This window comes from Muscardinus avellanarius, assembly GCF_963383645.1.
Source record: "Muscardinus avellanarius genome assembly, chromosome: 3".
NCBI classification, from domain to species: Eukaryota; Metazoa; Chordata; class Mammalia; order Rodentia; family Gliridae; genus Muscardinus; species Muscardinus avellanarius.
Window position 1 is genome coordinate 109377181 of NC_137788.1, and position 138978 is coordinate 109516158.

Sequence of the window (138978 nt, forward strand, 5' to 3'; positions counted from 1 at the left end):
TGAACAGGTCCAACCTTGGACACTAGGCAGGGTTGGGCCTGGTTACTACTTGGATGGGAATACTGGGTCGCCTGCCTGGTAATACTGGGTGCTGTAGGCAAGCCAGCAAGGGCCATTAAGCAGCTGTAAACCTTGGTACAACCTCCTTAGTTCTCAGTATTGTTTACCCTGCCTTCCCCTAAACTTAACTCATAGCCACCTTACCATTCATTCTCTTGTTAGAAATGCTGTTTACACCCTCAATAAAAGAAAGACGCTGGTTTCAGGAGAGGCAGAAGATGTTCTGTCTTCTCCCCAGCTGCCGTGGGTCTCATAGGTTGACCCTGAGTCCTCCATGCGCAGAGATTTCTATTGGCAGCCTCCAGGGCAGGGGGTTGTGGACAGAGAAGAACACACAGCAGCCGCTGTCTGTCGGGCCTCGCCACGTCCCAGGCTTATCAAGTTTATTTACATTATTTAATTCTTGCAACAACACATTCCTAAGGGAGGTGTTATTATTGGCACATGAGAAGTGTGACGCTTAGTGAAGTAGTCAGAGTGCAGCCAACATGTCTGACTCCAAAGGGGACATAAAGAGAAACTTTTTATTTGGGGAGGGAGGGATACTGGAAATTGAACCCGGGGTGCTCCATCTCCAAGATGCATCCCCGGCCTTTTTTATTCAGTGTGTGTGTGTGTGTGTGTGTGTGTGTGTGTGTGTGTGTGTGTATGTGTGTGTGTGTGAGACTGAGGATTTAACCCAGGAGCATTCTTCCTCCGAGCTACACCCCCAGCCCTATTTTTTATTCTTGATTTTGAAAATGTATTTTATTCTTTATATTGAGGGTATAAACAAAATTGTGGAGGGCCTCACTAAATAGCTGGGGCTGGCTATGAATCTGCTATCCTCCTGTCTCAGGCTCCCAAATACTGGGAGTACAAGTGTGCACTACCACACTCACTTCCTTTTTATTTCTAAACAGGTCTTCCCTAAGTTGCTGAGGGCCTTGACCCTCCCTACCTCCCAAGTACTGGGATTATAGGCATGTACCTTTGTGCCCAGCTCCTTAAATAGCAGAATTCAATTTATACTTTAAAAGACATGATAATCAGCAGGGTGTGGTGGCGCAAGCTTGTAATCCCTGAGCTTGGGAGGCTGAGACAGGAGGATCACACAGGTTCAAAACCAGCCTCTGCTATGTAGTGAGGCTCTCAGCAACTTAGTGAGACCCTGTTTCCAAATAAAGTATAAAATAGGTCTGGGAGTATAGCCCAGAGGTAGAAAAGGCCCTGGGTTCCACCCCCGGTAACACACACACACACACACACACACACACACACACACACAATAATCAGCTCTGGACACGGTGGAGTACAGTCGTAATTCCAGTATTTTGAAGGCTGAGACAGGAGGATTGCAGGTGTTTGGCCAGACTCAGCAATTTAGTGAAAGCATGTTTCAAAATAAAAAATATAATAGGGCTAGGGGTGTAAAATGCCCCTGGGTTTAGTCCCCAGTACAAATAAAAAAAAAAAAGATAATCCCTCACCCCTTGAAGGCCCATCCTACCTTTGAGGGAGAAGAAAGAGGGGTGCATTATACCTCACGCATACACATGCACACATTTAACAGACACACCCACACAGGTACACAGACATACACAGATACACACTGGCACCCTGGATTTCCTAGCCAGGGTGAGGACTCTGATGGGTGGGGTTCAGTTCACCCAGACACTAGTCCTCCTCCCTTCCCTGGAGCTAAATAAAAGTGAATAAATACCAAATAAATACAATTGGGGCCTGAGTCTCATCCGGCCTCCCCCTCCCCCCATGACCCGCAGGGCGGAGGAAGCAGTTTATCCTTGCCCCCTGCATCCACCAACCATCACTGCATCCCAGGGCAGAACACTAGGCAGGGCAGCCTGCGCCCTAGGGCTACTGCAGAAGCCCCCTGGCTATTCCAGCTGAGTCCTTTGCCTCAGTGCCAAGGGCAGCCGGGAGGGTGAGGTGATGTCCTGGTGCCCAGCAAGGGCTGCCAGGATGGTAAGGTGATGTCCTGGTGCCCAGCAAGGGCTGCCAGGATGGTAAGGTGATGTCCTGGTGCCCAGCAAGGGCTGCCCGGATGGTGAGGTTATTTCCTGCCTGCCCAGGAGCGCCGCCGGAGGATTTCCAGAATCTGAGCCCGGCGATGCAGCCAGTCCTGGGGAGCCGGGCGTGGCGTGGATGGTGCTGGCCGTGGCAAGAAGAAGCTGTATCGGAGGCGGGCGTTCTTTGTGTCTCCTGCCACCAGGACCTGCAGCATCAGGGGCTGGGCCAGTGGCCCGTGGCCGGACAACGTCTGTGAGGCCGCAGTGGCCCCACTGTAGCGCAAGCTGACTGCCCCAGGCAGTAGCACGTCTGTAGGAGAGGGCATTAGTGTGTATTCCCCATTAAGTGCATAGGAGCCATCAGGGAGCTTCAGAGCCAGATAGATGCTCCGGAGGCCAGGGGCCTCCTGCTGCCGGACAAGGACATGGGTGGCCCCTGCAGGGATAGTGACGACGTCATTGTATCCATACCTGCACAGAAAGAGCAGACCGGGCTCAGCATCTCCTGCATCCCTCTCAATTTTCTGAGCTGTTTGATTGATTATTGATTGAGTATTGGTTGTGTGCATGCATGTAGGGTTATATCCTCAAACCTACCCTGAGCTGCCCAGCCTATATCAGAGCTACATGCAAGTGAGGCCTCCTCTCTCTCATCTCACCCATACTGAAATCCTCTTTTTTTTTTTTTTTTTTTTTTGGTGGTACTAGAACCCAGGGCTTTCTACCTCTGAGCTACACTCCCAGACCTATTTTATACTTTATTTGGAAACAGGGTCTCACTAAGTTGCTGAGAGCCTCACTCAGTAGCTGAGGCTGGCTTCAAACCTGTGTGATACTCCTGTCTCAGCCTCCCAAGCGCGGGGATTACAAGCATGCACCACCATGCCCGGCCTGAAATCCTCTTTTTGATACTAGGATTGTACCACTGAGCTACATCCCAGGCTCTTTTTATTTATTTTTACTTTTTTATTTTATTTTATTGGCAACTAGGGGTTGAACCTGGGGCATTCTCTCTCTGAGCTGCACTCCCAGCCCTTTCTTCGTGTTTTTATTTGGAAACAGGGTCTTCCTAAGTTGCTGAGGCTGGCCTCCAACCTACAATCCTCCTCTCTCAGCTTCCCAAATCCTGGAATCACTAGTGTGGATTACCACATCCTATCCTTTTCATTTTTATCTGTCTCACTAATTTGCCCAGTTTGACCTCAAACTTGCAATCCTCCCGCCTCAGCCTCCTGAGTTGCACACCGTGCCCTGCCACACCTCTCTCACTGAGCTCCCTTCCAGCCCCCACATCTTAATGCCTGTGCAGTCCTTGCTTTCCCATGGAGATTCAGCTCAGAAGTCTCTGCTGGGGACGTCCTCCCTCCTGTTTCGAGGGCTCGCACTTGCTCTGTGCCCCCCTCTGTAGACGGCAGAACCACGTGCTGTTCACCTCTGCGTCCCCAGGACCCAGGAAAGCAGGGCACAGCATAAACGGAGACACAACCTGAATTTTCTGAAGGAACCGGACTGCTTGCTGCAGCTGGAACCGTCCCCAGCGCACACCATACACTTGTCAAACTTCTTCTTGGACCCGATGATGCGGTCGCAGCCAGCATGGATACAGCGGCCCTGGACACAGACCGAGGAGCTGTCTGGGGAGCAGGGGGTCCCGTCGACCACCTGAGAAGAGGACGGATGATGTAAAGAATTTCTCCAAAGTCAGGAGGGGCCCGAGTTCAGTGAGACGCAGGTCCCCACAGGGAGGGGCCTCGGGAAAGCTGAGGGCGGCTGGGGATGTGTGCAGGTGGGCCGCAGCCTCAGAGGGGAGGAGCAATGTCAGCGCAGCTACTAAAGAAGCCGCACTTCTCGGAGCGCTTTGCATCAGGCGTGTGCTAGATCTGTGCGAACATTAAAACTCAAACTGCTCTTTGAGGTTTCTACATAAGATCACCGTAGTTTAGAAAGATTAAGAAACTTGCCTAAAGGTTCCACGAGTGGGGGGCGGAGGAGCCAAGATGGGAATTTTAGATCTGTCAGCCTTAGCACCAAGTCCGGAACCTGACGGCACTGGCTCCGGGTGGACACTAGAGGGCAGCCAACCCGTGGGAATTCTCCACAGGAGGAAGCCTAAAGCTCCTAGGGTGTTTTCTCTTCTGCGCTTTGGACCCGCACCCCTATCACCGAGAGGGAGTGTGAGGACATAGGTCAAGTCCAGGAAGTCTGTCCACCAAGGGGCAGGCTATCCACAACTGTATTTTTATTTTTTTTAGTGTTTTTTTTTAGGCGTTAAACCCAGGAGCATTTAACCTTCAAGCCACACCCCCAGCCCTTCTTATTTTTGTATTTGGAAACAGGGTCTCACTAAGTTGCTGAACATCTCACAGATTTGCCGATGCTGGCCTCAAACCTGCAATCCTCCTGTCTCAACCTCCCAAGTACTCAGGTTACAGGTGTGTACCACCGTGCCTGGCTCACCCACTATAATTTGACAGAGGCACCCATAGAAAAGAGGGTCAAAGTCTTGCCCAAAGGGCCCTCACTTTCAGTCTCACCAAATGCAGCACAAGAAAGTGGAAAGCAAGAGGGAAGGAAGGAAGCCGGCACAGAGTGGCCGCCCTGGCCCCGGCCCATCATCTGTGCTCTTTTGTGGGTAGGTCTGCGTGGGCTGTGGCCGGCCTGCCATGGCTGTTCAGATGCCGGCTCTTTGGCAGGATCTTTGCCACGGGGGTACAGAAGGACCAGTGGTGAGCTCACGAGTACAGCCAGGGGCTTCCAGTTTCTCACCCGGGGCTCCAGCACGTAGTAGTAGCCCAGTGCCCGGGCCTGGCAGGTGAGCTTGCACTGATCCTGGGGGGCCACCCCTGTGTAGCGAGGGACCCAGTCCATGGGCCCCGGGAAGCTCTTGAAGAGGTCGGTGTGGTGGTTGTAGGCTGCACACTGCTCCTCGCGGAAGGTCAGCGCTGTGGGGGTGAAAGGGGCCATCAGAGCCCCTCTCTGCTCACGCTGTCCCCCAAACCCTCCACCCGGACCCTGGCAGCCTTACCCGCATGGCCCTCGTCCCTCACAGGGACAGTTCTCGGAAGGTAAAGCCACACCTGCAGCTGCAGGGCACCAGCGCCTCCTGCCCTGTGTGGGTCCCGCCCTCTGAGGACAGTCCCTCCCGGGTGCCATGTCTCCTGCCCCTCACCTGAGCCAGTTGGACAGGGCTCCGTGTTGCAGGAGCGGAAGCGTGTGCGGCGACCCTCACAGTACTTGCCACCATTCCGGGGGACGGGCCTCGTGCAGTCCCGGAAGGAGAACTGGACGCCACCCCCACAGCTCCGAGAGCAGTCACCCCACGGTCCCCAGGAGCCCCAGCCCCCGGCCTGAGGGACCTGCAGAGGTACAGAATGGACGGAAGGTGGGTGACCGTGTTCTCATGTGGACTCAGGGCCAGTCCCCGCTCCCCCAGCCCCGGGCCAGACCCTGCCCCACACTCTCACGTTGAAGTCCTGGAGTTGGTCCAGGGGTAGGCAGCGGCCACCCATGCAGGCCTGCGCAGGGCCACAGGGGGTGCCATCGGCCCAAGGAGAGTGCTTGGTCTGGCACATGGCATGACCATTGAGGTGGCCCGAACACCAGAGGGCAGCACAGGGAGGTGGCAGCTGTGGACAGTGGTGTGAGTCCGGCCCAAAGGTAAGCTGGCACTGGCGGTCAGCGCCATAATCTTTGCCTGGGAAAGTCACAGGCAGATGCAGGGGAGCAGCTGGTTTGTCTAAGAGACAGTGGCCTGGGAAGAGGATGGAGACAGAGTCAGTACAGCACTGCAGGGGCATCCAGGACTGCCAGCCCAAAGCTCAGGCTCCCTAGGACCTGCAGGGTCCTGGAAAGAATCCTAGGGCTGTAGCTGGGCGTGGTGGTGCACACCTGCAATCCCAGTGTTTGGGAGACTGAAACAGGAGGATTGCAGGTTCAAGGACAGTCTCAGAAAGTAGTGAGACTTATCAACCTAGCAAGACCCTGTTTGGTGGCGCACACTTGTAATCCCCACGCTTGGGAGGTGGAGACAGGAGGATTGCGCAGGTTCGAAGCCAGCCTCGCTAAGAGACCCTGTTTCCAAATAAAATATAAAATAGGTCTGGGACTGTAGCCTGGAGGTAGAAGGGTTCCATCCCCAGTATCACCAAAAAAAAAATAATAATAATAAAAATAAAAAAATAAGCGGGGCGTGGTGGCGCACGCTTGAAATCCCCGCACTTGGGAGGCGGAGATAAGAGGATTGCGCAGGTTCGAAGCCAGTCGTGCTGGCTTAGGAGACCCTGTTTCCAAATAGAAATATAAAAAATAGGTGTCTGGGAGTGTAGCCCGGAGGTAGAAGGGTTTCCAGGAACCCCAGTGCCACCAAAATAATAAATAAATAATTTTTAAATTTTTAAAATAAAAAAAATAAAATGGGGTTGTGTGTAAAATAGGGCTGTGTGTAGCTTGGAGGTACACTGCCCCTGGGTTCCATCTCCAGTAAAACACACACACACACCACTCCACCCTAGGGCTGTCAGAGGCTTTTCATGCGTGCGGTACTGGGGAGGTTGAACTCAGGAGTGTTCTAAGCCACACCGCCAGCTGTTTTTGACTTTGAAATAACCTCAAACGGGTGGATCCTCCTGCCTTAGCCTCCCAAGTACTGGAATTACAAGCGTTCGCCACCATGCCTGACTTTTCCACCTATTCTTAACCAGAATTCTTGAGTCTTCTGATCAACAGCCCTGTCCAGGCACAATGCTCTTCTCGCATGCTTCATTGAGTAATAGACAAGGCAGCCCTCCCTCCCAGCTAGCCCGTTCCAGTGATGGACGGGTCTAGCCCTTAAAAGGTCACTTCTAATTTTTTTTTTTTTTTTTTTTTGCAGGTCTGGGGGTGGAACAGGGGCATTCGACCTCCGAGCTACATCCCCTGCCCTATTTTTTTTTTAATTCTTTATTATGAAACAGGGTCTCACTGAGTTGCTGAGGGCCTCACTAAGTAGCTGAGGCTGTCCGAGAACCACTATCCTCTGGTTTCAGCTTCCTGAATGCTGGGATTACAATCGTGTGCCACCACGCTCAGACTAATTATTTTTTTTTTTTTATGGTACTGGGGATTTAATCCAGGGGCCTTCTACCTCTGAGCTATACCTCCAGACCTATTTTATATTTTATAAGGAAACAGGATCTCACTGAGTTGCTGAGAGCCTCACTAAGCTGCTGAGGCTGGCTTCAAACCTGCGATCCTCCTGCCTCAGCCTCCCAAGCGCCCAGCTGGTCACTTCTAATTCTAAGGAGCCAGTCTTTGCCTCCCCTAGCAGAGCCATTTGCTCTGGTGGAAAGTAAGGACCACACAAGGCAGCAGCATTTCTCCTCCACACTGCAGGGCAGTACACTGGAAGGGTCCGGTGGAGACTGTGGGGACCCTGGCAGAAGTAAAAGTACAGGGGCAGGAACTGAGCTCCACCCAGGGGAAGGGAGTCTGTGGCTCACCGTAGCCATTATCCAGGAAGTCTGTGATGAAGCGGGCGCTGCAGGGGGACCAAGGCTCTTCAGGGTCCACGTGAGCCATCACGGGGGCCATGACATGGCGGGAGGCGCTCCCGTGTCCATTCAGGCTGGCGCAGGGCTTGGAGTTGTCATGGAGCATGTTGAAGACGTGTCCTGGGAGGGCAGAGGGCCCGCTAGCATCCCTGGGTCCCATCCCTGGGTCCTCAGGGGCTCTGCTGGTAGTCTGGTTGCAGCTGCGGGTGATCAGATCCACTTTCCACCTCCTGCACCCCCTCTGGGGTGAGAGTCTCGCTAAGTTGCCACTGCTGGCCTTGAGCCTACAATCCTCCTAGTTCAGCCTCCCAAGTGCTGGGTTACAAGAGTGGGCCACCATGCCCAGCTCCTACTCATTTTCCACTGTAGCCAACATTCCCAATTCTGAACCCCTGTCCCTCACTGATCACACACACACACACACACACACACACACACACACACACACACACAATCTTATTTAAGAGCAAAATCTGTTTGCCTACCCCAGAGCATAGAAGGACAATGGTCCTGGACCTAGCCCGAGGAGAAGGAGGCAACACCTTGGGACCCCTTTTGAGTCCCAGTGAGCTCTTCCTTGGTGCTGCCCTCAGCTGTCCCGTGCCCGTGGCCACACCCCCACCTTACCTAGTTCATGAGCCGCAGTGAAGGCTGACTGGAGCCCATCATCCTCCACGACTGCACAGCTCCGAGCCGGGTCACACACAGTACCCACGTCAGCCATTCCCAGAGTGTCACAAGTGGAGACCCCGCACAGGTCCTGTGGAGAGAGACCGCAGGGGTCCATGGGGAGCCAAGGTAACTGGGGCCACTGGACCAAGACCCAGGTTAGTGGGGGCCTGGGTGCTGAGTCCTGGCGGTGTGACTGGGGCTGGGACCGGTGCTGCACAGATAAAGGGCCACCATTTATCTCAGCCTATGCAGTGACACCTGTGTGTGTTGGGGGGGATTTGATCAGGGTCTCACCTGGTGGGTAAAGAGAATGGCTGCCGCCCATGCAATGATACCTGTGGGGGGGGGCGGTGATCAGGGTCTCAGCCTATGCAGTGACACGTGTGTGTGTGTGTGTGTGTGTGTGTGTGTGTGTGTGTGTAGTGTGTGTGATCAGGGTCTCAGCCTATGCAGTGACACCTGTGTGTGTGTGTGTGGAGGGGGTGATCAGGGTCTCAGCCTATGCAGTGACACCTGTGTGTGTGTGTGGAGGGGTGATCAGGGTCTCAGCCTATACAGTGACACCTGTGTGTGCGTGTGTGTGTGTAGGGGGTGATCAGGGTCTCAGCCTATGCAGTGACACCCGTGTGTGGATGTGTGGACTGTGTGATCAGGGTCTCAGCCTATGCAGTGACACCTGTGTGTGTGTGTGTGGAGTGTGTGATCAGGGTCTCAGCCTATGCAGTGACACCTGTGTGTGTGTGTGGAGTGTGTGATCAGGGTCTCAGCCTATGCAGTGACACCTGTGTGTGTGTGTGTGTGGAGTGTGTGATCAGGGTCTCAGCCTATGCAGTGACACCTGTGTGTGTGTGTGTGTGTGTGTGAAGTGTGTGATCAGGGTCTCAGCCTATGCAGTGACACCTGTGTGTGTGTGTGTGGACTGTGTGATCAGGGTCTCAGCCTATGCAGTGACACCTGTGTGTGTGTGTGTGTGGAGTGTGTGATCAGGGTCTCAGCCTATGCAGTGACACCTGTGTGTGTGTGTGTGTGTGTGTATGTGTGTAGTGTGTGATCAGGGTCTCAGTCTATGCAGTGACACCTGTGTGTGTGTGTGTGTGTGTGTGTGTGTGTGTGGAGTGTGTGATCAGGGTCTCAGCCTATGCAGTGACACCTGTGTGTGTGTGGAGTGTGTGATCAGGGTCTCATCCTATGCAGTGACACCTGTCTGTGTGTGTGGAGTATGTGATCAGGGTCTCAGCCTATGCAGTGACACCTGTCTGTGTGTGTGTGTTTGTGTGTGTAGTGTGTGATCAGGGTCTCAGCCTATGCAGTGACACCCGTGTGTGGATGTGTGGACTGTGTGATCAGGGTCTCAGCCTATGCAGTGACACGTGTGTGTGTGTGTGTGTGTGTGTGTGTGTGTGTGTGGACTGTGTGATCAGGGTCTCAGCCTATGCAGTGACACCTGTGTGTGTGTGTGTGTGTGTCGATGTGTGGACTGTGTGATCAGGGTCTCAGCCTATGCAGTGACACCTGTGTGTGTGTGTGTGTGGAGTGTGTGATCAGGGTCTCAGCCTATGCAGTGACACCTGTGTGTGTGTGTGTGGACTGTGTGATCAGGGTCTCAGCCTATGCAGTGACACCTGTGTGTGTGTGTGTAGTGTGTGATCAGGGTCTCAGCCTATGCAGTGACACCTGTGTGTGTGTGTGTGTGTGTGTGTGTGAAGTGTGTGATCAGGGTCTCAGCCTATGCAGTGACACCTGTGTGTGTGTGTGTGGACTGTGTGATCAGGGTCTCAGCCTATGCAGTGACACCTGTGTGTGTGTGTGTGGACTGTGTGATCAGGGTCTCAGCCTATGCAGTGACACCTGTGTGTGTGTGTGGAGTGTGTGATCAGGGTCTCAGCCTATGCAGTGACACCTGTGTGTGTGTGTGTGTGTGTGTGTGTGTGTGTGTGTGTATGTGTGAAGTGTGTGATCAGGGTCTCAGCCTATGCAGTGACACCTGTGTGTGTGTGTGTGGAGTGTGTGATCAGGGTCTCAGCCTATGCAGTGACACCTGTGTGTGTGTGTGTGTGTGTAGTGTGTGATCAGGGTCTCAGCCTATGCAGTGACACCTGTGTGTGTGTGGGGGGGGTGATCAGGGTCTCACCTGGCGGGTAAAGAGAATGGCTGTGTCAAAGTGGTCCGGATCCAAGTCCTCAGGCGTGTTGAGGTTTCTCTGCCAGGCACAGAAGTTGCGCAGAGTCTGGGCGGCGCTGGGCTCCACTTGGGGCCCCTCCTCACCTGACCCCAGAATAACCAGCCGCGTCACCACCAAGCTGACAGGGTTGCGGATGCTGGGGTGCTTGAAGGCCTTGGCTGCGGCTGCCATAACTGTCAACAGGTAGTGCTTCAGCCCTGTGCCGTGGAAGGCCACCATCTTGTCATCTGCCACCACCAGGGTCTCCACGAATCTACTCAAGGAGGCAAATCGCTGGGGAGGAAGAGGAGAGGAGGAGCCTGGAATGGCCTCCCAGGCCCCTGATCACTCCTCTCTCCCTAGCTTCCTGGGTCTGGAGCTCAGCAGAGCCAGCTGGAACCCACATACCCAGCAGGATTCCTAAAGAGTCTGGGCTGGACCCTCCCCCAGCCCCAAGTTGCTGGGCTGGTTCCTCAGCAGTAACAACGCTGAGGAATCAGCTGTTGGTTCTGAGAAGGGGAGGAGATGCCGATGCCACGTCCTGGCCTCCGAAGGGCTCCAGAGATGAAGAGCGACTGGATTGCCTCCAGGAGACGGCTTTGGGGTCCCCCGGGCCTGAGTGTGCCTAACCCTGTGGTGACTAGAGCTGAGCTGCAACGTGTCTGCCCGGTGTGGTTGGAGGAACAATTCAGTCAGCAGCTAGGGCCAGGGCCAGATCTCAGCGTGGCGGGCTGAGCGTCTGGTCTGGATTAAAGCTGAAGAGGGAGGCGGGAGGAAGGAAGGGAATAAGGGGGAGACCCAGAGTGGGAGGGAGGAAAGGATGGAGCCTCGGGCAGCCTCAGAGTGGGTGCAGTGTGGGAAGAGGGCTGGCCAGGAGCTGTAGGGTGCCTTTCCTCCCCCGGCTCATTCCTGTCCTACTTTGCAGCTCATCAGAACAATTTCAAGGCAGTAGCAGAAGCCAGAGGCCAGTCCCTAGGGTCTCAGATCTTTGCTTCTTAGCTGGCTGTGGGGGTGCAAATCAGTGGGGCAGAGAGAAGAGCCACAGCCAAGGGGCTGTTAGGAGAGCTTTGTGCCAGGGACTGGATCCATAGGGACCACAGGCAGGCAGGCTGGGGAGGGGGACAATCCTTCCCAGCCCAGAGTATCTGACGCACTCTGGGAACCCTCAGAGGGGATCCGTGGTTTGGCTAGGAGAAGGGCTGGGGCAGAGAGAGGCCAGAGCTTTCCCAAGAAAAGAGGCTGGTGAGCCAGGGATGGTGGTACATGTTAGTAATCCCAGTATTAGGGAGGCTGAGGCAGGAGTAACACAGGTTCCTGACTAGCCTTAGCACCTTAGTAAGTCCCTCTGCAACTTAGTGAGACCCTGTTTCAAAATAAATAATAAGCTGGATGTGATGGTACATGCCTGTAATCCCAGTACTTGGGAGGCTGAGATAAGAGGATTGACAGCCTCATTAGTAGTGAGGCTCAAATCGGCCTGGCAAGACCCTGTTTCAAAATAAGAAATAAAATCAGACTGGAGGTATGTCCCCAGTAGCACACACACAAAAAAAAAGAATAAGGCTGGGGATGTCTCTCAGAGGTAGAATCCTCCCGGGTTCAATCCCCAGTACCACGAAAAAAAAAGAGAGAGAAAAAGAGAGGAGGCTGGTGAGAAGAAGAAAGGCAGAGGAGGGAGGCAGAGCAGCCAGCAGTGAAACTGGGTGAAGAAAGGTCAAGAGGGTCAGTGGGGCAGCCACGATGAAGGCCACGGCAGGACACAGGTCCCAGGTTGCCTACCTTGGCTCTTCGCGGGCTGGGGCCGGGGCTCCCGGGAGGAGCTTTGACGGTGCACATGGGACCCTGGCCGCTGGCAGGACTCTTTCGGCGTAGGACGTGAGCCCCCGGACCCCCAGCAGAATTAAGGGTGCCCCCTTCTAGGGGCTGCAGGTGGAGTTCGGCGCCTTGGTACTGCAACACTCCCAGCAGGGCTCCCCGGTCCCAGTGCAGAGACGCCACGGACTCCGGGTCTCTGTTGATGGTGCCGGTCAGATAGGTGCCGGGCTCCGCCCCGCCCAGCACCTCAGGCGCCCGGCCCAGGTACTGCACCGTCAGCCCCTCGACCTGCACACCAGGGTCCTGCTCCAGCTCCAGCAACAGCGTCTCCCCGAAGGCCGGCAGGCGGTACAAGAGCCGGGCAGGGGAGCCCACGCCTAGCAATTCACTGCCATTGAGCCTCTCTGGAAACACGATCTCCTCCTCCCGGGGGAAGGGGCTGGCCGGCTGGGCAGAGGGCAGGAGGCCGGACAGCAGCAACGGAAGCAGCCACTGCAGCCCCGAGAGGGGCAGAGCAGGGAGCCACAGGCGCGGCTGAGCCCCCCACAGCCAGCGCCCCGCAGAGCCCCTCCGGGGACGCAGGCAGGTCACAGGCATGGCAGGGACCCCAAGTCCTCCTGGCTGTGGAAAGCTCCTCTCAAAACCTGGGCCTGGTCTCCAAGGTCACAGGCAGTTTTCAGAGGGGCTGAGGACCATCAGAAGAGGCAGAGAAAACTTCACCCTTAAACTTAAAGGCGGTACCCATTCCTCCAAAGCCCTCTTGGCCCTGCTTGCCTAGGTCTTTGTCTCTCCCTGCCTGTTCTGCAGCTTCCCAACCTCTGCCTCTGTACAGCTCTGTCTGGTCTCGCCTCCCTGCCTGCCCTGCCTCTCTCTGCCTCTCTCCCCTGTCTATGTCTGTGGGTCTCCCCGTGGACTCTCCCCGCCAGCTCTTTTAAGCATCCACGGTTTCTGTGATTGGCTGATCTGAAAGCCACTCAGCCTCCACTCTGTCGATGAGACTTCCTAGACTCATCGACAGATTGTGCTTCCTAGACTCCTAATTTTTGTTTTCCTTAAAAGAAAAGAGAGAGAGAGAGAGAGAGAGAGAGAGAGAGAGAGAGAGAGAGAGAGACTAGCCCAGGGGAGGGGAATCTCTAGCAGCCGGATGGATTCGAGGCACCCAGCCAGCTGATGACATAGCCTTTTCCCAAACTCCACATCAGCCCTGAGCTGTCTCTTTCCCTTTTTGGTGGGACAGAGCCCCAGGGGAGGTGGGGAGTCAGGGAAAGGTCTTGGCCAGTGCGCACAGTTAGACGTCTGTCCTGGGAGAATCCATCCTGGGAGAATTCCTGGGAGAATTGAGGCACTGCCCCAATTTCTTCGAGGCTCTGTCCATGCTGTCCTCTGCCTGGGTTCGTGGGGGTGGGGAACAGTCCAGGAAGCGCCCAGAGGGGAGAACAAGGCAAGGAGGCGGCTTGGCAAGAGTTTCTGCAGAGTAGAGGAGGTGGAGAGCTGGGGGCCAGGGGGCAGTGGTCGTCGGAGAAGCTACTGCTCAGGAGTAGACTGGATCTGCTCAAGTGGGCAAGGAAGAGGCAGGAAGGGTTGACTCACTTTTCCTTTAATAGGAGGATTCAGAACCTACCTTATCCCTTCCCTCCCTGGGCGCTCCCTTTCTGAATTGCTACTACCTCCCTCCTGCCACACCCCTCCAAAGCAGCAACCAGAACTGCAGTTAGCCTCTGCTCTCCCCAGGGGTCCTTCCTCTTTGCTCCTCCCTGGCCTAGCTCCAGGGAGCTTCACCCAGGTTCTTGGCCCGGCTCCTACCCACTTCCGGCTACCCTGAACTCCCCCAGCCCCGAGTCAGCTAGCCCTTACCACAAGTAAGACAATCTGAGGAAATTCCCAGCTGGCTCCTTCCTCTGTCCCCACCTTGCCCTAAGAACCCCATCGTTCCTGGAATATCATGTAATCTTTGCCTTCTTGTGCTCCTGGGGTGGGAGAGAGGTGGCTGAGGAGAAGGGGTGACGTCAGGGAAAGGAAGTGAATGAACAGGGCCTTAGGGTAGACTCTCAAGGCAATAAAGTAAAGGGTCCAGGAATAGGGCTTCACCCCACCCTGTGGTCAATTATTTCCCCAGGAAATCCCTAGGAAGGAGAGTACACTCAGCAGTCCCTTCCCTTCCCAGAGCAGGACACCTCCCCCTGTCCCCATTCCTTCTGGTCCCCCCACATCATATCCGCCAAGATACTCCCTCTCCTCCTCCCTTCCTGCCCAGGTCACTAACCTGCCTGGTGCCCATCACTTGTGATGTCACTCAGCCAGTTCTTTTGACCCTCCCTGATCCTAAGGAGAGGGGCCTGGGGCCAGAGGGATCAGACAAGGGATGGGAGACCAGCCAGGGCAGGGGCAAGAGGAGCCGTCACCAGAGGACTCCTACCAGCCCTTTCCCTCTCCCCATCTGGGGTGAAGACAAAGGGGGTGACTAATCCAGAGGAGACAAAGGCCCTCAGATCCGCAGCAGCAGTGTGGGAGGGGATGTTGGCAGCAGGAGGCAGAAGGGACAGAAGCTGCAGTGTCCTAGGGGCCCCCAGGAGCCCTCCCGGTCCCAGCTCAAGCCCGGGGCCAAACAGCCCAGAGGACCTGACTTCTCCTAGGCTGGATTGAGGCAAATGAGTATACACTCCCCCTCCCACCCACTCCTGTCACCACATTTGCTGCTTCAGCTACAGAGGGAGAGACAGCCAAAAAGAAGAGTGGGGAACGTGGAGGGGAAGGAGCCCAGCCCCGCCATGCCCTGGCTCTGCGGGGCAGCTCATCCCAGGGCCTGACCAGCTCCCACAGCCAGGGGCTGGCCCCACCCTTTGGTACAGATCCCATTAGGTCAATTCTCAGGCTGGAAGTCTGGCTTTCCCCCTTTTTTGCAACAAAATTCTCTGCCTCTGCCACTCCCTAGTCTGTCTGTTCCACCCTGCTGCCACTGTTGGTGGGCTGTGTCCCAGGGACCCCGCCTAGGGGAGAGCAGGGGAAGTCCTCTGTCCAGGCTCAGCGTGGGAAGTTGTACAAACTCAGCGGGTGGGTGGCCCAGCTGGAGCTGGGCTTGGAGGGGGATCAAGAGACAGAAATTCACTCCAAGGCGGGAAAACTCTGTCTACAAGAACTGGGATCTAGTTGGGCAGAGTGGCACACACTTGTCACCCCAGTACTTGGGAGGCTGAGAAAGGAGGATGTCAGGTTTGCGGCCTACTTAGTGAGACCCTGTTTCAAAATAAAGAATAAAAATAGGGCTGGGGGTATCGCTTGAAGGCAGAATACCCCTGAGTTCAATCCCACTGCCAGAAAAAAAAAAAAAAAATTGGGATCATGCTGGGATTGGTGGCAAGTGCCAGTTATCCCAGTACCTGGGAGGCTGAAACAAGAAGGGTAGCAAGTTCAAGACCAGCCTCAGCAGTTCAGTGAGACTCACAGCAACCCAGCCGGGACAAGGTGGCTCCTGCACACCCCTGCCCCAAAGCGGTGGGCTTGGCACTGGACTGTTTGTGTTTGGCGGTAGCTCTTAGACTCGCCCAGACACTTGGGTCCCCTTCCCCAATCCTGACCCAGGACATCTGGAAATTAATCGGCTTTCCTGGTTCCAAATTGTTTCGATTCCAGGATAGGGAGGTTATTGGCAAAAAGCCTGGGGCTACCCCCAGAAGGGCAGGGCCCAGACAGCTGGACTGCCAGACTGCAGCAAGAAACCCTGTTTTGAAACAAAAACAAAAACAAAAATAAGCCAGGCAAAGTGGAACACATCTGCCCCATCAACTGGTGAGACTCATCAACTTAGCAAGACCCTGTTTCAAAATAAAAAAATAAATAAAATAGGGCTGGAGTCCATCCTCAGCACACATACAAAAAAAAATTTTTTTTAAAGGGCTGGGGGTGTAATTTGAAGGTAGAATACCCTTGATTCCATCCCTGGTATCAAATACACAAAAAAAGAACTTGGGATCATAGACTAGTGTGCTGGCCCAAGCCCATAATCCCAGTTCATGGGAGGCTGAGATAGGAAGATGACAAATTGGAGGCTGGTTCCAGCAACTTAGCCAGACCCTCAACAATACAGCAAGAACCTGTTTCAAAATGAAAATATAAAAAGCCAAGTATGGTGGCGCACGCTTGTAATCCCAGCATTTGGGAGGCTGAGATAGAAGGATCTGAATTCCTGGACAGCCTCAGCTACTTAGTGAGGCCCTTTGCAACTCAGTGAGACCCTGTTTCAAAATAAAGAATAAAAATTAGGGCTTGGGGTGTCCCTCAGAGGTAGAATGCCACTGGGTTCCATCCCCAATACCGCAAAAATAAATAAGTAAAAATATAAAAATAAAAAAGGCTGGAGGTGCGATTTGGAGGTAGAACGCCCCTGGATTCGATTCCCAGTACCAAAAAGAATTGGGATCAGAGTCATGATTACAATTCTAGGCTGTTGGTCGCTACTGAGGAGAGCTATGGCAGGGTCAGAAAGACGGAAGTAGGGGATGAGGCATCTCTAGGGGCATTTCCTGGCTCTGTGATTCCGTAGGTACGGGAAGCCCGGAAGACATCGGGGTCACCCACGGAGGACCCCACACCCAGCTGGGACAAGGTGGCTCCTGCACACCCCTGCCCCAAAGCGGTGGGCTTGGCACTGGACTGTTTGTGTTTGGCGGTAGCTCTTAGACTCGCCCAGACACTTGGGTCCCCTTCCCCAATCCTGACCCGGGACATCTGGAAATTAATCGGCTTTCCTGGTTCCAAATTGTTTCGATTCCAGGATAGGGAGGTTATTGGCAAAAAGCCTGGGGCTACCCCCAGAAGGGCAAGGCCCAGACAGCTGGACCGCTGAGAGCTGCCAAAGCGGAAGGGAGCAAGGAAGGAAGCCGGTGCTTAGGCCGCCAGGAACCGGCGGGAGGCGGACTCCGCGGGGCTGGAGAAGGAGGCTCCCTCCTTTACACCTAGAAAAGCCGACTAGGAGCCGTGGGAGAAACCGCCCTTAGTAAAGATGGCCTCCGCCACCGTTATTATAAGCGCAAGTGAAGCCGTGGCACAGAACCCGGATGTCGCCACGCCGGTCGCTGAAGGCCATGCCAGCTTCCAAGATGGCGGATCCATTGCGCTAATAGACCAGAAGTCCACAAGGAGGCGCGCAGGGGTCACTTCCGCCCGGTTCTCCTTCCCGCAGTCTGCAGCTGAGTAACATGGCGGCGCTGAGGGCTTTCTGCAGCCTCCGGGGCCTGGGAGCCCAAGTGCTGCGGCCCGGGGCTGGGGTCCGACTGCCGATTCAGCCCAGCAGGTGAGACCGAGGGCAGCCCTCGATGCGTTTTGCTCAAGGTTAGGGATTCGGGAGGCTGAGGCTCCCCATGGGCCCAGTGACCCCCCCAAGGAAGGAATGACCCAGGCCTGTGATTCCCCGCCCCCGTCCTAATTTCTCTCAGGATCCAAGATTCGGTGGCGCCCGCTGTGGCCGAGGAAGGGAAGAGGGTTTCGAGCTGGTGAGGCCAGTGGTGAAATCAGTGGAATAGGAGCCCCCAGCCCTCAACAGGAATGCACCTCCCCTGCCGCACCTGAGCGGAGCCCAGCCAGGAGCCCAGCTGCCTTCATCCTCCCCACCCGCCTCGCCACCCGTCTCTCTTAATTGTGGTCTTAGGCAGACCTTGAGTGATCTTCCTCACGTTCACATCCACTGGGATGGGAATGTGAATATTTTATCCTTTTACAGGTGCACCATGGTCTCTCACCATAATGCAGATCATGTTATAGCAGCAAACATGCACGTGGTGCCCCTCCCCTCCCCTCCTAGGACAGGACTGACAGTGTCATTCTCGCATACACACACTGGTGGAAGTAGTTCCCTCACTGATCCTCCTCGCCCGCCCCTTCCCCAGGCCACCCCCAGGCTCCACAGAGGTCGCCTCCGTTATCTGAGCCCCTCTGGGGCTCAGAAGCCACTCCCTGGCTTCTGCGGATGGGAGGGAGCTTAGGACCCTTCACCTCTGTGCTGGCCAGTCTCGCTTCACATGTGTCCTCCAGGTCCTTCCATTTTCCTGCAAATGACATTGTTTTGTTCTTGATAGCTGAGTGAAGTTTCATTGTGTGTATATCCCATAGTTCTGTGATGCAGTCATCTGCTGATGAGCACTAGGCTGGCTTCACAATTTGGTTTTTGTGAATTGTGCTGCTATAAACATCGGTATGCATACATTCACTATAATATTCTGATTTCAGTCCCTTTGGAAAGATACCCAGGCCATGTGTGGTGGCACACACTTGTAATCCCATTATGTGAGAGGTTGAGACAGGAGGATGAAAAGTTTGCCACCAGCCTCCGCTACTTAGTGAGGCCCTGTGAAACTTAGCTAGACCCTATTTCAAAATAAAGAGTAAAAAGAAGCTGGGCATGGTGGCGCACGCTTGTAATCCCCACGCTTGGGAGGCAGAGACGGGAGGATCGCACAGGTTCGAAGCCAGCCTCTCTGGCTTAAGAGACCCTGTTTCCAAATAAAAATATAAAAATAGGTCTTGGAGTGTAGCCCTGAGGTAGAAGGGCTTCCAGGAACCCCAGTACCACCAAAAAAAAAAAAAAAAGAGTAAAAAGAAGGCTGGGGGTTTGGCTCAGAAGTAGAATGCCCCAGGATTCAATTCCTAGTACTGGAAAAAAAAAAGATAGATAGATAGATAGATAGATAGATAGATAGATAGATAGATAGATACCCAGGAGTGGTATAGCTGGATCATATGGTTGGATCTATTCCCAATTTTCTGAGGAATCTCCACACTGATCTCCATAGCGGTTGCATTAATTTGCAATCCCACCAACAGGGTAGAAGAGTTCCTATTTCCCTAAATCCTTGCCAGCATTTGCCAGTTGTTTGACTTCTTGATTATTGCCATTATGATTGGAGTTAGATGGAATCTCGGTGTAGTTTTGATTTGCATCACCCTGATTGCTAATAATGTATTTATTGGCCATATTTATATCTCCTTTTGTGACGTGCCTATTTAGTTCAGTTGTGCATTTCTTGATTGGGTTAGGGGATATGAATATGGTGAAAGACGGTGGGAACTTGGATACCCAGCCTTTCATGCACCTCTGTGATGGGTGGCGTGAACCCAGGGTTAAGTACTTGGTAGAAATGAAGTCTCCAGATTTCTGCCTTATGTCAAAGCAAATTGGAACTGAAGAATCTGGGGCATCCTTTCTCTGGCCCACTTGAGAGTAAATGTGAACAGAGGAGCTGAACGCTGTGCAGACCCTTTGTTTAGGATGTTTTTAACTCCCCAGAGGTGCCCGGCAGTGGCAGCCAGATGTGGAATGGGCAGAGCAGTTTGGGGGAGCTGTCATGTACCCCACCAAGGAAACTGCCCACTGGAAGCCTCCACCTTGGAATGGTGAGTGCCCAGGATTGCTGTCTCTAACCACACCCATAACGTCTTACAATTCTTGCAGGTTTAGCCTCTACCCTGTATGCTTCTTTTACCCCTCAACTTAACAAACATAATAACAGTGATAATTACTGACGTTTGCTAGATAGAGAAGGAAAAGAAGGATATTTTAGAAGAAAAGTAAGAGTAGGTCCCAGTCAATACCCAAAGGCTCCTACAAAATTTAATATTTAGGGTCAACATCTTCTAGGTTTCAATCCATTTCCATCTCCCTCTCTTGACAAGGTAGTTTTTCCACTGGCACACAAATGAATCCCACTTGAATACAAACTCCATTTTTTTTCCCCCATCAAAACTAGCTGTTTTTAAGATGGGGCGTGGTACCACACGTTTATAATCACAGAACTTGGGAGGCTACGACAGGAGGATCACACAGGTTCAAAGCCAGCTTCAACTACTTAGTGAGGCTCTCAGCAGTTCACTGAGATCTTGATTCCAAATAAAAATGTAAAATAGGTCTGGGAGTATACCCCAGAGGTAGAAGGCCCCTAGGTTCCATCCCCAGTAGCACAAAAAAAAGAAAAAATAAACGAGCTCTTTAATACTAACATTCGGGAGACTGAGACAGCAGGATCACAGTTCACAGACAGCCTCAGCTACTTAGCAAAGCCCTTTGCAACTCAGCGAGATCCTGTTTCAAAAATAGAGACTAAAACTTAGGCTGGGAGTGTAGCTTGGAGGTAGAATGCCCCCTGGGTTCCATCCCCAGTACCAAAAAAAAACTAGCTTTTTTTTTTTTTTTTTTTTTTTTTTTTTTTTTCCCTTGATGGTCTGGGGATGGAACCCAGGGACATTCAACTCCGAGCTGAGCTACACCCCCTGCCCTATTTTTCATTCTTTATTTTGGTGGTACTGGGGTTCCTGGAAGCCCTTCTACCTCCGGGCTACATTCCCAGACCTATTTTTACGTTTTTTTTTTTGTTGTTGTTGTTGTTTTTTGGAAACAGGGTCTTCTAAGCCAGCGCGCTTGGCTAGCTTCGAACCTGTGCGATCCTCCTGTCTCCGCCTCCCAAGCATGGGGATTACAAGCGTGCGCCACCACGCCCGGCTTTATTCTTTATTTTGAAACAGGGTCTCACTAAGTTGTGGAGGGCCTCACTAAGTAGCTGAGGCTGTCCTCCGGAATGCTGGGATTACAAGTGTGCACCTCCACGCCCAGCAAAAACTAGCTCTTTAAACCAGGTGTGGTGGCTCGTTCTTGTAATCCCAGTTCTTGGGAGGCTGAGGCAAGAAGATCAAAGGTTTGCGGCCAGCCTAGCTACTTAGTGAGGCCTTCTGCAACTTGCTGAGACCCTGTTTCTTTTGTTTTGTTTTATTTTGTTTTGTTTTTTGGTGGTACTGGGGGTGGAACCCAGAGGCTTTCTACCTCCGGGCTACACTCCCAGACCTATTTTATATTTTATTTGGAAACAGGGTCTCACTACATTGCTGAGAGCCTCACTAAGTAGCTGAAGCTGGCTTCGAACCCGTGCCATCCACCTGTCTCAGCCTCCCAGGGGATTACAAGCGTGTGCCACCACGCCCGGCGTTGAGACCCTGTTTCAAAATAAAGAAAAAAAAATAGGGCTGGGGGTTGTAGCTCGGAGGAAGAATGCCCCTGGGTTCCATTCCCAGTACTGAAAAAACAAACAAAAAACTAGCTCTTCCTTTTGACTTTTTTATTTTGGTCATTCTCCTAGAAATTAAACTTTTTAGTCATCTTTGGCTTTTCTCTGTCTTGCATGCTTTATCTTTGTCTAATAAGCCACATCGATGTTTTTATAACTTTTCATCTCTCCCTGAGTTGTTTGTTTGTGGTGCAGTAGATTGAACCCAAGGGCATTCCACTTCTGAGCTACACCCCTAGCCCCATATTATACTTTATTTGGAAACATGTTCTCTAAGTACCTGAGGCTGGCCACGAACCTGAGATCCTCCTGTCTCAGCCTCCCCAGTACTGAGATTACAAGTGTGTGCCACCATGCCGGGCTATTTTTTATTTTGAAACAAGATCTCACTAGGTTGCTGACAGTCTAACCAAGTTGCTGAGGCTGCTTTTATTTTTATTTTTATTTATTTATTTATTTTTTATTTATTTGCGGGTCTGGGGATGGAGCCCAGGGGCATTTGACCTCTGGGCTACACCCCCTGCCTTATTTTTTATTCTTCATTTTGAAACCGGGTCTCACTGAGTTGCAGAGGGCCTCACTAAGTAGCTGAGGTTGTCCGCGAACTGCAATCCTCCAGGTCTCAGCCTCCCGAATGCTGGGATTAAAAGCGTGCGCCACATGCCTGGCTCTGAGGCTGCTTTTAAACCTTGATCTTCCTGTGTCCGCTCCTAAGTACTGCGATTACAAGTGTGTGCCAACCCCCAACCCTTTCTTTTTTTTTATTTTGAAACAGGGTCTCTCTCAAGTTACTCACGGTCTGCTAAATTGCTGAGGTTGAGCCAGGCATGGTGGTGCACACTTGTAATCTCAGTTCTTGGGAGGCTGAGACAGGAGGGTCGCAGGTTTGTGGCCAGCCTCAGCTACTTAGTGAGGTCCTTCCAACTCAGTGAGACCCTGTTTCCAAATAAAGAATAAAAAATCAGGCTGGGGATATAGCTCAGAGGTAGAATGCACCTGGGTTCCATCCCCACTACCACACAAAAATAAAAATTGCTGAGGCTGGCCTCGAACCTGCGATCCTTCCGTTCCAACCTCTCAAGTCCTGGGATAGCAGACATACACCATCAAGCCTGGCAGAAGGAAGGAGCTGTATGCTTTTTACAGAAAGTTTAGGTCTCTTCCCCCCCCTCATTCCCATCTAATGCACCCCTTACCAGTTATGTTGGTGATGGTGAAATTAACGAGGTCCAAAATGGCGAGACGGGAGCTCTTTCGGGAGAGGCTAACTCCATTGGCTCTTGGAGCTCCCAAGGAAACGACATTTGACTGGGCCTATTTCCCGCTTCTCAGATGTGGACCCTCCAAAGGACAAAATGGTGTCCAACCTGACCCTGAACTTCGGGCCCCAGCACCCAGCAGCTCACGGAGTCCTCCGGCTAGTGATGGAGCTGAGCGGAGAGATGGTGCGGAAGTGCGACCCCCACATCGGGCTCCTGCACCGCGGCACCGAGAAGCTCATTGAGTACAAGACCTACCTGCAGGTGTGCGCGGCCTGGACAGCGCTGCGGGTCCGGGGCGCCCTGGCGGGGAGGCTGCAGGGCGTTGGGTGCGTGAGTGTTTTGCATCTGGCTTATCCGGCAGTAGTGCTTTGCAGCTGGGTCTGCACACTAGCTCATCCCCGGCTGACTCTCAGCTGGCCCCTTTACCAGTACCGCCGTGCCTCAGTTTCCCTGCTTTTACACTTGGGCATCAAAGCGGATATCCCTAAGGACAGAGAGAGAGGAGAGAGACGTTAGCCCTAAGGATCAGCAGCTGATTCTTGTATCTTCCAGCTGTGTACATTTGTTTTCGAAACACGTGATGAGTCAGAGGAACCGGGAGGGGGAGGGCATTTTTTGGAACAGTTAGCCATTTTTTGGAAAACTGTGACCCAAATAATGAAGGGCCGATTTGAAGGAGCTGGATCTGGGACAGGCGCCTGAACCTTTTTTTTTTTTTTCTTCTTCTTCTTACTGTCAGAAAGAAAGGTCCTGAAAGCAGAGGATGGTGGGGTTAGGGTTCAGACCCGGGCAGGGCCGGGGGTCGGCAGTACTGGAATACGGGTCCCCCAGAGCGTCAGGCAGTGGTGGGTCTGGCCCCAGCTCCACTGGCTAGCCCCGTGACTCACCGCCAACCCCGTCACAGTGACATCAGGACAGGAGCAGGTTGTCCCAACCCGAGACACCAAGAGAAGCTTCTGAGCCCCGCCTCCTTCCTGGAAACCAGAGCCGGTCAGCAGAAAGCCAGGACTTACGTGTTCTGGGTCGTTGCTGCTCCGTGCTCTTTCTTTTGCTTTTGCTTTTCTTCTTTTTTTCTTCTTTTTATTTTTTGATGGTCCTGGGAATAGAATGCCAAGGGCCCTGAACAACAGCCCCAGCCCAATTTGTGTGTGAAGAAGGGGTACTATGGATTGAAGCCAGGGGCATTCTACCTCCAGGCTACACCCCCAGCCCAATACTATTTCTTGTTTTGAAACAGGGCCTTGCTAGGTTGCCAAGAGTCTTAAGTTGCTAAGACTGGCCTTGAAGCCATCCTCCTGTCCCAGCCACCCAAGTACTGGGATTGCAGGCATGGGCCACGACACCTAGCTCCCTACTTCTATTTTATTTTTATTTTATTTTGAAACAGGATTTTGATAAGTTGATGAGGCTTATCAAACCTGCAATCTTCTTGTCTCGGCCTCCCAAGTACTTAGGATTACAGGCATGTGCCAACCACACCTGGCTTTTGGGGTTTGTTTTTTTAAGCTTATGACTTAATATGTTATATTAAAAATAAAAGACAAAAGTAAATACTGAAAACTCTTCCTGTACTAAACATTAAATGGTGTTCTACAAGTGGATACAGGTCCCCCTCCCTTTTTTTGTTGTTTTTTGTTTTGCAGTACTGGAGATTGAACCCCAGGGGCATTCAACCTCTGAGCTACACCCCCTGATTTTTATTATTTGTTTTGAAACAGGGTCTCACTAAGTTACAGAGGGCCTCACTAAGTAGCAGAGGCTGTTCTTGAACCACGATCCTCCAGTCTCAACCTCCTGAATGCTGAAATTACAAGCATGCACCACCACACCCGGCTTTATTCTTTATTGAAAACAGGGTCTCACTAAGTTGCAGAGGGCCTCACTAAGTAGCTGAGGCTGGCCACAAATTCACCATCCTCCTGCCTCAATCTCCCAAGTACTGGGATCACAAGCATGTGCCATTATGCCCAGGCAGTTTTTAATGTTTTTTGTGTATTTTGTTTAAAAATACATTAAAAGCCTTTTTTTTTTTCCTGTGTATGGTACTTGGGGTTGAACCCAGAGTCATTCTACCTTCAAGCTACACTCTCAGCCCAATTTTATTTTTATTTAGAAACAGTCTTTTTTTTTTTTTTTTTTTTTTTTTTATTTTTATTTTTTTAATTTTATTTTATTGGTGCACTGTATTCATACATCATAGTGGGATACAAACTTTTGTAGACATACATGCACACATCGCCCAGTCAGCCCCCACCCGATCCCCACCCCATTCTCTCCCCATCCCTCCCTCCCATGCTTGGCTTAGTGGTTGACATCTAGTATTATAGCAATTTATCCAAAATTAAAAATGATAATCTCACATAACAGTTTCATTTGTCTGATACCAAGCTTTTGATGACTTAAAGATAACATTTCAATATTTCTTTTTGCTTTCTTTCTTACCAGAGAATATTTTTTTCTTTTTTTTAGGTGAAACTATCATATATTTATTTTTCAGAAAAAAATCTATCCTGATATGGAATATGGACTCTAGATACCCAAAACAATCTCGAAGCAAAAACAAAGCTAGAAGTTGTATATTTTCTGATTTCAAACCATATAAAGCTACAATAATTGAAACAGTGTAGTACTATTCTAAAGACAGATATATAGACCATTGGAGTTAAATACAAGCCTAGAGCTAACTTCTTCCCTATATTGTCAAGTTATTTTTGACAAGGTTTCCACGAAGATTTGGTGGTGGAAATAATAATCTTTTAACTAAATATTGTTGAAAAATAATAATTACATGGAAAAGAATAAAATTGGACCCTTACCTAATCCCACATACAAGTATTAACTCAAACTAGATAAAAGACCTAAATATAAATCTTAAGACTATAAACTTTTAGGAGAAAATCTGGGTCATAAAACCTCACAACATTGAAATTGGCAGTGATTTCTTGGATATGATTTCAATGGCACAGGCAACAGAAGAATATACAAACTCCCTAAAAAATAAAAGAAAATATTGTATATCCAAAGACAATGTAAACAGAGTTAAAAGTTACTAATAGAATTGGATAAAATATTTCCAAATGCTATATCTGAAGGTATATTAATATTCCAACTAGAAATCCTAAAAATTAACAACAATAAAGGCAAACAATACAATTTAGAGATAGGTAAAAGACTAACATAAATAATGAATCTCCACAGATAACCAATCTTAGTTGTCTGTTGGATGGAAACTCTTGTTTCTCTGGTTCTGGTGAGTGTTACCTATTTCTTCTTTGTAGTTAATCTCTTTGAGTATTTTCTCTAGCGCTGGTTTTGAAGACATAAATTCCTTCAGTTTCTGTTTGTCATGGAAGCTTCTTATTTCTCCATCTAATTTGATAGAAAGTTTTGCTGGATAGGAAATTTTTGGCTGGAAGTTGTTTTCTTTCAGAGTTTGGAATATGTTACTCCAAGCCCTTCTGGCTCTCATGACTTGGTTTGGGAAGTCTGGAGTGATTCTAATTGGTTTGCCTCTGAATGTCACTTGGCCCTTTGCTTTTGTTGCCTTTAAGATTCTCTGCTTGGCTTCCACATTGGTCATTTTGACAATTATATGGCGTGGGGATCCTCTTCTCGGATCCTGTCTAAAGGGAGTTCTATAAGTTTCCTGGATCTGTGTATCAACCTCTTGCTCTATATTTGGAAAATTTTCTGCTATTACTTCCTTGAAGAGATTGTTGATCCCTTTGGTATCACTTTCTTTTCCCTCCTCTATTCCAATTATTCTTAGGTTAGCTCTCTTAAGATGGGCCCATATTTCTTCAATGTCAGATTCCTGCTGTTGGATATCTTTTTCTAGATTAGAAACTATGCATTCATTTTTGGATTGCTCATCTTCTAAGAGCGAGATTCTGTTCCCCATGTGGTCTAATCGGTTGTTTGTGCTTTGAATTGAGGCCTTTACTTCATTAATTGCATCCTTTATCTCTTTTTGGCTCTCTCTGAGTTCTTTTCGAAGCACCTCTATTATTTCTACAGTTATTTTCCTGATTTGATCTTCTAGAAATCTCTGATTTTCTGTTTTATCAGGTTCTGATGTTGTGGGGTTGTGCACATTCATTACTTCAGTGTTATTCCTCTTTCCCATGATTTCGGAGGTTTGTGCCTTCTCTGGGTTCTTCCCTTGGGTCACTATGGCTTCACTTAAGGTGCTCTGGATCTCGAGTCTGTATTATCTCAGACCCTACTACTCCTTTACTGGGTTGTATCACAGAGTCTCCGACCCAGGGAGTCGATAGAGGCTGCTTTAAACTATGGGGGGTGCCAGGTTGCACGCTCTCCTATGGTGTGATATCTCTGCCACCACCACTCCCTCACTGGGTCAAGTCCCAGGAGGCACAATACTGGGATTTCTCCTCTGTGGCCCGCAATTTGACTCACTGTTCTTGAGTACGTAGATGTAGCTGTACTGGACTCGGTGAATTCACTGCTGCTGCCGCCGCCGGTGGCAATATGGCGCCTCTGCCACGCCCTCGGCCATGAGGCTGGCGTATTTTTTCTTCTCTGGTTTTGATTTCCACTCTGAATCCCTGCAGCGTGTGCTGAGCTCAGCCACTGGGAGCTTTAAATGCTGTCTGCGCCGAAAGATCCCGCCTGGCTGTTCCGCATCGGCTCACCTCGGCTTGCTGTAGCCGTCCGCTGAGTTCGCCGCTGCCGCCGGCAGTATGGCGCTGCTGCCGCGGCCTCGGGCGCGTGTGTCTCCTCTGTGGCCCTGAGCTCTGTTCTCAGTCCGCTTTCTCTCTGGAGCCTGGTGGTTTTTTTTGTTTTTCTGGTGATGGTGTTTTCTGGCTATGAAAGGCGCTCTTTTTGTGGTAATGGAGATTGGTTGTTAGCGGGACTCTTAAGCCCCGCTTTTCTCGGTCGCCATCTTCCCCAGAAACAGTCTTGCTAGGTGATGTCTCACTACTTGCTAAAGCTGTCCTTGAACCTGCGATTCTACTGTCCTAGCCTTCCAAGTATTACAGACATATGCCTCTATGTCCAACATAAAAAGCTTTAAAAAAAAAAAAGAAAGAAAAAGAAATGGCCAGGGGTGATGGTGCATGCATGTAATCTCAGGACTTGGGAGGCTGACACAAGAGGATCGCAGATTTGAGGTCAGCCTCAACAACTTAGGCCCTCAGCAACTTAGTGAGACTGTTTCAAAAGAAAGAATAAAAAATAGGGCTGGGGATATAGCTTAAAGATAGAATGCCCCTGGGCTCAATCTCCATTACTGAAAAAGAAAAGAAGTGGAGCCACCAAGTACTGTGTGCATGTATGTCATCGTCAACATGATTTATGTTATGATATAAGACTGTAATGTACCAACAAAAGCATAAAGAAAAGAAACGCTGCTAGGCATGGTGGCTGTAATTTCACTACTTGGGAGGCTGAGATAGGAGGATCGCAAGTTTGAGGCCAACCTCAGCAGCTTAAGTGAGGACCTGTTTCAAAATAAAAGGTGCTGGGGTGAAGCTGAGAGGTAGAATACTCCCAGTATATATATATATATCACACACACACTGCTTTAAAAAGAAATGCCCAAGCCGGGCGTGGTGGCGCACGCTTGTAATCCCACCATTCAGGAGGCTGAGAAAGGAGGATCGCGGTTCGCCGACAGCCTCAGCTACTTAGTGAGGCCCTTTGCAACTCATTGAGACCCGGTTTCAAAATAAAGAATAAAAAATAGGGCAGGGGGTGTAGTCGGAGGTAGAATGCCCCTGGGTTCCATCCCCAGACCCACAAAAAAAAAAAAAAAGAAAGAAAGAAAGAAATGCCCAGTCTCCATACTCCCCTGTTCTTGCACCGCCTGGGCTGGGCCTTGGAGGTCTTTGCTTCTGTGGTGTCCGTACCGTGGAATACTGTGCACCGGAGCGCTGCTCTTCCCAGTGCCACGTGGGTCGTGTGGTGGTAATAGCTTGAGAGTGGGAGTATTTCACCATGGAAATTGGCAGACCTCGAGGGTCCTCCCTGGGCAGAGCCAGCGCTGAAGCGCTCACGGGCTCTCCATGGTTGTCGGGACGTCTCCTCCTGCCTCACCCGGGCTCCCTCGACTAGGGAGGCCTCTGCAGCCCCAGCGTCCCATGGGGCTTTGGCAGCTGGACCCTGGGCTCCTGGGATGGCAGATACGACCTAGGCTCCTCCCCTTCCCAGGCCCTCCCATACTTTGACCGGCTAGACTACGTGTCTATGATGTGCAACGAGCAGGCCTACTCTCTGGCTGTGGAGAAGCTGCTGAACATCCAGGCCCCGCCCCGGGCGCAGTGGATCCGAGGTAGGACCATCCCGTCCCGTTCTCCCCCAACACACATACCCCGCGCCTCCTGCCCCTTCCCTGTCCAGGAGCATGGGCCCAGCTTGGGGTTCAGACTGGCTGTGCCCAGTCTGCACTGGAGTCGGGCCCTCGACTCCGGGGTCCTTCCTTTCTCATCTGCACCCCTCCACAGTGCTGTTTGGAGAAATCACACGGATTTTGAACCACATCATGGCTGTGACCACACATGCCCTGGACATCGGGGCCATGACCCCTTTCTTCTGGATGTTTGAAGAAAGGGAGAAGGTATAAGAGGGAGTTGAGGGAGTAGAGGGTCCTGGGGAGACTAAAGAGAAGGAGAGAGGACATTCGAGGCAACAGTTTACAGCTAACATTCCTAGGAATTGTGTATCCTGAGTGTTGGTTAGGCGCAAGGAGGCAGAGGAGGGAGGTGGACTGCTGGTGGCTGGACCTGGGGGTCCAGGATTTGCCACTAATTCCCACTGTGCCCTCTCAAGATGTTTGAGTTCTACGAGCGGGTGTCTGGAGCCCGCATGCATGCTGCCTACATCCGCCCTGGAGGAGTACACCAGGTGAGCGCCTCCTGCCCCAGCCTTTCTCCCTCTGTGGCCACTGGGGGGCAGTGCTGCCCCGTGGGAACCTGGGAGCTGACCCTGTGCCCAGGGGCCGTCCCCAGAGGAGGCTGCTCTATGCTCAGCACCCTTCCAACTTCTTCCAGGACCTCCCCCTTGGACTTATGGATGACATCTACGAGTTTTCTAAGAACTTTTCTCTTCGGATTGATGAGGTGGAAGAGGTAGGCTAGAGTTCAACGAGAAAGGTCTCTCTTTCCCCCAGAAGGGGCTCATGGGGGAAGTACAGGGTTATCTAGAGACTGCCGCGAAGCGTCTCCACACACCAGTGTCCTTGGCTAATAGATGCTGACCAACAATCGGATCTGGCGGGATCGGACTGTGGACATTGGGGTCGTGACAGCAGAAGATGCGCTGAACTATGGCTTCAGGTGGAGAAGGCAGCTCCTCTCCTTGGGTGGGGCGCCCACGAGGACCTGTGACGTCTCCTGGTCTTGCCCTGCTCCGTGTCCTTACCCAGCATGTGAGGGGAGGCTCAGGAAGCACGGGCCCCCTTTCTGGGCGTTTGGGGAACAGCCTTGCTCCTTTTACACCTGCAGTGGGGTGATGCTCCGGGGCTCAGGTATCCAGTGGGACCTGCGCAAGACCCAGCCCTACGACGTCTACGACCAGGTCGAGTTTGATGTCCCCATTGGCTCTCGAGGGGACTGCTACGACAGGTGAGGCCCCGTCCCCTCAGCGCCATGTCCAGCTGGCCGGCCTGGCCTGACTGTGCGCTCTGCCACTTTACTTTACATCCCTGTGCTTTGGGAGCTGTGTGTGCATCGAACAGGTTGCTTAGGTTGGGGGTGCTCAGTAGCAGAGCATGTGCTTAGCAGCCGCCAAAAAAGAAAAAAATCAAAACCAGGAAAAAAACCCAAACTCGGTTGCACGTACATGGCACCGTGTTCTTCCTCCCGTTACCCCAGTCTCGGGTAGAGCTAGCCTGAGCTACATCTTGTAGCTGAGGCTTCTGTTAGGGCTAGCCCCGGTGGAGGTGGGACCTCCTGCCCTGGTGCTGTCGCCACGAGACTCTAAGCTTGAAATCCTTTCCGTTTGCTGGCCCTGAGCAGGGCTTGCTGTTTCATTTGCTTGTTTTCTCATTTGACTCCCCCGTTCTATAGTCCAAAAAGTGTGTAAAAGGGTAGAGAGGGAACATTATGAGCCATGGGCTGAGGAAATTAAGAGAAGGCTTGCGGAAGGAGTCGGCAGTAGAATCCGAGTGCTCTTGGGAGCTGTGTGTATGGGTGGCCAAGCCAAGAAGAGTGAGGATGCTGACTGCCAAGGGAGTCTTGCAGCCCGGCAGCTGCCCCTCTGCCCGCCATCCTCTCTTGAACTCTGGTCTTGTCCACACTAGGTACCTGTGTCGGGTGGAGGAGATGCGCCAGTCACTTCGAATCATCTTACAGTGCCTGAACAAAATGCCTCCTGGCGAGATCAAAGTCGACGACGCCAAAGTATCTCCACCTAAGCGTGCCGAGATGAAGGTGTCTGCAGGGAGAGGGACAGGGACCGGTGGCCAGTCACGAGTGTCCTTGGATTAAAGCCTGCCTTTTGAGCGCAGGGGTGGGGATGGGCGCTCCTGGAATCCCAGTACCTGGGAGGCTGAGACAACAGAACCACAGGTTCAAGGAGGGCAGCCTCAGCAACTTAGTGAGATCCTGTTTCAAAATAAAAAAATAAGCCAGGCGTGGTGGCATACACTTAAAATCTCAGTTCTTAGGAGGCAGGAACAGGAGGATTGCAGGTTCAAGGACAGCCTCAGCAAGTAGCAAGATTCTCATCAATCTAATGAGACCCTTTTTCGAAATTAAAAATAGGGCTGGGGGTAGGTCTCAGAGGCAGAATGCCCTTGGGTTCAATCCCCAGGACCACAAAAACAATAAATTAATTTAAAAGGGCTGGGAGTATAGCCTTGGAGGTAGAATGCTCCATGGTTTAATCTCCAGTACCAAAAAAAAAAAAAAGCCTACCTTTTGGTTTTGCTTTGTGGGAGAATTTGCTGTCCAGAGCTCCCCTTTTCTGCTTACTGACTTCGTGGAGGGGCTTAGTTCCCCTGAGACAGAGTTGGCTCTGACTGGGGAAGGCCTAGGAGGTGGAACGTGGGCCTGGTTTACTGACGCTCCGTTTTCCTCCCTGCAGACGTCCATGGAATCACTGATCCATCACTTTAAGTTGTACACAGAGGGCTACCAAGTCCCTCCAGGAGCCACGTACACTGCGATCGAGGCTCCCAAGGTAAGGCCAGGAGGGGGAGACAGAGGCCGCATGCATGTGGAGTGGGTGGCTGGGAGGTTGCCAGGCGATGCCCTCTGGTCAGTGAGAGGACGTGAGGTGAAGAGGTCTTGTTGATGGAGTGTTCTTGGTACTGACGAGACACCTGGCCTTCCTTGGACAGGGAGAGTTTGGGGTGTACCTGGTGTCTGATGGCAGCAGCCGCCCGTATCGGTGCAAGATCAAGGCTCCTGGTTTTGCCCACCTGGTAAGAACTGGTCCCAGTGAACCTGCCTCTAAGAAAAGAGTCCAACAATTTGTCGGCCTTGGTTGAGATTCTCTGCCCACGTTGCGCATCTGGGCTCACGTTGCTCTGTCTCTCCAGGCTGGTCTGGACAAGATGTCCAAGGGGCACATGCTGGCAGACGTGGTTGCCATCATAGGTACGTGGCCGGCGAGCAGGGGAGGTGTCCTGGACGAGGGTGACAGCTCTGTGGGCACAGACACTGAGTGCGCTGGGGCACGGGCTTGGGTCTCTGTCTCCTGGACGCAGCGACAGGCTCTGGATCTGTGGTGACAGCTGTTCTCCTCTGCGTCCTCTGACCTTCTAGGTACCCAAGATATTGTGTTTGGAGAAGTGGACCGGTGAGCAGGGCCGGGCCGGGATCTCCCCTGGCCGCCAGCTTCCTCTGCAGAGCCCCTCCCTCACTGGAAAGGGGACCGTGTGTGTGAATGGACTTTCTGTGCATGTTCGAGGAAATGAGAACTTACAATAAATGAGCTGCCTTGTGGCCTCTGCCCAAACCTCAGTGTGTCTTTCTTCCTACCGTGTTGTTACTGGGCCTTGAACCCCGGGGGATTCTTACCACTGAGCTACACCCCCAGCCTTTTTTTCTTTTTCAGTTTTGAAGCCGGGTTTCCCACTTAGAGGCTGAGGCTGGTCTTGACCCTATGGTCCTGCCGTCTCAGACCCAAGTGCTGGGCCACGAGCGCACCCTTGTGCTGGGCCTTTCTTGGTGTCTCAGTGCCCCGCGCTGTGTTCCTGCTCACCCCCGGTGGTGGTTTTCCATGCTCATCTCTACCCGCCCCTGACTCTGGTCCCTTCCACTTCTCCATTTCCTGTTCCCCTTTGGTCTTTGTCCTCCCTGCCCAGACCCTAACGTCCACAGCACCAGTAAGCGCCTCAGATCCAGACTGGGGCCCCTTCAAAGTGGGGAGGAAGCGGCCGAGGTGGGTGTGAGGGCTCCCAAGAGGCAGGTTCTCACGTGTGTCTGAGCAGGGCCGAGCGAGAGGTGGCTGTGTCCCTCGCCCGTGGGCTGAGAGATTGGTCATCGAAGGGCTGAGGCTTAGCACCCAGGTCTTCCGGCTCCTCGTTGGCCCTTCCGGGAGCCGCCCGGTCTCTAGTGCAGGAAGGGGAAGGGGCCAAAGCATGGGGAAAGGCGGGGCAGGAAGGGGGGAACTCTGTGGTCAGGGAACTGCTCGCCAAGCACGGCTACGCCAGCTGTCTGCGTGGATCCCAGCCCCGGCCCAAGATGCTGCCGGCCGCGGTCCTGCTCTTGCTGCTGTTGGTTGAACAAGCAGGTGAGGTGTTGCGCTGAGGGTCACTGAGCGCACTCCAGGGTGGGAGGGAGGGCTGAGTCAGGGCCAGGAGGAAGGAGGCCGGGGTGGGCTTGTGGACTCAGCTGGTAACGACGGTCCTGAGGCCGTCCTGTCTATACCCCACCCAGGGAACGAGGCATGGTTCTTTGCTTTTCCTGCCTCATTCCAGAGTGACTAAGGGCTAGTAAAAATGTCAGTTTGGGCCAGGCATGGTGGCACACACTTGTAATCCCAGCATTTGGGAGGCTGAGGCAGGAGGATCACAGTTTGCGGACAGACTCAGCTACTTGGTGAGGCCCTTTGCAACTCAGTGAGACCCTGTTTCAAAATAAAGAGTAAAAAAAATATAGCTGGGGTGTAGCTCAGAGGTAAAATACCCCTGGGTTCCATCCCCAGTACCACAAAAGAAAAAAAAAAAAAAGTCAGTTTGGCAGGGAAAGGGGCCTTCATTTGACTTGAGCAGATTTGAGAAAAATCTCCATTTGTCCTGATGTGTGTTAGCTATGGGGCGCCTGTAGTCTTGTGCTGAGAGTTGATCTTTCGTTAAATATACAGAGTTCCCTTCAGAGCTGGGCGTGGTGGTGAATTCTTGTAATCCTAGCCCTTGGGAGGCTGAGACTGGAGGATTGCGGTTTCAAGAACAGCCTCGGCAATTTAGTGATGTTCTCAGCAACCTAGTGAGACCCTGTTTCCAAATAAGAAAAAAAATTAGACTGTGATGTAGTTCAGAGGTAGAATGCCTCTGGGTTCAATTTCCAGTACCACACACACAAAAAAAAATAAATAAATAAAAATTACCTTTCAAGCCAAGCGTGGTGGCGCACGCTTGTAATCCCCGCGCTTGGGAGGCTGAGACAGGAGGATCGCGCAGGTTCGAAGCCAGCCTCAGCTAGTTAGTGAGGCACTCAGCAACTTAATGAGACCCTGTTTCAAAAATAAAATATAAAAAGGTCTGGGAGTATAGCCCGGAGGTAGAAAGCCTCTGGGTTCTACTCCAGTACCACCAAAAATTTAAAAAAAATTACCTCTCAGAGGGCAGAGGGCTGCCCTGAGCATAGGGGTGAGACAAGGCCATCGAGATGAACAGACTCTGTTGGTCTCTGGGGTCCACTGTTGGCAGCTGACGGGCGGGGGGTGAAATGAGTTCTAGCTACCTGTGCATCCACTGAGAGGAAGAACTGGACGGTCCTGGCAGCTCTAAAGCTCTAGTTGAGAGTTCTCATTCCCTGCTTGCTTTTGGTTGTCTGTGCTGGGGTGTCCCGTGTTCTGAAGAGGGTCAGTGGCAGCTGCATATTGGGGAAGAAGGGACTGATAACCTAAGGGAAATGGAGGGGCTCCACCCTCCCTGCCGAGGAGGAGGAAAGGAATTAGGAGCCCCTGGCCAGCTCCATGGGGTGAGGAGGGGGGCTGGGACACTGGGCATCACTGAAGGGCTCCGGAGGCTGGGAACGTGGATCTGAGTTCCAGGTTAGCCATGGGCCCGAGTGAGTTACTTTACTTTTCTGAGCACCTGGGTTTCATCATCCATAAAATGGCGATGCTGTTGCTCTCCCCCCACCCCCGCCAGGGTAGTTTAGAGATTTGCAATATCATGTATGTGGGAGCACAGAATAAACAGTACTTTAGCCATGTCAATATTTCACCCCCATTGGTCACATGCAGCCTAACACAGGCTGGGAGCTATATCGGCAACCCAGATACTATGTGATTTTTTAAAAATTCATATTAGGGATTAAACCCAATGGCATTCTACTGCCAAGCTATATCCCCAGCCTTTTTTTTTTTTTTAAACAGGGTCTTGCTCTGTTGCTCAGGGCCTTGCTGAGTTGCTGAGGCTAGCCTGGAGCCTACAATCCTCCTGTCTCGGCCTCTGAAGTACTGGGATTACAGGGATGCAGTGCCACGCCTGGCTTCTATGTGATTTTTTAAAGTTACACAAAACTTCCCCTCTCAGAGGCCCAGGGTGAGTAGCTGCAGAGTTGGTGGGGGAGGAACCCGCATTCTGGATTTGGTCCGTGGTCATCTCCTCGAGCCTGTGGCCGTTTCCCAGCTCTGTGTGTGGAGCCAGCGGCATCCACATTGCCTATGAAAGCGATGTGTTATTTGCATAGCTGAGTGTCTGTGGGGCCAAAAGCAGCGAGGCTGAGGCTAGCTAATGACCATAATAGTAAGTGTTCTCTCCCTTCCCCAGCACACATCCTTCCCGTCCAGCCCTTAGCCACAGGTCACAGGACTTCGCAGAGACACTCCTGTGGTTTTGCTGATATTTGCCACCGCCTCCCCCTCCCCAGGCTGAGGTTTTGGTCTCAGCCCAGCGCGCTCAGATGGTCCTCGAGGTGGAACATTGGTGCCCAAGGCACCATAGTGATGAAAAGAAGGTTGGGGCTCAGGGAGCAGTCTTGAGCTCTCAGCCAGGCCCACCATAATGCTAGGACTTGGGAGGCTGAGGCAGGATGGTCACAGGGTCCAGGCCAGCCTCCGCAACTTAGCGAGGTCCTCAGCAATGTTTGTTGTTTGTTTGTTTGTTTGTTTGTTTGTTTGTGGTGGTGCTGGGGGTGGAACTATACCTTCAGGCTACATCCCCAGCCCTTTTTTTATTCTTTATTTGGGAACAGGGTCTCACTGAGTTGCAAAGGGCCTCACTAAGTAGCTGAAGGTGGCTGCAAACCCAGATCTTCCTGTCTCAGCCTCCTGGATGCTGGGATTACAACAGTGTGCCACCACGCCCAGCTACCATCAGCAGCTTTGAGAGACACACTTTCGAAATTTAAAAAAAAGAAAATTGTTTTAAAGCTTTGAGAGTGTCTCTCAGAAGTAGGATGCCTTGCATTCAAGCCCCAATACAAAACAAAGTCTTCAGCTCTGTCCCTTAAAGTCCCATTGCCATGAAACCTGGCACACTCTCTAGCCTATGCCTCTCTTAGGGCGGGGAGAAAAGGAAGAAAAGGAGTCCAGAGAGGGAAATAGCTTCTTTTCTTTCTCCCCCCCCCCCGGCACTGGGGATAGAACCCAGGGACATTCTACCTCTGAGCTACACCCCAGCCCTATTTTTTCTTCTTTATTTTGAAACAGGGTCTCATTAAGTTATGGAGGGCCTCACTAAGTAGCTGAGGCTGGCCTTGAACCTGTGATCCTCCTGTCTCAGCTTCCCAAGTACTGGGATCACAAGCGTGTACCACCATGCCCGGCTGACAGCTCTCCTCTGGGTCTGGCCTACCACCTGGGCCCTTCCCCTCTCCTCTGAGCACTAGCACCCTCGGTGCCCCTGACCCACGGGCATCCTCTCTCCCCTCAGCGGCCCTGGCGGAGCCTCAGCTCTGCTACATCCTGGATGCCATCCTGTTTCTGTACGGTATTGTCCTCACTCTGCTCTACTGCAGATTGAAGGTGAGGCAGGGAGGGTCCCAGGCTGCAAGGAGGAGTGGGAGGGAAGGGTGGGAGTGGGCAAGGTTCTGCCAAGGTGTTGGGAAGAGGTGGGCCTCTGACTTCCCCTCTACTGACTACCTCTCCCTTACTCCAGATCCAGGTGCGAAAGGCCGCCATAGCCTACGAGGTATGCCCCACCCACACTTGGGCGCCCACAATTTCTCATACTCAGCCTCGTGGGGCTCGGGCCTCAGGCAGGTCCGAGGCCTCTGGGAGGGCTCATGTCTCCAGCGCTGACCTGCACACAGCTCAGAGACCCTCTTCCAGTTAACCCAGCTGGCCAAGACACAAATCAAATATCTGGCTGGTGACAGGGAAACCAGGGGACAGTGACTGGTATGCGACTATGTTGTGTGTTGGCGTTTGTTTGGAGCCAAGGGGGCAAGTGTGTGTTTGTGCCCTGGAGCAATCATTAGGATGGCCTCCTGCCTAGGGCAGCCAGCCCCTGACCTAACCAGCTATCACCCTGGGTGGGGAAGAGGGCTTTCCAGAGATGTGTGGGTCTTCAATGCTGTACTCCTTTCTTTCCTCTGTAGAAATCAGATGGTATTTACACGGTGAGTTCACCTGACTCCCCACCCTGGGCTCGGCAAAAGAGGATGGTGTTTAGAGGGCCTTCTGGAAGGGCCGGGTGATGGGCGGGAGCCTCAGGAGGAGCTCAAGCACCTGATTATCCTTTGACCCTCACTTCAGGGCCTGAGCACCCGGAACCAGGAGACTTATGAAACTCTGAAGCATGATAAGCCGCCCCAGTAACAGAACAGGTGTCCTTGGTTACCTGCATCTTTGGCTTCCCACGCTCCTCACAGCCATCAGTAGCGGCCGGCCCCACCCTATTGCAATGCTAGACCCAGAAGGAGCACACCGTGGCTTCTCCTCCCTGTCCAAGGCCCACACTCAACCCAGCCTCTGTTCAGGATGGCTCCTTCCTAGTCCCACTCCCGTCCCCATCCCCTGCTCCTCCTGAACTGTGGAACATACCCTCAATAAAGCACTGGACTGCGTGCCTTCTTTCACGTCTCCTATATTTGCTCTACTTCTACTAAGACCTAGACTGGATGTGAAGATATAATTTGTTAGAAATTAATTAATTAAAGCCAGGCATGGTAGTGGATGCCTGTAATCCCAGTATTTGGGAGGCTGAGACAGGAAGATCGCAGATCCAAGGATGGTCTCAGCAACCCAGCGGGACCCTGTTTCAAAATAAAAATAAAAACCTGGGTGTGGTGGCACAGGCTTGTGTTCCCAGTACTTGGGAGGCGGAGACAGGAGGATCATGGGTTCGTGGGCAGCCTTGGCTACTTAGTGAGGTCCTCTAATACTTAGTGAGACCCTGTTTTAAAAAAATAAAGAGTGAAAAAATAAGGCTGGGGGTATAGCTCAGAGGTAGAATGTTCCTGGGTTTAACCCCAGTTCTACTAAAAAATAAAAATGAGAGTGAGGCGTGGTGGCTCATACTTGTAATCTTAGAAGTTCGGACACTGAGACAGGAGGATCGCTGTTTCGAGGACAGCCTCAACCAATAGTGAGACTCATCAACCTAGCAAGACCATGTTACAAAACAAAACAAAACAAAAAATAAACAAATAGGGTTGGGGATGTAGCTCAGAAGTAGAATACCCCTGGGTTCAATCCCCAGCACCAAAACAAAAAATAAAAAATAAACTAATTCATTTTGAGGTACTGGGGATTGACCCCAGGGACATTCTATCTCCAAGATACACACCCAGCCCTTTTTCCTCTCTGTTTGGAAACAGAGTCTCACTAGGTTACTGAGAGTCTTGCTATGATTCTGAGACTGTTCTTGGACCTGCAATCCTCCTGTCTCAGACTCCCAAGCACTGGGATTACAAGCGTGTGTTTCCATGGCTGCTGGAAATTAAATTTTATTGTTTTTTGGTGGGTTTTTTTTGTGTGTGTGTGGTACTGGGGTTCCTGGAAGCCCTTCTACCTCCGGGCTACACTCCCAGACCTATTTTATACTTTTTTATTTTTGGAAACAGGGTCTCTTAAGCCAGCGAGGCTGGCTTCGAACTAGTGCGATCTCCTGTCTCCATCTCCCAAGCGCGGGGATTACAAGCGTGTGCCACCACGCCCAGCGAGAAATCAAATTTTAAAGGAGGGAGTTGGAGCTGTAGCTCAGTGGTAGAATACTTGCCTAGTAAGCACAAAGTCCTAGGTTCCATCCCCAATACTGCAAATAAATACAGTGGAAATCAACTTTTTATTATAAAATGCCTAATTTTTCCTTGCCATCCATTTTTGGGATTGTTTATCTCCCCACATCAAACCAGTCTGATTTCCATTCCATTTATTTAATCCAAGTATCACAGCTCTCAAAGCTTCTCTAGTCTCACATGTCCACCAAGTTAGGAAGCCTTAAAGTGCTTAAAGTAACCACCATAGATGCCCACTAGTCTCAGGCTCTAACATGGCTACTGAGACAGTTCTATGAATTGTGCCAGTGCCAGCATAATGATAGAAGATAGGCTTGGGCCAGGCGTGGTGGGCACGCTTGTCATCCCAGCATTCGGGAGGCTGAGACAAGAGGACTGCGGTTCCTGGCCAGCCTCAGCTACTTAGTGAGGCCCTGTGCAACTCAGTGAGACCCTGTTCCAAAATAAAGAATAAAATAGGGCTGGGGGTGTAGGTCAGAGTACCACAAAAAGGGGGGAGGGGCTTGGAATGGGTCTTCCCCCCTTCTTCCTTTCCTCCTCTTCTTCTTCCTCTCTTCTTTTCTTCTTCTTCTTCTTTATTATTATTATTATTATTATTATTATTATTATTCATGCCGGGGATTAATTCTAGGGCCTTACCAATACTAGACAAGTGCTCCACTACTGAGCCATATTCCCAGTCCTCTAGCCAGAAATTTATTTACTTATTTGGTACTGAGGGTTGAACCCAGGGGCATTCTACCTCTAAGCTATAACCCCAGCCCTTTTTACTTTTTATTTTGAAACAGGCTCTTGCTAAGTTGCGAAGGCTGACCTCGATCCTGTGATCCTCCTGTCTCAGCCTCCCAAGTACTGCGATTGCAGGTGTGAAGAACTGTGCCTGTCATTCAGAAGTTTTGGATGGAGGAACTGGAACACTTTTGGGGGGAGGAGTTTTATTGCCTCTTATTGTGAGATGGGGTATTCAGAGTTTCCCTCCGGCTCAGAAGGAAAGAGAGGATCTTGGGTCACACCATGGACTCATTTTTTGGAATCTTTTTTTTGTAATGACTCAGAGTTCTGAGGTGTGCCCTCCTTTTCTGTGAGTTCTAAATTCTAGTTTATAAACCTTTCATCCCAGCTGGGCGCGGTGATGCACGCTCGCCATCCCAGCACTCGGGAGGCTGAGACAGGAGGATCGCGGTTTGAGGACAGCCTCAGCTACTTAGTGAGGCCCTCTGCAACTCAGTGAGACCCTGTTTCAAAAGAAAGAATAAAAAATAGGGCAGGGGGTGTCGCTCGGAGGTAGAATGCCCCTGGGATCCATCCCCAGTACCAGAAAATAAATAAATAAGAGAGAGAGAGAGAGAGAGAGAGAGAGAGAGAGAGAGAGAGAGAGAAAGAGAAAGAAAGCAAGCCTTCATTCCGTTCATAGTTCCATGTCCTGCACAGAAGCTCTTTGGGCACATGGCTGACCTAGTCCTCGGCCGGTGGGAGACTTCCAGGCTTCAGGAGAGTCACAGGTACTCCCCTACGCCTGCAACTCCACCATGGTCTCGTCGGCCCTCTCCCCATCCCTCCACACCAAAACCCTTCTGCTTTTAGAAACAGATTTATCTTTTTCTTCCTCTTGCCCTTCCCCCACCCGACTACTTCTCCCAGGCACTCAGACACATGAGGCTCACAGTCGGACTCCTTCCGCATTTATTGTAGAAACCGGGGAGTAGGTAGGGCGCGGGGCACTGGGCTGAAGCAGGTTGGGAGAGGGTGCTAGGGCCGCGGGATGGAAGACGATGGTCAAGACTCCTCAACGGGCGCGGGAGGGCTCTTTTTCTGGAAGTCCACAAAATTGCTCAAGAAGTTCATCAGGTCAGTCCCAGCTTTCTTGACCAGGGGTGTCAGCCGCTCTTGGGTCTTTTCAAAGTAAGCCCTGAGCAGGGGAGGGGTGAGTAGTCAGTGTGAAGGAACGTAGCCCCCAACAGGGCTAACCCAGGTCCCCAGATGGTAGACCCTGGTCCACCCTGACATGGCAAAATCCCAGGAGGAGCAGCAAGCCCTCCCCTGGGAGCAGACAGAAGAAGAGGTCAAGCCCCACTTCCTGTTGCCCTTATCTGTTCGAGAGGTGTGCCAGACAGACGCTTGGGTGTGGGAGGGTTTTCCTCTCTATTTTACCCTACTCTTCCCTACCCCCTCCCTGAGCTCAGTCTCAGGAGGGAGAAGATGAGACCTCCCACCTTCCCTTCTTTCTACCACCTGTCCGTGGTGCTTACCTAGCCTGGGCCTGCAGCTCTGGGCCCTTGGCCTTCTCCACCAGGTCCTTGCCGTAGTCGGTCATGGTCTGAAAGTACTGAGAGACCAGGCTCTGCAGACTCTGCTCTTCCGCCTGTCTCCGAACCAAAGCCCCTGTACACACACAAACACACGGATGCTCTTCGCAGGTGGCCCCAGGCAATGAATCCCAGCCTTCTGCCACACCTCTGCCAGTACCGACCCCAGCTCTCAACCCTCTTCCCAACCGGGCATCCATCCAGGTCTCTGGATGGGCTTTCCGGGCTTCAGAATGAGAACGCTCTTTCTCTCGAGGTCTCTGGTCACCAGATCTCAGCACAGAGATACGGGGAGCTGGGACTTCGGCCTTACCCGCCTAGGTGCAAGCATACCCACCTTCGAGGCTGCAGACGGTCAGGAGCAGCACCGTGATCGCAAGCAGCTTCATGGCCGTGTCCGTGGAAAGGCAGCCTAGGAGAGTGCAGGTGGTGGGTGGGGTACTGAAGCCAAGTGGGCTCCGTCCTGCCCAGGGCTCCCCAACCGCCCAGCCCCGGGCCAGTCCTCTCCCTCTGCAGTTAAAGCCCTGTCCTCTTTGCGTGCTCCCACCCCCAGCTCCCTTACTGTACCTCCTCAGCAGCTCTGCCTTAGGCGACTACTACTGGCCAGGCTGAAAAAGCAGAGATATATACCTGTCCGCCTCCCCACCCCCTGTCAGGTGATAGACCCGTGGGGAGGGCCAGTGGTCAGGGACCAGGTTGGAGTAAACAAGTCCGAGCAATGGGGGAGGGGAGGAAAAGCTTGGGGGCTCATAATGATGGAGTGAGACCCAAGAGGATGCGGGACTCGGTGGGGGCCAAGATGTATGTCTGATCGCTTCAAGATTTATTCTTTTGGGATCTAGGGCTGGTAGTCCTTGGATTTCTCTGAGCTAGAAAAGAAGATTCCTGGTATTTTTCAGAAAGGCTCTGACAACATGCCCTTAGTTCTAGAAAGTTTTATCTCATTATGGGGTAAATTTCTTCCTTTTCTTTCCTTCCCTTTTTCCTTTTCTTTTTTTTTCTTTCTATTTTTTTTCTCTCTCTCTGTGTTAGAACTTGAACCCAGGGATGCTCTAGTACTGAGCTACACCCCAAGCCCTTTTTATTTATTTATTTATTTTTACTTGAGACAGGGTCTTGCTAAGTTGCCCAGGCTGGCCTCAAATTTGTGATTCTCCTCTCTCAGCCTCCCAAGTACTATGATTACAGGCATGCACCACTGCACCCCAGTTATGGGTAGATTTCATATCCCCAACCCTACTTCCCTTTGTTGCAAAAGGAGATGAACTCAAGGGTGGCGGCGAAGGGACTGGGGTCCGGGGGTGAGGGTCAGGGTCAGAGGACAGATGTGACTGACTCTGTCCCTTTAGAGTTAATGTGTAAGAGAAGGGGAAACAGGAGAGCCCAGGTGACGCTCCTGGTGTCTGACCAATGATCACACCGACCCCCAGTAAAACAAATCCAGAAAATGGCCTTTGCCCTTCCCCTCTCAGCCGTAAAGCTCTGGCAGGAAGGAGGTAAGAGGATTCTGCCAGAATAAAGGTCGAAGGTGCCTGTTCATTTGGAAGCCTTATCGGCTCTAGGCAGTGGTCAGCCAATATTGAATCAGTAGGGCAATTGCGTTCCTGTGCCCAAGGCCCTGGCCCTTGTCCCTTGTCCCAGCCCTAATCGTGGGTGGGTGGGTGGGGGAAGGGGACAGAGGCCCAGGCCCCAGGCCCCAAGCATTTGGGTGGAATCAGCTAAAAAAGATATCAGAAGCATTTATACCTGTCACCCTTTGGCCTTCAAAGGCTACTCGGTCTGTAGGTGGGATGTTCCTGAGGGATGAGGGTGGAGGTGGGGTGTTAGTGAGGGAGGAAGACACCAAAGACCAGGACCATCTTCCATTCTTCCCCAGCAGATCGCACAGAGGTGGAGTGGCTTCGTGAGCTGGAATGGTGTTCCTCGATATTATTTGTCCACTCTGCCTGGACACTCACAGAAATGAAATGAGGGTTAACTACAGCTGTTCCAGGGAGCAGTTCTGCCCAGAATTTGCTCCTTTACCCTCCTGGGACAGGTTGGAAGGCTGAGCTTGTGAAGTCCTTTAGAGGCGCACTGAAGCCAGATGTGGTGGCGCACGCTTGTGATCACAGCATTTGGGAGGCTGAGACAGGAGGATCACGGTCCCAGGACAGCCTCAGCTAACTTAGTGAGGCCCTTTGCAATTCAGTGAGACCCTGTTTCATAAAAAAAAATAAATAATAGGGTTGGGGGTGTAGCTCGGAGGTAGAATGCCCCTGGGTTCAATCTCCAGCACCACAAAAAAAAAAAAAAAGAAAAAAAGAAAAATAAATAGAGGTGCACTGAAGTGGGGGACAACGTGAACTAGGGTTCCAAAGAAGTGTTCCTGCCTGGCGATAAACTTTTGGAAGAAGCTTGTTATGGCCCAAAAGACAACATGCTCCCTCTAGTGTCCGGTATGCTCAGAGGTTTACCTGACCTCCGACAGGCCGGGACACAGAAGCCACCAATCAAATCTCTCTCATCTCTGCTTTGCCCGAGTGCCGCTCATTGGTCACTGGGCCTGCCACTCCTTTGCTTCTTCCTCTACCATTGGTCACTGGGAGAGGCGGTGCTTTCATTTTCATCGCTTGGGCGGCACCCAATCTGGGGAGGTTGAGTCTTTGAGTTTCCCTTGCCCAATTCCAAGATGGCGCTCATGGCCACGCTGGAAATACGGCGTGAAGCCATGGATCTGCCATCACTCAAGATGGCTGCCCCCATCAAGATGACCGGGGTGTGCCGGGGGGCAAGGTGCTACAGGATGGTCTGAAATGGTAAGGTCTGCTGCTCCTTTGCAGGCCTGGCCTTGGGGCGTGGGAGTGAAGACTAAAGAGGACAGGGAGTCAAGCGAGGGCTGTGATGAGGGCTAGGATTAGAGAATGGACAGGGGTGACAGATGGGGGTAAGGGATTAGAGCTGGGGCGAGAGGGTGCTGGGGGTTCAGCCTTCCCACCTGTGCGATCCCACATTCTTGCTCTTCCAGGTTTAGCATTGAACCATGTGGAAGTTTCTGAGGCCGGGGAGCCTGGTGATGGGTGGTGGGGCCCGTGGCGGGTAGAGGGAGCAACGGAGCCTTTCGCCAGGCTAACCCCGGCCCCTCCCAGTTCTCTGGACTAAAATGGGTAACACTTTGGGCCTGGCACCGATGGGGACCTTGCCTCGCCGGGGCCCCCGCAGAGAGGAACCTCTGCCCAACCCTGGGAGCTTCGATGAGCTACACCGTCTGTGCAAAGGTGAGGACCGCACACGGGTGTCTGAGTTGAAGGGGGCAGAGAAGGCGTGTGGGGTCAGGTGGGGTGGGGTCTTGAATACTGGCATCGGGCGATGGGAGCAGAAGCCGGGAGATCACAGCCTGGCGTCCAGTGCCAGGCAGGGGCAGGTGCCCAAGTGAAGTGGAGCTTTTCCTGGGATTTGAAAGGAGGTCAATTCCTCCTCGGCACTTGAGGGTCTGGCCCTGTGGGTAGGGATTCTTTGTCTGTTCATTCCTTCCCTTCCCAGATGTATTCCCATCGCAGATGGAAGGCGTGAAGCTCATTGTCAACAAGGTTCTGAGCAGCCATTTCCAGGTGCCCCGCCCCCCCCCCAACCCTTCTCATTCACTGTCCCTGCCTGCTCTGGACCCTCCTCCTTTCCTGGGCCCTCCAGCCCTGGCCAGGCCATGTGGGACAAGGGAGGGAGGGTGTGGGGGCCCTCTGTGCCTCCCCAGCGGGCATATGCTGGCATACTGGGCCTTCTCATGAGAGCCTCCTGGGTGAGCTGAGGGAGTTTGCAGCGTGAGTGATATCCCTCCCTTGGCTTCTCTTTGCTCCAGGTCGCACACACTGTGCACATGAGCTCCCTGGGCTTGCCCGGCTACCACCTCCATGCGGCCTATGCCGGGGACCGGCAACTTAGTCTCACCGAGGTGAGGGCAGCACCCACCTGCGCCAGCTCCTTAGAGGCAACACTGGGACCCAGGCCTGGAAAAGGAGGCAGCCCTGGGAAGAACGGGCAGTAACCAGATTCTCTTGATACCAGAGCTTGTCTCTGGGTGCCCAGCAGGGGGCGCTGGGTCATGTTAACGGGATCCCACAGTGTGCGCTTGGGTTGAGTGACTCTCCCCAGCTGGGTCTGACTGACCACACTCCTCCACAGGTGTTCCCCACTGTGGTTGGGGACATAGACAGCAGTGGCAGTCTCAACGCGCAGGTCCTCCTCCTGATGGCAGAGCGGCTCCGAGCTAAGGCTGTCTTCCAGGTGACCCCCCAGTTCCTGCCTCCACCCACCGAGGCGCTTATCTTTCTCCTCCATGGGTATCCTGCCCTGGGGAACCCAGGGGAGGGTCAGAGGCAACAGTGATCCTAAAGAGGGAGGAGGGTCCCACTTCTTGCTTTCCCTCCCTAGACGCAGCAGGCCAAGTTCCTGACATGGCAGTTTGATGGTGAATATCGGGGAGAGGACTACACGGCCACGCTGACCCTAGGAAATCCTGACCTGATTGGGGAATCGGGTGAGGAATCGGGACAGGATTCTTTTATTTATTTGTTTGTTTGTTTGTTTATTTATTTGGAGCTGGAGATCGAACCCAGGAGCATTCTACTTTCAAGCTATACGCTATACCCCGGACCAATCTTATTTATTATTTATTGTGGTGCTGGGGATTGAACCCAAGGGCATTCTGCCTCTGAATTGTATCCCCAGCCCTTTTTATTTTATTTATTTTTTCTGAAAAGGGTCTCGCTTACTTGCTCAGACTAGCCTCAAACCTGCAATCCTCCTGTCTCAGCCTTCTAAGTACTGGGATGACAGGTGTGTGCCACTGCTCCCAGCTGCAGAAGAAACATCGTGGGCAGGTGAGGGTGAAGCGGGCTCTGGCCTGACTGACTCCTGTCTCCCCACAGTGATCATGGTTGCTCACTTCCTGCAGAGCCTCACCCATCGGCTGGTGCTCGGAGGCGAGCTTGTCTACCACCGGCGGCCAGGCGAGGAGGGCGCCATCCTGACTCTGGCTGGGAAGTACTCGGGTGAGGGTTGGAGTGGAGGCACCGTGGGGAGGGGCACTTCTGGGCTCTGCCGGGGGCCCCTGGCTGTGTCTTGCTACAGTAACGCCATTTTCTAGTTTGTTTCTGGGGATTGAACCCAGAGGTGTTCTACCTTTGAGCCACGCCCACAGCACAACTGGGTCTTACCAGGTTGATTCAAGTCTCACTACTTGCTAAGGCTGCCCTTGAACTTGCAATGCTCCTGTCTCAGCCTCCCAAGTACAGGGATTCCAGGTGTGTGCCATCACACTCAGCCAGTAATGCCACTTTGATTCTTACAGCCGTGCACTGGGTTGCTACAGTGAATGTGGGCTCCGGCGGGGCCCATGCGAGTTACTACCACAGAGCGAATGAGCAGGTGAGACCACCAGTCCCCTCCCTTCCCCTCGCAAGTCGGTCTTAAGCTGTTGCCCCTCCAGACCTCTCCGGGTTCTACTGGCCCAGTGCTCTTCCCCCCACACTAAGTGTATGGCTTCATGTGCACCTTTGTTCTTCTGAAACCAACTTACTTTTTTGGCACTAGGGATTGAACCCAGGGGTGTCCTACCTTCTACCCCCAAGCCACACCCCTTCCACTTTTTAAAAAATTTTTTATTTTGAAACAGGGTCTTGCTAAGTTGCTGAGAGCCTCACTAATTGCCGAGGGCCTCACTAAGTTCCTAAGGCAGGCCTCAAGCCTGTGAGCCTCCTGTCTCAGCCTCCCGAGAATCAGGATTACAGGTGTGCCAGTGCGCCCGGCTTGCTGAAACCCTTCTTAACCTTGTCTGTGTTTCTCAGGTGCAGGTTGGAGTGGAGTTCGAGGCAAACACGAGGCTGCAAGATACAACCTTCTCCTTTGGTTACCACCTGACTCTGCCACAGGCCAACATGGTATTTAGAGGTAAGGGTCCGTTCATCAGCACTGGGAAGTGCTGAACGGGGTACAGAGGGAGGAGTGCCGACCCCTTTCTCCGAGCCCCTTTCAACAGCCTCCCTGGCTCTCTTCCGCGATAGGCTTGGTGGATAGTAACTGGTGTGTAGGCGCTGTCCTGGAGAAGAGGATGCCACCCCTGCCTGTTACCCTGGCCCTCGGAGCCTTCCTCAATCACTGGCGCAACAGATTCCACTGTGGCTTCAGCATCACAGTGGGCTGAGGTTGCTGAGAGCAGGCCCCACGGCAGCTGGAACCTTGAAGTCAGGCGCCCCAGGGCCGAGCCCACCTTGCTGGGTGACCTGCAGGTCCCAGGAGCAAGAGTGGGACAGGACCATGCTCCCCCGCCGAGCTGGCGCTGCCCAGGGTCTGCTGACAGGGCAGTGGTCTGGGGTGCCCACTTCGGCCACCAGCCCCACGATCATCTTTCCCGTGCTCCTCTACCGGTGGACTGGGGGAGAAGGATCAAGGAATATGTCTGGATGAGTCTCCTCCCTCACTTCCTCTTTGTTTTCCTTTGGATGGAAGCTCCTAAGTCCTTCCTCTTCAGAGCAGAAAGATCTGTCTGGGATTAGCTCCCGTCCTGTTTTCTCACCCCAGGGCCTCTGGAGGCTGGAAAAGTAGGGCTGAAGGGCTATATTTTCACCTCAGAAAGTGGAGGGCTACCCATTCCCAGAGGGAGCTTTGCTCTCGCACCCTTGAGCCTGCCTTCCTCCTCTTCTGTGCTTCCAGAGGACGACTTGTCCCCACGGTCTCCCTTGACTAGCCCATGACTGCATGAAGAGGCAGTTATTGCTTTAGTCTTTCATTGAGAACACTGGGCTCCACTCCTGGTCCCGACTTTTCCCTCTCCAGTCCAACGCGTCCCAGCGGGCTGGGGAAGACCAGTCCCGGCCTCAGCTACAGATTTCCTGGAGAAGCGGCATCATGGCGGAGAGTCCTTGGATGCGCTGGATCTGGTACCAGAATGCACTGTTAATGCTCCGGAGCTCAGCCAACAGGCTCAGCAGCTTTGCATACAGAAACCTTTTGAGGAAGTAATGAGATCACAAGGGAGAGAGGAGAGAAGTAAGGCAGGTGCGAGGTTCAGCCGGAGGCCCTGGTCCCCTCCGTTGCCTACAGCGAAGCTCGGTGTGGACGTTATAGAAAATCATGTTCTGGTGTGACAGACTGATCAAGAGTTTCAAAAGGCACCGTCTTCTCTCATCCTGCCTGGTATTTCTGAGTGCCCGAGACTTGTCCACAACTGTAACTGTAGAATCCGAGGGTCTGGCCTTCGAGATCCAGTTCTAGCAGGTGGGCCTGTTGGTCTGTGGCCTAAAGCATTACCTTTCTAGTCTACTGACTCAGTGAGGAACAAGCAAGAAGAGAAGTGGTCCACACTTCTGAGCCCAAACAGATCATGGACTGTTGAGCCAGAGACTGGCTTTGGCCAGGAAACTGTGAATGACCATAACTTCAGGGGAAATAAAAACTCCAAGGGACTGGCCCCGTGGAGAAGAGGAAAAGGGCCAAGGAAGAAGGGTGAATGAGACTCTCCGTGGTCTACTTTAGTTTGAAGAAGTTGGAGTGCAGAGGTGATGGATGTCATCAATCTCAGGAATGCTACTACACAGGGCCTATGAGCTACTACTTTGCGTCTCGACTGAATAACAACAATAATGATAATAATAAATTATCCAGAAAAAGTGGGATGAAACAGCAATAAGAACAGTTTGGTTTTGGTTTTGGTTTTGGTCTTGGGGATTGAACCCAGGGGCATTCTACCTCCAAGTTACACTCCCAGCCCTTTTTATTATTTTTTTTGTTTTGAAACGGTCTCACTAGGTTCCTGAGAGTCTTGCTATGTTTCTGAGGCTGGTCTCAGACTTGTGATCCTCCTCTTAGCCTCTCAAGCAGTGGGATTATAGATGTGCATTATCACACCTGGCTACGATAGCAATTTGGATACTGGATCTCTGCAGTGGGGATGCTCAGAGGGAAGGACCAGATCCACCAAGAGATCTGGTTTCCCAAAGGAAAAGACAGTAGGAAACATTTTTGCTGAGCTCAGTGTTTCTCTAACCCCGTCCTCCCCGGTCACCCTTTGGGCCCCCAGTCTTCCTACCGATTCCGGGACCCTGGCTGCTGTTCTTTGATATAGCTGTCCAGAGTCAGAGCCATCTCCTCTTGCAGCTGATCAATCTCGTCTCTCTGTGTAACTCCAGGCCTGTCTGCAAGATGGAGAGCTGGGAAGGATGGGGGAGAGGAACAGGAGCCTGGTGCCCCAGGGGCCACCCGCAGATGGTAGAGACTCTGGCTGGGGGTGGGGGGACTGGAGGAGCCGAGTTTGGACAGAGGTGGCAAGGTCTCTGGGCTTTGGGGGATGCTCACCAGGAGAAAAGAGAGCCATGGCCGCCATGAGCACGTACTCAGGCTCCTGAAGCTGCAGGCTCTTCAGTGTACCGTGGAAGCGAAAAGTCAGCTGCAGAAACTCTTCCTGGAACCCCACTGTGGGAGAAATGCGGCTTAGGTGCCTGCAGGCCACCGCCATGCCCCGTACCACGAGGACGCGTGTCTCCCTCTCACCATGGGCCGCATCTTCCTTCGTGTAGCAAAGAGGCCCACAGAGGAAGTTTTGTGTTTGGAGACAGAAAGTGGTGTTGAGGGCGATGTGGCAGATTTCCACAGCGGCTCCCTTGAGGAGGGAGATCTGGTCCTCCATGGGCAGGGACCTGAGGGAGCAGAAAGCAAGGGCACTCCTACTTACTTATTTTATGGTGCTAGGGATGGGGCACAGGGGCATTCCACCTCTGAGGGCATCCTGCCCTGTTTAATTTTTTATTTTGAAAAAGGGTCTCTCTAGGATGCTGGGAACCTCTCTAAGTTATCGGGGCTGGCTTAGAGCCTGTGATCCTTCCTGTCTCTGCCTCCCAAGTGCTGGGATTACGGGCATGCACCTTCATACCAAGCAGCGCTTTTTAAAGTTTTTTTTTTTTTGCAGTACTAGGGATGGAATCCAGGGGCATTCTACCTCTGAGCTACACCCCCAGCCCTATTTTTTATTCTTTATTTTGAAACAGGGTCTCACTGAGTTGCGAAGAGCCTTACTAGCAGAGGCTGTCTGCGAACCCGGATCTTCCTGTCTCGGCCTCCCAAATGCTGGGATCACAAGTGTGCACCACCACGCTTGGCTGCACCTTTTGTTTTTTTATATTTTAAATTTATATATTTTTAATATATAAATTTATATTTTATATATTATATAAATATATAAATAAATACAAATATATATAAATATATTTATATATTATATATAAATATATATTTTATATTTTAAATTTTTATATTTTAAATTTTTTTACGCTGTATAGGAGCACTGTAATCATACGATGTGGCACAAACATACCCACACAGCATTTGGTGTGTTCCCTTCTCACCCTGCTCCACTCCCCGCCTCCCTCCCCATGTAAGATGGTTGGTGATGGCTCCCTGCAGGGACAAGGGTTACTTGAGCACTCCCGCCTCCTCTGTTTTCCCTCCCACATCCCTTCCTCTACTCTCTGGCCCCTCCCTCAGTAATCCGAGCCAGGTCCCTTTGCTTTCAGAGTTTCTCTCTGGCTTTCACATATGAGAGAAAACACAGACTGTTGAGTTTTCTGAGACTGGCTGATCTCACTTAGCCTAAAATTCTCTAGTTTCATCCATTTTTCTGCAAATGACAATATTTTGTTTTTTATGGCTGAGCAAAAGTCCACTGTGTGCACATACTACATTTTTTTTTTTTTTTTTGGTGGTACTGGGATTCCTGGAAGCCCTTCTTCCTCCGGGCTACACTCCCAGACCTATTTTATATTTTTGAAACAGGGTCTCTTACGCCAGCGCGGCTGGCTTCGAACCTGCGCGATCCTCCTGTCTCCGCCTCCCAAGCGCAGGGATTACAAGCGTGCGCCACCACGCCCGGCATACTACATTTTCTTTACCTATTTGTCCTAGTAATGGGTGCCTAGGTTGGTAACAAGAACACTTTATTTTTTATATTTATTTATTTATTTATTATGGTGCTGGGGATGAAACTCAGGGGCTTTCTAACTCCAGGCTACATATATATGTGTGTATATATATATATATATATATATATATATATATACATACATACATACATATTATTTGGAAACAGGGTCTCACTAAGTTGCTGAGAGCCTTACTAAGTAGCTGAGGCTGGCTGCAAACCTGCGATCCTCCTGTCTCATCCACCCAAATACTGGGATTACAAGAGTGCACCACCACACTCAGCTTGCTTATTTATTTGTTTATTTATTTATTTATTTATTTATTTATTTATTTATTTATTTGCAGTGCCCCATGGGGGTTGAACCCAGGGGCATTCTACCTTCTCGCTAAATGTCCAGCCCTATTTTTTTCTTTATTTTGACTTTTTTTTTTTTTTTTTTTTTTTGGTGGGACTGGGGGTGGAACCCAGAGGCTTTCTACCTCCGGGCTATACTCCCAGACATTTTTTATATTTTATTTGGAAACAGGGTCTCACTAAGTTGCTGAGAGCCTCACTAAGTAGCTGAGGCTGGCTTCGAACCCATGCGATCCTCCTGTCTCAGCCTCCCAAGCGCAGGGATTACAAGCGTGTGCCACCACGCCCGGCTTTTTTCTTTATTTTGAAACAGGGTCTCACTAAGTTGCAGAGAGCCTCACTAAGTAGCTGAGCTGGCTGCCAACCTGTGATCCTCCTGTCTCAGCCTCCCAAGTGCTAGGATTACAAGCATATGTCACCACAGCTGGCTACAAGGACACTTTATATTCAAGCCTGAACTTCAGAGAGAGAGGAGTCCTTATTGACCCATTTGAAAACAAAGTTGGGAATTTTTGTGTGTGGGGGTGTGTATGGTGCTGGGGATTGAACCCAGGGACATTCTATCCCGTTATACCCCAGACCTTTTGGGTTGGGTTTGCTTCTTTGCTTTTTTTGATAATGGGAGTTGGACTCAGGGGTATTCTACCTCCAAGCTACACCCCAATCCTGTTTTATTTTTATTTTGAAACAGGATCTTGCTAGGTTTATGAGAGGCTCACTGCTTGTGAGGCCGTCCTCAAACCTACACTCTTCCTGTCTCAGCCTCCCAGATATTGAGATTATAGACATGTGCCACCATACTTGATTTAATTTTGTTTTGTTTTGAAACGGGGTCTTACTAGGTTGCTGAGGGCCTCGGTTTGTTGCTAAGACTATCCTTAAACCTGTGATCCTCCTTTTCAGCTTCCTAAGTACTAGGATTACAGGTGTATGCCACCACATCCAGAGACGGCTGAGGGGTCTGTTAATTTGAGCAGGGCCATTTTGGAGGGGTGGTGGTGCCAACGGTGTGTGGTTTGGGGCCTGGAGGACGTGGACGGCCACTCACCGGAAGCGGGGCAGCTCCTTGGTGAACTTGATAATCTGCTGCATCATGAAGGTGTTGATGTCTGCGATGTGTGTGAGCAAGGGCAGCACTGGGGTCAGGGTGGGCAAGGGCTGGTGGTGGATGAACAGGTAGGCCGGCGGCTGTGGAGGTCGGGATGTGAGCAGGCCCCGGCGGGCTCTACTCTGCCTGGGAAGGGCTCTGTGCTCAGGCACCTGGGTTCAGGGGCGTGTGGCACACAGCCTGTCCCTTGGCCACTTCCCTTGGGGTTCCTTTCCAGCCCCGATTCTGTAAGTGCTCACCTTGAACTGCACAAAGTGGTCAAACATGGGGCCCACATGCCGCATGTGGGCCCCCAGGAGGGTCTGGACCAGTCTTTTCTGCTCTGCGCTCAGCTGTACAGGCACCTGCTGGGCCCGTCGCTGGGCCCGCTTTGCTCTCCGCAACGCCAGGGCTTCTGCTGACAATATCACTGCACAGGCGGGGGTGGGGTGGCAGCTGTTGAGACCAGCAGGACACTTTCCTGCCAGCCCCGGAGCTGGGCCTCTGCCACCCCGCACAGGGCAGCTACTCCAGGTGGCAGGGAATGCCTGCATACTTTCTTTTTGTGTGTGTGTCGGGGGAGTACTGGGGTTTGAATTCGGGGGCATTCTACCTCTGAGCTTCATCCATCCTCAGCCCTTTTTTTTGAACCCAGGGGCATTCTACCTCCAAGCTCCAACCCCTCGTCATATTTTTTATTCTCTATTTTTGAAACAGGGGTCTCAAAAAGTTGTGGAGCACCTCGCTAAGTAGCTGAGGTCGGCCAAAAACCTGCGATCCTCCTGTCTCAGCCTCCCAAGTACTGGGATTGTAAGTGTGCAGCACCACACCTAGCTCCCAGCCCAGTTTTCTTTTTCTTTTTCTTTTTTTTTTTTAAGATATTACTGCCCTTTTACTTTATTATGCTTTTGTGTTTTTCTCTTTAGCAAGAAATTTGATTTCCAATTAGGAATACTCACCTAGTAAATGTTACCCCTACATAATTTAAGAGGGTAAAGTATATTAAAATATCAAGTATTATTTGTATGGGCAATCAAGTATGTTGTTCTATCATGCATCTATTTTTTTCTTATTTCTTGAAACCCGGTCTTGCGAGGTTGATGAGAGTCTTGCTAAGTTGTTGAGGCCATCCTCAAACCCCCAGTCCTCCTGTCGCAGCCTCCCACAGTACAGGTACATGCCACCACGCCCGGCTCCCTGAACATTTTCACCAACCTCAGCATTAACCTGTGAGATGCTGTAGCAGAAAACAGTGCTTGTCGGGGAAGAAGGAGAGGGTGGGAATCAAGCAGGCAAGGTATAAGGAGCCGTCTGGCTTCAGGAGGGGCATACTGGATATCTTAATGTCCAAGACATGGCCTAACGTTGGCATGATGTTGTCTTTGCTTTTCACCTGTGACGGAAATGACTCCTAAGAGCCACTGAGAGGAGGGAAGGCTGACTGTGGGCGTGAGTTACGGAGGTCGGTCCATGGTGGGCCTGAGGCAGAGTATCGGGTGAAAGGGCGCGTCAGAGGAGAGCTGCTCCCTCCATTTCCTGTCACCCATCACCCAGAGAGAAAGAGGAAGGGGCCAGAGTGAGGACAGACCCGCCCGGGGCACTCTCACAGAGACTTACCTCCTCCGCTAGGCCCCACTTCCCACAGATTCCATCACTCCCAACCGTCCATTCAAATTATTAATCCAAGCTGGGTGAGGTGGTGCATGCTTGTAAATCCCCGTTCTTGGGAGGCTGAGCAAGGAGGATCGCAGGTCCAAGGACAGCCTCAGTGAGTAGTGAGACTCTCAACAACCTAGCAAGACCCTGTTTTCGAAGAGGAAATAAAATTGGGCTGGGGGGTATAGCTTAAAGGTAGAATGCCCCTGGGTTTAATCTCCACTAACACACACACACACACACACACACACACACACACACACACACACCAATTAAAAAAAAAATAGGCCTGGGGGTTATAGTTCCGAGGTAGGATACCCCTGGGTTCAATTCCCAGTGCTAAAAAAAGAAGAAAAAAAAAAGTGTGATTTCATGGAAAAAGAGTCTGGGAGTCACAGACCTGAGTCTGAATACAGCTTTTTGCCCAACTGAACCTGGGCAGGTTGGCTTCCCAGAGCCCCAGTTACACCATCTGGTGGGAGCAGCGCATAATTACCTACCTATCACAGAGAAAGCATTAGCTAATCTAATCTAAAACTGATCGCACATCTGTGAGGCTGAGACAGGAGCATCGCAGGGTTGAGACCAGCCTCAGAATGCAGCAAGACTGCCTTTCAAGATTAAAAATAAAAAAAAAAAATAGGGGTGTGGGTGTTGCCTAGAGGTAGAATGCCCCTGGGTTTGGTCCCTAGTACCCAAAATAAGAAATAAGAAGAGAGAGACAGGGAGCCTTGGAGGTTTTAAGCAGAGGAGTGACACCGTGTGCATGGTCAAATCAGTTACCAGTCGGCTTATGGGGAACGCAGCCGAAGCAGAGGCCACCGCGCTGGCCTGGTGGGCAGCACGGCCAACTCACTGTCTTGCCGCATGCCCACGTCCAGACACTTCCGCAGCCTGCAGGCGGGGCAGTGGCGCCTCAGGGCCTTACTGACTTCACAGCTTCCAGCAAAAGGGCAGGTGAGCCCCGTGCTCTTACCCACTGTTCGCCTGTGAGAAACGGAGACATTTTCAGAACCTGGGACGGCAGTGAACGGGAAGATAAGCGTGGGAAGGGCTAAGATATGGCTTAGAAGCTTCAGGGATCTGGCAACACGGGCTAATCAGAGGCACGTCCAAAGGTCTTAGGGGTGCATGGGCATGGCATATCTCAAGCATTTTCACGGGGACGCAGAAGCACCCAGGCAAGTCTTGTTGATGTAAGGCCGGCTTGGGGCTTTGCGGAAGTAGGTGCGGAACAAGTACCCTTTACTGAAGGGCTGTGTGAATGGCACCAGTGTTTAGCCCATTCTCTACTATTATGTCACCGTTTCTTCTGGGTTGTGATACAGGGTGTTATCCCCAGGGAAATTAAACTCTGAGAGCCAGGCGTGGTGGCGCACTCTTGTAATCCCAGCACTTGGGAGGCTGAGACAGGAGGATCTGGGTTTGCGGCCAGCCTCAGCTACTTAGTGAGGCCCTTTGCAACTCAGTGAGACCTTGTTTCAAAATAAAGAAGAAAAAATAGGGCTGGGTGTGTGGCCCAGAGGCAGAATGCCCCTGGGTTCCATCCTCAATATAAAAAAAAAAAAATTAGACTCTGATACAGAAACATCTGGACACACTTGGACATGTGCCAGGGTCTAAAGGCTGGCTGATAGGAGTTTGGGGGTTGCTTCTCTTGGGAAGGGGCATCTCACCTGAAGAAACCCTTGCAGCCCTCACAAGTCAGAGCATGGAAATGATAGCCCGTGGCTCGATCCCCACACACTGCACAGCTCCTTGGCTCATCATCCCCGTTGGATGCAGGTTCAGGTATTGGGGTGGCCATCGCCGGTCCCTGGAAGCAGGATGTGGGCTGGCAGTCAGTGCTGGACCATGCTTGGCCCTCCTGTCTCCCTCCTGCACAGACTCTTCTCAAGCCTGCCCTAGACCTGAGCCCCACCACCATCTATACCGAAAGGGAAATTTGCCTGTGGTCCTAGGCCGGCAACAGAGTTCCTACCTGTTACTCTCAGGTGGCACAGCTCCTGCAGCTACACACTCTGCTGTGGGAGGCCTCTTCCCAAACGTCCACACTGCCTCTGATGTTGGGAGCTGCCAGGAGTCTGCGAGGGCCCTGCTGCCTGGGAAACAAGGACGTCTGTTGTCTGTGGACTCCGTGCTCACAGTGCCCCAGGCGGTTAGGGCACAGACACTCTGGACTCAGGGCAAAGGGCTGGGTGGAAGGCTTCCCAGGATGCCAAAGGTGCTGGTTGGTGGCACATGGGGAGGGACACGTGGGCGGGGCCTCCTGACACTACAGGCTACAGGGGTCCTGGACAAGGTGGGAGGAGCGAGAAAGGACCCTCTTCATGGGAAGCTAAGGTAGGCACATCGCAAGTTCAAGGCCAGTCTGGGAAACTTAGTGAGATCCTTTCTCAAAATAAAATATTTGGAAGGTCTGGGGATAGCCAGGCATGGTGGCGCACTCTTGTCATCCCATCATTCGGGAGGCTGAGACAGGAGAATCATGGTTGGAAGACAGCCTCAGCTACTCAGTGAGGCCCTCTGCAACTCAGTGAGACCCTGTTTCAAAATAAAGACTAAAATATAGGGCTGGGGTGTAGCTCGGAGGTAGAATGCCCCTGTGTTCTATCCCTAGTAACCCCCCCGCAAAAAAAAAAAAAAGCCTATGCAGAGAGCTAGCAGGGGTCCTGCTTCCTAACTAGGGATGGCTGGAAATTAAACCGGATTGATTGACTGAGGATGTACTGAGTAATCCTGAGGATGTCAGTACTGAGGATGGAACCAAAGGCTGCTCTACCACTGAGCTACACCCCAGCCCCTGTATTTGTTGATTTATTTATTTTATTTAGTGCTGGGGATTGAACCCAGGGGAGTTCTACCTCTGAGCCACATCCCAGCCCTATTTTATTTTTAGTTTGAAACAGGGTCTCACTAGGTTGCTGGGAGTTTCACTGCATTGTTGAGGCTGTCCTTAAAACTGCGATCCTCCTGTCTCAGCCTCCCAAGTACTGGAATTACAAGTGTGTACCACTACATCTGGTGACCCCCCAGCCCTTTTTATTTTTATTTATTTTTGAGTGTGTATGTGATACTGGGAGTGGAATCCAGGAGCCTCCTACCTCCGGGCTACACCCCCAGACCTATTTTATTTATTTATTTATTTATTTATTTATTTATTTATTTATTGGTTGGTGGTACTGGAGATGGAACCCTTCTACCTCCGGGCTACACTCCCAGACCTATTTTATATTTTATTTGAAAACAGGGTCTCTTAAGCCAGCGCGGCTGGCTTCGAACCTGCGCCATCCTCCTGTCTCCGCCTCCCAAGCCCGGGGATTACAAGTGTGCGCCACCATGCCCGGCTATTTTAGTTTTTATTTGGGAACAGGATCTTGCTAACTTTCCGAGAGTCTCAATAAGTTGCTGAGGCTGACTTTGAACCTGCAATTCTCCTGTCTCAGCCTCCCAAGTACTGGGATTTCAGGCGTGTGCCACCACTCCAGGTTCCCTTTTTATTTTTACTTACTCTTTGTATGTGTGGTACTGGGGAATGAACCAGGGGTACTCTACCTCCAAGCTTCATCCCTAGCCCTTTTTCTTACTTTTTGTTTTGAAGCAGGGGCTCGCCAGGCTGCTGAGGCTGAGGTTAGAATCATCAATCACCCTGTCTCACCTTCCCAAATCCTGGGATTGCAGGTGTGTGCCTCCCTGCCCAGACCTTTTTATATGTTAAGACAAGAGTCTCTAGGTTGCCCAGGCTGGTCTCAGACTTGTGATCATCCTGCCTCAGCCTCCCAAGTACTGAAACTACAGGTGTGCACTGCCACACCTGACTTGCAGTAGACTACTGCACGATTCTCCCTACTTCCAGACTCATCTCCTCCTAACCCATCTTCCCTGCTGTTGCTATTTCTTTCTTTGTATGTATGTGTGTGGTAGTGAGAATTGAACCCAGGGGCATTCTACCTCTGAGCTACAGCCCCAGCCTGATTTTTTATTCTTTATTTTGAAACAGGGTCTCACTGAGTTGCAAAGGACCTCGCTAAGTCGCTGAGGCTGGCTGTGAACCTGTGATCTTCCTGTCTCAGCCTCCCAAATGCTGGGATTACAGGCATGTGCCGCCACGCCCAGCTCTACTGTTGCCATTTCTAAAATGCAAATTCAATCATGTCTCTCCCCTGCTTAAAATTCATTTGCTTTCCATCACCTTCAGAGGAAAAAAAAAAAAAATCCAATCGCTTTGGTCCGTCACACGAAGTCCTCCGTGATCCAGCCCGTCTATCCTTCGGGCCTTTTCTCTTCCTCCCGGTTCTCCCCGCTGACTTGGCACGTCACACCTTGGCTCTGGATGTGCTTAAACATTCAGCGCTCCCTGAACACGCTGTGCTCAACAGCCTCTGTTATTTTGTCTGGTTGGAACCACCTCAAACACTATCACCTCTCGGCTCTCCAACCCTGGTCGTCCTGTCCCTCTGGGTCACTGCCGGGGCCTGTGGTTTGGAGCCACCTGCTTCTGCACACAGCTTTGTATTACGCTGCAGAACTTATTATCACACTGCAGAACTGTGTTCTGTATCTTTCTGACTCAATCAGTAGTGAGTGGCCCACGTCAGGGGGTCGCACCTTTCACTTCTGGATGCTTAGGACCTACACACTCCAGAAACGTGTGCTGAATGTTTCTGGCCTGACTAACCGGGCCAGGAGAGGAATGGAGGCCCAGTTCCAAACTCAGGCTCTTCCCGTGTGGTGTTGCATGCTGTTATTTGTGGCACTCATGCATTCAGTAAATATTTAATGGACGTCTCTTCCATGCCAGACAGGTTGCTAGCTTTGTACGTTCCCAGGTGTCATCTGGTCGACTCCTGTTTAGCTGCTGTCCTTTGTAACTGATCTTCCTTTGCAGTCCTGTCACTCTGGCAAGATTCCTTTTTTTTTTTTTTTGGTACTGGGGATAGAACACAGGGGAATTAGGGGAATTCTACCTCCAAGCTATACCCCCAGCCCCATTTTTTTATTCTTGATTTTGAAGCAGGGTCTCAATGAGTTGTAGAGGGCCTCACTAAGTAGCTGAGACTGGCCGTGAACCCGGATCCTCCTCTCTCAATCTCCCAAATACTGGGATCACAAGTGTGCACCACTACGCCTGGCAGGGATTCACAGTAATTAATATTTCCTTTTTCTTTTTGTGAACTGGAGACTGAATCCAGGGACATTCTACCTCTGAGCTACACCCCCGGCCCTTGTAGTGATTGTTTGTTTGTTTGTTTGTTTGTTTTGCAGTACTGGGTATGGAACCCAGGGGCATTCGACCTCTGAGCCACACCCCCAGCCCTATTTTTGATTCTTTATTTTGAAACCGGGTCTCACTTAGTTGCAAAGGGCCTCACTAAGTAGCTGAGGCTGGCCGCGAACCATGATCCTCCTGTCTCAGCCTCCCGAACGCTGGGATGACAAGCGTGTGCCACCATGCCCAGTGGCCTGATTTTCTTTTCACTTTGAAACAGGTTCTTGCTAGGTTGATGAGAGTCTCTGTAGTGGACACTCCTTGTTCCGCGTCCTTGCCATGGAAAGCTACTGCTGAAGCTGCAGCTAATTAGAAGTCTTTCCCATGAACTGACTCGTAGTCAAAATGATTATTTTTAGAAGAAATTGTTATTATAATCTTTGAGATGTGAGGAGTTGGGGAGAAGGCCAAAAGGCTTCTGCTTTTCCTTCCATAAGCATCTTTTTTTATTGAGGGTTTAAACAAAGCATTTCTAAAAATGAGTAAATGTCAGGGCAGTCGTGAGTTTAGGGCTACAGACCAGGTTTAGGGAAAGAAGAGGCTGTCAAGCCAGGTTTAGGGAGAGGCAGGCTCGGGCCAGGTCAGGGAGGGCAAGCTCCATGTTTCTGGGAGAACAGGTCATCAAAGTCCACCTAGTGGTCCCATCAGGTCCAGGGAAGCGAATCTGCTTGCAGACAATTTCCACTCGGCATGTACAGTTCGCAGCCAGCCTCAGCTACTTAATGAGGCCCTTTGCAACTTAGCCAGTCAAAAATGGTGACCTCTTGTGTGGGCTAAGATGACTGCAAACAGTCTCACTACTTGCTGAGGCTGTCCTCAAACCTGGGATCCTCCTGTCTCTGCCTCCTAAACACTGGGATTACAGCAAGCACCACTATGCCTGAATAGTGTGTGTGTGTGTGTGTGTGTGTGTGTGTGTGTGTCTGTCTGTCTGTCTGTCTGTCTCTTTCACTGGGGATTGACCCCATAGACTTTCTACCTCTGAGCTACACCCCCAACACTATCTTATTTTTATTTAGAAGCAGGGTCTCTCTAGGTTTATGAGACTCTTTGCTGAGGCTGTCCTGGAACCTGCAATCCTCCTCTTAGCCTCCCAAGTGCTGGGATTACAAGCACAAGCATACACTACCACTCCTGGCATGCTTTTTTTTTTTTTTTTTTAATGTAGCTTCCTAGCCATGACACTGTGGAGGGCACATTGTTAGACTGAGCTGGAATGGATACGCAGCTGCAAATTAACTGTTGGGGGAGCAAGACCAGCATCTTACTGGAGAGGTTTTGATTTGCCGTGTGTGAGAGGCAGGACTGAGTAATTCTTTGCCACAAGGCACTGTCCATGTACTCAGATTACAGGTGTCTGCCACCCTGCCTGGCCTCTATTTGCCTACTGTTAAATCTTAATTGGCTACAATTTGGCTTTACCCCTTTCATTCAGTGGTTTTGTTTTGTTTTGTTTTTTGAGGGGGTACTGGGGGTTGAATCCAGGGGCATTCTACCTCTGAGCTATACCCCAAGTCCTAGTTTATTTTTTAGTTTGCAACACGGTCTCACTCAGTTGATGAGGGCCTCGCTGATCACTGAAGCTGGTCTCAAGCCTGCAATCCTAAACCGGGCGTGGCGGCGCACGCTTGTAATCCCAGCATTTGGGAGGCTGAGACAGGAGGATCTCGGTTAGCAGCCAGCCTCAGCTACTTAATGAGGCCCTTTGCAACCCAGTGAGACCCTGTTTCAAAATAAAGAATCAAAAATAGGGCTGGGGGTGTAGCTCGGAGGTCGAATGCCCCTGGGTTCCATCCCCAATAACGCACGCGCGCGCGCACACACACACACACACACACACACACACACACACACACACACACACCGCAATCCTCCTGTATCCACCTACCAAATACTGGGACTACAGGTGGGTCCTATCACACCTGGCTTCTCCTACGCTCTGGTTTCCTCCTCCTAGTTCTTTCTTCTTTTTTCCAAACTCACACACTCTCTCCTTCCGTCCGTCGTATACTACTTCATTTTCTCTCTTCTCTTCTCCCTACGGTCTCCCCCTCCTTCCCGCTCTCTGTCCTACCCTAGTTTGGAAATGCAGCAGACCTCTGCGCCCGCCGCCATTGGGCCGCAGCGGCTGTCACTCTGCAGCGAGGGCGCTCCTATTGGTCGGGCTGGAAGGAGGCGGGGACCCGAGCGCACTATAAAAACCGGTGCTGGCGGTGGCGCGCGGAGTGGATTTGACAGGACGGGTCTGGGAGGGACCCCGGCCCGCGGAGCACCGTCGTCTCCGCACCTCCTCCTCGGAGCCCCGCGACCCTCGGCCGCCGTCCCCGCGCCCCCGAAGGTCCCTCGCGCGCCGCGCCCCGTCCAGCCGCCGCGATGAGCGAGGTGAGCGGGGTCCGGGGGGCCAGGGCGCCCACCGCGGGCGATCGGAGGGGTGCTAGGGCTCGCCACTGTGCGTGTCGGCTTTGGGGTGACTGGAGTGGCTGTGGGGGAACTGAGCCCTCCGGTGATGCGTCCTCTGCCGGGTGCTGCGCCCTGCATCTGCCCTGCTGGTGCGAGGTTCTCTGGTTCCCCCTGCCTGGCGCACTTCACCCTCCAGGGTTGTGCTGCTCTTTAGGGACCGACTGGCCAGAACTCCATCCCAGGCCCCCGGGACCGCCACTTTCCCCCTTTTTGGAAGGTGGCGCCTCACTCAGAATCGTTGGTAAGACCCTGTTTCGAAATAAAGAATAAAAAATAGGGCAGGGGGTGTAGCTCGGAGGTCAAGTGCCCCTGGGTTCCGTCCCCAGACCCGCAAAAAAAAAAAAAAAAAAAAAAAGAATCGTTGGTGCCTTTCCTTCACTCCTTCACTTCCTCTCTTCCTTCCTCTCTCTTTCGCTCCCTCCCTTCCTTTTTCGTTCTTTTTGCAGTACCGGGATTGAACCCAGGGCATTCTACTCCAAGCTACACCTCCAGCTCTTTTATTTGTTTGTTTATTGTTTTGAAACAGGATCTCAGGAGTGGCTGAGATTGGCCCTGAACTTGAGATCCTCCTGTCTCAGCCTCCCAAGTACTGGGATTAGAGGCATGCCCAGTTTAGGAGGCGCCATTTCTGATATCCACACACGCTGTACCAGAGGATGTCCAGCTTCTGGGGAGATGCAGTAGCCGACCTCCCTCTGCAGTGCTGTTACATCTAAGTCTTGGGACAGGCCGTGTGGTGCTCAGGCACCCCCAAGGCCTTGAACTGCTGTAATCTTTTCAAAGAACACTGTTCATGGGGGTCCTCTCCCATTGTCTGACTGTATTTGTAATCCCCCGCTTGGGCACAGCCTCATATCCTGAGAAAAGGTGTTACTTCCCAAGTGAAGTTGTTTTGGACAGTGGCATACACGCTGACTCTGCGACCCCTTTCCTAACACACAGACCCTCCTTGGGTTCCATCCAGCTTCTCAGCTATGTGCCAGGCCCCGGCTCTACTACCTACTAGCTATGTGGCCTTGGGCAGATTACAAAACTTTCCTATGCTTCAGCTTTTTAGCTGTAAAGTGGGAAAAATACTGGTTTTTCTGATGACTGAATGAGATACATGCAAAGCATTTGGAACGATACCTGGCACAGACTCAATATATGTTAGTGTGTGTGTGTGTGTGTGTGTGTGTGTGTGTGTGTGTGTGTGTGTTCCAGTTAGAGCAGTTCAGTAACTAGCACAAGAATTCCCAAGGACAACTGGTTAGTGAAGGCCCGGAGCTTAGATACTAAAGAGGAAGATTTTCCACAGGAACCTTGTTGGCTCCTACCAGATGTTGTCACCTAGGGATCCAGTTAGGGCCAATTACTACAATTACTATGTTGTCTTGGTGGCATGTGTGTTTACTTTATCCTGGAAAATTCAGCTAGTTTGGGGGATGCAGGAGAAAAAAGTTGTTTCCAGTCCCTTAGCTGATTGTAACTGTGACCATGGCAGCCTTTAAGAAAGAAAGAAAGGAAGAAAGAGAGAGAAAAAGAAAGAAAGAAAGAAAGAAAGAAAGAAAGAAAGAAAGAAAGGTAGACCAACTGTCTCATCTCTTGCTTTTATCAGCCTTCTTCCCACTGAGGCCTAGGGTTCAAACCACTCCTCCCCAGCCCAGTGTTTCTAAATCTGAGAGTTTTCATCCAAGCTGTCCCCTGGGAGTGTATCCCGAGGCTGTGCCATATAAAGATTTGTGCTTAGACCATGTGTTGGGGAGAAGTGCAGGGCACACTCCGTGTAGAGTGGTGTGTGGTGGTGTGACAAAGCTGTTTCGTTGCAAGGAAAACAATTTGGCCCTGGTCAGGGCAAGTGAAGTCTTGGGTCCCCCCCTGACAGTAGCTGAACTTGGCTAGCCTCAGTCAGGGGCTGAGCCCAGTGATGAAGGTGGGATCTTGGGAGGGAACTAATTCAGTGTGTAAGACTGCCCATCCTCCTAGGCTGTCAGAGTGAACTGGCTCTAACTGGTAATTTAGCCATGAAAGCTACCTCCTGATATGGAGCTCAGGCAGGCTTCAGGGACAAGTATTTATAATATCTAGAAGCAGCCAACTGGGTATACACAGAGAACAGTCGTCGGCGCTGAACCAGGTCCCCAGGGGGTTTCTGCTCCCCCTGAGGCCAAGACCCAGCCTGTTTTCTTCCTTTTATAAAAACTATGATGAAAAGCGGAAGTGTTGCGCAGAGTTCTGGAGATCCAGGGGGACTCCAAACTGCTTGTTACTCCCAGCCCAGCTCCATGGGTCTCTTCTTCCAGGCTGAAGTGCCTAGGCCAGGAATGCCCTGCGCACCCTGAATCTTATATAAGTCTCACACACACCCCCCATACCTGCTTATTTTCTTGCTTCAGAGAAACTGTATGGAACGAGGCGGAATTTGGGATATCTTCAAGAGTTTTCCCATTTCAGTGGAAGAAAAGAAATCGGGGTGAACCTGCAGTAGCGGGCAGTGCAGGTTCCGGTTGAGTTGCCAGGAGACTCGGTGGCTCTCAGGCGTCACTCAGTACCGCAGCAGAGCACTTCCCTGTGAGCGTGTGCTCGTGCACAGGGGAGCTGCAGGGACTCCTCTCCAGCTTAACCGCATCTGCAGCTGCAGGCAGCACTTGATTGCTGTGAATCAGTCTGCCTTCTACAGTTTGAGAACTTCCTCCCAGCTTCAGTGAAGGCTGAGAATGGGAGATGCATTCAAGCCCCGAGGGCTCTTGCCTGTCACCTCTCTTGGTGTGTTGTAGCTGGCTGCTTAAAAGTGAAATTGCAGGTTGTTCTGTGACCCTGTTGCTTTTCTCATCCATGAAGAACCTAGCTGGAGGAATCCCTGGGTCCTGTACTCATTCCCTGAAACAGAGTCATGAATTACCGATGGCAATCCTCTGTCCTGTGTTTTGGCTGGCAGGGCCTGGAGCAAGGGACAGATCCGCTAGGACATGAGGGGAGAGCTAAGAACCTTGCTCCCTCCTTCTTTCTTACCTGGTGGGAATAGGACCTCACACTCTGGGAGCACGTCATCTCTCCTTTGCACGTCCATCTGCAGTTACAGCCCCCCACACAACAGACGTTCGAGTGGCGTGACACAATTCTGTCATCTTTTCCACAAGCCATTTGTCAGGAAACCAGGTAGAGACTTGGAGGGAGTCCAAGTTTCTTTCTTTCATTGATATTATTATTATTATTATTATTATTATTATTATTATTATTATGGCTATATTGGACATACAACCCAGAGGTGCTAGCTACTTGTTATCGGAATGCTTTCTATCTCCGGAAACATCTGTCTCGCCACGGGGGAGAACCGGAACTTGGTTCTCAAGCTCGCCTACCCCTCCCCTGGCCACTCATTTAGGTTGTGGTCTTTAGCTGCTTGAGTGGGAGCTTTCTGGCTGATAGAAAGTGGGTGACCTTGTCATCCTGTGACCTGGGAATATCAATTCTTTCTCCTAAGTGGCAGCTGTGGTCAGTCACCGGGTAGGATGTCAGGTTTCTATGGGGCAGGCAGCCATGAGTAATGTTGCTGGAATCCAGACCCCCAAGCCTGATGCACCTATGATGTCTGCCTGTGGAGGGTCTTAGCTGATAAAAGGGATGGAGATGGGGTTGCTGGTGGGAGAGAAGACAGACAGTAATTGTCTGCAAGGTGGCAGTTCTGTGAACGCTTCTTTCTGACTGTACTTTTCTTACTTTCTGAAAGTACTTCTCTGTATTTCCAAATGGTCTATCATAAGCCTATTTTACCAGAGGGGGAGAAAAAGAAACTTAGTTTTGCAAAAACTCTTCAAGATAGAAAGTTTATGTCTTCTACCAAGATAACCTTAAAAATATAAAAACATTTTAGTTGATATAATTTTAAACTTGTGTAAGACCTCTAAAAATCATAATTCTTCTTATTATGTAGGTGAGGAAGCTGAGACCCATAACTTATCTTAGTTTTCATACTACTAGAACCAAGGCTAAGGCACGGTACTGCTTGCTTCCACCCTCAAACTTTCCTTAGGGTCCCTTTAACTTGTTACACCAGTGAACACAGAATAATTTGATTTACATGCAACTTTTATTTATTTATTTTTGTGGCACTGGGGATTAAACCCAGGAGGTTCTACCTCTGAGCTAAACCCCCAGACCTTTTTTGTTTTGAAACAGGGTCTCCCTAAGTTACTGCATGCTGGCCTCAAACCTGCCATGTTCCTGTCTCAGCCTCCCATGTATAGGGATGACGGGTATGCGGCACCATGCCTAGATACATGCAATCTTTTTTTTTTTTTTTTTTTTGGCGCTGGGGATTGAACCTGGAGGTGGTCTACCTCCAAGCTATACTCCCAGCCCTTTTAAAATGTTTTACTTTCAACAAGGCCTTGCTAAATTGCAGAGGCTGGCCTTGAAACTGCAGTCTTCCTGCCTCAGCCTTGCTGGGATTTCAGGCCTGTGCCACAACATCTTTCTCCCCCTGCACCTCTTTGGTACTGACTGAGCTGGGGGCTTTCTACACCCCTAGCCCTATTTTATTTTTATTTTGAAAAAGGGTCTCACTAAGTTTCTGAGGCTGGCACTGAACCTGCGATCCTTCTGTCTCAGCTTCTCAAGTACTGGGATTACAGGCTGATATCCATCATGGATTTCCATATTTGTAGAGCATCAAAAAATCCAAAGGAAATATTTCTTTTTCAAATCTAGCATACTACTATAAGAGCAAGCTCCTCTCTCTCTTTCTCTCTCTCTTGTAACAGGGATCAAACCCAGGCCTCATTCAAGCTAGGCAAGTGTTCTCCCACTGAGCTATACCCTCGGCTCTAAGTCTTTTTGTCCTGGAGGATCTAGTGCTTTCCTGCGGGTGTCTAGGTAAAAACCAGTACACCTGGTGACTAAACAGGCTCTAGATATTTCATTTTCCTTAATTTGGCCAAGTGACTTCCAAGCAAGGAGTACAAAGGCTTTGTGAGTGGAAAGGTAAGAAGAGGAGGGAAGCCGGGCATGGTGGCACACACTTGTAATCCCAGTACTTGGGAGGCTGAGACAGGAGGATTGCAGGTTCGAAGCCAGCCTCAGCAATTTAGTGAGACCTTCAGCAACTTAGACCCTGTTTCCAAATAACAAAAAGGGCTATGGATGTAGCTCAGAGGTAGAATGTTCCTGGGTTCAATCCCCAGCACCACATGTGCATGCACGCGCATGTCTACACACACACACACACACACACACACACACACACACACACACAATGAAGGGGGAAGAAGAAAGAATTGGACTGTAAGTGATAATCCCAGAATTATTCTAAGTTCATGATTGTGAGAGAGTGGTACTGGGGATTGAACCCAGGTGTATTCCACAGCCCTTTTTATTACTTAATTAATTAATTTATTATTTGTGTGTGTGGTTCTAGAGATTGACCTCAAAGGTATTCTACCTTGGAGCTACACAGTCCTATTTTATTCTTATTTTGAAACAAAGTCTCGCTAGGTTGATGAGAGTCTCACTACTTGCTGAGGTTGTCCTCAAATCTGTGATCCTCCTGTTTCAGCCTCCCAAGTACTGGGATTACAAACATGTACCACCACCACTGGCTTAATTTTGTTTGTTTGTTTGTTTGTTTGTTAATTTTGAAATAGGATCTCATTGAGAAGTGCATCCTTTTCTGAGTCTATACTCTAGACTTACTGCCTCAAATAGCTCGACTTGCCCCAGAATTATTTTTCTGAAGAGTAAGCTAAGTCTGAAGCAGATTTGAAACCACTTTTTGCAGGAGACTTTCTTCCTTTCGGGGTGCCTGTGAGCTAGGGCCTATGAGCCCAGAACTCGTCACACACTTACCACTGCCAGGCTCACAGAAGCCTGATGTCTGCTTCCCTCTGGGCTGCCCCCCCAGAGATGCCTACCTAGGCTTCCCACACCCTCCCAGGGAAAGCACTGCCATTTTCGAGCTGTTGTCCTTGGTTCTGCCTCCCGCCCACACAGAGCCCTCCAGCTGAGTGTTTGCTTTGCAGGCTTGGAGGGGGATTAATACGTTTATTTTAGGACATTGACACCACGGGTGGGCTGCACCGAGGAGATTATAGTAATAAGTGATGCTCTGGCACCTCTGCCTCTCCCCTACCCATACCCAGTATGGGATAGAAGCTGTGTGCCGAGCACCACAGCAAACGCTCATCAAACAGTGGCAGCCTGTGCGAGGGGACTGGCCGGGCCGTCGACCTGCCCGAGTCATGCGCTGGCTTGGCAGGGACTTTTACCCCTGCCTCCAGTGGGGTACTGCTATTCCAGGAACCAGTGGGGTGGCTCAGGGGAGAAGGACCCACTGCGGGCTTGGGAGGGAGGGCTGTGGGAGGTTCTGTTGTGTCGTAGGAAGCATCTAAGATGTGGGGCATGTGGGTTAGGGTCCACCTGTGTGGAGGAGTGTGTGCAGGCAGAACCTGGGGGAAGGGATCCTGGATCTTTTTGTTATTATCTTGAGGGTGACCTTGAGCAGTTTTTTCTGAGGCTGTTGGAGGACTGCAGCTGGTTGCTGTGCTCAGAGGACTGGAGCAGTTCCAACAGTGCTCCAAAAACAGCAGTTTAGAGTCATCCAGGGCACCAGGGGATCCCCGAGGCCTCGCAGGTCCTTCAGCGGTGACCTTCGTTTGACATTGGAGGATGATAAGTCAGCGGGGATAGAAAGATTCCTAGGAGAGCTGGATACAGTTTCACACCCCTAGAACCCCAGTACTTGGGAAGCTAAGGCCGGAGGATGACAGTCCAGGCCAGCTTCAGCAATTTAGCAAGACCCTATTTCAAAATAAGAAACAAAAGTTGGGGGTGGGTGGGCTGTAGCTTGAGGTAGAATGCTCCTGGGTTCAATCTCCAGTACCAAGGGGGGTGGGGGGAGAGACAGGTCCCTAGGAGGTAAGGGGTGGAAAACCTCAGTCACCCCTTGGAATCATGCCCACCAGCTCCTGTTTCCCTGTACCACCTGCACCCGTACAGCAAGATTGAAGGTACTAGGAAGGCAGGGAAGGGCCCTTTTTTAAGGCTTGTCTGTGGAATTTGCAGGACTTGAGCTCTTTTTAGTCGTCTCTGCCCTGACCCGTAGGACAGTATTCTGAGTGCTTGGGCCTCTCTGTTTAAGAGAAGTGATCCTGGCAGGACAAGAAGGTGTTGTCATGGGTTTTTATTTGCATGGCATCCAAGCTATGCCAGGCAAGTGCAGGGAAGGTTAGCTCTGGTACAACCAAGTGACCTTGTTCCTGGTTATTGTTGCTGTTAACAACCTGTGATCCCTCTGTACAGAGCCTGGGGATTTGAAGAGTATGGGGAAACTGGATAATGTACCCTTCCCAAGACTAGCTGTAGCTCCCTCTTGCAGCAGAGAGGGCTTTCCGGTGACAGTGGTTGCTGTGGTAACACCATTAAAGAGGAAAGCAACAAAGGGAGAGAGCAGCAGCAGAAGGGGGCAGGGCGCAGCGGCGAGTTAGGGTGCCTGCTCCCCAGGAGTGCCAGGAGCAGGGAGCTGTGCTCAGTGCTGCTGGCTTGGCTGTCTTTAGGTGCTTTGCCAAGACAGCTCTACCTTGTCATGCAAGAAGTGTCAGTCTCTTGTGATACGAAGGAAGACAGAAGACCTTAGGGGGAGAGGCTGCATTTGCTCCTAAACACTAGCCTGTCTGTCTGTCTGTCTGTCTGTCTCACTTTGGAGGTAGAACCTAGGGGCATCCTACCTCCTAGCTATATAGCCAGCCCTTATTTAGAAACAGGGTCTTGTTAAGTGGCTGACAGCCTCACTAAGGTGCTGAAGCTGACTTCCAACTTGTGATCCTTCTGCCTCAGCTTCCCAAGTACTGGGATTAAAAGTATGTGCCACTATGGCCGGCTATGATATTGCTATTAAAAAAAACACAGGGTGTATTCATTTCGAGTCACCCCCCCCCATGCCATTTTGGCATGGGGCTGTATTTCTATTTTCTGTATTTCTATCTTTCTAATAAACTTCTTTAAATCTTCCAAAACACACACACACACACACACACACACACACACACACACACTATTGCGACAGGTATAAAAAGGTTTCTCCTGATCTTAATTTGCATTTCCCAACTGACTAATGATGATATATATTTTTTCTTTTTTTTGTGTGTATGGTACTGGGGATTGAATCCAGAGACATTCTACCACTGAGCTACACCCCCAGCCCTATTTTATTTTTATTATGGGTCTGGGTTTGTTGAGTCCTACTGCTTGCTGAGGCTGCCCACAAACCTGTGATCCTCCGTGCCTGACAGTTACATATCTTTTCCTGTGTTCGTCTTCTTTGGTGAAGTGTCTGTTCAAATATGTAGTCCATTTAAAAATTGTATACTTGCTGGGTGTGGTGACGCACACTTATAAATCCAGTACTTGGGAGGCTGAGACAGGAGAATCTGGGTTTGCAGACATCCTCAGCTACTTAGTGAGACCTTGTTTCAAAATAAAGAATAAAAAATAGGGCTGGAGATACAGCTCAGAGGTAGAATGCCACTGGGTTCATCCCCAGTACCACCAAAAAAAAAAAAAAAATTGTATACTTATTACAGAGATTTAAAAGTTCTTTGAAGCCAGGCATGGTGGCACAGGTTTGTGATTCCAGTACTTGAGAAGCTGAGACAGGAGGATCACAGGTTCGCAGCCAGCCTCAGCTACTTAGGCCCTCCAAAATTTAGTTAGACCCTGTTTCAAAATAAAGTCTAAAAATAGGGCTGGGGTTGTAGCTCAGAGGAAGAATGCCCCTGAGTTCAATCCCCAGTAACGCAAAAAATAAAATAAAAGTTATTTGAGTGCTAGATGCAGTAGCACACCTGTAACCCCAGCTACTTTGGAGGCCCAGGCAGAAAGAGTACAAGTTCATAGCCAGTCTAGGCAATTTAGTGAGACCCTGTGTCAAAATAAAGATAAAGCCAGGTGTGGTGGCACAAGCTTGTAATCCCAGCGCTTGGGAGGCTGAGACAGGAGGATCGCACAGGTTCAAAGCCAGCTTCAGCTACTTAGTGAGGCTCTCAGCAACTTAGTGAGACCCTGTTTCCAAATAAAATATAAAATAGGTCTGGGAGTGTAGCCCGGAGGTAGAAAGCCCCCGGGTTCTACCCCAGTACCACCAAAAAAAAGTTCTTTGAAATTTTATTCAGAACACAAGTTACTATCAGACGTGTGATTGCAAATCTTTCCTCCTGCCTGTAGCTTGTCTCCCCATTCTTTCAGGAGTGTCTTTCAAAGAGCAGTCTTAATTTTCAATTTAGACTTTTTTATTAGGTGTGCTTTTGACACATCTGAGAAATTGTTTGCCTACCCCAGGGTTCTAAAGGTTTTTTTTTTCCCCTGTGTTTTCTCTGAAAAGCTTTATCGTTTTATATCCACTTTTAGTTAAATTTTATACAAGGTACAAGGTGTGGCTTTTTTGTTTACTTTTGTTTTATTTTGCATATGGCTGCCCAATCTATTCCAGCATTATTTGTTGAAAAAATTTCCCTGACCGTTTAATAATATTGCTATTCATCAAGACTTGGTCTTAAGCCTGCTTCTTTTCCTTCTTTCCTTCTTCCTTCCTTCCTTTCTTTCTTCCTTTCTTTTTTTCTTTTCTTTTTCTTTTTCTTTTTTTGTGGTACTAGGGATGGAACCCAGGGACATTCTCCCTCTGAGCGATACCCCCAGCCCTTTTTTTTATTCTTTATTTCAAAACAGGGTCTCGCTGAGTTGCAGAGGGCCTCACTAAGTAGCTGAGGCTGTCCGCGAACCCGGATCCTCGGGTCTCAGCCTCCCGAATGCTGGGATTGCAAGTGTGCGCCACTACACCTGACTCCTGCCTCTTTTCTTTCTAATGGCACTTAGAAAAATGAAATTTGGATTGAGGGAGGCTTTCTTTGTTTATTTTTGTTTTTTATTAAGTAGATGGAAAGACTTTATATATAAGAAAATGAAGGAACTAGGCATGGCGAGGCTGAGATGGGAGGATCACGGTTCTCGGACAGCTTCAGCCTCTTTAGTGAGGCCCTGTTTCAAATAAAGAATTAAAAAATAAGGTTGGGGTTGTTGTGCAGAGGTAGAATGCCCCTGGGTTCAATCCCCACTACCACACAATAAATAAATAAATAAATAAATAAATAAATAAATAAATAACAGGGCTGGGAGTGTAGCTTGGAAGTAGAATGCCCCCAGGTCCAATCCCCAGTACTAAAAGATAAAAATAAATATCCTGGTTATAGCTGGACAGGGCAAGTATACTTTCTTTTTCTGGAAGAGAGAAGAAATAAAAATGGTTTATCTCAGGGAAATTACAGGAAAGGAGAGAGCATTATTGTCAGGGCCCTCTCTGCAGCCTCAAAGTCTAAGAAAATAAAAGCCCAGCCAAGCATGGTGGCGCACGCTTGTCATCCCCGCGCTTGGGAGGCTGAGACAGGAGGATCGTGCAGGTTCGAAGCCAGCCTCAGCTACTTGGGCTCTCAGCAACTTAGTGAGACCTAGTTTCCAAATAAAGTATAAAATAGGTCTGGGAGTATAGCCCTGAGGTAGGAAGCCCCTGGGGTCCACCCCCAGTACCACCAAAAAAAGATTAGAAAAGAAAAGAAAAGAAAAACCCTGTGCCCTCTTGCCTCCCCCTCTTCCTCATGAGAAGGGAGGGTCCACAATTCTAAGAGTATCAGGGACTCGCAGCCCCCGCCATGATGTTGAGTGGGACGCAGGCCCAGAGGGGAAGACAAGAGGGACACAGGAAGGGGCCAGCAAAGCAGCGGCCTCCGGGGAAGGGTGAGAGGCGAGGGCCCGCTCTAATTAGCGCTGGCTGTGTCCCGAGACAGGAGAAACATCTAGCCCTCTGTGGGCAACGTAGCTGAACTGAGTCCAGCTCCTGCCAGCTTGGTGGGCAGCTTTGAATGTAAGCAAGGGCCATTTGATAGGGAAAGCAGAGGTACAGGCTGCAGGTGGAGCTGCCGCACTCTCAAAGCCATATCTGGCTTTGACCTTGGGGTCGCAGAAGGCTCAGGATGAAAGCCAGAGCCGGGGTGGGGCAAGCCTCTGAGTCAGTGGGCACTGTCTGCGATCAGGACCTCATATAGCATATAGCATTGCTCCTAGCAGGGTGTGGTAGCACGCACTTGTAATCCCAGTACTTGGGAGGCTGAGACAGGAAGATTGCAAGTTCGCAGCCAGCCTCAGGAACTTAGTGAGGCCCTCTGCAACTTAGTAAGAACTTGTTTAAAAAAAAAATAGGGCTGGGAGTATAACTCAGGGGTAGAATGCCCCTGGGCTCAACCCTCAGTACCACAAAAAAGGAAAGAAAAAAAAGATTGCTTCTTAGCCAGCTGTGGTGGCACATACTTGTGATTCCAGTACTTGGGAGGCTGAGACAGGTGGATGGCAGGCTCACAACCAGCCTCAGTTGCTTAATGAGGTTCTCTGCAATTTGGTGAGACCCTGTTTTCCTCCCATTAAGGAGCAGTGTGTGTGTGTGTGTGTGTGTGTGTGTGTGTGTGCGCGCGCGCGCGCGTGTGTGTGTGTGTGTGTGTGTGTGTGTGTTTGTCGACGGGGATGAAGGGGCTTTCTTCCTTACCTACGGATAGCTTTGCTGCGTGGGAGAACTTGTGTAGTACATTCCATGGTTGTGGTTGAAGACTGAGTGGTAGCAGAGGAAAATTGAGTCCATGCTGAGCCAGAGTGCTGGCTAATCCCAGAACTTGGGAGGCTGAGAATAAAGGATCACAAGTTTAAGGCCAGCCTCAACTACTTAGCGATACCCTCAGTAACTTAGTGAGATCGTATTTCAAATAAAAAAAAAAATGAAATGGGTCTAGGGATGTAGCTTGGAGATAAAATACCCCAGTTTTCTGATCAGAGAAATAAGAATCATAACAATACCTATTTTATAGAGCTGTTATGATTCAACATTTCAGTGTCTTTGTAGTGCATAAAAAGCCTGGCTCTGGGCGTGGTGGTGCATGCCTGTCATCCCAGTACTTGGGAGGCTGAGACAGGAGGATCACAGGTTCATAGACAGCCTCAGCTACTTAGTGAGGCCCTCTGTAACTTAGATCCTGTTTCAAAATAAAGACTAAAAAATAGGGCCCCGGGCTTTCTTCTACCGATATTTAGAGAGACCTTCCTAGGCTTCTCTCTGTTTTATTTTACTTGGGGACCAGGTATGTGGGAGAATACCAGACACAAGTCACACTTGGTAAGTAGTTATCAAAATGGGGTGGAAGCGGCGTAATTGATAGGACAGGATTGCTTCAGTTTAAAGCAGAACCTCGCTGGGTGTGGTGGCGCACCTTGTAATCCCCGCGCTTGGGAGGCGGAGACAGGAGGATCGCGTAGGTTCAAAGCCAGCCTCGCTGGCTTAAGAGACCCTGTTTCCAAATAAAAATATAAAATAGATCTGGGAGTGTAGCCCGGAGGTAGAAGGGTTTCATACCCAGCACCACCACAAAAAAATAAAATAAAAAATAAAAAAGCAGAACCGCCATAGAACTATCTGCCGCCGGACAGATTGCAAACCCCTGTTGAATGGCTGCCACATGCAAAGGTGCCGCTTCAAGCTGTTCCAAGGCTTCCACGAGAAAGCATTGTGAAATCACACGCTTTCTATATTTTGGCAAATGTAAAGTATTCAGAATTGTGAAATGAGTAAACAGGACTCAAAGATTCCACCCGGCCCCCCAGGACCCAAGAACACCGTCCTGCCGTGGCATCTGCCACAGGCTGCCGAGGAAGGGAGTGCCCGCAGTGCGTGCCCAGACTCCCAGCCGCAGAGGAAGCGCCAGCGCCAGGCTCAGCTGCAGAGGCTCGGCACGTCTCGCCCTCGGTTCCTGTCCCTGCCCCGGCACGCCACTCTCCTGGACCATTTCCCATCTGCCCTCTGCCCTGCTTCCTTTACTTCTTCCTCCTTCATCTTCATGGACAATGGCCTTGGTACTTTTTTTTTTTTTTTTTGCCCAGTACCGACCCATTCCTCTGTTCTCACCCCAGCACTCCCTCCCTGCCTTCCCTGACTTTTCTCTATGGCTTTTCTCACCACTTCATATCACAGTCACTGTACTTATATTTCTGAGTTTACCCTAGAATAAGGTCCAGGAGGGCAGGGGTTTTTTGTTTTGTCTTCTCTAATTTCTGTAACACCAGTAAGTATTTGTTGATTTTTTTTTTTTTTTTTTTTTTTTTGCGGTGCTGGGGACGCAAACCCAGAGGCATTCTACTTCTGAGCTACACCTCCAGCCCTATTTTTTATTCTTTATTTTGAAACAGGGTCTCACTCAGTTGTGAAGGGCCTCACTAAGTTGAGGCTGTCCATAAACCTGTGATCCTCCTGTCTCAGCCTCTCAAGTAGTGGGATTACAAGCGTGCACCACCACGCCTGGCTGTCGAATTAATTTTGATGATTTTTTTTTTTCTCCGTTCCTCAAGACTTGACCCTTCAAGAGACGATGAGAAAGCACTTGGCAGAGAGGAGCCCAAGTGTACCTAGGAGGGAAAGGTGCCTTACTACCTCCATGAATAGCTAACATCTTGAGGTTATGTTTTGTTTTGTTTTTTCAGCTTAACACCAAAACATCCCCAGCAACCAACCAGGCATCTGGCCCAGAGGAAAAAGGTGAGCAGGATTGGGCGAGGCAGTTCGTAGGCCTGTAGACCTAGTGAAGGTAGGGACAGGAAGACAAACAGGGCTGTAAATATGTAAGCTTCTACAATCAGATGTCAAAAGGTGGTGCACGCTTGTCATCCCAGCATTTGAGAGTCTAAGACAGGAGGATCGTGATTTGAGGACAGCCTCAGATACTTAGTGAGGCCCTTTACAACTCAGTGAGACCCTGTTTCAAAACAAAGAATAAAAAAAAAGGCCGGGTGTGGTGGCGCACGCTTGTAATCCCAGCACTTGAGAGGCTGAGACAGGAGGATTACACAGGTTCGAAGCCAGCCTCAGCTACTTAGTGAGGCTCTCAGCAACTTAGTGAGACCCTGTTTCCAAATAAATTATAAAATAGGGCTGGGAGTATAGCCCGGAGGTAGAATGCTTGTGGGTTCTATCCCCAGTACCACAAAAATAAATAAATAAATAATAAAAAGAATAAAAAGTAGGGCTGGGGGCTTAGCTTGGAAGAAGAATGCCCCTGGGTCCCATCCCCAGTACTGCAAAATAAATAAATAAATAAAAAAAAGGAATAATAATGTGGAAACATGAAACAAAGGACTAAGGTAAAAATCTCTCTCTCTCTCTCTCTCTCTCTCTCTCTCTCTCTCTCTCTCTCACACACACACACACACACACACACACACACACACACTTCTGTCCACGTTTTCCTTTTGTTGTTGTTGTTATACTAGGAATTGAACCCAGTGGCGCTCTACCTCTGAGCTTACTTCCAGCCCTACTTTATGTTTTATTTTGAAACAGAGTCTCACTAAGTCTCTGAGGCTGACCTCAAACATGCAATCTTCCAGTCTCGGTCTCCCAAATACTGAGATTACAGGCATGTGCCACCACACCCAGCTCTATCAATAATGTGTGTGTGTGTGTGTGTGTGTGTGTGTGTGTGTGTGTGTGTGTGTGTTTTACTGGGGATTGAACCTAGGGCCTATAGACATTCTAGGACCCCCACTCCTATTTTATTTTTCATTTTGAAACAGTCTCACTAAGTCTTGGAGGACCTCACTAAGTTACTAAGGCTGGCTGCAAAACTGTGATCCTCCCAAGTACTGGGATTACAAGCATGAGCCATCATGCCTGGCAGTATTTTAATTTTGATTTTAGAATCTAGATCTGAAGCCAGGTGTGGTGGTGCAGGCTTGTAATCCCAGCATTCAGGAGGCTGAGACAGGAGGATGGTGGTTCGCCAACAGCCTCAGCTACTTAGTGAGGCCCTCTGCAACTCAGTGAGACCCTGTTTTAAAATAAATAAAAATAGGGCTGAGGGAATAGCTCAGAGGTAGAATGCCCCTGGGTTCCATCCTCAGTACCACACAAAAAATAATAATAACATCTGGATCTGTAGTTGTTGAGAAAGGCAGCTACAATGACGAGACTCATCAGATAACCCCAGCCACCTTCTCCCCTGGAAACGGAGGGAAAGCTAGAGTGTGCTTTGGGACTTGAGCTGCAGGATTTAGGCATAAGTGATGATAGCAGACATTTGTCACTTGGCCCCCAATAGCAAAGCTTCCTGCGGTAACTGCAGTTAATCCCCAGCTCAGGTACCTTGACTCAGACTTCCAGGAGAATTGCCAGGCATTCGTCCTCTTAGAAAAGACTGTGGTACCCCAAAAACCTAGCATGAAATGAGCCTTCCCCACAGTATTTGGGTCTGGAGAAAGGGCTCAGGTAAGCAGGCTACTGCATCAATGTATCTCTCAACTCGCAGGGAAAGCTGGCGGCCCCAAGAAGGTGGAGGAAGAGGAGGAGATCGACATCGACCTGACGGCCCCAGAGACGGAGAAGGCTGCCCTCGCCATCCAGGGCAAGTTCCGGCGATTCCAGAAGAGGAAAAAGGACCCCAGCTCCTGAGTGGCCAGCCTGCCCTCCTCCGGCCTCCTGCCATTCCTCCACAGCCCTGACTCCCATGTAGCTGTCCGCCAACCCTCTAGCCTCCCGTCGAGGCAAGTCCCACCATCCTGCAGTCTTTCCTCGGGTCCTCTCCAGCCATGCTAGCAGTAGAAGCAGAAGGACCGTGGAGGTGGGGACGGCCCCAGTTGTGCACCAGCTCCTCGGGCTAAGGCTCCCTGGCCGCCCTGTGAGGCTGGGGCATAAAAGGCGTTAAGGTCGGGAGGACACCCATAATGGGCAGGGGCAAGCCTCCGGAAGAGGGCTCCTGAGACTGGGTCACTGCTCCGCCAGTGCCAGCGCTCACACTTCAGGGAACATCTCTCCCCTCCCGATCCTTCCTCCGCCTCCAGCCTCCCTCCTGCGGTCATGGCCACAGCGGGCCAGAGCCTCCCGTCCTCCTAAGAGCTCACCACAGTAGAGCATGTGGAATAGATTAGTTCCAAGGAAGAGACTGGGATCAGCAGAGGCAGGGAAAGTTTCCTTCAGCATCCAGTCTAGGAGCACAAGGGGCAGGGACAGCGAGGTTCCTGGGGCTGGGCAAAAGACAGGGTCACTCAGGGAAGAAAGAAAAGGGACGATGGTGGAGGTCTCTGAAGCCTCAAGTTGCTGCTGGTAAAGTTACATGAAGGGTTCTTGGGGCTTTGCTAACCTGCTACCTCCAGCCCCCAACTCCAGCCTATCCCTAAAGGCCACAGATGCCAATGACCCCGTAGTCCCCACCTGCCCCCCGTGGAGTCAGGGCAGAAATTAAATAGCCACTCTATGTGATTTTAGCATGTTTAATAAGTATAACAATTAAAATAACCTCAAGTGGGTCTATTTAACTCTCCTGATGTTTTATTTTTTTTTTTCTATTTTTGGTAACGGGGATCGAACCCAGGGGCATCCTACCTCTGAGTTACACCCCCAGACCTTTTTTATTTATTTATTTTTTTACTTTTTATTTTAAAACGGTCTTGCTAAGTTTCTAAGCGGGGGCATCACTGAGTTACAGAGGCTGGTCTTGAACCTGCAATCCTCCTGTCTCAGCCTCCCAAGGATTACAGGTATGAGCCACTGCACCCGTCTCCTGATATTTTTTTTTCTGGGGAGGAATAGAAATTCAGGCCTGAGCTGACCCCCAGTGGGTGGGAGAGCATGGCGTCTGTCTCGGCTGGCCTGGAAGCCAACGCTGCCTAAAGCCCACACTCCCTTCCTCCAGATCTCGCCTTCAGCTTGACCTGCCATCACGCCAGTGTCTGCGTGCACCTGCAGGGCGCTCATCTTCCTGTACTTGCACAGCTAGGAGCTCACTTGGGACACTTCCTATCAGAAAGCACACCTGGGCTTCTGGCTCCCTACCCCAAAGGATCTGCCCTAGACTCCCTCCCCTCCTCCCGTTTCTCCTATTCGGTTCTCCCCTCCCAGTGTTTATCAAGTTGAAGGGAAGGAGACAGGACTCTGGTCATTAGGGAGCACAGCTGTTCTATGGAGGAGTTTAAATCACAAATTAAGTTCAAATGATGGCTTTCAAGTGAGTGTGCAGTGCTGAGAAGTGACGCATGTGTGTGCGTGTGCGTGTGCGTGTGCGTGTGCGTGTGCGTGTGTGTGTGTGTGTGTGTGTGTTTTGCTGGGGATTTAACTGAGAGTCATTCTACCTCTGAGTGATACCACTAACCCTTTTCACCTCTTTATTTATGTATTTATGGTACCAAGGATTGAACCCAGGAACATCCTACCTCTGAAATACATACCCAGCCCTACATTATTATTATAGTGAGACAGGGTCTCACTAGGTTGATGAGAGTCTCACTACTTGCTGAAGCTGTCCTTGAACCTGTGACCCTCCTGTCTCAGCCTCCCCAGTACTGGGATCACAGGTGTGGCCACTGCACCTGGCTCCTTTATACACCTGGACCAGAGTGCAAACAACTACCGACTGAGCACAGAAGCCCGTCCTCACCGTGCCCCTCACTCCTTTTTCCTTTTCCAATTTTTTTTTATTGTGGTCAAATATGCATAACATAAAATTTATCATCTTAACATGTTTTAGTTGTTGTTGTGGTATGGGGTGTTTAATGCATGAGTGCTCTACCACCGAGTTACACTCCAGCCCTTTTTTTAATTTTTTCATTTTGAAGAAGCCTTGCTAAGTTGCCCAGGCTGGCCTTGAATTTGTGATCCCTGTCCCAGCCTCTCAAGTCCCTGGGATTACAGGCATGCACCACAACGCCTGGCTTATTTTAGCTGTTTTTAACTCTACAGTTCGGTGGTATTAAGTACATTTACAGTGTTGTAAAATCATCACATAACTCTCCATCTCTTCTTTTCCCAGCCTCTGAAAATACTGTTCTATTTTCCATCTCTAGGATTTTCCCTTACTTCTTAGTTTTTAACTCTCCCTCCCTTTTTATTCAAGAATATAGTGGTCAACACTCCTGTAATTCCAATACTTGGGAGGCTGAGATAGGAGGATCATAGGTTTGAAGCCAGACTCAGCAATTTAGTGAGGCCCTGATTCCAAATAAAAAATAGGCCAGGTGTGGTGGCACACGCTTGTAATCCCAGGGCATTTTACCTCCAAGCTACACTTTCAGCCCTATTTTTTAATTTTTATTATTATTTTTAATAACTTTTTATTTTTTAATTATTTTATTTTATTTTTTGGTGGTACTGGGGGTGGAACCCAGAGGCTTCCTATCTCCGGGCTATACTCCCAGACCTATTTTTTATATTTTTATTTGGAAACAGGGTCTCACTAAGTTGCTGAGAGCCTCACTAAGTAGCTGAGGCTGGCTTCGAACCTACGCGATCCTCCTGTCTCAGCCTCCCAAGCGCAGGGATTACAAGTGTGTGCCACCACACCTGGCTTTTATTTTTTTATTTTGAAACAGGGTTTCACTGGAGTTGCAAAGGGCCTCACTAAGTAGCTGTCTGCGAACCACAATCCTCCTGTCTCAGCCTCCCGAATGGTGGGATTACAAGCGTGCTAGGTTGATGAGAGTCTCACTATGTTGCTGAGGGTGGCCATGAACCTGTGATCCTCCTGTCTCACCTCCCAAGTCCTGGGATTATAGGCATGCACTATCATGCCCAACATCATTTTTATTTATTTATTTATTTATTTACTTACTTACTTACTTACTTACTTATTGTGTGTATGCGGTGCTGGGTGGTAAGCACATGGGCATTCCACCTCTGAGCTAACTCCCCACACTAATTTCTTATTTTTTATTTGGAAACAGGGTCTGGCTAAGTTGCGACGTCCTCACTGTGTTTCTCAGACATCTGTGCTTTTTACACTGTGTTGATAAGGGGTTCCATAAGTAAAGTTCAACCAGATTGGTTATCAAGGATGTTGTCCAGCCTAGCTTAGAGGGCAGAGAGAGCGAAGCTTCCCCTGGCTGAGCTCACACACCTGCTTGGCTCCTCTTGGCCTGGACAGATGAGTACTGGACCTTCTCCCATCCTTCCACAGGAGAAGCAGGTGCTGGCTTTACCTGCCAGCTCCTCCCGGGATTGCGTCAGTGCCTCCATGTCCTCATCCCTATTGCCCCAGGGAACCTTGGCCACGCTCTCTGAGACCAAAAGTGGTTTGAACTTTGAAGACTCCCAACTTGAGAAGTAGGGCTGATGTGCAGCCCAGAGAGACAGAGCATTAATAAGCTTACCTCAGTGTAAAAAGATGAGTAGGGCCAGGCGTGGGGGCGCACACTTATGATCCCAGCATTCAGGAGGCTGAGACAGGAGGATCCGGGTTTGCAGAAAGCCTTGGCTACTTAGTGAGGCCCTTCGTAACTCAGTGAGACCTTGTTTCATTTATTTATTTATTATTGATTGATTGATTAATTGATTGATTGATGGTACTGGGGGTGGAACCCAGAGGCTTTCTACCTCCGGGCTATACTTCCAGACCTTTTTTATATTTTATTTAGAAACAGGGTCTCACTAGGTTGCTGAGAGCCTCACTAAGTAGCTGAGGCTGGCTTCGAACCCGTGCAATTCTCCTGTCTCAGCCTCCCAAGTGTGGGGATTACAAGTGTGTGCCACCACGCCCAGCAAGACCTTGTTTACAAATAAAGAATAAAAAAATAGGGCTGGGAGTATAGCTCCAAGGTAGAATGCCCCTGGGTTCTATATCCAGTTCCACACACACACACACAATAAAGTAGGTATGGGTCTTCTGGAAAGAAGCTAGTCTGTGTGTGTGTGTGTGTGTGTGTGTGTGTGTGTGTGTGTGTTACTAGGGATTGAACCCAGGGCCACTCTACCTCAGAGCTACACCAGCAGCCCTTTTTATTTTTTGTTTCGAAACGGAGTCTCACTAAGTTACTGAAAGTCTCAGTAATTTGCTAAGGCTGTCTTGGAATCCTCCTGTCTCAGCCTTCCATGTACTAGGATGACAGGCACAGACGTGTGTTTGGTGTTTGGCTGTTCTCTAACTCTTTGTGGAGGGCCAGTGTCTTATTTACACAAACCAGTTCTTAACTGGAGAATGTACCGCCCTCTAGGGGATATTTTGAAAATCTGTGAGGGTGTTTTTCTGGTTGTCACAGTGAAGGTGTGAAGGTGATGAGAGTTCCTAGTACTTCGTGTCCAGAAGCCAAGGCTACTGGACAATGACCAGGACACTACAAAAGAATTGCCAGCCAGACTGGCGCCACATGCCTGTAATCCCAGTACTTGGGAGGCCGAGACAGGAGGATCGCAGGTTCAAAACCAGCCTCAGCAAATACTGAGGCTTTTATCAGCCTAGCAAAACCTTGTTTCAAAACAAAAAAAATTAAAAGGGCTAGCTTAGAGGTAGAATGCCCCTGGGTTAATTCCCGAGTAACACACACACACACACACACACACACACAGTCATTCCATATGACTTTTGTTTAATTTTTTATGGTACTAGAGCTTTAACCCAGTACCACATTCTACCTCCAAGCTATACCCCCAGCCTTATTTTATTTCTGTTTTGAAACAGTGTCTTACTAGGTTGAGGAGAGTCTCACTACTTGCTGAGGCGGTACTCAAATCTGCTATACTCCTGTCTCAGCCTCCCAAATACCGAGGTTATAGGTATATTCCACTATGCCCCGCTTAATTTAAAAATTTTTTTTTTTATGTACTGGAAATGGAACCCAGGAGCATTCTACCTCTGAGGTATACCCCCAGCCCTGTTTTTTATTCTTGATTTTGAAACTGGGTCTTACTCAGTTACAAAGAGCCTAAGTAGCTGACACTAGCTGTGAACCTGCAATCCACCTGTCTTAGCCCCCCAAGTGCTGGGATTATAAGCATGCACCACCACGACTGGCTTAATTTTTGATGGTACTGGAAATTGAACCCAGGGCCTCACACAGGCTGGGCAAGAACCCTACCACTGAAAGACACCCTCAGCCTCCCACATGACATACATACATTTATTTATTTATTTATTTATTTAGTATGTGTGTGTGTGTGTGTGTGTAGTAGTGAATATTAATTTCAGTAGCATTCTACCTCTGAGCTATACCCTCAGCTCTTTTCTTTCTCTTTTTTCTTTCTCTCTTTTTCTTTCTTTCTTTTCTCTCTTTTTTTGTGGTACTGGGGATTGAGTACCCCTGGAAGCATTGTACCTCCAAGCTACACCCCCTGCCCTATTTTTTATTCTTTATTTTGAAACAGGGTCTCACTATGTTGCAGAGGCCTCACTAAGTAGCTGAGGCTGTCCGCGAATCGCAGTCCTCCTGTCTCAGCCTCCTGAATGCTGGGATTACAAGCGTGCACCACCACACCCAGCCTCAGCCAAGTTTTTATTCTTTATTTTGGAACAGGGTCTCGCTAAGTAGCTGAGGCTGACTTCAAACCTGTGTAGTCCTCCTGTCTCAACCAACCAAGTACCATGCCCAGATCCCAAGCCCCCCCCCTTTATTTTTGGTCATGGTACTGGGTATTGAACCCAGGGTCATTCTATCTCCGAGCTACACCCCCAGCCCTATTTTATTTTATTTTTTATTTTTGGAACAGGGTCTCACTAGGTTGATGAGAGTCTACTTGTTGAGGCTGTCCTCAGCAAGGACTGGGGATTATAAGCATGTGCCACCATACCCAGTTTCCCCAGCCCTTCTTCCTTTTTAAATTTTGAGACACAGACTCAAATTGCCTCGGCTGTCCTCCCAAGTAGTCGGAATTACAGGTGTGCACCACTGCACCTGGCTAATCATTTCTTTGGCCTCTTTTGTGTTTTGGGGGTACTGGGAATTGAACCCAGAGATGCTGTACCTCTAAGCTACACCCTCAGTCCTATTTTATTTTTATTTTGAAGCAGGGTCTCACTAACTTAACATGCGCTGACCTGGAAAATATGATCCTCCTGTCCCAGCCTCCGGAGTAGCCAGGATTACAGGTGTACACCACGGCACCTGGCTAATTGCTTCCTTAGACTCTTAACAAGGAGAAGAAATGACTTGTAGGTATCTTTCTTTTTTCCATCAGTGACCCTCAGGGGAAAATTGTGTGTATATAATGTGTATATATATATTTATATATTATATATACATTATATATATAATATATAGTATATATAATGCTTTCCTACAACCATTTAAGGATTCAAGGATAGCAATGATGTACCTAAATTGACAACCAACAAACTAGCTAATGAGGTACTAATAGTATATCTAAAATAGAGTACCAGAGCCAGGCATGGTGGGGCACACTCATAATCCCAATACTTGGGAGGCTGAGACAGGAGGATCATATTTGAGACCAGCCTCACCTACTTAATGAGGGCCTCTGCAACTTAGTGAGACCCTGTTTGAAAATAAAGAATAAAAATAGGGCTGGGGATGTAGCTCAGAGGTAGACTGCCCCTGGGTTCAATTTTCAGTACCACAAAAATAAAAATAAAAAAATAAAATAGTGTACCAAAGGAACAAAGTTGTATGTGTGTATTTGTAGAAAACTGAATGAGACTTGTGCTAATTTATTAAGTGTATTCCTTCAGGCAAGATCTAGATAGTCTTTAAAGGACTGACCTTTATTATCTTAATTACATATCAACTTAGATGTTTACAAAGGTTTCCATACACAGGATCTCATTAGAGTCCCACAAAAACCCTGGGAATTAAGCAGGGCAGGTGTCGTGGTCTTGGTTGCTTACAAATGCATAAACAAGCTTACCAAAGTGATGTAACCTACTGGGTCAGGCAGCTGTGAGGGGCTGGGATGTTCTAGAGGCCAGAGCTTGGTAAAGAGGGATTCTGTGTTCTCACTCATGAGAAAGCAGAGCCTGACTCTGTTAGCACATGTGTGAGCTCCCTGGATATTTGTGGGCTGTATGAATGATCTTGTAAGCCTATTTTAGATTTTTTTCCACTCTGCTATGCAATGAAGCCCAGACTATAAGACCAAACTCAACAACTGAAACCAGCAGGTGGGTTGGAAGCCTGGGAACTGGGGGTGGAAAGAGGGCCTCCCAGGGAATGCAAGGCGGAGCCACAGATTCTGGAAATGTCAGTGTTTATTAAACATGTAAGGACATTTGGAGGTTTGGGAAGAAATATACAGAAAGTAGAAAATTCCTAAGAATCCCCTGTGGCTGGGAGCGCAGTCCCCTGCCCCCAGACCCAAGTGTCTTCCCTGCGCTCTGTTTGATTGTTTAAAGCCATCTCTTAAGGCTCCTTTGTCCCCTCCTCCCCCCCTGGTGTGTGAGTGTTGTGTGTGAGAGTCCAACCATATCCGTCCCCAAGACCTCAAGCCCCAGAACACCGCTCCAAAGTGGTCAGCGGGGTCAGATTGGCCCAGTCGATCCCGATCCCGTAGCTGAGTCCTGAGGATCAGGGACCCTCCGCTCTGGGTCCCCAGGTGCTGGCTGGCTTTCCTAAAGGGCTGGGGAACTGGAAATGCCACATGACGTCATTGGTCCTCAGTCATGGGGGTAAGGGCTGAGTGTGGGCACAGATAAAGAATGGATTAAAAATAAAAAACAATCAACGACCTACATAAACCCTGAAGGGGTGTGATCTGGGTCACCGGGGTGTTAGCAGGAGGGGAGTGTGGAGCTGGTTCTCCCGATGCAGGGCAGGGCCGGCCACTGGGGGTGGGGACAGAAAGGCCAGGTGAGGGAAGATGAGGCAGGAGCTTTCTACCAAGGGCCCTTTCTTCTTGGTGCGGGGATCGCAGGCACCAAACACACAGCCTTTGGGGCGGGTGGCGGTAGGATTAGCCCCTGGGGGTAAGGTCAGGGAATGAAGTCTGGAATGAAACTTACACCTCAAAGGCAGGGCGGGGCGGGGCGGGGGCAGCACCTGCGCAAGGGCGCGGTCCTGTGCTCTGGCAGGGTCTGGGGGGTACGGTCACTTGTCTGAGTCCAGGCCCATCATGTTCTTAAGGGCATTCTTGAGGCTGGTTCTGCTGGGGGACTTGACGGCAGGCCGGAGCTCGGCGCCCTGCTCGTCCTTGCGCAGCTCCATTTCGATGACCACTACCTGCGCGCCTTTGGGGGCCTCGGCCCCTGCCCCCCGACCCCCCGCCCGGCCCGCTAACCGCTATTTCTTATCCTTGCGGGACTCTCCCAGCCCCTTAGACTTCTTCTCGCTGGCCGCCTTGGCGCTCCGGCTGTGGTCAAGCATGGCGTAGAGCACCGGTGTCTGCGACAGGGATGCGCAGTCAGCCCGCGGCTGGCCTCCCGGCCTCCCGGCCTCCCCGCCCGCCCGGCCACCTGCTGACCTGCCGCCCGCGCTTGGACGAATCCTTGGAGGACTTGTGAAATCTCCCCTTTTCCATGGCGCTGCAGGGAAAGAGGTTGCTGCGGGACCGGCCTCGGTGCCCAGCCCCAGCCCACCCTGCAGGGTCCTGCGCCCGGGTCTCACCTGAGCCTCCTCTGCAAGGCCACCTGTCTGCGGAGCCAGCAGTACCGAATCAGGTAGAAAAGCAGCAGCAGCAGCAGCACCGCCCCCAGTATGCCCCCAATCACGGCGCCCAAGATCACGCCGTACCTGGTTGGCACTAGGAGAGAGGAAGGGAACCGGCGCGATCAGGGACTGGTCTCCCCGTGGAGGGCTGCTAGCCATGGCTGCCTGGGCCACCCCCACCTCCCAGACTGGGAGCCGCCACCCCCATCAGTCCATCCTGGCAGACTGCCTCCCAGACTCTGGTCCTGGGACCCTCTCACACCTTTTTCAAAGACGTAGAGTGTGACCTGAGAGGTCTTGCCCACTATGTCGGGCGGGTTTTTGACGTCGCAGGTGAAGGTGCCGTTGTCACTGTAATCCAGGTTGTGAATGACGATGGAGCCGTCCTTCCAGCGAGGGTCTCCGACCCACTGGATGCGCTCCTTGAAGGTCCCCACCTCGTCGATGTAGGGTTGGCCCTTGGCATAGTGGAAGATCTAGGAGGAAGGGGGCTCAGGGCACTGGGAGAACTCAGGCAGGGTCAGGCTGTCCAGGCCTGTGGCCAGGGAGCCCGGCCTAGGGAGGGCCACCCCAGAGCACCGCTTCCTACCCCGCCAAAGGCGGGCTAGCTGGCCTAGGAAGGATTTCCTTTCTTTAGCCCGTGTCCCTCCCTCTTTCCTTCCTTTCTGATACTGGGGACTGAACCCAAAGTTGATCTACTTCTGAGTTATAACTCCAGCCTTTTTCCTTTTTATTTTGAAACAGAGTCTCCCCTAAACTGCTGAGACTGGCCGCAAACCTAGGATCCTCCTGTCTCAGCCTCCCAAGAACTGGGATTACAGAACACCTGGTTCTGGATTCTCTTTTCTTCTTTCTGCCCTCCTCTTCCTCTTCCTCCCCCTCCCCCACCCCTCCCCCTCCCCTCCTCCTCCTCCTCCTCCTCTTCTTCTTCTTCTTCTTCTTCTTCTTCTTCTTCTTCTTCTTCTTCGTGTGTGTGTGTGTGTGTGTGTGTGTGTGTGTGTGCTTTGTGGTACTGAGGACAGAACTCAGAGGTGCTCTGTCTCTGAGCTACACTCCCAGCTCTGCTTTTCTTTTCTTTCTTTTTTATTTATTTATTTATTTATTTTTTGTGGTACCCAGGGACATTCTACCTCTGAGCTACACCCCCAGCCCTATTTTTTATTCTTTATTTTGAAACAGGGTCTCACTGATTTGCAAAGGGCCTCACTAAAAGTAGCTGAGGCTGTCCACGAGCCACAATCCTCATGTCTCAGGCTCCCAAATGCTGGGATTACAAGCTCCAGCCCTGTTTTGTGTTTCATTTATTTTTGTATATGTGGTACTGGGGATGGAACCCAGGGGGGCATTCTATCTCCAAGCAACACTTCCAGCCCTATTTTATTCTTTTATTTTTGAAACAGAGTCTCACTAAGTTGCAGGTGGCCTCACTAAATTGTCTAAGCTAGCCATGAATCGGTCTCAGCCTCCCCAGTACTGAGATTACAAGTGTGCATGCGCCACCACGCCCGGCTATGTTTTACTGTTGAAACAAGGTCTCCCTAAGCTCTCTAAGTTGCTCAGGCTGGCTGTGAACCTGTGATCTTCCTGCCTCAGCCACCCCAAGTCCTGGGATTACAAGTGTGCGCCAACACACTTGGCCCCAAGTCCTCTCTTCTGTGGTTCCTTGAAGCACTTTTTTTCTATAATCCAACCCCAGGATTCCTCTACCACCACCACCACCGCCACCAGGCACTCACCGAAATAGCATCTCGGCCCCCCTCGGGCTGGTAGCGCCAGGTGAAAGAAATGTCATCTGAGACCCACTCGCTGGACCAGAAGGAGCAGTGCAGGGTCACCCGGGAGCCCACAGCACCGTAGACCTCCCTGTCTGTGTAAACGACAATGGCCTGGACAGGGGACAGCACTGTGGATGCAGAGAAACAGACACACGGGTGGACCCAGTAAGGGACAGGAGGCAGGAGACCCATGGGCAGTCAAGGCCAGAGGCCACAGCAGATCCTCAGGCCTGAGTCTCTGAATTGACAAGCAGAAATGCTGTGTCTGCTAATCTCTTGCTTGTCTGTAGAGGAAATGAAATTAGCAACAACAGACACCTGGCGTGAGTCAGATGTGGGGGCGCACACCTGAAATCTCAGTATTTGGGAGGCCAAGACAGGAAGAGTGCAGGTTTGCGGCCAGCCTCAGCTATTTAGTGAGGCCCTTTGCAACTTAGTGAGAACCTGTTTCAAAATAAAGAATAAACAAATCAGACTGGTGGGTGCAGCTCGGAGGTAGAATGTCCTTGGGTTCAATCCCTAATACCACAAAAAAGACAGAAAGAAGAAAGAAAGAAAGAAAGAAAGAAAGAAAGAAAGAAAGAAAGAAAGAAAGAAAGAAAGAAAGCAGGCAGCATTAGATTCTCATTCTCTCTCTCTCTCTCTCTCTCTGTCTCTTTGGTACTAGAGATGGAACTGGGGGGACATTCTGCCTCCAAGCTACACCCCTAACCCTTTTTATATTTATTTACTTATTTGTTTGCTTATGTATTTATTTTGTAGCCCTAAGGATTGAACCCAGAGGCATTCTACCTCCAAGCTACATCCCCAGCTTGATTTTATTTTTATTTTGAAACAGGATCTCGCTAGATTGATGCAAGTCTCACTCCTTGCTGAAGCTGTCCTTGAACCTGTGATTCTCCTGTCTCAGCCTCCCAAGTACTGGGATCACAGGTGTGCACCACCATGCCTAGCTTGACTTTTTATTTTGAGACAGTCTTGCCAAGTTGTTGAGGCTGGCCTCAACCTGTGATTTTCCTGTTCCAGCCTCCCAACTTCTAGGATTCTGGGCATGTACCACCATGCCCAGCAAAATTATTTATTTATTTTATTTTATTTTTGTACTACTGGGGATTGAACACAGGAGCATTCTACTTCTGAGCTCAATTTTTATTTTTTATTTTTTGAAACAAGGTCTAACTAAGTTTCTGAGTTTTTCCTTAAATCTGTGATCCTTCTGTCTTAGCCTCCCGAGTGCTGGGATTATAGATATGTGCTACCATGCCCTACTAGCAGGATTCTCTTGAGTGCTTCTATAAGTTGGGAAGTCTTCAAGTCTCACTTTCCCTCTGAGTCAGTATCTCTATCCCCTAGATTCCCCAGTTCCACTATCCCCTAGATTCAGGGTTTTAAATTTTTTAAATATTTTATACAGGTAATATATATTGCTTTTTTTTTTTTTTTTGGTACTGGGGTTGAACCAAGAGGCATTTTCCCTCTTAGCAACATCTCTAGACTTTTTAAAAAAAAAAAATTTTTTTTTTTAAAGCCAGGCTTGGTGGCGGACACTTGTAATTCCAGCATTTGGGAGGCTGAGACAGGAAGATGGCGGTTCGCGGACAACCTCAGCTACTTATTGAAGCCCTTTGCAACTGGGACCCTGCTTCGAAATAAGGAATATTAAAAAAAAAAAAAAAAAAAGGGGCTGGGGATGTAGCTCGGAGGTAGAATGCCCCTAGTTTCCATCCCCAGTACCACACAAAAAAATAATAATAATTTGAAATAGGGTCTCCTAATGTTGCTGAAGTCGCCTTCAAACCTGCTAAGTTGCTGAGAGCCTCACTCAGTAGCTGAGGCTGGCCGAGAACCTGTGATCCTCCGCTCTCAGCCTTCCAAGCGTGGGATTACAAGTGTGCACCACCACGCCTGGTTATTATTGCAGTCTTTTTACAAACTACTCAAGCAATAGAGATAAAGCTAAGGTCTCCTTTGACATTGACCCTAACCAATAATTCCTTTCCTAAAGTCACCTCTTAGATAGAATCATGGTTATCAGTTAATGTGTATGCTTTTTCTATGCACCAAAACCCATCGATTCAAGATACACTTTACTTTTTTTTTTTTTTTTTAAGGTACTGGGGGTTGAATCCAGAGGCATTCTACCTCTGAGCTACACCCCCAGCCCTACGTTTTATTCTTTATTTTGAAACAGGGTCTTGCTAAGTTGCAGAGGGCCTCACTAAGTAGCTGAGGCTGGTTGAGAACCTGTGATCCTCCTGTCTCAGCCTCCTAAGTACTGGGATTACGAGTGTGTGCCACCAAACCCGGTTCAAGATATACTTTTACTTATAACAGGTACTGATCTTTTGGAGCTTTTTAAAATTTTAACACACATTGCATGCTATTCTCCTTCTTTGTTTAAGAACATATGTATCTGGGTGAGCTTTCCATACTGTGTCACAGACTTCAGTCGTGTGTGTGTGTGTGTGTGTGTGTGTGTGTGTGTGTGTGTGTTACAGGAGATTGAAGTCAGGGTCATTCTACCTCTGAGCTACATCCTCAGTCCTATTTTATTTTTATTTTGAAACAGGATCTCACTAGGTTGATGAGAACCTCACTGCTTGCTGAGGCTGTCCTCGAACCTGTGATCCTCCTGTCTCAGCCTCCCCAAGCGCTAGGGTTACAGGCTTGTGCCACCTCTCCTGGCTCTATCAATCTTATTTTTAACATCTACGTGGTATTTCACAGTACAGCAAACTGAAATTGCCTGGAGAAAATTAAAGGAAGGTGCCTAGAGGATGCAAGTCTTTTCTCTCCAGGCACCACTGTCCTGGTTCCCAATCCCAAGTCTGCTCTTGACTCGGGAGCCAGGGAGGGAGGGACCGCGCACTGGTTCCCCGGAAGCTGGCTGCAGAGCGAGGCCCCAGCCCGAGCTCAGATGCTGGCCTGTGACCCTCTGCCTCACAGCATCCTCACCCACCTCTTGGCCCCTCCCCAGGCTCACCCACACAAGAAGGTCATTCCAGGGAGACTATGTGTGGGGGCTGGCTCTGTGGGGGCCCTGTAGACCCCTTTGTTCTAAGGGAGAAGGAGGAAGCAGCCAAACAAACAAGCCCTATTGTCTGACCAATGCTGGGCCCCCCCTCCCCGTCTCGTGGTCCTGAACCTCCTGCTCACCATGGATAGCATGACGCACCTCCAGAGACTTCTGCTGTCCAGGCTTCTTTCGTGGGGAGTCCCCAGTATAAGAAGGGAGGTTATTTATTCTTTCTGTCTTTTTATGGTACTGGGGATTGAGCCCAGGGGTATTCTACCTCTGAGCTATACCCCCTCCAGCCCAATTTTATTCTTTAATTTTGAAACAGGGTCTCACTAAGTTGCGGAGGGCCTCAATAAGCAGCTGAGGCTGTCCTTGAACCTGTGATCCTCCTGACTCAGCCTCCTAAGTACTGGGATTACAAGTGTGTGCCACCACCACGCCCAGCTTTATTTATACTTTAGACCTAACAGCTTCTATTTCTTCTGTTATGACACCAACCCCTTCCCTCCTCAGTTCTGTTCGACGTGTCCTTGAGCGGTTACAGATATTGGGACTAAACTGTCTTTCTCTCTTATACTCAAGATTTCCTGTCCCGTTTTCCTCACCTGGCTCTGACTCCCCATCCTTAAGATTTTCTCGGGCTACCGTAGAATAGCCCAGCATAACCCAGAAGAGTCTAGGTTCTGGGCGTAGAACTCCAGGAAACCTTGGAAAACCTTGGCCTCTCTGGACTTCTCTCCTCCCTGCCGGCTTCCTGCTACGTTCTCCTGGCACTCAAATTCTGGGCAGTTTGGAGCAGAGAGGATCGATCCAGCCAATCCTTGCTCATCGGCAGGTGTCAGAGGGGAGGAAGGGGCCTGCCAACTTAGGAAGGAGGACAGCTTTGGAGGGACAAGATCCCAGATGCCAAACGGCCTCCCTTCCGTTCCCTCCACCTATATACGCACACGGAGCCACAGAGAGAAACTGAGCACCCAGAAACAAAGGACCCGAGGGGCTGAGACCACAGACCTGGAGCTCTCTCCTATGACTCCTTTTCTGGGAAACTAAGATTGATACCCCTTGTGCTATTAGACAACAAGTGGGGACCAGAACCCAGAGTCTGACCCGCCCGTCCGTCCGTCCGTCCGTCTCTCTCTCTCTCTCTCTCTCTCTCTCTCTCTCTCTCCTCCCTCCCTCCCTCCCTCCCTCCCTCCTCCTCTCTCTCTCTCTCTCTCTCTCTCTCTCTCTTTCTCTCTCTGTATTTTGGTACTAGGGAGTGAACCCAGGGGTGTACTGGGCTACATGCCCAGTCCTTTTTCTTTTTCTTTTTATTTTGAAACAGGGTCTTGCCAAGTTGCTGAGGGTCTCAACTAAGTAGCTGAGGCTGGCCCCAAACCACAATCCTCCAGTCTCAGCCTCCCAAGTACTGGGATTACAAGCGTGTGCCACCATGCCCAGCTCTATTTACTGGTTACTGGTTTCTTTTTTTTTTTCCTCCTCTCCTCCTCCTCCTTCTTCTTCGCCTTTTTTAGTTTTGAAACTGGGTCTCATTGAGTTGCGAAGGTCCTCGCTAAGTAGCTGAGGCTGTCTGAGAACCATGATCCTCAGGTCTCCGCCTCCCAAATGCTGGGGTTATAAGCCTGGACCACCACGCCCCACTCTATTTACTGGTTTCTAACCTGGGTCCAGCCATGGTCACTCAGGGAGACTCTCCACACTTCCTCTTGCCGTCACCCTTCATGGACTTCCTTCCAAATCTCACACACACACACACACACACACACACACACACACACACACACACACACACTATTTTTTTCTCTGAATGTAACATCATCTTCCTGCTCTCACTTGCTGGTTCTTTCTTTTCTTTTCTTTTGCTTTTTTGTGCTCCTGGGGATTGAATCCAGAGTCATTTTACCTTTGAGCTACACCCCCAACCCTATCTTATTTCTTCTTTTGAAACAGGGTCTCTCTAGATTGATGAGAGGAGTCTCACTACTTGCTGAGGCTGGCCTCGAACCTGCGATCCTGTCCCAGCCTCCCAGGTCCTGGGTTACATCCAGATGTGCGCCACCGCGCCCGGCTGCCCGCTGAGGCTCCCAGGCTGGGCGCTGGCTCCACTTACCCAGAGAAGAGAAGAGCAGCACTGCCAGGAGAGGGCTGGGGCCTGGCCAGGGAGCCCCAGGAGCCATGGCCGGGGCAGGGGCTGCAGCCTGGAGCATCTGCAGGGCAGAGTGGGGGACAGGGACTGAGCGGGGGATTCCTGGAACCCGCTTAAAATCCCCTGCAGCCCCAGCATGAGGGGGCTGTCCTCATCCTGTGGCCAATTACAGCCTGGCATGTGCGGCTGAGAGGTGGTGGGGAGGGGGATGGAGAGCCGTGAGCAGGAGGGGCATTGTACACTGGGGTGGACGGGTGGGGACACATACCACCCGGTACACAGAGGGCTTTTGTCCACTGCCTCCCCCTCCCCAGGCTGGAATGCGGGGGGCAGCGAGGAGAGGGACAGCAAAGGGAACACAGGCACACTTTTCCGAGGGGGAGATAGGCAGGGAAACCTGTGTCCAGGGGCCGTGCAAAGGGTTCCTCCCAGGCTCCTTGCCAGGCGGTGGCTCCTGGAGAGTCCTAGGAGCCAGAGGCAAGATTGTCCCGGAGACATGAAAATAGAATATCTCCCGTTACCTTAATGACTGTGCGCTGCATTATGGCTCTCTTGAGATGACAGCATCATTTGGGAATCTCCCCACCCCCTTTTTCTCCATCCGGGGAGAAGCTTCCCAGATAGAAGTCTGTAACCCCAGAACTGGGATCACGAGCACGCGACACCGTGCCCGGCTCCCAGCTACATTTAAAACATGGGAATGAGGGTAATAGAAGAAGAAACATTAAATCTCTCCTGCAAGAATCTAGTTTTGGGAGGCAGGGTGGGGAGGGTCGGGGGACACATCTATCAACCACCAACTAAATGAAAGTGTGATGCTTGCTTCAGTGGTGACTGCAGTGTGGCTCTGCTGAGGCTCCCGCAGCCACAGCATCAGGAAGCCTGAGTCCCGCAAGAGGCTAAGGCCCAAGCAAGTTTCATTTAATAGGTGACATTCAGAGGAAGGGAGTCAGGTCTAGAAGGCAATGCTGGCTGAAACTAACCTTGAAGGATGAGTGCCATGTGTATGTGGCGGGGATGGGGGGGGCACTGGGGATTGATCCCAGAGGCATTCTGCCTCCAAGCTACACCTCCAGCCCTTATTTTATTTTTATTTGGAAACAGGGTCTCCCTAGATTGCTGAGAGTATCACTACTTGCCGGGATTGTCCTCAAACCTGAGATTTTCCTGTCTCAGCCCCCCAAGTACTGGGATTATAGGACTGTGCCACCTGGCCCTGCTCAAGAGGGTGGATTTAAAATCTGGCACATGATAAGCCTTTCCTGAAGGTTTTGGAGTAGATTTAGGGTGGGATAAAGCTTTGTATCTAGACAGATCTGATCAGCAGAGTCCTTCAGAAAGAGCCCTCCTGATGGCTGCCTCCTTCCTGTTCCTTCCAAGGATCACCTAAAGCACTTTTGTGCCTTTGGAGCCTATCAGAGCTCATCTGGAAGTCCCCCCCACCCCATGGCTTTGGTTAGAGCTGTGTGTGTGTGTGGGGTGTTGAACCCAGAGGCATTCTACCTCCAAGCAACATTCCCAGCTCTATTTTTTATTCTTTATTTTGAAACAGGGTCTCACTGAGTTGCAGAGGGCCTCATTAAGTAGCTGAGGCTGGCTGTGAACCCACGATCCTCCTGTCTTTACCTCCTAAATACTGGGATTACAAATGTGCGCCACCACGGCCGACTTTCCACCCATCTTTTAGAGTTCCATTACCTAAATCTAAATCTAGTCTCTGAGCCCATCAGAGTGTGTGTGTGTGTGTGTGTGTGTGTGCGTGCGCGCGCCCGCGCGTGAGTGTGTGCGTGTGTGCGTTTGTGTGTGTGTGTGTAAGATGCCCAGCAAGGTACCAGAAGACTGAGACTTTACAACTGGTGAGCCTGCAATAGTCTCATGTGTAGGAACATGGCCTCCACACCCAGCTCCTTTTTATTTTTTAAGACAGGGTCTTACTAAGTTGCCCAAGCTGAGAGCTTGAGCCTGTGATCCTCCTGCCTTTGGCTCTGAGTGGCTGGGCTTACAGGATGCTCTACTCCATCCAGCAGAAGTATTTCTTCCCTTATTGTCTGAAGTTTATATGTTTCTTGAGGCCACACTCACACACACACGCGCATATGTGTGTATCTTTGAATATTCTATGATACTGATGGCAGGGTCTGGCAAAAGTGAATACTATATAGGCTAAATGAATTGCATTTGTCAATGGGAGGCTCGGGACCAAAGGAGGCAACGACTCAAAGTTCAATAGAGCACTGCATTCTGCGAGAACAACTTTTGTAGTGTGTGTGTGTGTGTGTGTGTGTGTGTGTGTGTGTACACCCAGGGGGATTCTACCTCTGAGCTACACACCCAGCCCTATTTTATTTGGAAACCGGGACTCACTAAGTTGCTGAAAACCTTGCAAAATTGCTGAGGCTAGTCACAAACCTGTGGTCTTCCTGTCTCAGCCTCCGAACAAGTTTCTGAGAGAACAGGCATGTACTACCAGGCCCGGCTTAAAACAACTTTCTAATGCTTAAGCTATTTACCATAGGACACTGTGTGTGTGTGTGTGTGTGTGTGTGTGCGCGCGCGCGCGCTGGAGATTGAACCCAGGGACATTCTACCTCTGATGTACAACTTCAGTCTTTTTATTTTTTTAGTTTTGAAACAGGGTCTCTAAGTTACTGAGGCTGGCTTCGAACATTCGATCCTCCTGTCTCCGCTTCCCAAGTACTGAGATTACAGGCGTGTGCCACCACACCTGAAAAAACTTGTTTTGTGAGGGATCCCTCATTCAATGTGTTGGAGTAGTCCTGAAGATTGGCTAAAGGGGTGCTGCAGAGGAAATTCCTGCACCTGATAGAAGTTTGGACAGCTCCTAAGATCCCTTCCAATCCTAAAGCCTCTGGAAGTGCTTTCTTCAAGCATTATGGAAATAGAAAATAGTATTATTTGTATTATTTGATTCAGAAACAAGTCAGCCAGGCGTGGTGGCACACTCTTGTAATTCCAGCATTCGGGAGGCCGAGACCAGAGAGGATCGTGGTTCACGGACACCCTCAGCTACTTAGTGAGGCCCTTTGCAACTCATGGAGACCCTGTTTCAAAATAAATAATAAAAAATAGGGCTGAGGGTGTAGCTCGGAAGTAGAATGGCCCTGGGTTCCATCCCCAGTATCACAAGAAAAGAAAAGAAAAAAGAAAAGAAAAGAAAAGAGAGAGAAAGAAAGAAAGGAAGGAAGGAAGGAAGGAAGGAAGGAAGGAAGGAAGGAGTTCTAAATAACTGTAACTGGCGATGTTTTATTACAGGAGTTGCTGTGGTGTCACCCCTGCTCCTCCCCACTCTTCCAGCCCTCAAAAGGACCAGGACCCCTGGATTCTGTTTTCCTCCTTCCTCACTCACAGTCTCTGGTCGTGAGAGCTCCGCGAGGCTCCCGAGCCTGGATTCCTAGAGCTGTTTATATGCAGTACATGGAAATCAAAGCGCGCTCCCGCGGCCCCAGGCTCTTCTGGCTGTGGGCACGCACAGGGACCTAAACAAGGGACAAAGGAGCGTTGTTTCCCGCTGGTGGGCGTCGAGTTCCAGGGCCAGCTCAAGCCAAGGAATTGTGGGGCTCGTGGGGGTGGCTGAAGAGGCTGCCCCTTGGGACAGTGGTCTTGCCTCAGCCCGAAGGTGGTCTCAGCTTGTGTGTCCATGTGTTGAAACTCAGGTTAGAAAGTGGAGAGGCATGCCGGGCGTGGTGGTGCACGCTTGTAATCCCAGCATTCGGGAGGCTGAGACCTGGAGGATCAGGGTTCGCTGATAGCCTCAGCTACTTAGTGAGGCCTTCTGCAACTCAGTGAGACCCGGTTTCAAAATAAAGAATAAAAAATAGGGCAGGGGCTGTAGCTCGGAGGTCAAATGCCCCTGGGTTCCATCCCCATACCCGAAAAAAAAAAAAAAAAAGGAAAGAAAAAAAAAAAAGAAAGTGGAGAGGCAGCCGGGCGTGGTGGTGTGCGCTTAAAACCCCAATACATTGGGAGGCTGAGACAGGAGGATCGCAGGTTCGCGGCCAGCCTCAACTACTTAGTGAGACCCTCTTCAACTCAGTCAGACCCTGTTTCAAAATAAAGAATAAAAAACAGGGCTGGGGGTGTAGCTCGAAGGTAGAATGCCCCTGGGTTCCATTCCCAGTACAAAAAAAAAAAAAGCCCAAAGCATCACTTTTTCCTGCTTGTCTCAGCCAGACAACGCTGCCATTTTTAGGGCGACTGGATTGGGAGAGCGAGGGAAGAGTGACGGAGAAGGTGTGTGTGTGTGTGTGTGTGTGTGTGTGTGTGTGTGTGTGTGTGTGTGTGTGTGTGTGTGTGTTTCCTGGGGATTGAACCCAGGGAGGGGCACTCTACCTCTGAGCCAAATCCCTACCCTATATTTTACTTTTTTTTTTTTTTTTGCGGTACTGGGGCATTCTACAGGGTCTCGCTAAATTGCTGAGGGTCTAGGTGTCTGGGGCTGGCCTCGACCCCTCCATCCTCGCTCTCGGCCTCCGGGTGGTGGGACTCAAGCGCCTGAACACGGTGCTGGAGCCCAGCCGCAGCCCGAGGCGCCTGGCCCTTTAAAAGGGCCGCCCGGTCACGTGACGACCGCCTCGTGCGTCACTTCCGTCTAAGCGGGACCCAAGATGGCTGCGCTCCTGTGGAGGTGACTTTGGCGCGAGGCTGGGCGCCGGTGGCCGAGGCCCCTGGGGGTCCGGGGTCCCTCGCCTCTCGCTGACAGCGGCCGGGGCGAGGCCGGGCGGGGAGGCTGCGGGTGGAGGCTGCGATATGGAGGCCCGGGGCCTCCGCGGAGCTGGAGATCACCAAGTCCGCCCGGACTGCGCGGCTCAGCCCCTTCCCCAGCGGGAGGCTGCTCCCTGCAGAGCGCCCCGGGCCGGCGACTCCCAAAGCAGTGCTCCGGCCTCGGGGGCCGGCCGTGTGGGCGGGGGCGGGCGACGGTGCTGAGGCCTTGGTACTGGGGGTGGGGCCCAGGGGCGCCCTACCTCCGAGCTGCACCCCCGGCACGATTTCTTACTCTTTATTTGGAGACAGGGTCTCACTGAGTTGCGGAGGCCTCACTACAAGTAGCTGAGGCTGGTCGAGAACCTGCGATCCTCCTTTCTCAGCTTTCGAAGTTCTGGGAGCACTCAGGCTTGGGCCTGTGTTTTTATTTTTTAATAATAATAATAATTATTATTATTATTATTTGCGGGCCTGGGGATGGAACCCAGTGGCATTCTACCGCCGAGCTACACCCACTGCCTTTATTTATTTATTTATTTATTTATTTGTGGTACTGGGGGTGGAACCCAGGGGATTTGCTCCCTCCGGGTTACACTCCCAAACCTGTTTTATACTTTATTTGGAAACAGGGTCTCACTAAGTAGCTGAGGCTGGCTTTGAACCTGTGCGATCCTCCTGTCTCAGTCTCCCAAGCGCTGAGATAACAAGCGTGCGCCACCATGCCCGGCTTTTTTATCTTTATTTTGAAACAGGGTCTTGCTAAGTTAATGAGAGTTTCACTACTTGCTGAGGCTGTCCTCAAACTTGCGATCCCCCATTTTCAGCCTCCCAAATATTGGGTTTACAAGCGTGTACTACCACACTGGACACCAACTTTAACTTTGAATTCACTGTCCAGAGAAATAGCGTCGGTTTTCTGGCGATCCAAACTCTGCACGGTTTAGGTCTCACTAGCACCTTTAGACACGCCTGGGACAAATCCCATCATCATTTTGTGCCAACTCTATTTTTGGAAACTATTTGTTATGGAAAGTTAGCTGCAGTGCTGTTGAGATTTCAGTCCCTCATTTCCCCCAAATGTTTTCTCATTTTCTCTTTCCATTTTGGTCACCCAGTATAAAAATAGATGGAGTTTATTTAGTCTTTCCCTCTGGCAAAATTATTCCTCTTGGAGTTTGGGATTTTTGCCATCAAACACAGGGGCTTTCTACCTCCAAGCTACATCCTAGCCTTTTTATTTTGAAGCAGGGTCTCCCTAAATAGCCGAGGGTCTCATCAAGTTGCTGAGGCTGCCTTTGAGCCTGCGAATCGTCCTGTTTCACTGGGCTCAGCCTGATGTATCTTTTCTCTAAAATATGCTAAGACCCAGGCTTGCCAGAGTCGCTGTCTTATTACAAATTATTTGATCATAAAGGAATGCTTTTGAGTTCTTTGATGTATCATATCTTAGTAGATCTTAGGGGCTTTTTGAACTTCCCTAGCAGTTCATTTGTGGATTTCAGGATTAGTGTCTAGAAGCAGAGGGTCACCATATAGGCCCTGCTTGTTGTCCCTGGGCTCTGCGTCCATGGATTGAATCAACATTGGATCAGAAATACCTGAAAAACCAATTTTAGAAAGTTTCAAGACACAACACTTGGACTGGCTGCCGACAGACATTTTGTTGTAAATGGAGCGATGCTCAGGCATAAGCAGCTTCCCAGACCTGAGCCCTCCCAGCCTCACAGGTGATAATCTTTGCTCTACACCTTTGCCCGCTGCAAAGTCAGGCCTGTGATTGGTTGTCTCTGGACTCCACGAATGCAGACGGCTTGCTTCCCCACCTTGTCATTCCTTAAACCATACAGTATAACAAGTATTCACATAACATTCACATTGTATTAAATATTGCGAGTAATCCAGAGGTGATTTAAAGTGTATGGGAGAGCCGGGCGTGGTGGCGCTCGCTTGTAATCTCAGCATTTAGGCTGAGACAGGAGGATCACGGTTTGCGGACAGCCTCAGCTACTTAGTGAGGCCCTCTGCAACTCAGTGAGACCCGGTTTCAAAATAAAGAATAAAAAATAGGGCAGGGGGTGTAGCCCGGAGGTCGAATGCCCCTGGGTTCCATCCCCAGACCCACCCCCACACACACAAAAATAAAGTGCATGAGAGAATGTGTAAATACCACACCATTTTATAGGAGGGACTTAATTATCTATGGGTTTTGATATCTACATGGGGTTCTGGATTAATTCCCTGCAACCATGCTAAATATACCCAGATGGTATTTTGAGTTGCAAAGCACTGCCCATATTCAGATTTTTTTTTATAGTACTAAGGATTGAACCCAGAGGGCATTCTACCACTGAGCTATACCCCTGGTCCTATTTAATTTTTATTTCAAAACAGGGTCTCACTAAATTGCAGAGTATCTCACTAAATTGCTAAGGCAATTTAGATTGAGATTGTCCTGTCTCAGCCTTCCAAGTACTGGGATTACAAGCATGCACCACCATGCCCATGCACTACCATGCCTGTCCATATTAGGATTTAATGCAGAAATAGACTTCTCTTTCATGAGTAGTAATCTGAAGTGCTCATGGAAAGCCAGCCTCAGCAATTTAGACCTTCTGCAATTTAGTGAGACCTTGCTTCAAAATAAGAAAATAAGGCCAGGCATGGTGGTGACACTTGTGATCCCAGTATTTATGAGGCTGAAATAGGAGGAACGCAGTTCGCAGCTAGCCTCAGCTACTAGGCCCTTTACAACTCAGACCCTGTTTCAAAATAAAGAAAATTAAAATAGGGATGGAGGTGTAGCTTTAAGGTACAGTGCCCCTGGGTTTCATCCCTAGTACCACACACACAAAAAAAATAATAAAATAATACACCACACACACAAAAAAAGAAAGGCTAGATAACCTACTTTGGTCGTTTTTCAGATAAGGTCACAGAGTTTGTGCAACTGGTCTCTAAAGACCTGTTGAAGGCCTGCCTGCACTGGTATTTTCCTGGGAACAATGGTGCTAGACAGAATGCTCCATAGATTCCAGCCCACATCTGCAAACTCTTGCTGGGCACCCAGTGCCCCGCCAGCCTCCCTTGAGGAATGTGAGAGTGCCCCCCCACTTCAGAGACAATTCAGCCCAGTGAAGAGATTTGTTCCCACTTCTTTCTGGGAGCCGTGGGTACACAATGTCTGCATTCACCTCTTGCCTCAAAGCTGTGAAGAAGGAAGAACTGAAGAAAATGTTGGTTGGAGGGTTTTTGGTACTGGGATTTGAACCCAGAAGCAAGAGGGTGTACCTTTGTGCTATACCCTCTTACACCCCAGCCTGATTTTAGGTTTTTTTTTGGGAAACAGGATCTCACTAGGTTGATTAGCATCTCAGTACTTGCTGAGGTTGTTCTTGAACCTGTGATCCTCCTTTTTCAACCCCCCAAGTACTGGGATTACAGGCATGAGCCACCATGCCCAGCTCAAACCCAGGGGCTTTCTACCTCTGAGCTATACCCCTGCGGTCCAGTATTTATTTATTTTATTATTTATTTCATTTTGTGGTACTGGGGAGTGAACCCAGGGGCATTCTACCTCTGAGCTACACTCCAGCCCTATTTTATTTCTCATTTTGAAACTGGGTCTCAATGACTTGCGGAGGGCCTCACAAGCTCAAACTATACTCCTAGCCCTTTTCTTATGTTTATTTTGACACTGGGTCTTGCTAGGTTGCTGAGAGTTTCCTTAGGTTGCTGAGGCTGGCCTTGAACCTGTGATCCTCCTGTCTTAGCCTCCCAAGTATTGGGATTACAAGTGTGGGCTGTCTTTTAATGATTACCTCCTGCAAGATCTAGCTTAAGAAATCACTTTCTATTTTACTGTTAAATGTTATGAACTCTGATTTTTTTTTTTTTTTCCAGTACTGGTGATTGGGCCCAGGGGCATTCGCATTCTACCTCTGAGCTACATCCCCTGCCCTATTTTTTATTCTTTATTTTGAAAAAAAGATCTCACCAAGGGCCTTGCTAAGTAGCTGAGGCTCCGAAGTCCCCTCCTGTCTCAGCCTCCCAAATGCTGGGATTATAAGCGTGCACCGCCACGCCCAGCTGAGTTTGCAGTTTTTAAAATAGAAAATGGGGGCACTAATCCTGTCCATTGTTCTTATCTTTCTCTGAGCTTGGTTTTGTTGAGAGTTGAGCCCAGTGTGCTGTGCATGTGCTGTACCACTGAGCTACCCCTTAGCCCACATCTTGTGTTTATTCTATGCCTCCACCCCAGGTCTACAGTAGTACAGAAATAGAGACTTGTGCTGCGGTTGCTCTGTGTGTTGATTCATGGTTCTCTTTTCTTGCAGACGTGTTGGCCGGCACTGCCTGCGAGCCCACATCACCCCTCAGTTCTGTGTCAAAAAGTAAGTGTCTAAGTCTGTGGAGATTATTTAGCCCTCATCCCGCCCAGGGAAAAGTAGCAGGTTGTTGGGTTAGATTTGGGGAATATGTGGACAGTTGCCTGGAAATCTAATAATTTTGGTAACTGTGGTTTTCATTTCTTTCCTATTTTGCATTAGAGGGTTAGAACCCAGGGCCTCGAGCTGGCTAGGCTAGCGCTTTGCCACTAACTACATGCCTAGGCCCCGTTGTCGTTCTGCTGGGGCAGAAGCAGGAAGGGTATTTATTGTCTTGGCCTTTAATCTCCCTCACATTCAGCTTTTTGGTGTATTTAGCTTCACAGGTTTGCTCCGACTTTGTAATTCCTTCCTTGATATCTGCCTCTCTCAGTTCTCCCTTGCTTTGTTTTTTCCTGCTAATGCTTCTCTTTCTTATAATTGGTACACTTAATTTACATTAAAATTCATTTCGATTAAAATTTGGATTCAGGAACTAGTCTTTTTTGTGTGTGTGGTACTGGGGATGGAACCCAGGGGGCATTCGACCTCCAAGCTACAGCCCAGCCTTATTTTTTATTCTTTGTTTTGAAATAGGGTCTCACTGAGTTGCAGAGGGCTAAGTAGCTTATGCTGGCCGTCAACCATGATCCTCCTGTCTCCAAGTACTGGGATTACAAGCGTGCATCACTACACCTGGCTCAGGACCTAGTCTTTAAATGTATTTTTTCCTGCTAGATATTTATTCCTAATCTGTTGACTTCAATTGCCTTTGTTTAAAAAAAAAAAAAACTTTTTAGCTGGGTGTGGTGGCGCACACTTGTAATCCCAGTACTTGGGAGGCTGAGACAGGAGGATCGCAGGTTCATGGCCAGCCTCAGCTACTTAGTGAGGCCCTGTTCCAAAATAAAGGATATAAATCAGGGCTGGATTGTAGCCCAGAGTTAGAATGCCCCTGGATTCAATCCCCGGTACTGAAGGGGAAAAAAAAACTTATTATTACGACAATATTTGCACTTGTCTCAGAAAAACCGTAAGAATAGTTTGGGGTTCTTTTGTGCTCCTCACTCAGATCATTGACTGCTAATAATTTGTTCTTGCTCATCATTCTTTCCATGGTAGGCTGTGCCATATAAAATTATTATCTTCACAGGTCAAAACTGGTTGACTATTTGACAATCAGTGCTCTTCAGTCTCACATACTTAATTATATTTTCACTGATTTCCTTGAGAGTAAGTTGTGAACACCATATAATCTTTTACCTTTAAATACTTCTAAGAAAAAGGAATTGTCTTACGTAACAGTATCATTATACAAACATATCAAATTCAGGAAATTTAAGGTTGATGAACAATTATCTGATGTATAGTTGATTCTTGGATATCTCATTTGTCCCAGATAATGTACTATATAAAAGTACAATCACCTATTCCCCATCCAGGATCTAATTAGGCTTACCTAGCTGTCTTTTTTAAAATTTTATTATTTTATTTTATTTATTTATTTTGTTACTGGGAATTGAACTCAGGGACATTCTACTTCTGAGCTCACTCCCCGGGCCTATTTTTTTTTTTTTTTTCCTTGGTACTGGGGAATATAACCTCCAAGTTATACCCCTAGCCTCATTGTATTTTTTAATTGGAAACAGGGTCTCACAAAGTTATGGAGGGCCTCACTAAGTAGCTGAGGCTGTCACATACCAAAATCCTCCTGTCTCAGCCTCCCACATGTTGGGATTACAAGTGTGTGCCACCATGCCTGGCTTTCTTTGTCTTTTTTGACATTGACTTTTCTTTTTTTTTTTTTTTTTTTTTTTTTGGTGGTACTGGAGATGGAACCCAGGGGCATTCTACTTCTGAGCTACACCCCCAGCCCTATTTTTTAGTCTTTTTGTTTTTGAAACAGGTTCTCTCACTTAGTTGCGAAGTAGCTGAGGCTACCTGCGAACCACAATCCTCCTGTCTCAGCCTCCCAAATGCTGGGACCACAAACATGTGCCACCACACCTAGCTTGACATTGACATTTTTGAAGAATACAGGCCAATTGCTTTGTAGAGTTCCTTAGTTTGTGTGATTATTTGATTATTTCTGATCTGGGACTCAGCTACCTTGCTCAAGGAAGGCTGGAACTTGGCTGAATTGGCAACTCCAGGTGGCAGGAAATGCCTGCATCCATCCATCCTTCCTTCCTTCCTTCCTTCCTTCCTTCCTTCCTTCCTTCCTTCCTTCCTTCTTGTAATACCAGGATTGACTCGGGCATTCTACTTCTGAGCTTCATCCCCAGCCCTTTGTTTTTTTGGTGGTGGTACTGGAGGTTGAACCCGGGGACATTCTACCTCGGAGCTACACCCCCACACCTATTTTTTATCTTTTTTTTTTTGAAACGGCCTCACTAAGTTGTTGAAGATGTCTGCGAACCTGCGATCCTCCTGTTGTAGCGTCCCAAGTACTGGGATGACAAGTGTGCACTGCCGTGCCTGGCTCCAGGTGAGGTTATTAACTAAAGCAAACTTGACATAAAACAAGGCAGCTGGGGAGCCAGGCATGGGGCGCGTGGTTGTAATCCCAGTATTTAGGAGGCTGAGACAGGAGGATCGTGGTTCACGGACAGCCTCAGCTACTACTTACTGAGGCTCCTTGCAACTCAGTGAGGTCCTGTTTCACAATAAAAAATAAAAAAATAAGGTCACTGGAGGAAATGTTTTCCTAAGTCAGTGGGTTTGTATCTTTTTTACACAACAACTTTTTGTTATAACATTAAACCAAACTTGTAATCTATCTGACACCTTTTGGGTTTTAGTGCAGTTCCTTTGGGAACTACAGCTAAAGAAGAGATGGAGCGGTTCTGGAGTAAGAACACAGGTTCCAATCGCCCTGTCTCCCCCCACATCACCATCTACAGGTAAGGCTCTTTATCCAGCCCTCATCATCTGAGTAGGGTAAGGTGAGGCTTCGGGTGTCGTTCCTACTGAGGCTTCTTCTCTCTTCATCTGTGAAACTCAAGAAGCAAGTTACCAGGGCTGGGGTATAGATCAGTGAGAGAGTGTGTGCTTACCACAGGTGAGAGAGACCCTGGGCTCGACACCCCGTACTGGGAAAAAGTCATCTGTACTGGACCTTCTGTATAGCAACTACTTATGTGGCATTTACATTGCATTTGGTGTTATAGGTAATCGGGAGATGATTCTAAGTATGCACAAGGGTGTGTGTAAGTGATATGCAAATACTAACACTTTTAAGCAAGGGCCTTGAGCATACATGGGTTTTGGTATCCAGGGGAGATAAGGGGTCCTGCAGTCGGTATGCCATGGATGCCAAGGGATGGGCACACTGCGAATTCAGTGGCTTAAAGCAACACAAATTTGGATTTGGGCTGGGGGTGTGGTTTAGTTAGAGCATTTGCCGCGCATATGCACGGTCCTGGATTTAATCCCTAGTATTAAACAAAACCAAACCTACCAACAGCACAAACTCACCATCTCACAGTCCTGCAGGTCAGAACTCTCAACCCAGGTCTACCTAGGCTAAAACAAGACACTGTCAAGGGGTGTTCCCTCTGGAGACGTTAGGAGGGAGCAATCTGTTTCCTTGATTGTTGTCAGCCTCTGGAGGGTGCCCAGACCCCTTGACATGTGGCCCTTCCTCCATCTCTGGAGCCAGCATGAGTTTTCCCTCTTTAACTACACTGACTCTCTTTCCTTCTTTCTTTTTCTTCTTCTTCTTTTTTTTTTTTTTTTTTTTTTTTTTGCAGTACTAGGGATGGAACCCAGGGGAAATCTACATCTGAGCTACACCCCAGCCCTATTTCTTATTCTTTATTTTGAAACAGGGTCTCACTGAGTTGCAGAGGCCTCACTAAGTAGCTGAGGCTGGCCACGAATCGCGATCCTCCTGTCTCAGCCTCCCAAATGCTGGGATTACAAGCGTGCGCCACCACGCCTGGCTAGCCTCTCCCACTTTTAAAGACTCTTGCCATGACATTGAGGCCATCTAGGTAATCCAGGATAGTCTCTTTACCTTAAGGTAAACTTACTTATTTTTCAGTACTGGGGATTGAACCCAGGGCCATTCTACCTGTGACCTATACACCATTCCTTTTTTATGCTTTGTTTTGAAACAGGGTCTCACTAAGTTGCAGAGGGCTTCACTAAGTAGCTGAGACTGGCTATGAACGGTGATCAAGTTTCAGCTTCTCAAGTGCTAGGATTTACAAGTGTGCACTACCACGCCCAGCTAAAGTAAACTTATTAGTATTTTTAATCCTAATTCCCCTTTGCTATGTAAAGTAACGTATTCATAGGTTCTAGGGATTAGATATCATCAGCATGGGCATCATTACCAGGGTCCTTGTTCTGCTTGCCAGAAGTCCTGAATGCTTGAGTGTGTTTCCTCAATTTAAAGACCCCACAGAGCTGGAAGGGCGGGGAGGGCATGCCTGTCATCCCAGGTCTTGAGAGGCTGAGACAGGAGGATTGCAGGTTCACAGCTAGCCTCAGCAGCTCAGTGAGGCCCTCCAAGCATTTACCACCAGCTTCTGATGATAATGTGTGCCTAAATCATTATTACTATGACAGTTATCAAATTGTGATTTTTTTCTAATTCTGTATACCTTGTAGATTCATTTATTTCTGTAAGCTAAAGCTCCATCAGTATGGGTTCAAGGATTCCTGCTTTGCTCAATGGGTTATAGTCTGTTACTCTCACTTTGATTTTCAGATTGTCCTAGACTTGGCCAATAGGCCTTCTTCAGATGGCTTCTGTGAATTCCGGATCCGGTGCTTATGCCCTGGTTGCTACCAGTGTGTTATAGTTTCTGGGCCCTCTCAGGCATAAAGCTGAAGACGTGTGTGCAGTCACTCCCCCACACGTGTGTGTAGCTGTCTCTGTCCATGTTCCTGCCTATCTCTTGTCCTCAGCAGCGACCCATAGCTGTTTCTGCTGGTATCTCCTAAGAAGAGTTCCTGTGGATATGCCTTTTTCAAGCTAGCCCAGCAAAGCATCTAGTGCTCAGCTGTCCTCTTCACTTGGGCTGCTGCCTGGGAGGCTGGCCATTTTTTAACCACCTCCACAAATACCAGAACTCTTCAGTTTTTTCCCCAACTCAGATTCCAGGAATAATTCTGATTGCAGAAACTGGACATTCTACTAAAGCAGAAAGAGGCTGATGTGATCTTATTCTTGATACTTCATGATGAAACTTTTTAAGAAGAGATTAATGCTTGGAGAGGGAGGATTGTAATTATAGAGAACTTCCCCAATTATTCTCACTATATAATGCCCTGGACATTTTTCTCAAGTCATATAAAAGATGATAGTAGGCTGCTGAGGTGAACCTCTTGCTTGCTCCACCACCATGCCCGCTGCTTCTCCCTTCTTGATGCTATTGTTTGCAGCACAGTTGTTGGCTCACTTGTAGAAACTCATGTATTTTATGTCTCAGAATAAAATAATAAGCCAGCGCATGGTGCACACTTGTAATCCCAGTACTGGGGAGGCTGAGACAGGAGGGTCACAGGCTCAAAGCCGGCCCGGGCAACTTAGCAAGGTTCTCAGCAACCCTGTTTCAAATAAGATATACAATTGGGCTAGGGCTGTCAATTGGAGATAAAATGCCTCTGGTTTCAATCTCTAGTACCAAAAAGAAAAAGAAAAAAGAATAATAAGGGCCAAGGATTTAGCTCAGTGGTAGAAGGCTTGCCTCACATGCACAGGCCCTGCTTCAGTACCCAGTGCTGTTTAGAAAATGGGGATCTCAGTGTTTCCAGTCATAATGGACCCTGGTGATCCCTCTTCTTAAATGAATGAATGAGTGGTTTTATTTACTTACTTATGGGAGGTGGTGCTGGGGGTTGAACACAGGTGCCTCTGAGTTACGTCCTCAGACCTTTTTGTTTTTTAGTTTGAAATAGGATCTCACTAGGTTTCCTAGAGTCTCATTAAACTATAAGAGTGTACCACCACGTGGAGCTTTCTTTTTTCTTTCTTTTTTTTTCTTTTTCTTTTTGTGGGTCTGGGGATGGAACCCAGGGGCATTCTACCTCTGAGCTACACCCCTACCCTATTTTTTATTCTTTATTTTGAAACCAGGTCTCAATTGAGTTGCAGAGGGCCTCACTAAGTAGCTGAGGCTGTCCGCGAACCACGATCCTCAGGTCTCAGCCTCCCAAATGCTGGGATTATAAGCGGGTGCCACCACGCCTGGCTTCTTTTTTTCTTTTTTTTCTTTTTTTCTCTTTTTCTTTTTTTTGGTGTTGGGGATTGAACCCAGAGGCATTCTACCTCCAACCTACATCCCCAGCCCAGTTTTATATCTTATTTATTTGGGAACAGGTTGTCACTAGATTGCTGAAAGCCTCGCTAAGTTGCCCAGGCTGGCTTTGAACCTGCAATCCTCCTGTCTCAGCCTCCTAAGTACTGGGATTACAAGCGTGCGCCACAGTGCTCAACAATGGCTCTCTCTTTTAATCTTGGGAGTTAACTCGTGTGGCCCAGGAGCCTAGGTGTGTTTGGAATGCCGGGCGATATCTTACATTTCCTCGCTATTTAGGGCTCAGGTCTTTCAAATCAATATTTGTTTTGTCTTTTTCAGTCAGATAATCATTCTTTTGACAAAACCCATAAGCACTCTGTTTTACAGTCTGTCATTAATTAGCATACAATTGTCCAGCCCCACTAGGAGCTTGCTTTATCTGAATACAATTTCAATAGCCCCTTTCTGTTGCCCTGGATGTCTTTTTGCAAGCCTCAGCGCATTCTGGATTTTAGTTTTCTAATTCTTGGGTGAATTAAGCCGTTGTTCTGTTTGCCCATGGTTTTATGGTTCCTCTTCTACCTTTTATATTTATCCTGTTAAATCGAGTTAATCCGTGCTCTCCAGCCAGGTTTGTTTTATTATTACTCCTTTCTTCTGTAACCATTTTCATTAAGTGGGTAGAATTTCTTTTTGAGATCTTTTCAACTAAGTTCTTTCTCTTTTGCATGTTGAGTATGTGATCTTACTGTGCTCAGTAGTGAGGATGTGGTCTTACTGTGCGGTGTATTCCCGGTCCACACTGCCATTCCAAGTGAGGCTTGATTTGCTCCAGCAACTCCTGTTTACAGCCAGTTCCTTCTTGAGCATGAGAACAAGCCTAAAATAACATCGATCACCCTTCTATGGGAATGCTTTGGAAAAGTGGTGATTCGTTATTTATTTCTTTTACTTTATTTTATTTTTTATTTTTATTTTTTGTGGGTCTGGGGATGGAACCCAGGAGCATTATACCTCTGAGCTACATTATACCTCAGCCCTATTTTTTATTCCTTTTTGTGTGTGTGTGCGGGTCTGGGGATGGAACCCAGGGGCATTCGACCTCCAAGCCCTCCCTTTTTTTATTCTTTATTTTGAAACAGGGTCTCACTGAGTTGCAAAGGGCCTCACTAAGTAGCTGAGACTGTCCTCGAACCGGGATCCTCTTGTCTCAGCCTCTTAAGTACTGGGGTTACAAGCGTGCACCACCATGCCCGGCTGGTGATTCATAATTTAAAGAGGGATTTACTTATTTATTGTGATACTGATGAGAATTCAGGGAAAGTGTTCCTCCAAGCTATACCTCCAGCCTTATTTTATGTTTCATTTTGAAACAGGGTCTCACTAAATTGTGAAAGGCCTCACAAGGTTGCTGAGGCTGTCCGAGAACCTCCAATCCTCCTGTGTTAGCCTTCCAAGTACTGGAATTATAAACGTGTGGCATTATGCCTGGCTTGGATTTATTTATTTTATTTTTTGGTACTGGGGTTGGAATGCAGAGGCATTGTACCTCCAAGCCATACCCCAGCCCTATTTTATTCTTTATTTGGAAATAGGGTCTCACTACGTTAGAGAGGTCTCACAAGTTGCTGAGGCAAGTCATAAGCCTTTAGTCCTCCTGTCTCAGCCTCCCAAGTACTGGGGTTACCAGCGTGAATCACCATGCCTGAGTTGGAGTTTTTTTTTGAGAGTGTCTTACTAAGGTGCTCAGGCTGACCTTAAATCTGTTCTCTTGCCTGAGCCTCCTGCGTAGCTGGGATGACAGGCATGCAGCACTGTGCCTCGTTTAAAAATGGATTTTATGACAAGTATTTTAGAACTATTGTAGATTAAGAAATATAATACACTAACTTGCTGGGTGTGGTGGCGCACACTTGTAATCCCCGCACTTGGGAGGCGGAGACAGGAGGATCACGCAGGTTCAAAGCCAGCTGTGCTGGCTTAAGAGATCCTGTTTCCAAATAAAAAGTATAAAAATAGGTCTGGAAGTGTAGCCTGGAGGTAGAAGGGTTTCCAGGAACTCCAGTACCACCAAAAAAAGAAAAAAGAAAGAAAAAAGAGAAATATAATACATTAACTTAACAAAATTACACGTAAAAATGTGAGGTAATTTATTAGAAAATAAATGGTATATTCATATGGATATTTGGGGGGATACAATAAGGGAAAATTCAAGAATGTTCATATAGTATATGAATAAGTAAAATTTGTGAATAAGTAAAACTCAGATTTTCTTCTACCACACTGTCTTGGTGGAGAAACAGAAGGACTCAGGCATGGTATTCTAGCAATTCCTTTTCATTGTACCAACTTTAATTGGTGTCCAAATGATCACCTGTGTTTCTCCTTATGAAAGAAGTTTGAGTTCTCAGCTCTAACAGAGATGCAGTCTAGGCAAAGGTAGACACTTTACCCTTAAACAAGTCAGTTTCTGTGGTACTGGGGGTGGAACCCAGGAGCTTTTCTACCTCCGAACTATACTCCCAGCCTATTTTATATCTTTGGAAACAGGGTCTCACTGCATTGCTGAGAGCCTCACTGAGTAGCTGAGGCTGGCTTCGAACCTGTGCCATCCTCCTGTCTCAGCCTCCCAAGCACGGGGATTACAAGCGTGCACCACCACGCCCAGCTAAAGAAGTCAGTTTCCTGTCTTCCTTTTCTATTTCCACAGTGCTGGGGTTGAACCCAGGGCCTTGCACATGCTAGGAGAGTGTACTACCTCTTTTGCTTTCCTTTTTTCTTGTGTGTGTGTCGCTCTGGGGTTATTGAACCCAGGGCTCTCCTAGGCGAGCACTCTACCACTGAGCTGCATCCCAGGTCCCAGTTTTCTATTTTCACATTAGAAAGTGGAAACATGAAAATGAAAGCTTATTTTTATAGTGCTGATTTCAGTTAGCAGTGGGTTGTGTCTTTCTCCTTACGTTGTCTTTATGTGTTTCTTTGTAGTTGGTCTCTTCCCATGGCCATGTCCATTTGTCACCGTGGCACCGGGGCGGCCTTGAGCGGAGGTATGTATGTGTATGTTTACACACTCACACACACTCATGCTTGAAGAGCTGCCTCCTTTGCAACTCAGTGACTGGATTAGAGGGAATGATGTGTTCCTTTAAGCTTATTTTCTATTCAGTCTTTTTTTTTTTTTTTTTTGCAGTGCTGGGGGTTGAACCTGGAGTGCTTCACCACTGATCAACACCCCAGCCCTTTTTGATCTGAGACTGAGTCTCGCCAAGTTGCCCTAAGTCACTAAGGACACGTGGTCAGGTCCCTCAACACGTACCCGCTCAGAACACTGTGTGCCGGGTGGCACACTTTACAGAGCGGACAGACGGAGCCTTCAGGCCCTCGCGCGTCTTGTGTACTCTTGCTCCAGAACTTGATGTCAGGTCGAGCTGTCAGAGTAGGAAAGAGGATTCTCTTGATTTGCTTGGTGAAGAAACACCACCTTGCTTTTCACTTCCTGTTTTTCATAATACTTGAAAGGCCCTTCTGGGCTTCTGAGGACCTGTTTTGGGTGACGTGGTCCTTGATGGGGCTAGAGGCTCCAGTGAAGGGATCCCGTGTCGAGGGATCTACTACTGAGACGTCGGCAGGAATTATCTGAAGCAAACGTTGCTCTTTGTAATCAGACTTACATACATATGTTGCTGTTGGCAATCATGTAAAGACAGAAGCGCCTCTGAGACCCGGTGCTGCTGTTCTTGTGGTTGGTAAAGGAGCAGTAGAGTCCAGGACTGAGGGTGAGCAGTGTTGCCTAGGATCTCTGTGTAGTTCCAGTTTTTAACCTTCTTGCACTGAACTGATATGAGGAAGTTTTAAGATCAGATTAGCAACTTTATTTATGATTCCAGTAAGAACTGCTTAGATTGATGCTTTCTGCTTGGTGCTATTGGTGAGCAGTTTAGTCCTACAAATCATTGAAAAAGAAGAGCAGTTCCTCAGGCTGCCGTTTCCCTTACTATGTCAGTGTACCTGTTAACACCAAATAAACACAAGGCCTTGAATCTGTAATAATTGACTAGAATGGTAAAAAGTATATTCATTCGCTAAACATGACTAAAATTGAATGTTTTTCACAGCTGTACTTAACTCATTGTTTTCCCTGTCTTTGCCCCTTTGAATGGCCTTGCATTCAGCAGGAGGTTCCTCCTCCCCTAATTCCAGGGTAGAGCCAGGTAGCTATTTTCTGTGGTAGTCTCCTGTTTCCTTCCGATGCTGAAGGGCCCTCTATACCAGGTGGGTGACGTAGAGAATCAGTCACTCAACTGTAAGTCTCAGTTTACTCTTTGTGGAATGAGCATATGAAATGGAGTCAGTTCCAGCATCTCTGATCTCTGCATGCTGATGGCCCTCTTCCCACCACTTTTCACACAGAAAAAACTTTTGAAGATAAGTGGAGAGTTGGGCATGGTGGTGCACACCTCAATTCCAGCACTTGGAAGGCTGAGAGAGGAGGAGCGCAGGTTTGCGGCCAGTCTCAGCTACTTGAGAGGCCTTATGTGATTAAGTGAGACTGTTTCCAAATAAAGAATAAAGTAAGGCTGGGGTATAGCTTGGAGATAAAATGCCTCTGGGTTCCATCCTCAGCACCACCAGAAAAATAAAATATAAAAAAATAGCTGGTCATGGTGGCACACACTTGTAATCCCCACGCTTGGGAGGCAGAGGCAGGAGGATCACACAGGTTCAAAGCCAGCCTTGCTGGCTTAAGAGACCCTGTTCCCAAATAAAATATAAAAAAATAGGTCTGGGAGTGCAGCCCGGAGGTAGAAGAGTTCCATCCCCAGTACCACCAAAAAAAAAAAAAATAGAATCCCAGCCTCCGCCTCCGTCACTCCTGCCTTCCACCCTGTGTTCCTGCTACAGCCTTCTGGAGCATTGATCTCTTGCGTTCTTGGACACACAAGCTTGTTCCCATTCCCAAACCATCGCGTGTTTGTTCCCTGGCTTGGAGCACCTGCCTAACGCTTGCTGTGCTGTGCATGGTTACTTCCTTCTGGGTTGGGGTGGGGGGTACTAGGAGTTGGACCCCATGGCGTTCTACTTGCAAGCTACACCCCCAGCCCCCTGTTTTAAAATAAGGTTTAATAACTAGGTTGTTGGGATAACTAGGTTTATTATTGGAGAGTTGGGCATTGTGGCGTATGCCTGTAACCCCCAGTATTTAGGAGGCTGAGACAGGAGGATTGCAGGTTTAAGGATAGCCTCAGCAAGTAGTAAGACTCATCAACCTAGCAAGACCCTGTTTCAACATAACTAATAATAAAAATAATAAGTAGGTAGTTGGGAGTCTTACTACGTTGCTGAGGCTGGTCTTGAACCTCCGATCCTGCTGTCTTAGCCTCCCAAGTACTGGGATTATAGGCATGCACCATCGCACCTGGCGTAGCCTCCTTCTTAGTTTTCTATTTCACAGCACTATTCCTTCATCATCCTTATAGTGTTTGTTGTTTCTTTTTCTTTTCTTTTTTTGAAGTACTGGGGGTTGAGCCCAGTCTTATTTTTATTCTTTATTTTGAAACCGGGCCTCACTAAGTAGCTGGGGTTGGCCCTGAACCTTCTATCCTCCTAACTTGGCCTCCCAAGTACTGGGATTACAAGCATTTGGCGCCACGCCTGGCTACCTTGTTGTTTCTTTATAGCTTTTATTGCACAATTTGTAATTATTTTGTTCCCTAACTTTTATAAATCTCTTTTCTTACAGTGTGAACTTTTTAGAGAGTGAGTACCTCATCTGTCTTATTTATCATTCATGCCCTCTAGCACTCAGTAGGTGCTTCGTAAATTTTTATTTGTTTATTTTTTTATATTTTACTTTTTGTGGGTCTGGGGATGGAACCCAGGGCCATTCTACCTCCGAGCTACACCCCAGCCCTATTTTTTATTCTTTTTTTTTTTTTTTTTTTTTTGGTGGTACTGGGGTTCCTGGAAGCCCCTCTATCTCCGGGCTACACTCCCAGACCTATATTTTACATTTTCATTTTGGAAACAGGGTCTCCTAAGCCAGCGGCGCGGCTGGCTTCGAACCTGCGCGATCCTCCTGTCTCTGCCTCCCAAGCACGGAGATTACAAGCGTGAGCCACCAAGCCCGGCTTATTCTTTATTTTGAAACAGGATCTCACTGAGTTGCAGAGGCCTCACTAAGTAGCTGAAGCTGTTCACGAATCGCAATCCTCCTCTCTCGGCCTCCCGAATGCTGGGATTACACGCGTGCCCACCACACCCGGCAATGTTTATTTATTAAATGACTAAAACCATATAAACTACTTCATTCATAATATTCACTAGGACAGGAGGATTCTGGTTCAAAAGTAGCCGGAGCAAGTAGTCAGACCATCATCACCCAGTGAAAACCTGTTGCAAGATACAGATAGAGATGGGGTGTAGCTCAGAGGTAGAATGCCCCTGGGTTCCATCCCCAGACCACACAAAACAATTCATTCTCTGTACTGTCTAACTAATCTCCTGTTGTGCATTAGCAATTATACAAGGCATGGTGGCACACCCCTCCTATCCCAAGCAACTCTGGAGGCTGAGGCAGGAGGATCACAAGTTCAAGGTCAGTCTTAGCAACTTAGTGAGACCTAGACTCAAAATAAAAAAAAAGAGTTGAGGGTGTAGCCCAGTGGAAGAGTAATGCGTGAGGCCATGTTCATTCCATAGTATCACAAAAATAAATACATAGATAAGTTAAATTTAAGAAGTAAGAAATTAGCCAGGCTTGGTGACGCACGCTTGTCATCCCAGCATTCGGGAGGCTGAGACTAGAGGATCGCGGTTCGCGGACAGCCTCAGCTACTTAGGCCCTTTGCAACTCAGTGAGACCCTGTTTCAAAATAAAGAATAAAAATAGGGGTGGGGGTGTAGCTTGGAGGTGGAATGCCCCTGGGTTCCATCCCCAGTACTGCAAAAAATTAATTAATTGAGCCAGACATGGTACACACCTGTATTCCCAGTACTTGGGATGCTGAGACAGGAGAATCACAGATTTGAGACCAGTGTCAGCTACTTAGCAAGGCCCTGTTTCAACATGAAGAATAAAAAGGGTTAGTGATATAGTCCAGAGGTAGAGCCCCCTGCCCCTGGGTTTAATTTCCAGTACCAAAAAAAGGCTTGACCTGATACATGGGCTCTCCTGACACTGGGAGAGGTTTTGCTTGAGCACATGGACACAGGTCTCGTAGTGAATTAGTGTGCCAGCACTTCAAATAAAAATAAAAGACTAGGCAGGTGCTGTCTACTTGAGGGCTGTTTTTTCTGTTTGTTTTTTGTTTTTTTTAATGGTACTTGGGATTGAACCCAGGGATATTCTACCTCTGAACTATATCCCTAGCCTTTTTTTTTACTTATTTACTTATTATTTATGTTTGTGGTACTGAGGATGGAACCCAGAGGTATTTTATCTTCATGCTACACCCAGCTCCACTTTAATTTTTTCTGGGATAGGGCCTTACTAAGTTGCTAAGAGCCTCACTAAATTGCTGAGGCTGGCTTCAAACCTACACCATCCTGTCTCCGCCTCCCAAGTGCTGAGATTACAGGTGTGCACAACCACGCCCAGCTTCCCTTTTTATTTTTGAAACAGTCTCACTAAGTTGCTGAGGCTCCCCACAAAACATTTATTCTCCTGTCTCAGCTTCCCAAGTGCTGGGATGACAGTGTGTGCCACCACACCTGGGTTCTACTTGTGTTGTTGTTGTTGTTGTTGTTGTTTGTGGTACTGAGGATTGAACAGGGGCATTTTACCTCAAGCTATACCCCCAGCCCTATTTTATTCTTTTATTTTGAAACAGCCTTAGTTGTTGAGACTGGCCACGAACTTGCAATCTTCCTATCTCAGCCTCCCAAGTACTGGGGTACAGGTGTGTGCCACTGCACCCGGCTTCTGCTTGAGTGCTAATTACCCCTTGGACTGGCTCACCAAGACTCTTGTGGATGTTTGCATCTTCATTTGCAGTTGTACTGCAGGGGCTTGTATCTGAAAGAGCTTTAGATGGCTTCTGGAAGTGGCGTGAGGACTTACTGAAAACTCGCACAACTCCGTGCATAGCACTCGGAAGCCGTGGAGCCAGCAGGAGCCGGCCTGGCAGCCAAGTGAGAGCACTGTTAATGCTCTGCAGTGATTAGATGGGAAAGCTTCAGTGGCTTTGTTTTTCCCAATTTAAATTGTTTCACTGTGAGAGTCCCTATTCTAATACTCTTCTAGGAATATAGGCTATTTCCTGATTACTAGAATACTAGACATCAGAGAAAGATTTTAAAATTCCCATGTTTAATTTTTCACATATACTTTTCATATGTGATGAGCAAAACTGCAGCCAAAGTAACTTTTGATTGAATTAACTAATTGATAGTGCCCATTTGAGAAGGTGAATCTCTTTTGAAAAAATAGGAAGGCAACCAGCCAGTATGATGATCTCTCTTCTCATATCTGGGTTGGAATTTGTATAATGATCTCAGACCTCCTTGACAATATTTTAAAGCATTTTTATTAAGCCAGGCATGGTTGTTCATGCTTGTAATCCCAGCATTCCGGAGGCTGAGACAGGAGGATTGCAGTTCTCGGACAGCCTCAGCTACCACTTAGGCCCTTTGCAGCTCAGTGAGACTCTGTTTCAAAATAAAGAATAAAAAATAGGGCTGGGGGTATGGCTCAGAGGTAAAATGCTCGTGGAATCCATCACTAGTACTACAGAAAAAAACAAAAACATTTTTATTAAAAAGCCACGAGTGGGGGCACACACTTGTAATCCCAGTATTGGGAGGATGAGACAGGGGGATCACAGGTTCAAAGACAGCTTCAGCAAGCAGTGAGACTCTCAGCAACCTGGTGAGACCCTGTTTATAATTAAAAGTAAAATGTGGTTGGGGTGCAAGTCAGAGGTAGAATGCCCTGAATTCAATCCCTAATACCACAAGAAAAATAAGCCATGTTGCAAAGAATTAAAATGTTTTAGATATATATGATTCAGGTTAGGCGTGGTGGCACACACTTGTAATCTCAGCATTTGGGAGGCTGCGACAGGAGGATCCTGGTTTGTAGACAGTACTTAGTGAGGTTCTTTGCAACTCACTGAGACCCTGTTTCAAAATAAAGAATAAAAAAATAGGGCTGGGGGTGTAGCTCAGAGGTAGAATGCCCGTGGGTTCCATCCCCAGTACTGAGAAAAGAAAAGAAAAAAAAGAAGATATATATGCTTCAGGAAATTTCTCCAGAATCCCACCACTCAGGGCTAGCCGATATTCTATGTATACCCAGAAACTTTGTGTGTGTGTGTGTGTGTGTGTGTGTGTGTGTGTGTGTGTGTGTCTGAGTATTATTTCATTGTATGTATATACCTTATTTAATTGTGTGTGTGTGTATATAGTACTATGGATAGAACCCAAACTCATTGGAGGGGCATTCTATCTTCAAGCTACACCCCCCAGCCTGATTTTATTCTTTTAATTAAAACAAGGTCTCACTAAGTTGCAGAGGACCTCACTAAGTTACTGAGACTGGCCGCAAACCTGTGTCCTCCTGTCTCAGCCTCCCAAGTGCTGGGATTACAGTCATGTACCACCATGCCTGGCTTAATTTATACATTTTTCTGTGCGTTTTTGTTTGTTTGTTTTGGACTATACATTGAACCTAGAGGTATTCTACCTCCAAGCTACACTACCAGCTCGATTTTCCTATTTGGAAATGGGGTCTCCCCAGGTTACTGAGAGCCTTGTTAAACTGCCAGGGCTGGTCTTGAACCTGCGATCATCTTGCCTCAGCCTCTCAACTCCTGGGATTATACAGGCATGCTCTACCTCACCTGGCTATCACTTTGTAGACATTTGGTTGTTTCTGTTTTATTTTCTGTTTTATCTTTTCTGGAAGCACAAATGTTACTGAGTGTTGAACCCAAGGGCATTTTACCATCCCCAGCCCTTTTTATTTTATTTTATTTTGTGTGTGTGTGTGTGTGTGTGTGTGTGTGTGTGTGTGTGTGTGTTTTACTGGGAATTGAACCCAGTCCAATTTTTTTGTTCTTTATTTTGGAACAGGGTCTAAGTTGTATAAGGCCTCACTAAGTAGCTGAGACTGGCTTTGAACCCGGATCCTTGTGTCTCAACCTCCCAAGCACTGGGATTGCAAGTGTGCACCACCATGCCCAGCATTTATTTATTTATTTAATTTATTTACTTATTTATTTATTTTTGCAGTGCTGCAGATTAAACCCAGGGGCATTATACCTCTGAACTACATGCCTAGCTCTTCCAGCCTTTTTTTTTTTTTTTTTTTTTTTTTTGGTGGTGGTACTGGAGTACCTGGAAGCCTTTTTACCTCCGGGCTACACTCTCAGATCTATTTTACACTTTTTTTTTCTGTTTAGAAACAGGGTCTCTTAAACCAGCATGGCTGGCTTCGAACCTGCGCAATCCTCCTGTCTCTGCCTCCCAAGAGTGGGGATTACAAGTGTGTGCCACCACACCCGGCTTTTTTTAAATTTTGAAACAGGCTAAATTTCAAAGTAAGCTACTCACTAAGTAGCTGAGGCTGGCTGTGAACTTGTGATCCTCTTGTCTTAGTCTCAAGTACTGGGATTACAAATGTGCGCTACCACTGTCAGCCTTCTTATTTATTTTTTAAACAAGTTCTCCCTAAGTTGCCCAGACTGGCCTTAAGCTGGTTCTTCCCCGGTTTCAGCCTCTTGAGTAGCCTAAATTACATTAATGTGCCACCACTGGGCTCCTTTGTCTTTTTTTTTTTTAAATTATTATTATTATTTTGCAGTACTGGGGATGGAACCCAGGGGCATTCCACCTCTGAGTGACATCCCCTGCCCTACTTTTTATTCTTTATTTTGAAACAGGATCTCACTGAGTTGCAAAGGGCCTCACTAAGTAGCTGAAGTTGTCCATGAACCACTATTCTCCTCTCAGCCTCCCAAATGCTGGGATTACAAGCATGCACCACCACACCCAGCTTCTCCTTTGCCTATTTTACAATTAAAATTATTTGTCTTTTTATTACTGAGTTTTAAGATTTTTTGGGGGGTACTGGGTATTGAACCTAGAGGTATTCAACCTCCAAGCTACACTCCCAACATGATTATTTATTTATTTATTTATTTATTTATTTATTTATTTATTTATTTATGCGGTACTGGGGATGGAACCCAGGACCATTCTACCTCTGAGCTATACCCCCAGCCCTATTTTTTATTCTTTATTTTGAAACAGGTCTTACTGAGTTGCAGAGGGCTCAGTAAGTAGCTGAGGCTGTCCTTGAACCATGTTCTTCCTGTCTCAGCCTCATGAATGCTGGGATTACAAGCATGCGCCACCACGCCCGGCTTTATTCTTTATTTTGAAACAGGGTCTCACTGAGTTGCAAAGGGCCTCACTAAGTAGCTGAGGCTGTCCACAAACCGCGATCCTCTGGTTTTAGCCTCCCGAATGCTGGTATTACAAGTGTGCACCCCCACGCCTGCCCTGTTTTTACATTTTTATTTGGAAACAGGGTCTCCTAAGCCAGCACGCGTGGCTGGCTTCGAACCTGCGCGATCCTCCTGTCTCTGCCTCCCAAGCGCGGGGATTACAAGTGTGCGCCACCACGCCCGGCATGGCCCAGTTTTTAATTTTGATGAAGTCCATTTATTTATTTTATTATTCTCTGGCATGTGATTTCACTGTTGTAGCTAAGAAACCACAGCCTATTCCAAGATAATCGACATTTATACTTGTGCTATCATCTAAGGCTTTTATAATTTTAGTTATATAACTAAAATTATATATTATAGTCTGTATATTATATATAATATATATAATATATAATATGACTAAATGTATATAATATAACTAAATGGGTCTGTAGTCCATTTAGAGTTAAATTTTTGTGCATAGAGATTTGAGTGACTTAAAGTAGCGTTGGACTTCTTTCCTGGACTGAGTGTACTTTTTCTTACTGCCATGTTGATGCTGCCAGAGGATGATTTCTAAACTGTCAGGTGAGGTTTTAGAGAGGCTGTTGAAGGAAGCATAAAGTACTAGATTGCCCACAGATCCCGAGTAGCCAGGCTCCCCTGTGACCTTGAAGGCGTTTCAAGGTGGTTTGGCATTGTGCGGCACCAGGGCTGTCACAGAACCCAGTGTAGTAGTTGCGTGTGTGCAGCTTGGGTGCCGTGCTGATGGGCTCCCTGTTCTCTCCTCAGGGGTCTCCCTCTTTGGCTTGTCGGCCTTGTTGCTCCCAGGGAACTTCGAAACTTACTTGGAATTTGTGAACTCTCTGAGTCTGGGGCCAGCGCTGATCCACACCGCTAAGTTTGCCCTCGCCTTTCCTCTCATGTATCACACCTGGAATGGGATCCGGCACTTGGTAAGTCGGTTACAGACTTGGACATGCCGTGAGTGAGAGAAAGGGGTGGGGAACCGGGAGGATCCGCTCCACTGCTAGGTTCAGGACCATGTGTGCATACCCGAAAGTACGGAGGACTGCTCCAGGCCTCTACAGGAGGCCCCTGATTTACATCAAGTTGTGCCCTAAAACCTTCATTCAGGACTGTGGGCCAGGCAGGCACGAGTAGAGGCTCATTGTGAATTTGGCCGGTTTTAGGAGAAATCTGATTAAAGAGACCCCTGAAGTCATGCCATTCGTACATCCGGCTTGGGGCTGTTACTAGATACTTAGGGATCAATGCCCGCTATGGGCCAAGCATTGTTCTTAACACTGGGAGTCAAGTGCCAGCTATGTGAACCATCTTCTACTTTCAGTCTGACATCCCCCCAACCCAGTGACGAGTCTGGCTGAACTCAAGGGATCCACTTTTGCTATCTTGACATGATTGTGTTAACTGTTTTTGTTTCTTTTTGCTTGTGTGTGTGTGTGTGTGTGTGTGTGTGTGTGTGTGTGTGTGTGTGTTGTTCCTCAGGATTAAACCCAGGGGTAGTCTACCACTGAGCTATACCCCCAGCCTGTGTGTGTAAGCTATATCCCCAGCCCGAGAAAGAGAGAGAGAGAGAGAGAGTGTGTGTGTGTGTGCGCGCGCACGCGCGTGTACTGGGGATGGAACCCAGGGGCATTCTGCTTCCAAGCTGTACCCCCCTATACTGGGATTACAAGCATGCACCACCGTACCTGGCTTTTTTGTTTTGTTTTGAAATAGGATCTCCTTAGGTAGCTAAAATTGTCCTCAAACATGATCCTCCTGTCTCAGCCGCCCGAGTACTATGATTATAGACATGAGCCATCTTGCCTGACTGTTTGGTTCCTCTTGAGTGATTGATTGTAGGTGGTGCCAACTTTAACAAAAACTGAGTACAAGGAGTCCCAGCTTTTATTATTATTTTTTTTTATTTTATGTATTTATTTATTTATTAAGTAATAAATAAATAAATAAATAAATAAATAAATAAATAAATAAATGTGGTACTGAGAGTGTAACCCAGGAACTTTTCTACCTCCAGGCTATACTCCCAGACCTATTTTATACTTTTATTTGGAAAAAGGGTCTCACTAAGTTGCTGAGAGCCTAAATAGCTGAAGGTGGCTTTGAACCTGTGCGATCCTCCTGTCTCAGCCTTCCAAGTGCTGGGATTACAAGTGTGCACCACCACACCTGGCTTGGAGTCCCAGGTTTTAATCTTGGGTTTAGGATTTTTTTTTTTTTTTTTTTGGTGGTGGTACTGGGAATTGAACCCAGAGATACCCTACCTCTGAGCTACACCCCCAGACCAATTTTATTTCTTATTTGGAAACACAGTCTCACTAGGTTGCTGAGAGCCTCACTAAATTGCTGAAGCTGTAATTAAACCTGTGATCCTCCAGTTTAGCCTCCCCCCAAAACTAGGATTACAAGCATGTGCCACCATACCCATCTATTTACTTATTTTTGAAATAGGGTCTCATTAGGTTGATGAGAGTCTCAGTACTTGCTGAGGCTGTCTTTGAACCAGTCCTCCTGCCTTTTAAGTACTAGGATTACAGATATGTGCCACCATGCCTGGCTGCTAAGAATTTTTTTTGACTGAAAACTGGCATACTGTCTCCTGCATGACCTTGGGCCTCTGTCCTCTTTATAAAGGAATTAAATAAATCAGACCTGCCTTGGGTAAAAGATTAGCCTCTCCTTCAGTATTATAAGATTTTATTTTATTTTGGATACTGGGCAGGTTTTTGGCCATCCTTAGCTACTTAGTGAGGTCCTCTGCAACTTTGTGAGACTCTGTTTCAAATAAAGAATAAAAATAGGGCTGGGGGTGTGACCCAGCGGTAGAATGCCCCTGGGTTCAATCACCAGTACTAGAAACAAAAAACAAAAAATTCCTGGGTAACTGTATTGAGAATATTATACCCCTCTGGAGACTAACAGTGTGCATTAACAAGTTGCTTCTGAGTCTCGCAGTTAGATGTTTATCCAATTCATATGACTAGAACTTTTCTCCCCACATAAGTCTTATACCACTCTGTAGAGCTGCGTTTTGGAGGGACATCGTTGCGGAAACACTGATCTGGATGTGTTGGCATGAGGGAAAGCTTCATCTTTTCATCCTGGAAGCTTTTATATGAAGGGTCTGTGGCATAGAGAACATTCCCCACCTCTGCCACACGGTAGGATTTGATTTTTTGTCATTGAAACTGGGCGTGGTGACACATGCCCATAATCCCAGTATTTGGGAGGCTGAGACAGGAAGATTGCAGGTTTGTAGCCAGCCTTACCTACATAGCAAGGCACTGTTTCAAAACAAAAATAAAAGGAGCTGGGGGTGTTGCTTGAAAGTAGAATGCCTCTGGTCCAGTCCCCAGTAATGCAAAAAATAAAAAATAAAAATTGATTCTCTCACTGGGATAAGTGTGTGGCAGGTGCCGTCTGGTGGGGTTGGAGGGCAGAGGCAGGACATGGTTTGCAGTCACGCTGAGACAATGCCTGCCCTAGGAGGTAGAGATCTCCTTTTTGAGAAGGGGCCGTGAGCCTGACGGGCCCTGATGACTGAAGTGGCTCCCTTTCTTGCAGATGTGGGACCTAGGAAAAGGCCTGAAGATCCCCCAGCTCTACCAGTCTGGAGTGGCTGTCTTGGTTCTCACGGTGCTGTCGTCCGTAGGGCTGGCTGCCCTGTGAGGAGCTGGCTCGCCGTCCTCTTCCTACGAGTATCACGCTGACATTTCCTGCACCTCACGCCTGCCCACAGCCAACCCAGCTCCCGACTGTTCCGTCCCTGTGCTTACAGATAGATCCCCTCGGAGATCAGCAGAGTAGCTTGTAGAACCCAGAGCCAGAGAGGGGTCCAGTTCCCTTGTTTCCCCCAGAGGACTGGCTGCAGAAGCTCCCATTCCTGCCCACAGTTTGCAGCCTGCTCCGGCCTACAGCCCTTCCTCTCTCTCCATCTTGGGCTTTAATTTGTGCTGAGGGTCAGCTTTTGACTCCTTCTTCCCAAGACAGTGGAAACAATGCCAGCTCTGTGGCCTCTGCCCCAGGCCCTGGGGGTGGGGCTCTGGGTGCCACTGCCTGTGGGTTGCTGGCTTCAAGGACAGTTCTGTGCCTTGGCCAGGGCCTTCAGTGCCCACACAGAGCAGCTGAAAGGAAAAAGCTGGGGGTGGAGGAGCTAGAGGGGGATGAGGAGGTGACTTGGTTCTGGTGGCAGATGCTTTGGGAAGGTTTTGATCAAGAGGAAGATCTAGAAGACTATTGTAGACTATATTAAGAGTTTTGGTTTTTTGAAAAGCACACATCTTAATGTCATGTTTTCTAATCCAAGTTCATGTAGCATCATTTTCTGACACTCAATTAAAATGCTCCTCATTTGATTTTTGAGTCTCCTTGAACTCTAAAGCAGCCAAGGGGCCACTTTCTCTCCTTCCTCAGGCCTCAGGCATTGACACCCTGGTGTGACCTTTCTCAGGAGGGAACTGTTTGTCTTTTCAGCTGATCACCAGGAAATTCTTCAGGGAGTCAAATACAAGAAACCAGATATCACAGAAAAGCCTCAGAAGAGGAAAAGAAAGTTGGCTGATGTGGCGCACACTTGTAATCCCAATGCTTGGGAGGCTGAGACAGAAGGATCACAGGTTCAAGGACAGCCTCAGCAAGTAGGGAGACTCAGCAGTTTAGTGAGAACCTGTTTCATAATGAAAATAGGCCTGAGGGTGTAGCTCAGAGGTAGAATGCCTCTGAGTTCAATCTCCCGTAACACACACACACACACCTAATTATCCAGAGACTCTGGGTTACTCCAGGCTCCCAAGTCCCATTGAGAGTTGACTGTATGCCTCATCACTCATTGCTCAGCAGATTGTTCATTGAAGGACTAGAGAACCACAGTGGTGGCAGCTAGGGATGATCATCTAAGGGTGTAGGTCTGGGGAGAAAAGAGAAGTTTCAAAAGGACACATTGTTAACTTCTGGCAAATGCCTGTAAAATCTCAGTGTTTGGGAGACTGAGGAGGATCACAAGTTTGAGGCCATCCTCAGCAACTTAGGCCCTGTTTCTTTTTTTAATATGCATTTATTGGTGCTTTATAGGTGAGACCCTGTTTCAAAAATTAAAAAAAACAGGCCAGGTATGGTGGCACACACTTGTAATTCCAGCATTTAGGAGGCTGAGACAAGGAGGGTCGCGGTTCAAGGACAGCCTCAGCTACTTAGTGAGGCCTTTGCAACTCAATGAGACCCTGTTTCAAAGTAAGAATAGAAAATAGGGCCGGGGATGTAGCACGGAGGTAGAATGCCCCTGGGTTCTATCCCTGGTACTGCAAAAATAAAAAATATGTAGGTCAGAGGTAGAATGCCACTGAGTTCAAGAGAAAAAGAGGCCCCTCTTGTCACCAAGCTGTGGGCTAACTAGTCAGCTGTGGTTGGGTGGTGGTAACAGTCGTAGCTGTATTGTGTGGGTAGGAAGCCTTACGAAGACCCTGTGACCTACACCCTCGGCGGTTGCGTCCCAGCTCCCAGCTAGCCTTTGGCCTTAAATGATCGTCACCTCTCTTTCCTAGGCTTGTTGCGGGACCTCTTGTTTCATCCAGCTTACACCAACTGTCTTCAACTGTGTCCTTTGTGTGAAGGACAGGTTTCATAAGGGAACACTTTGGCATCGGGACTCAGAAAGGTTTAACAAGGGTGTTCATTTTTTTTAAGTGCGTTAAACTTAGAAGTGAGTGCCAGGAAGATGCAGCGTGAGATCAATGGTAAACATTTTGGAGGCTGGGAGTGCGTAGGATACTTCTTGACTTTTGTGTTTTGCGCTGTAGGGATGGAACCAGAGCTTCACACGCACTAGACAAACGCTCTGCCAGGGAGCTGCACCCTGAGCCTGGGTTTCGTGGCTGTTTTGGTGGTTTCTCACCATTCCACTGACCAAAGGAGGAGGGGTGGCAGAGCATCCCGTTTGCTTTCCTACCGTGCTGAATTCTTCTGTGTCTTCTAATCACTTCCATAGCTTCTGTTTTCAAGCTCTGTACTTTTACTTAGAAAGTCCTAGACAAGGATAGTGTCTTCTGTTTTGTCTTCCCATAGTGTGTGCGTGTGTCCGTGTGTGTGTGTGTGTGTGTGTGTGGTGCTAGGGATGGAACCCAGGGCCTCACACATGCTACTTCAGCGCTGTGCTGCCTGGCTACACCCCGGTCTACTACATACTACATATGTAGTTTTTCTTTCCCCTTCTCCAGATACATACACATCCTCTACTAAACAAGTCTGCTTCCGAGTGTGAAGTTGTCAAGTGGAAGAGCACAGGAGACCACTGATTCTTTGAGGCTCTATCCATTAGCTGTGATCAGATCCATTTTTTCGTGGTCATTTCTGGAGAAATCCTTGTAGAAATATGTTGAACCCAAACCACTGTAATGTTCCCTATTTTCCCCAACTCGCCTTCTTAGGGGTTACAAGAGGCAGCCATGCCAGGAGGAGAAAATCCACATCAATAACAGGTCCAACAATGTTTATTGCCCAGATTCCCCTTGACACCTCTCATTGCTTCTCCCCGTTTCTGACCAGGGAGTCTTGTTTCTCCGGTCAGTCTCTAGGAGGTATTTCTAAGTGGAGCTCCCTGGTCCCCTCTGAAGTTCCAGGCTTACATTTCCGCTCCCAGCCAGCTGAGGACCTGCTCAGTGCTTCGGTGTACCTGGGCTTCTGGGAATGCTCTCAGCAGAGTTGGCTGGGCTTTGGGGAGCTGGAGTGTGACCTGCCGAGGGGTGCGGGCTTTGGACTTGATCTGGGGAATTGCAATTGGTAGTTGGAGAGCTTGGGATTATGGTTGGACTTGGTGCCTGTTGTACAGTCTTTGTGGTGGATTTCTTCCTGAGTTTCTTCGGACCGTCTGGATCATGGGGCTGTGGCAAGCAGAGTGGAAGAGACAGTCATATGGCTGGCTAGGCCTGTGTTGTTCCCAGTCCCCTCAGAATTCTAACCCTTTCTCCCCATACCATGGGCAAAAGGTCAGGTTCTAAACAAGAACAGTTAAATTTGATTCTCCTGGCCTCCCCATGACATTCGATTATTTTCTGCTGTGGTAGGTGGCAGGTAAAAAATCCTTAGTTCAGCCCCAGGGAATGACTATGGACCAGACAAGATAGAATAGAATCTGTTACAATTTCCCCTACTGGCATAGGGACGGCATAACAAGAGACATTTCCTGAGGCTGAAAAGCCGGGTGTAGTGTTGCACACTTATTAATCCCAGCATTCGGGAGGCAGGGACAGGAGGATCACGGTTTGCAGACAGCCTCAGCTACTTAGTGAGGCCCTTTGCAACTCAGTGAGACCCTGTTTCAAAATAAAGAATAAAAAATAGAGCTGGGGGTGGAGCTCAGAGGTAGAATGTCCCTGGGTTCTGTCCCTGGTGCCAAAGAATAAAAAATAGGGGTAGGGGTATAGTTCAGAGGTAGAATGCCCCTGGGTTCCATCCCTAGTACCACAAAAAGAAGAAGAGGAGGAAGCAAAGGAGGAGAAGAAAAGGAAGGAGGAGGAGGAGAAAGAAGAAAAGGTTTGGAAGGGAAGAGTAGATACCTTGCCTAAGATTTCAGGATGCAGCCCGTTGGAAGCCTTGAGGAAATCGGGGTTCTTCTGTATCCACTTGGTGAGGGAGGCAGCGCCAGCAGTTGTGCGAGAGGTCAAGGTCACCCGGGCTGGGGGCACCTTCAGTGGCATTTGCCAGGTGTCCATGAAGGTCCCCCAGGGACTTGCCTGCAAGGGGGAGGGCTCTTCAGTAGGGTCCCTCACTGCCGGCAGGTGTCCTGTGCGTGGGACCTGTCAGTCTTATTTACTGTCTTTACCTTTGGGACTGCGTAGTGACGAAACAAGGCTAAAAACCTAGCCTCCCCTGCCCTCCCTCACCAGACTCCCTCCCCTTTTCCCTCTGCCCACTTTCATTCTGCATTCTCAGGCTCAGTGGTGAAGGAGGTCCCAGGGATAAGTAGGATCATCTGTTTAAGGCCCTTTGTGTGCAGGAAGTGGGCACTCACAAGGTGGATTAGATTGACTTGAAGGTTTTTTTTTTTTTTTTTTTGGTGGGTCTGGGGATGGAACCCAGGGGCATTCAACCTCCAAGCTACACCCCCTGCCCTATTTTTTATTCTTTATTTTGAAACCAGGTCTCACTGAGTTGCAGAGGGTCTCACTAAGTAGCTGAGGCTGTCCACGAACCACGATCCTCCTCCTCCGGTCTCAGCCTCCCAAATGCTGGATTACAAGCGTGTGCCACCACGCCCAGCTAGGATTGGAAGTTTCTAGATAGTGTAGTTCTATACTTAGAGTTCTAAACACTCCCCTCCCCCCTTATCTCTATCTTGTACTGGGATTGAACTCAAGGGCATTCTGTCTCGGAGCTACACCCTAATCTTTTTTACTTTTTATTTTGAAATGAGGTCTCACTAAAATGCCAAGGCTGACCTCCAACCTGCAATTCTCCTATCTCAGCTTCCCAAGTACTGGGCTGAGAAGTTTACACCACCACCCTGACTTCTGCTTTTCTTGATAGCAGTGGAGCTGGGCCTCTCACCTTGGAGCGGGGCACTGAAGGCAGCAGATGACCACGGTCATTGGCGATAATCTGAGTGTAGCCTTCATAGGAAGAAATGTTCTAGGGTGGAGGTGGGAGAGAGAAGGAAACACATTTTGTTTTGTTTTTTTTTTAATTGTTTTGTGGTACTGGAATTAAAGCCAGGGGCATTCTACCCCCGAGCTAACCCCCAGCCCTATTTTTTATTCTTTATTTTGAAACAAGGGCTCACTGAGTTGAAAGGGCCTCACTAAGTAGCTGAGGCTGTCCACAAACCACGATCCTCCTGTCTCAGCTTCCCAAATGCTGGGATTACAAGCATGCACCACCATGCCCAGCTATGAAACACATTTTTTTTAAAGAAAGAGGGAAGAAGCATCTGAGGGGCTCACATTAAGGGTATGGATATAAAGATATATCCTTATAAGGATATATAGGATATAAGGATATATATGGATATAAGGATATAGGAGTTTATACAGGATGCTCAGGTGGGTGACAGGAAATCAAAGCATGTTGTGAAGAGCCCTAAACTGGCCTTGAAGGGGGACTGAACACAGTACCTCTTTTGTAGGCTTAGCAGGAGACCAATTTTGCAAATACTTGGGCGAGAAAGCTTTTTCATACTGTGGAGAGAAAGATGAGAGTCCTTGTGAGGTTCAAAGGCTCCAAGCCTGAGCTGGGCTTGTTTGCAGTTGATTTGCTAAAAGGGAACACTAATTTTGAATCCCAATTAAGAGAAGTATTTTTCTTTCTTTTTGTGTGTATGTGTGTGTGTGTGGTACTGGGGATGGAACCCAGGGCCTTTTACCTCTGGGCTACACTCCCAGACCTATTTTATATTTTTTATTTGGGAGCAGGGTCTCTTAAACCAGTGGAGGCTGGCTTCAAACCTGTGGGATCCTCCTTTCTCAGCCTCCCAAGCGCGGGGATTACAAGCATGCACCACCACACCCGGCGAGAAGTATTTTTTACACCCAGAGAATTTAATCCTTTCAGTAGTATTTTTTTTAAAAATCATACTCACTAGGTGTGGTGGCGCACACTTGTAATCCCTGCACTTGGGAGGCTGAGACAGGAGGATCACATAGGTTGGGAGCCAGCCTTGGCTACTTAGGCTCTCAGCAACTTAGTGAGACCCTGTTTCCAAATAAAATATAAAATAGGTCTGGGAGTATAGCCTGGAGGTAGAAAAGCCCCTGGGTTCTACCCCCAGTACCACCAAAAAAAAAAAAAAAAAAAAAATTAAAATATAAATAAAATAAAAAATCATACTCAGTTATGTTTTGAGTTTTGCCAAAAAACTCTATGGAAAAATTATTTATTTATGTAAGTATGTGTGCAGTATTCCTGACTTTGTTAATTAGCCCTCAAAGCCTGACTACTCTAGACTGGTTACAGAAGACTTTCTGACCTTTGGTTTATACCTACAAATTAGCCCAATCTCCTGGCCCTCTCAGCCTACTCTCAATTTCCTGTTCAAGGACCGGAATTAGTCCAAAGGTAGACTCTAGAAGGTAAAATGAAATGTTAAAGAAGAGAGAAAGAGCTTACCTGGTTGGCACTGTAGTTAGTAGCCATGATCCTGTGCTGTGTACATGTGTTGCCTAGCAACAGCAGAAGGCGGGCCTCCTGACCACCTCCCAGTCAGCAGCAGGGGCTGGCTGCTGATCATTTCCTGAGCTCACAGACCCCCATCCTTCCTTTTTTCTTTTTCTTTTTTTTTTTCTTTTTCTTTCTTTTTTTTTTTTTTTTTTTTTTTTTTGCAGAACTGGGGATAGAATCCAGGGGCATTCTACCTCCGAGCTACACCTCCAGCCTGATTTTTTATTCTTTATTTTGAAACTGGGTCTTACTGAGTTGCAAAGGGCCTCACTAAGTAGCTGAGGCTGTCCACACAAACTTCAATCCTGTCTCAGCCTCCCCAATGCTAGGATTACGAGGTGTGCCACCATGCCCGCTTCTCATTTTCATTTAAGAGATGTGAGGACTGCATGAACATAGGAAAATTAGTTGGATTGCAGCCCTTTTTTAAAAGCTAGCATAACTTGCCCCAGCTTAGGACCTTCCAGGTCTTCTTTTTATTTATTTATTTATTTATTTATTTATTTATTTTTGTGGGTCTGGGGATGGAACCCAAGGGCATTCGACCTCTGAGCTACAACCTCAGCCCTATTTTTTATTATTTATTTTGAAACAGGGTCTTGCTAAGTTTTGGAGGGCCTCACTGAGTAGCTGAGGCTGTAGGCAAACTGCATTCCTCCAGTCTCTCTCAGCCTCCTGAATGCTGGGATTACAAGAGTGCACCACCATGCCTGGCTTCCAGGTCTTCTTTGAATGGCATCTTTAGCAAGCCACAGAACCCAAGAGCTGTGCTCATCGGGCAGCACGATACAATGTACCGCAGACTCTAGAGCCAGAAACAAGTTGGGTTCTTACTGACTGCAAATACAGGAGCCACGTGGCATTAAGCCGTGGCTTCCCTTCGCTAAGGGCCTGTGCTCATGTGTTAAAGAGATCAAGGCCTGCTCTCTCAGGGTGAGCTGAAGTGAATGTGCATCTGAATGATCGCATGGCACAGGGCTGTTGGTCCTGGAGGGTCCTCTCATGGGGCCACTCCTCATCTTCTCAGGTGGAGCAGGTCAAGGAATAAGGTCTAATCAGCGAGTGACTCAAATTTATTCCCAGAAAAAAAAAATACATATGTGTGTATTTTCATCCTCAGCCCTTCAGTGACCCCTGTCCCCTCCATCTGGGCTCACAGGTGCTCAGTGCTGGCAAGCATACGGTGGGGTCAGGAGCTGTTCGTGGGGATGGGGCAGCAGGGGTGAAAGGAAGTTAGGGGAGAGCTCGGGGCTTGGAGAGTTAAGTGGCGCTGTGAGGACACGGCCTGACATTTGTGGGGCGGCGGCCCCTTTGAGATGCATCTGGATCGGTGTAGAATGCTTGTCTCCCAGGCTGTCAGGAGAATGAATGAGGAAACAACTGTGCTATGTCAGCTGTCCAAATACAAATACAAGGTGTCCCGATGACGGAAATGCTGAGAAGTCAGCTGTCCAGGCTGGGCTGTAGCTCCCTGGCGGAGGGCTTGCTTGGCGTGCATCAGAGTCTGTGTTTGATCTCCTGTATCATGGTAAGAAGAAAAAAAATGTTGTCCAAAGAAATAGATAATTGAGACTAGGAGAGCATTACCAGGAGTCAGCGCTGGCCCCTCGTAGCTTCTTCCTCCAAGGTCCTCCTCCCACCAGCACACTAAGTTTAGGAATATTCCTGCACTTCAGAGATGGAGGTAAAACAGCCCTGGTTTTATAGACTCACAGTTGACAGCTGGGTAGTGTGAGGTCTGGAACAAGGAGTGAAAGTGTGGCTCTCCTACTCCGCGGGGTGATGGGAGTCATGGGAGTTATGTGAGGCCTGAGCACCGCTGGAGAATGTCCATTTTGGCTCTTAAAGCTACCCTGACAGTTAAGCAATAGGCACTTTGCTTAGAGTTGTCTTTGACCAGGGAGTGTCCCCTGCTTTTCTGATAGGGAGCAGTGGTATGTGATGACTGTGCCCTTGTTTTATTTTATTTATTTTATTTTTTAACCTTTATTTTGTAACAGGGATTGAACCCAGGGACATTCTACCTCTGAGCTACAACCCCATCCCTATTTTATTTTTAATTTGAAACAAGGTCTCGATAGGTTGATGAGACTCACTGCTCACTGAGGCTGTCTTTGAATCTGTGATCCTCTTATCTCAGCCTCTCAAGTACTTTTTATCTTTTAACTTATAAAAAGAATAAAAAGGTGAGCCAGGTGCAGCGATGTAGACCTGTATTCAGCCACTCGGGAGGCTGAGGCAGGAGGATAGTAAGTTTGAGGCCAGCCTGGACATGACACCTGTCTCAAAATATGATCGATTGAAGCAGGGTGTGATGGTGCACGCTGGTAATTCTAGTATTTAGGAGGCTGAGACAAGAGGAGCACAGGTTTATGGGCAGCCTCAGCTACTTAGTGAGGCCCTCCACAATTTAGTGAGACCCTGTTTCAAAATAAAGAATAAAAAATAGGGCTGGGAATGTAGCTTGGAGGTAGAATGTCTCTGAGTTCAATCCCCAGTACTACAAAATAAAAGAAAATTGCTTGATTTGTACTACAGATTGAACCCAGGAGCATTCTACCTCCTAGCTACACCCCTAGCTATTTTTATGTTGAAATAGTTTCCCTAGGTTGATGAAAGTCTCACTACTTGGGATTAAAGGTGTGTACCACCATTCCCGGCTCTTATTTTCTATTTTGAAATGGTCTCACTAAGTTTCTGAGGTTCTTGTAAAATTGCTGAGGCTGGCCTCAAATCTGTGATCTTCTTGTATCCTCTTATCTTAGTTTCCCAAGTACTGGGATTATAGGCATGTACCACCACCCTGGCTTCAAAATAAGATTTTAAAGAGGGATGACTGGGGATGTGACTCAGTGGCAGAGCCTTGCCTAGCATGTGTGAGGTCCTAGGTTTGATCCTAAGTACTCCCAAAGGAGGAGGGGGGAGGAGGAGGAGGAGGAGGAACAGGAGGAAGAGGAGGAAGAGAAGGAGGAGGCGGAGAAGGAAGAGGAGGAAGAGGAGGAGGAGGAAGAAGGTTTACTAAGCTCCTGGTTCTGAATGTTGGACTTTCATGATCAGGAGATTGCATCTGCATTTATTAAGGACTTTGTCAAATATGTTTCAAAAATTTATCTCAGATTTATTTCTTATTTAGGTTCTTTTTGGGGGGGTGAGCTTTTTTTTTTTTAATGGCACTAGGGGACTGAAGCCAGGGACTGCATCTTCAGCGCTTCTTATTTTGAGATAGGGTCTTACTAAGTTGCCCGCTAAGTGAGAGAGGGTCTCAATAAGGCCTAGAGCTTGTAATCCTCCTGCCTCATCCTGACAAACTGCTGGGATTACAGGACCATGCCACGGCACCCGACTATGTTTTCAGTATCAGTGTAATCAAAGTATTACTCTTGGCCGGGTGTGGGGGCCCACGCTTTTCATATCTGTGCTTGGGAGGCAGAGAGCCTTGCTGGCTGAAGAGACCCTGTTTCCAAACAAAGTATAAAATAGGTCTGGGAGTATATATAGCCCGGAGGTAGAAAAACCCCTGGGTTCCACCCCTAATACCACATACACCCATACACCCATACACACGTAAACACATAAACACATATACCATACACACATAAACAAATTATTACTCTTCTTTTTATGCTTTTAGTCTTATGTTTTGAATAGCTTTGTGTAAATTTCAATATTTATTAAATATTTAAAGAACAAGTCACATGTTTTTATTTATTTATTTATTTATTTATTTGTAGTACTGGGGATGGAACCCAGGGGCATTCTACCTCTGAGCTACACCTCCAGCTCTACTTCTTTTTTTTTTTTTTTTTTTTTTTTTTGGTGGTACTGGAACCCTTCTACCTCCAGGCTATACTCCCAGACCTATTTTTTTATTTGGAAACAGGGTCTCTTCAGCCAGCGAGGCTGGCTTTGAACCTGCATGATCCTCCTGTCTCTGCCTCCCAAGCACAGGGATTACAAGCGTGCTCCACCACACCCAGCTATTACTTTATTTTGAAAGGTTCTCACTAAGTTGCTGAGGCTGGCCATGAATCTGTGATCATCCTCACTAAGTTGCTGAGGCTGGCCATGAATCTGTGATCATCCTGTCTCAGCCTCCCAAGTACTGGGATTACAAGCCTGGCTATCATACCCGGCATGATTTTTATATTTAGATCTCTGTTTCTGCTGGGATTATGTAGTGAAAAGTCTGAGGTTGGGCTCCAGGTGCCTGACTGGTTGTCTTGGCATCATTTATTGAATAAACCATCTTTCGCAACTGATTGGGAATGCCAGAGGGATGACAATTTTAGGTTGTCTCTCTTTAAAATCCAAGGTGCAATTCTGGCTTACTCTTGTGTGAATTCCTTCCGTTAAAACTTCACAGACACTAGAAATTGTCATATAAATTATAACAGGCAATTTCATAGGGGGGGGTACTAGGGATGAAACCCAGGGGCTTTCTACCTCTGGGCTATATTCCCAGACCTATTTTGTATTTTATTTGGAAACAGGGTGTCACTAAGTTTCTGAGAGCCTCACTCAGTAGCTGAGGCTGGCTTCAAACCTGTGTGATCCTCCTGTCTCAGCCTCCCAAGTGCTGGGATCACAAGTGTGCGCCACCACGCCCTGCTATAACAGGCAGTTTTAAGCTTCTAATAAAATCCTTTGGATTTTACCTTTCTTCGCCTGATGTGGTTGACTTCAGGTCACCAGGACCAGATTTAGCCCTTCCAAGGCTGGCGGGCTCAGGGAGACCCTCCTGGAAACTGTCTCCTCCATTTAGCCTCAGTTGTCTGAAGTGAGGCCATTTGGGAGTCCTTTCCTTGAACTGAGCTCACCTGTTATTGAAATGCAGGTTGAGTTTGGCTCTACAGGCCATGTAGAAACTGGACGTGACTGAGGGTGACCATTGGCTTAAATCCTGGGTCAAACTTCCCGAGTCAGTTCTGGCTCTGAAGGCCGGGCATGGTGGCACTTGTAACTTCAGTGCTTGGGAAGCTGAGACAGGAGGATCCCGGTTCAAGAATAGCCTGGTGAGGCCCTCTGGAACTTAGTGAGACTTTGTTTCAAAATAAAGAATAAAAAAATAGGGCTGTAGGGTTGGGGTATAGTTCAGAGGTAGAATGCCCCTGGGTTCAATCCCCAGTACCCCAGTACCAAAAAAAATAAAATAAAATAAAATAAAAAAATTCTGGCTCTGAGCCTGGTGCGGTGGTGCACGCCTGTCATCCCAGTGCTGAGAGGCGGAGACAGGAGGATCGCAGGCTCAAAGCCAGCCTCAGCAACTCAGCAAGAGTCTTGGCAACCTAGTGAGACCCTGTTTTCAAATAAAAAATTTGGGGGGGCATTGTAGTTTGGAGATAGAGTGCCTCTGGGTTCAATCCCCAGTGCCACACATGGAAGGAAGGAAGGAAAAGAAAGAAGGAAAGAGAGAGAAGGAAGGAAGGAAGGAAAAGAAAGAAAAGAAAAAGAAAAAGAGAAAGAAAGAACTACCCCTGGGTTCAAACCACAGTAAAAGAAAAAAAAGAAGTGTAATGGCCCATACCAGTAATACCAGTACTTGGGAGGCTGAAACAGGAGGATCACAAGTCAGCAAGTAGTGAGACTCTTATCAACCTAGTGAGACCCTGTTTCAGGATAAAAATAAAATACGTCTGGGGGTATAGCTTAGAAGTAGAATGTCCCAGCCGGGTGTGGTGGCACACACTTGTAATCCCAGTGCTTGGGAGGCTGAGACAGGAGGATCACACAGGTTTGAAGCCAACTCCAGATACTTAGTGAGGCTCTCAGCAACTTAGTGAGACCCTGTTTCCAAATAAAATATAAAATAGGTCTGGGAGTGTAGCCCGGAGGTAGAAAAGCCCCTGGGTTCCACCCCCAGTACCACACACACACACACACACACACACACACACACACACACACACGTAGAATGTCCCTGAATTCAAGCCCCAGGACCACAAAAACAAAACAGAAAAACAATCTGGCTTTGCCTAAAGAGTGAGACCACAGAGCAGTAAGTTCCTAGGTCTCAGTGCCTTTTATGTGAAGTATGGTAATCTCAGTTTCGAGATTTAATATCTGTAGTGTCCCTCAGAGGGCCTGGTGGACAGGTGCTCAGCGGCCCTAGCACTGTTATGGGCTCCAGGCTACCTAGAAAGAAACACCTGCTCAGGTCCCGTCAGCAGAAGAGAGCCCTTTATCATAGAGCTGTATGAGTTTGAACACAGTGCAAGCTGGGAAGCAGAGCTGGGGGCTTGAAGGGCCGTGGTCACAGAGCCCTCTCTCCTTTGCCACATTTTCCTCACTCAGGACGGGCTGCTCTTTCCCCTCAAACCAGCAGCGTGACTTGCCCCCGCTTGCACACCACTGTCCTGAGACAGCCAGGTTGTACCCAGAGAGTCTGACTAAAGAACAGAAGAGAATGGGAAGAACCGGAACAATCAGGTCAATTGAAGGGGGAGAGACTGGTGCAGGTATAGTGTGCTGGGCGTGGTGGCGCATACTAGTGATCCCAGTACTTGGGAGGCTGAGACAGGAGGATCCCAGCTTCACAGTCAGCCTCAGCAACTTAGACCCTGTTTCAAAATAATAAAGTAGGCCTGGGGGGGTAGCTCAGAGGTAGAATGCCCCTGGGTTCCATCCCCAGCACCATAAGAAAAAAAAAGTTTTCCTGCTTTTGCTTTGAACTAATGGGTGTTTATTTTTATTTATTTTTGTTTGTATATTTTTTATTTATACATTTTATTTATTTTTATTTTTCTGGTGGTACTGGGGTTCCTGGAAGCCCTTCTACCTCTGGGCTACACTCTCAGACCTATTTTTACATTTTTATTTGGAAACAGGGTCTCCTAAGCCAGCGCGCATGGCTGGCTTCGAACCTGCGCGATCCTCCTGTCTCTGCCTCCCAAGCGCGGGGATTACAAGCGTGCGCCACCACGCCCGGCTATGCATTTTATTTTTAACACAATATTGGGAACCATCTTAGCCCACGTGATGAGGTCACCATTCGGACTGGCTTAACCATGTACATAGTATATGTTAAGTGGAAGTTGTCAGCAAGCGGACAAACTTCTTGGATAGGATGGACCCGAAAGGTAGACTTTGATGACCTACTGTTCCTGAAATGCTTACCTCCCTAAACTTAGCTTGTGATTTCACTCCCTAAACCTGGCCTGGGATGGCCTTTCCCGAAAATTTAATTGTGACCCTAAACTTAACTCATGACCTCCTTGATGTTTGCTTTGTTTCTCTATAAGAGAAAAGCACTGGCTGCAGAAGGCTAGGAGAATTCTCAGCTAACTCCTCCCAACAGCCCCACATATTATTACAAATATTGAATATAATTTTCCCAAAAATTATTGTATCTTATTTGTGAGGCTGACAGGAGGATTGCAGTTCGAGGACAGCCTCAGCTACTTAGTGAGGCCCTTTGCAACTCAGTGAGACCCTGTTTTAAAATAAAGAATAAAAAGCTGGGCATGGTGGCGCACGCTTGTAATCCCAGCATTCGGGAGGCTGAGACCGGAGGATCATGGGTTGCAGAAAGCCTCAGCTACTTAGTGAGGCTCTTTGCAACTCAGTGAGACCCTGTTTCAAAATAAAAAAAATAAAAAATGGGGCAGGGGGCGTAGCTTGGAGGTCAAATGCCCCTGGGTTCCATCCCCAAACCTGCAAAAATAAATAAAAAAAATAATAAAAAATAGGGCTGGGGGTGTAGCTTGGAGGTAGAATGCCCTGGGTTCTATCCCCAGTACTGCAAAACAATAATAATAATAATAATAATAATAATAATAATAATAATAATAATAATAAATAGCAAGTCTGACTCCAAGTCCTTTTCCTGGGAGAAGACAATTTTTCAGTAGCTGCCTGGAGCAGCAAACTTCCATGCCAGTACTATGGCGCAAGCAGCATCCACTAGAGTCTGCTATACCACAAAAAATAAAAAATTAAGATGTATATTTTGGAAATCACTACATCTTGATGCATAAAGAGCTCGTGTGTGAGTGAGTGTGAGAGATACTGAACTCAGAGGCACTCCACCTCTGAGCTACAGCATCAGCCCTCGTTTGGGTTTTATTTTGAAACGGGGTCTCGCTAAATTGAGGAGGGTCTTACGGGTTGCTGAGGCCGGCTAAGAACCTGCAGTCCTCCTGTCTCCCCCTCCCAAGGACTGCAAACGTGCCGCACCACGCCGTCTTTAAGAGCTTCTTTGTGTGGGGTGGGGGCTACTGGGGATTGAATCCGGAGCTTTTCTATCTGTGAGCTATACCCTAGCCCCATTTTTTTTTTTTTTTGAAACATGGTCTCACTAAACTGTTAGGCTAGCCTTGACCCTGTACTCCTCCTGCCTCAGCCTCCTAAGTTCTGGGATGACAAGTGTGTCCCACCACACAGAGGTAAGAGCTTCTTTTTATAGCTGCGAATGTATAATACACTGCTGGTGCACTAGACCTTAGGCATTCAGTTTCCTCTTTTTGAACATGTATGTCCTCCCCAACTTTGGCTGTTGTAACAGCAGCAATGAATAACTGCTCACATTTGCCTTCACAGGTGGCGAGTATATCTGCAGCTTCAATCTACAGAAATCAAGTAGCAAAGTCGCAGGCCTGTCAGACTGTCCCCCACAGTCTGCCCCTCTGGCTCCGGCCGCCTCGAAGGCTGGGGGTCAGCGAGAGCTCCAAGTCCTTTTCTTTCACCTTGTGCTGCCTCACAGGCATGCACAAATGTGGTTTCTCACTATATTCTATAA

General features: G+C 49.0%; 10 protein-coding genes across 16 annotated transcripts; 5 read left to right on the forward strand and 5 right to left on the reverse strand.

The window, feature by feature from the left end:
• Positions 1–2113: 2113 nt before the first annotated feature.
• On the reverse strand, positions 2114–12842 carry ADAMTS4 (ADAM metallopeptidase with thrombospondin type 1 motif 4; the record flags this gene model as incomplete). The annotated part of the gene is made up of 9 exons (XM_080691516.1): positions 2114–2540; positions 3556–3731; positions 4836–5011; positions 5239–5425; positions 5534–5820; positions 7547–7717; positions 8225–8357; positions 10401–10724; positions 12210–12842. 9 exons carry the CDS (start codon positions 12840–12842, stop codon positions 2114–2116), a joined length of 2514 nt encoding a protein of 837 aa, XP_080547642.1.
• Positions 12843–17440: 4598 nt separating this feature from the next.
• NDUFS2 (NADH:ubiquinone oxidoreductase core subunit S2) lies at positions 17441–32323 on the forward strand (the record flags this gene model as incomplete). 2 transcript variants are annotated; one of them, XM_080692092.1, is made up of 14 exons in its annotated part: positions 17441–17535; positions 19525–19631; positions 22625–22815; positions 28729–28849; positions 29022–29134; positions 29347–29421; positions 29568–29645; positions 29767–29852; positions 30021–30140; positions 30818–30947; positions 31603–31698; positions 31859–31942; positions 32060–32117; positions 32286–32323. In XM_080692092.1, 14 exons carry the CDS (start codon positions 17441–17443, stop codon positions 32321–32323), a joined length of 1392 nt encoding a protein of 463 aa, XP_080548218.1. The 2 variants fall into 2 exon arrangements, with proteins under 2 accessions (XP_080548218.1, XP_080548219.1); XM_080692093.1 differs by lacking the exon at positions 29568–29645.
• Positions 32324–33206: 883 nt separating this feature from the next.
• On the forward strand, positions 33207–37455 carry FCER1G (Fc epsilon receptor Ig; the record flags this gene model as incomplete). The annotated part of the gene is made up of 5 exons (XM_080693363.1): positions 33207–33255; positions 36569–36660; positions 36794–36826; positions 37236–37256; positions 37393–37455. 5 exons carry the CDS (start codon positions 33207–33209, stop codon positions 37453–37455), a joined length of 258 nt encoding a protein of 85 aa, XP_080549489.1.
• Positions 37456–40652: 3197 nt separating this feature from the next.
• On the reverse strand, positions 40653–41571 carry APOA2 (apolipoprotein A2; the record flags this gene model as incomplete). The annotated part of the gene is made up of 3 exons (XM_080691517.1): positions 40653–40785; positions 41126–41258; positions 41520–41571. 3 exons carry the CDS (start codon positions 41569–41571, stop codon positions 40653–40655), a joined length of 318 nt encoding a protein of 105 aa, XP_080547643.1.
• Positions 41572–44324: 2753 nt separating this feature from the next.
• On the forward strand, positions 44325–47360 carry TOMM40L (translocase of outer mitochondrial membrane 40 like; the record flags this gene model as incomplete). Of its 3 annotated transcripts, XM_080693334.1 has the most annotated exons (9): positions 44325–44439; positions 44705–44772; positions 45018–45110; positions 45341–45442; positions 45590–45695; positions 46087–46209; positions 46509–46585; positions 47005–47107; positions 47221–47360. In XM_080693334.1, the coding sequence occupies 9 exons, from the start codon at positions 44325–44327 to the stop codon at positions 47358–47360; spliced, it is 927 nt and encodes a 308-aa protein (XP_080549460.1). The 3 variants fall into 3 exon arrangements, with proteins under 3 accessions (XP_080549460.1, XP_080549461.1, XP_080549462.1); XM_080693335.1 differs by lacking the exon at positions 45341–45442; XM_080693336.1 differs by lacking the exons at positions 45018–45110; positions 45341–45442.
• Positions 47361–48033: 673 nt separating this feature from the next.
• On the reverse strand, positions 48034–56097 carry NR1I3 (nuclear receptor subfamily 1 group I member 3; the record flags this gene model as incomplete). Of its 4 annotated transcripts, none has more annotated exons than XM_080691145.1 (8): positions 55905–56097; positions 55085–55215; positions 52833–53002; positions 52534–52673; positions 49706–49851; positions 49511–49627; positions 49245–49350; positions 48034–48163 (listed from the first exon to the last, which is right to left on the reverse strand). In XM_080691145.1, exons 1-8 carry the CDS (start codon positions 56033–56035, stop codon positions 48034–48036), a joined length of 1071 nt encoding a protein of 356 aa, XP_080547271.1. In that variant the 5' UTR covers positions 56036–56097. The 4 variants fall into 4 exon arrangements, with proteins under 4 accessions (XP_080547271.1, XP_080547270.1, XP_080547273.1 ...); XM_080691144.1 differs by having other exon boundaries at positions 49245–49365; XM_080691147.1 differs by lacking the exon at positions 49511–49627.
• A 5773-nt stretch (positions 56098–61870) lies between these two features.
• PCP4L1 (Purkinje cell protein 4 like 1) lies at positions 61871–77459 on the forward strand (the record flags this gene model as incomplete). Its single annotated transcript, XM_080691518.1, has 4 exons — positions 61871–61879; positions 62112–62198; positions 75497–75551; positions 77317–77459. 4 exons carry the CDS (start codon positions 61871–61873, stop codon positions 77457–77459), a joined length of 294 nt encoding a protein of 97 aa, XP_080547644.1.
• An 8540-nt stretch (positions 77460–85999) lies between these two features.
• On the reverse strand, positions 86000–93366 carry MPZ (myelin protein zero; the record flags this gene model as incomplete). The annotated part of the gene is made up of 6 exons (XM_080692379.1): positions 86000–86101; positions 86181–86241; positions 86324–86459; positions 86628–86841; positions 88102–88268; positions 93270–93366. 6 exons carry the CDS (start codon positions 93364–93366, stop codon positions 86000–86002), a joined length of 777 nt encoding a protein of 258 aa, XP_080548505.1.
• A 4566-nt stretch (positions 93367–97932) lies between these two features.
• Positions 97933–123968, forward strand: SDHC (succinate dehydrogenase complex subunit C). Its single transcript, XM_080692108.1, has 6 exons — positions 97933–97950; positions 102362–102418; positions 105193–105294; positions 111628–111689; positions 120864–121027; positions 123663–123968. The coding sequence occupies exons 3-6, from the start codon at positions 105227–105229 to the stop codon at positions 123765–123767; spliced, it is 399 nt and encodes a 132-aa protein (XP_080548234.1). The 5' UTR covers positions 97933–97950; positions 102362–102418; positions 105193–105226; the 3' UTR covers positions 123768–123968.
• Positions 123969–126748: 2780 nt separating this feature from the next.
• On the reverse strand, positions 126749–130220 carry CFAP126 (cilia and flagella associated protein 126; the record flags this gene model as incomplete). Its single annotated transcript, XM_080691519.1, has 5 exons — positions 126749–126973; positions 127649–127825; positions 128640–128720; positions 129203–129265; positions 130194–130220. The coding sequence occupies 5 exons, from the start codon at positions 130218–130220 to the stop codon at positions 126749–126751; spliced, it is 573 nt and encodes a 190-aa protein (XP_080547645.1).
• Positions 130221–138978: the final 8758 nt, after the last annotated feature.

Bases quoted from the DNA above. Each gene is read 5' to 3' on its own strand.
- SDHC (XM_080692108.1), top strand. From the start codon at position 105,227: ATGGAGCGGTTCTGGAGTAAGAACACAGGTTCCAATCGCCCTGTCTCC. The intron at 105,295-111,627 runs GTAAGGCTCTTT...GTTTCTTTGTAG, and splicing joins CCCCACATCACCATCTACAG to TTGGTCTCTTCCCATGGCCA. The intron at 111,690-120,863 runs GTATGTATGTGT...TTCTCTCCTCAG, and splicing joins CGGGGCGGCCTTGAGCGGAG to GGGTCTCCCTCTTTGGCTTG.